This window comes from Adiantum capillus-veneris, chromosome 25 (assembly GCF_014529385.1).
Source record: "Adiantum capillus-veneris isolate H3 chromosome 25, ASM1452938v2, whole genome shotgun sequence".
Classification (NCBI taxonomy): domain Eukaryota; kingdom Viridiplantae; phylum Streptophyta; class Polypodiopsida; order Polypodiales; family Pteridaceae; genus Adiantum; species Adiantum capillus-veneris.
The window spans coordinates 52584851-52729029 of NC_140955.1; the positions used below are offsets into that span (position 1 = coordinate 52584851).

The following is a 144179-nucleotide window of genomic DNA, read 5'->3' on the forward strand; positions in this document are numbered from 1 at the left end:
CTTCGACTCTTCCTGATGCATCTGTGAAGACGTAAGGCGTGATGGCAACACTTTGTACAATGTTGAGCCTTTTAGCAAGCAACAATTGGATGCTATTACCATAATCAGCATGACGAATGAAAGTGACACCATTAATGTGCAGCACATCATCAACTAAGATAGTTTCCTTAGATTGAGATAACTTCTTGAAAATTAGCAGCAAAGGTAGGGCAGGGAGGCTTTTCACCCGGTCTCCAAAGCACTTTGGACAATATCCAAAGTGATCTTCACGCGGACAGGAGGTTGGCTTGGGATTGGTGGTGTCTGGATTCACAAAGTGCACTGGGAGCACTCGCAGACGGGCGGCAATCTTGTAGGCAAGCCTTCGCCTCTTTGCTTCAGGAGGATTTAGGGGTGAGAGTCGTGGTTGCAAGTTGGAGGTTGAAGTTGGTTGCTCACTAGCCTTTTTCTTGCCTGTAGTGGTCATGTAATCCCTTATTAATGAGATTAAGCCAAATGTTACCTTACGCTTGAGCACGTGCTGCGGCCTTGGGCCACTTACGTGTAGAGGTGATCTTCCTCCTCTTAGTCGGCTCCTCAGGAAAGAGAGGTCTGGTGATGCTTTCTCTTCCCTTAATGTGTGTCACAGTACCTTCGTGTATGTTGATGTAGAATATTTCAAGCTCGTGTGCGTTGGAGGTTTCTGGAGCACTCATAGGTTGAGAGGAGAGGTATATCAAGCTCTTCTTCTCACTCTCCTTCGTTGGTGACGATCACGAACAAGGCATGTAGAAGAACTTACTTCTTGAATTTCAATGACACTGCAACCTGGTAACAAGACCTCGATGAAAGCATTTAAGGCCTCTAAAGCCTCCTCTTCTTCTGTTCTCCAATTTGCAAACTCCTCACGCCAATCGTCCATGTTGTAGATTGCACATCTTCAGTCTTGTAAACTGAAGGTCTTGAGTAGCCCTCCTCAGTGGGGGCACCAAAATGATAGCGGGAAAAAGAGCAGTGCAATCGGGTGGCCTCTGTACTCGTGCACATTCCACAAACCACGCCTCATGCAAACAAGCAAAGAACAAAACAAAGGGGGCACCACCCTAAATTAAGAGGTTTAGGGACCTCACACATAGTGCACATAGGCAAGTGAGACTTCTGGCATTATGATGGCATCAAAACATATGGCAAAACACATAGAAACGAAGCTTAGGGACCTTATGTAGCATATATATACACAAGACATCAACTTAACAATACAACGGCATCTGATCATACATAACAAGGATATAGAGAAGCAAGCCAAGGATGGCATAATCCCTTGTCAAAAACAATCAACCCAGCAAGTAGGTATGATCCTACTAGCAACACATCAATACCTTAGAGAATGATGGCGAGGATGGTGGCCATGGAGCATGAGAGAAGACTCCTTATTTAGGTTTTAGGGCTAGTAATGTAGCATACTAGAGGGAGAGAGAGTAGAGCTCCATGCATAGCTCCTCGTTGTGAGCAATGTCGTCATAGCTTCATTGCTTGGTGAAGTGAGTGAAGTGTTGGTTTTGAGTGAGAGAAGGCCTCCTTATATAGGTTTCTGAGAGGGTTTAGGATTAGGGATAAACATGCTTAAATCCGCTGATTGGGGTTACTTTTTGCTTAGGGTGGTCAACAGATTGAGGTCACCTGATATGTCACCATCAAGATATTCTCTAGAGTGATGTGAGAGGGGAGGGTAAATGCTGATTTTTCTGATTGTGACACATGGGGATAAGGCCTTGACCAGCATTTAAGAGCAGGTTAGGTGGCTGTTGAAACTGGAGGTTCTGCACATGTCAGGGGGGACCTGCGGGGGGGAGGTGGCAGCTGGGTCCTCCTGAATATCAAATTCTCAAAAATCCTCAACCATGGCTTCTTTTGACATGTGTTCTTTGAAAAAATCAGCATGTCTCTTTTCAACTCAAAAGTCTTTATCCCTGTTGACTCACCTTTACCATAAGATTTTCCCCTTTTCTCCTCCTGTAACTGCATTGTTGATGCCCAATCACTGCTTCTAGTAACAGTGAACTGTTACCTACCAAATACTTATGGTGCAGTAAAAAATATTTACCATGGGTAAAAAAAGTGACTGTAGGTAAAAAGTGATTTGTATTTACCATGTAGGTGAAAAAATTTACTGTAGGTAAAAAAATATTTACTGTCGGTAAAAAAGTGAAAACGGAGTATGCTGTGCTGTGAGTCCACACGGACATCCTCGTGTAAATTTCACTAGAAATTCACACCTAGAATGGGCTATTCTGTAAGATATAGGTTGTAGGCATGCATAAGAGCTCGTTCCCACGTATCTTCTGTCCATGGCACTTTTTACTCTTTGGTGCTTGTGAAGTAGATTTTTCTTCTCTTTCAAGATCCCTTGGACTAGAGTATCCTCATCTCCCCAACAACTGACTGTGCCTTTATTGCATCTTCAGAAGGGGTCCTAAAAACCATGCATCAGTGTGCATACTATAATTGCTTCATAGAAAAGTTCTCACAAATCGCGGGACTATTACATGACCTAACAAAGAAAAACATTAGGTATATATGGTCCACCAAGGAGAACAATGCTTTCAAAAAGCTTAAAGAGAAGCTTATCTCTCAGCCTGTGCTTACACAGCCGGATCTCTCAAAGCCATTTGAGGTCCAATGTGATGCTTGTGGTGATTGCCTTGGAACTGTTTTGCTCCAAGAAGGGCACAGCATAGCCTATGAAAGTCGAAGGCTGGACCCTGTTAAGCAAGCTCTAGGTATATATGAGAAGGAACTCTTAGCTATTCTGCATGCTCTAGATTTGTGGAAGCACTATTTATTGGGGACTCCTTTCATTCTGCCCCCATTCTGCGAATGGATCACCAAAGCCTTAAGTGTTTCATGACACAGACCAAGCTCTCCAACAAACAATGAGGTGGGAAAATTTCCTTTCGCAATTTCATTTTCATATTGCTCACATTGTTGGCAAGAATAATCAAGTTTCCAATGCACTCTCAAGACGGACGAGAGTGAATGCGGTATCCATAGCAACTCACAATGATCTATCTTCTATGATAGATGTATGCTATTGATCCCAATTTTAAAGATGTGATTTCAGCCATTGCACTAGGGAAGAAGGAAGAACCATTACCTTACAAGATGGTTATCTTCTCTATGGCAACAGACTATGCGTTACTAACTTACTATGTGAGAAAGTAGTGTATGAATCCCATGTTCCTCCTTATGTGGGGCATAGAGGGATTCAATCTACCCTAAAAGGGATAGAAACATGCTTCTATTGGCCTGCCATGATAGCAAACATACAAGAGTATGTTTCAAAATGTGTGGTATGCCAAAAGACGAAGTATGATAGAGGGAAGCAACCTGGATTGCTTCAACCTTTGCCAATCCCTAGTTCACCATGGGAGAGCATATCCATGGATTTTATCTTTGATTGCCCAAGTCTATTCATGGGAATACATGAATATGGACGGTAGTAGACAAGTTTAGCGAACAAGCACATTTCATACCTGTCAAAAATACTGTCAAGGCCCATTAAATGACAACCCTCTTTATTTCACAAATCTTCAAGTACCACGGCTTGCCAATGTCCATAGTGTCGGATAGAAATCCTAGAATGACCAGTAATTTCTAGAAGGGTCTCTTTGAGGATTTAGGTACAAGGCTAAACTTCTCTTCGGCCTATCACCCACAAACGGATGGCCATAGTGAAATAACTAACCTAACAATTCTTGATATACTAAAAGCTTATGTCACAGAAGTAGATCAAAAGTCCCAATGGGAGAAGTACTTACCTTTAGAGGAGTATACTTACAATAACACTGTACATATTTCCACGGGAAAAACACCTTTTGAGGTGATAGAGGGAAGATAAAAAAGTCCCCTACTACTCAAGGTACATAGGAAGATCTTCGTTGGTTGCAGATGAATATAACCGAGACCTGCAAGAATCTTTCCAAAAGATTAAGGATGCTATATCCATCTCTTAGCAAAGGCAAAATCCTGTTGTTAATAAGCACAGAAGAGCTCTAGCATTCAAACAAAATGATTGGGTTTTGCTTAAGTTTTCCAAGGCTTGGTTAAGGCACACAATGGGCAAGAATCCTATGGGACATCAAAAGTACTATGCTAAGTTAGCAAAAAGGTACTATGGTCCCTTTCAGATTCTTAGGCCAATCAATGAGATGACCTATCAACTCAAGTTGCCCAACCATTGGCTCATACACAATGCTTTCCATGTGAGCCTACTAAAGCCTTACAAATGAGAGCCACCTCAACAAGCAACCATTGAAGACCCACTGGAGATCGAGGACAAGAAGAAGTGTTTCAGACCGAGTCCATTCTCCGACACAAAGACAAGGTATTACAAGGTGGTAAGACTATCCGCCGACGATATCTTATCAAGTTTAAAAATTATCCTTTTGAAGATGCTATGGATGCAAGGCATACAATTAAAGGATAACCTAAACCTTGTCAATGCTTACAATGATTCCCTAGAGTAAGCAAATGTAAATATGTATAAATGAAAAAAGTTTCTGCCTTATAAGACTCTGTTTTTCTTTATTGTGCACAAATGTTAATAAATATGCATGCTTAGGATCATGTTTGTGGAGATGACGTCTCTTGAACACCAAGTAGAGCTTGTCACTCTACTATGGAAGATTGATACGAACTAATGTGCAGACATGCTTGCGGCGGCAGCTAAAGCTCTCATGCACCAAATGGACTAGTCATCCATTCTGGAACGGTGTCATAGATCCGCTAGCAAACAGACTAATGACTAGGCTTTATCTTCTCTACCTCATAGTCGAGGACAACTAGTATTTCAAGAGAGAGGTAATGTCATAAAAACTAATATCTAATTCTCCCAACTGATCATCTCATGTTAAACTGATCATTTGATATGGGGAAGTACAAGGGGAGTAAAAGTTAGAATATTCGTAAGGCTGTCAGACTGGTCTCAACAGAGATCCAAAGGAGGGAAAATAGGGATCCAAAGGGGGACATTCTGCAAAAGAGCAATGTGCTTCAATGGGGCTTAAAAGACCTAAGGTTCAACTCCATTAAGACTTCCATAGGCTAAAGTTCCAAAAACTAATTAAAAGTCCAATGGCCAAAGGTGGGGAAATATTGGATGGTTATGGGCAGACTAAAAAGTCTTCCCACATCCCTAGGAAGGAGGGGGCGAGCCCTAATGGTGGGGGATGAGAGAGAAACACACACACACACACACACACACACACACACACACACACACACACACACCCAAGCTCTCCCCAAAGGGAAGAATGGACACATGGCAGGCTCCTAGGTCAATTGCCCCCAATCTCCCCTCCAATCCTATTGGATGGCCATAAAGGTGGACCAATGAGAATTAGGCTAGAGTAAAATTAGTCTAATCAATTTAAAAATGCTTGATAAAAGAACCAATACAAATTAAGCTCCCTAGAAGACTATTGGACAGTCTACCAAGGGGTCCAATGAGCATCCAACAACCTATTGGCTTGCTTGATTCCTATTGGCTAGAAGACTAAAAGGTCCAATGATAGTTTAAATGAATTATTTAATTACCTAAAGCTCTCACAAAAGGGGAAAGGGGGACACATGTCACAAGGCTATCAATTATGCTTCTTATTTGTGATTGACTAAGCCCTACAGGAACCAATGGGAAGCCAGCAAGAGCAAAAAGCAAGAGGGGTCGACCAAGTAGAGAGAGAGTTGACATTTTTAGTCTCACTCACTTTGCTACACACACACACACACGCACGCACGCACGCACATACACACACACAACTCATTTGTTGAGCAAGAACTCCATCTCCTTCTCCAAGCATTGAGAAGTAGAGGCCTACACCAACAACTCTTGGTTATGGAATGCAAATCCAACCAAGGGCCAAGCTTCAATGGCATGCTCATCTCCTCTACCATGCTAATTACTAAGCTAAGCTATGCTATTAGAGTAATTATGTGAGGAGAATACTTCTTTTTTGTAAGATACATCTTCTTCCTCTCAATCTTTCCTCATTCCCTGCTAGTTCTCACCATTTTTGAAGGTGTGTGAGGTCTTGGGACTGAGGCTAGGGATAGTAGGTGTGTTTTTCAAGAATAATTTGGTGCATGAAGCTTCCATTTTCATTGCACCAACGAGTTTTGTCAAGGAACACAAAGATTGTATTGTTCACTTCTTTGATGGGAGAAGCTATAATACAAAGCCATTTGGGAGGGGGGAATGGCTCCATGTAAATCCGGTCCTCAACTGGTGTCAATTGTTCTATTTCTCTCTCTTTTCAAGTATTGTCTATGCTAATCTAGCTCGGTGTAAATTGCTATGTTGCTTTCTCAAATTAAGTACTCTCTCTATGCTCATTAGGAACTTGTTCGTAATGAAATGCTCACTATGTTATCAATTTCTGCTACACACAAGTTACTAGTGTATTAAATGTTCACAATCATCACCTAGGTATGTACTGACTCAGAAATAGCTTGTAGAGGTTCCGCACTAGCTGGGCAAGATAGGCCCTCTTCTTTCGTCGCATTAAGTGCCGGAAGGTAGTTTGTGGCTGTCTGTAAGTAGTGACCCACAAAAGTACCTCCGTTTGAAGTCTCATTCCCGTCTCTCTACACTTCTCATTATATCAACTGTTTTGGGGCATGCTCCTAGTCCATCATCTATGCTCTAGCTAGGTGTGTGGGTATGCCTCTATTGTTGCATTATGCAATGTCTCTACCAATATGTGGGTGAGCTCCTCTAGTGGCCATCCTGTCTCCTCCATGCACAATTGTCTATAAATCCCATCTATGTAAACATTGTTAGTCTCCGGAGTGAAGGTTTAGAAAGAAGGTACAGATACTCATGCCACCTGAGCTATATTGAATTGAAAAGAGGCAGTTAGTGCGAGGGGCACACGGTCCACTTCTATACCAATAGTGTCATAATAATCAATATCTAATTCTCCTAAATGATTTTCTCATATTAAACTGATCATTTAATGTGGGGAAGTGCCAAGGGAGAAAAAGCTAGAATATTGGTTAAGCTAGCAGACCGGCCACAGTAGGGATCCAAAGGAGGGAAAATAGGGATCCAAAGGGGGGGCCATCTGCAAAAGAGCCATGTGAAACAATGGGCCAAAAAGACCCTAAGGTTCAGCCCATTAAGACTTCCAAAATGCTAAGGTTCCAAAATTCAAAGGTTGTGTCCAAAGGTCAACCCTAGGGAAAATTGGATGCTTAGTGTGTGCCCTAAAAAGTCTTTGCACATCCCTACATGGGAGGGGGCGAGCCCCAAAGCTAGGGGATGAGAGAGAAAGCCACACACACACACACAGGCTCCCTTTACACAAAGGGAATGAGGGACACATGTCAGCTCCCTAGGCCAGATGCCCACAAGGTGTGCCCAATTCCTATTGGAAGACCCTTGAAGTGGACCAATGAGAATTAAGCTAGAGTAAATCTAGTTTAATTAATTTAAAAACATTTAATAAAAGAAACCAATGAGAATTAAGTCTCCTAGAAGACTATTGGGCAGTCTCCCAAGGGGTCCAATGAGCATTCAGGAGCCCCATGGCTTGCCTGATTCCTATTGGCCAGGAGGCAAAGGGGTCCAATGAGAGTTTAGTTTAATTATTTAATTACCTAAAGCTCTCACAAAAGGGGAAAGGGGGACACATGTCAGAAGGCTATCACTTATGCTGCTTAATTCCTATTGGCTTGACCTGGGGAGGTCCAATGAGGCAAAAGCCAGACCTAATTAGCAGCTAAGGCTCGCCCAAGAGAGAGGGGGGGCTGATTTTTGCTTGGCATTGACACACACACACTCACACTTGACCATGTGTGAAGGAAGAATACTCTATCTCCTCCCAAGCTTTAATGGAGAGCTCATCACCTACTCCAAGCTTGTGAGATAGAAGCCTACATCAACACTCTCTTGGCATATGGATGCAAATCCAACCAAGAGCCAAGCTTCAATGCATGCTCATCTTCTCTACCAAGCTAATTACTAAGCTAAGCTATGCTAATATGAGTGATTATGTGAGGAGATGTACATCTTTCTCGTAAGATACTTCTTTTTCTTCTCAATCTACTCTCATACCCTGCTAGCTCTCACCATCTTCGAAGGTGTGTGAGGTCTTGGGTCTGAGAACGGGGATAATTCAAGTTGTGTTTGATTAAGTGTTTTGCTTGGTGTATGAAGCTTCCATCTTCATTGCACTAGCTAGTCTTGAAGGAACACAAAGAATTGTATTGTACAATGTCTCTCTTGATGGGAGAAACCATAATACAAAGCCTTTTGGAGGGGGGACCGGCTCCATGCAAATCCGGTCCTCAACTGTTGTCAATAGCTTAATTGCTCTCTCTTTTGAAAGTATTGTCGATGCTATCTAACTAGGTGTTATGCTTTTGTTGCTCTCTCCACCCAAGCACTCTTGTAATTCTCATTAGGAATCTATTCTAATGAAATGCCCACTATGTTCATGCTAATTTCCGCTACACATAAGATTTTAGGCCATTAAATGTTACAAATAGGCCTAGGGTTAATTGTAAAGCTGTGAATAGAAGGTGTACAACTAGGTTAAATCATGACATAGTCAAGTGTGCTAGCTCCATGTCTATGGGGAAAACAAGTGAAACCATCTGCTACTAGGAATTTTTGTAGGCCATTAAGTATGGCCAACCCATGTGTAATCCCCATATCTGCTAGATGTCTCCCATATTCTATGTGCTCCTCATCATGGGAAAATCTAGCCAGCCCCATGTCACCAACATCTAGTTCTCTCAACATTTTGTTTGCAGAGTCAAAGAATACCCTCCTAGCATCGAAGTCCCCCAAAAGGATGACATCCCCTTCCATGGAGAATTCCCATGTGTCTTCATCTAAATCGAGAAAGGGGACTGCCCTTTAGAAGTCAGATACATAGATACATAGATAGATAGATAGAGAGAGAGAGAGAGAGAGAGAGAGAGAGAGAGAGAGAGAGAGAGAGAGAGAGAGAGAGAGAGAGAGAGAGAGAGAGAGAGAGAGAGAGAGAGAGCATACAAACATAAAGTATTCCTATGGAGGGTGCTTACATGAGCTATGCCTATTGGGGATTTGTTGCTCATGAAGAATGTAATGCAAGGCAATTGTATCAATTGTAATAGAATGGAAACAATGAGTTACATCTTTTTGAATTGTATTTTTTGTCAAATATTGGTGGAAAGCTCCGCATGTTATTTGGCTTGGTGAGAGTTGATAACATTGGCATGCAGGCCTATTTGATGCACCTTAGAATTTGGATGTTGTTGTTTATTTGGAATGCTAGAAACCAAACAGTGTTTGATCACTATTCCATTGGTTATACCTTGCCATGGACTCAGCTAAAAGTTAAACTTATTGAAGACTATCTGGTATTGCCTACTTCCATCCAAAGGCAAATGCAAGAGTTCATTCAAAAATTGTAGAAGGCAATGTAACATATATGAAAATATATAGAAACAAAGAGCAAAGAGCTTATAGAGAGAGAGAGAGAGAGAGAGAGAGAGAGAGAGAGAGAGAGAGAGAGAGAGAGAGAGTGAGTTTCATGTAGACACTGAGCAAAAAATTGCATGCAAACAAAAAAATAGAGGTGAATTCACTCAATAGGTGCTACTGTCTATTGAGCAAAAAATTGCATGCAAACAAATAAATAGAGGTGAATTCACTCAATAAGGTGCTTCTCTCTCTGTCTCTCTCTCTCTCTTTGTGTCTCTCAGCCACCCACTCTCTTTCCTCTCATAGATATATGAACATGTTTAATTCAAGAATGCTTGATGAGGCAAGATTCTAATCTATCAGAACATCTTGATCTTTTGTGCCATTTCTTCATAAACAACAAAGGCAAGGCCATTGTGATTATTTCACAAGGAGCATTCATTTCCTCCCTCCCTCTCTCCCCTTTCTTCCTCTCACATTCTCCCTCTCTTTTTATCCCTCTTGAAAATGGGCATTGGCAAGTGGTAGAAGCGAAGAGTGGGCTAATGTTCTCATTCAACTGTGGTAGATCTATAAGTTCTTGGGTCAATCTGAATTGCTCTCAACAATGTAGTACGAAGACCATATCAATCAATATACTAATTTGCTAACAACCAATATATTGGAAAACTTTTGGTGACCAATTCCCTTCGATTCACCAATGTACTAATTTCACTAAAAACAAATAGATTTGAAAAATATTGGTGACTATTTCCCTTCGATTCCTTGGAGGGAGACTTGAAGTTGAAATGGCGGCGATATTAAAATACTAGAAGCTTGGGAAATAAGTTTATGCGCAACACATTATAAACCATAAACCATACTAGAAAAGGCAAGTCAAGAACGGAGGAGGAGTAGGTGTGGCGGGGACTGTCGAAATCCGCGACGGTAGTTGCCATTCCATCAACAACGTGCAAGCAAACACGGACGCTTTCACTCTCCACCTGCAGCGCTTCCCCTAATTCGAGTCTCAATCGATTGACACCATACTCACAGTAGGAAACTCCTTGTTGTTCTCGCCTACCTGCAGCCGCTCCATTGGCATCCTTATTCCTGCATTCATCGAAGTTGCCTCCTCAATCCCCAGCCTTCCGGTTCCCTTGGTCCGGCCCTTACCATGTGATGCAAGTTTGCAGATTACGTCAACATGGGAAACCTCTTCTCTTGTGCCTGCTTGTCAGCAATCAATGGTGAAGGTATATGCCCTTCCACGCCTTACACATATATTCAAAGTCGTTTATGCTGGATTTCGAGTTTTCTTTGTTTCAATGAACCTTGTTGAATCTAAACATGTCCACAAGTGCAAGGATTAGGCTCTTGCAAGATAGGGGCGAGTGTGAGCTGCATGCATACCATTTTAATAATTGCAGAAGTTCAACTTCAATAACCACTTGACCGGTACTTAGAGCCTCATGCTAGTTTACGTTTCGTTTTAGCTTTTAACTCCCTTGTCTGCTAACATTAGAGGTCTGTGGAGAACATCACTCATTTTAACGGGTCAATGCTTTGCTAAATGGTTACCATGGCCCTCCAGTATAGGTCTCTATTGCAAATACTGCAATACATAGGGCACAATGAGGATGGGGGACTTTTTATGAGTAAATTCCTAAAATAAGATCAGTCTGTGTGCAGGGACTTATAGAACTGCATGAATCACAGGATTAGATAACATAAAGGTTGAGATGCAATGCATCCCAGGAAAATGTCCTATTAAGAGTGAGGTTGAAGTCTGGTTCACCTTTGCTCGGCATGCTCACAGATGCATACTGCATATTAGTTTCCTGTTTCTCTTTGTATTTAGTTGCATGGATTGTTAAAGTTTTTCTATAATATGCTGTGTATAGTCTACTTTGGGAGGGGATCTACTATGCTTTGCCTTCAAGCATCATAGTTAAAGAGTGCACTTGAAGGTTTTTCAATCTAGGTCAGGGAAGATTAGAGGCAGAACTGATATCGAAGGGAGCTATGCATCTTAATACATCAAGATGAATTACCCAGAAAGTTGGAGCCACCACCCATGGAACTTATGAGAAAGCAGTGAACACAAGAAGGTTCCAATCAGCTTTACCAATAGTTGGAGGTGTACAAGTTTCACTGCATGCAAGGGATACCTGAATTTTTTGTCGGCTAAAGCTAACCATGTCTTGTAATTTTTCAAAATTGTGGCAAGGATTCTGATGCAAGTATCTGGTGCTTTTTTGAAGCAATGAGTGGATAGAACTGCCTCATCTAAATTGGCTGTTGCTATCTCTGCATTAACATCAAATGAAGCTGTAGACATTAAATAATTAGAAGAAGGGTTGTGTGAATCAAAGGTTTTTATTGAGTACTTAAACTTGAGGAACTGAAATCTATTAATCAGAAGAAAAGTCTGATCCAAATTTTGTTATCAGGAGAACCACAAAAGCCTTACATCTGTGAATCTAATGAAAAACAATATTAAGATGTTAGGATTAAAGTTTCATGGCCTAAGATAAATAACATTGGGGAGGTGGTTCTAGTTTACATGACGATAGTTCATAGAAACTTTGCATATCTCAGAAAACTGGTTTTGTTTTGCAGGCCACCGCAAAAAGTTGAAAAAGCCAAAGGCCTGGAGACATCCAGAACCAATCACCAGATCACAGCTAAGGCAAATGCGGGATGAGTTTTGGGACACAGCTCCTCATTATGGGGGCAGAAGGGGTGAGTTGTGAAAGTTGTGCATCTCATTTGAATGCCCACATGGACTCAGTTATTTTTTCAGAGATTTTCCTCATTTATGTGTTCCCTCTTTAGTAGGGTCAGTGTGTGTGTAACTTTTGTGTGTGCTGTTAGTCAGAATTAGTGGTGCAATCTTAAGCTTCTCTCTCTCTCTCCCTCACTCATGTAAGTTATGACGAGTGTTGTATATATGCTTCCCTGTTCTGCTATATAGAGTTTATAGCGTGGATGGGAACTTGGGGATGAGACACTGACGGTGCAAGCACCATGGTTACAATAGAGGATTGGTGGGGTGGGCTGCATTTCTTTAGATGTAGCATGGTAAGCCCAGGAGGCCATTAGGGGGCTGCCCCAATGCCAGTATCTCAGTGGCAGCAATACTGATTGATAGATTTTTTTCTCGTCACTGAGTCTGCAGTTTTTTTTGAAAAATGTAGCTGGTTTCTTTTGAACTTGAAAAAAAAAAGATTCAAGCCTCTAACGTGAGGCATGAAACATAGGAGCTGGGGAAAAGCAGTGACATCAGCAGCTTAAGGAGGTGCTCTTGTGCTTGTGGGAAGGATGCAAAAGTTTAAGTGTAGCATAGAAAGTAGTAGCGATGGTTACAACAAAGCCACTGCAACATTTTTTGATTTAATGGTTTTTTCTATGTTCTGAAGAGGGTTGGGTGCAAATTCGTGCAATTGTTGAAGGTTGTAAATATTGGAACAGAACCACAAGTCATGATTTGTGGTGGGAAGTTCTGTGAGTGGGCTGGTAGTGGCAATTGCAGTGGGCTTGATTTAGGTTAGTGGTTATTGAGGTCTTGAAACTGCCTTTCTTTGAATGCATGAAGGCCCCGCAAGGGTAGTTCAGCTCCAATGGAGCCACTGTGCATCTGGTTAGAAATTGCGTAGTTATGTAGCTTCATAACATACTTTTTGTATGTCAGCTCTTTTTGTATGTCCTATTTTGTGCAAGGGTTTTAGCCCCTCTTAAGTTCGCATGTTCAAAGTATTTTGACTGTATGACGGTATGTGAAACCGGCCCGTGGGGCGGTAGGCGTTGCTTTCACCCGAAATTCTTTGCTTTAGACACACACACAGAGCACTTCGCAAAGAGAACCTGCGACGGGAATTAACACTTGAATACACACATGGCTCGGTAGCTAGAATGCCCCGAGCAGATGCCGACAACCTGTAGGCCCCAAAATTGGCGCCCCTTTCGGTATTTCTTATTCTTTAACAGAGGGAAAACCTGTGATCTCCTACGAGCTGCCCCAGACAATCCAGGCTAAGAAACACCTGTTCTGGCCCGATTTCGGCAGCATAACTGTACTAGGACGCTTCACAGTCAATATCCCCACGCAATAGATGACTTTCCCGACGCATATGGACACTTTGCAAAACCTGGCGAGAATGTGCAGCACTGAATTCTGTGTTTTCTGCCCCGAAAATGTGCCAGATCACCTGTACTGTGGTCCCCCGCGTCCCCGAACCTCCTGTGGGTATTAGGGACCGTTCAGGGTTGAAACCCTAAACCTGCAAAAATACACAGCAGGCTGTAATTCCTTGTTTTGGGCTCCGTTTTGCATGCCGGTCGCATCTGTAGCAAGACCTCGAGCTCCCGCACCTGTAGGGCTACTTGCCCTTTCAATCGGACGAGATTTCTCACGTGATACCTCTCCCAATTCACCTGTACCTGTGGGGGATTAGCCACTAGCTAACCCAGTACCTGTGCAAGAGGCTCTTGCCTCGGCAATTGCGCATGAACCCACACAACTGTACATCAGTCAAATGAAAAGCCCTCTTGTGGGGCATCACATAACTGCACATAAGGGAGAGAGAGCAGTGTGTAGCGTGCAGGGCATCACTCTTGGCACCACCTATACATAGAGGGAAAGGAAGCACTCCTTAGCTCTTAACCTATGGCAGGAAACTAAAAAATGAGCCTCCCAGCTATAAATTCAGCGCCACTTCTTCTTTGCATTAAGCAAGTGCACAGAAATGTGCCACTTGGCGCATTTACAAGCATTTTCCCGTATCGGGTTTGCCGCTTAAAAATCTCCCGACTGGTTGCTCAGTTGACTTCGCGGCAGAGTTGTAAAATGTTCCCCTACTCATACCGGAGGTAATGACGCGAACACATTTCACGGCCCAAATTATCAGTTCCCTAAATTTTAGAAAATGATTCCGTTGGGCTCCCACTGGTCATCTGACCATCTATCCTCATTGGGACTGCATCCAAAAGTGCAATGTGGCCAACTGTCGGATACTTTCTGTTGGTAGTCACACCTTGACTTTAGGCCTTTATTGAGTTCACTTCCTAGTATCCACCAGCTTGCTAAGTGCGACGGGGGGACCTATATGATCTTGCTCTGAGCTTAGACATCCTCTTACCATACGAATTCCAGTGCCGACCACTGCCCATCTGCGGGTGAAACTACCGTTCACATTGGCCATACAATGTCCGACCGTTTGCTACTTCAAGAAGAGGGTCTCAAAAATAAAACAAAAGCCACTAAAGTTAGCAGTTGCCACGTCCTCGTGACATAGTTAACAGTTGCCACGTCTCGTGACGTACCCTCCTCTTGAAATCGCAAACGTCCTCGATTGCATACCATAAATACACGCCACTGATGATCTTGTGCTATTAACACTCTTTTATCATTGCATGTATCCTCAAGAAAGGTCGTAACACATAGATACAAATGACTTAATGAGACCTTCATACTTTTGTCATTTCCATCTATTACACTAAATTCATATGTACATTTGATGTACTAGCTCTATCATTACCCCTCCTTTGCACACGTTGGGTTGGGGCATAAGTAGGCTGTAACCCAAAGGCTTCAAGGTAAAGCTGTAATACGTTTGGTGACTCTGACAGTTCATGCTCTTCCATTCACTTTGCATCCATAGGCGGATAGTTCTTGAACTTCACCAAATAGCGTCTTGCAATCTGTCCTTTAACTTTTCTGTCCTTATGTGCCAAAAAACTTGCTCAGGTACCAGGATCTCATCAACTTCCTCAACTTCTGGCTGATCCTCAATATCTTCTGGTACATCACCCACGAAGGGTCTTAGAAGACTCATGTGAAACGCATTATGAATCTTCCATGCATCAGGTAATTTCAGCCTGTAAGCCACATCGCTGATCTTGTCAAGCACTTGAAAAGGCCCATAGTAACGCATGCTGAGCTTAGGAAACAGCCGTTCCTTGCCCTTCATCTTCTTTAACCTTGCCTTCTCGAATCTTAAGAGAACCCAATCACGAGGTGAACAACAATTCACGACGGTGACGATCAACAGCCTTTTTCTGCTTTGCCTAAGTCTTCTCCAAGGCAACTTTAATTTTCTTATACATCTCATCCATGTTCTCAACATATCGATTTGCCTCAAAGATCTTGTCCTTTGTATGCAAAATGGTAGGAACCTTTTGCCGCCTTCAACAATCTCAAAAGGTGCTTTGCCAGTAGACGAACACTGTATTATTATACGCTTACTCAAGCATAGGCAAATACTGTTCCCACTTGCCCTTATTATCTGACACACAGCATTTCAACAGATCTAAGACAGTAGAATTAGCCTCTTCTGATTGTCCATCAGTTTGTGGATGAAACGAAGACGAGAACTTGAGCGTAGTGCCCATGTTCTCAAACAATCCTCTCCAAAACAAACTGGTCATGCGAGGATCACGATCATTGATAACCGATTGTGGCATACCATGGTACTTAAACACATTGTACATGAACAAGCGTGTCATCTGATCAGATTTTATCTTCTTCCTGAGAGGGATAAAATGGGCCTGCTTGCTGAACCTGCAGATAATGGTCCATATACCATCATTCCTTGTTGGCGATCTTGGAAGATCAAATATAAAGTCCATTGCAATGCTTTCCCATGGCTTATCCGGAATCGACAGTGGTTGTAACAACCCTGGTGCCTTTTGCCTATCAAACTTGACCTTTTGGCAAATTATGCCTGCTCGCACAAAGGCATCCACATCTCTCCTCAAGGTAGGCCAATAGAAGAATTTCTCTACCGCTTTAACTGTTGCATCAATGCCACAATGCCCTGCATACGGTGGGACATGACTCTCTTCCATGACCTTATGTCGCAGTGGCCTTGTGACACAAAGTCTGCCATGCATCATCATAAAACCATCTCTGAGGAGGTAGTGCTCATGATGTTGCCTCTCTTGTAACTGTTCAAAGATCCTTGCAAAATCTTCATCAGCAGTATAATGTTCCTTCATGTCATCTAGCTCATGATGATAAGGAATTGACACAGCTGAAATTTGTGGCTTTCTTGATAACGCATCAGCCACAACATTCTTCTTGCCTTCCACATGCATAATCTGGAAGTGGAACATGGAAATAATGTTTGCCCATCGCATATGCTTTTCGGATAACTTTGACTGTGTCAAGAAGTATCGCAAGGTCTGATGATCTGTTTGGACAACAAAATCAGCACCTAAGAGGTAGTGCTTCCAGCTAGAAAGCGCATGAATCACGGCCAAGAGCTCTTTCTCATAGACTTGCATAGTCCTCTCTGGCCCTTGCAAAATTCGGCTTTCATAAGCTACTACCCGTCCATCTTGCATTAGCATTGCTCCGATGCTACTGCCATACGCGTCACACTGGACCACAAATGACTTCCTGAGATCTGGCAAAACAATTACTGGATGTCAACTTTTCTTTTAAGAGACTAAAAGCTGAAATCTCTTTTTGGGTCCATCTGAAAGTGACCTCTTTCTTTTGCAATGCGTGAAGAGGCGATGCTATCTCTGCAAAATTTCTGATAAACCTTCTATAGTAGGAACACAATTTCAAGAAGCTTTTGACATCGTGCATAGTCTTCAAGTCTGGCCATGTCTTGATAGCTTCGACTTTTTCGGGATCCATTATAACACCATCCTTTGAGACTATGTGGCCAAGAAAGTGGATCTCTTCGAGGAAGAATTCACTTTTCTTAGGATTGACAAGCAACCTGTGATTGCGCAGCTCTTCGAACACAATGGTCAAGTGACGCCTATGCTCCCCTTCATTCTTCGAATACACTATCATGTCATCGAAGAACGTCCCAACAAACTGTTGATGCGAGCGGAAAATCCGGTCCATCATTTTGTTGAATGTGGCAGGAGCATTCGTTAGACCAAACGGTAGCACTAGAAACTCATAAAGACCAAATGTCGTTCTAAACGTAGTCTTGTGCACATCCTCTGGCCTTATACGAATCTGATGATACGAATCTGATGGTACCCACTCTTAAGGTCTATCCTACTGAAAATTGTAGCACCCTCCAAACGATCGAGAATATCATCAATTTGAGGAATATGAAACCTATTCTTGATGGTATTCTTATTCAACGCACGGTAGTCAATACACATGCGCCATGAGCCATCCTTTTTCTGCACTAGGAGCATTGGGGAGCAAAAGGGTGAAGAACTAGGCTGAATCATCCCCTTCTCCAATAACTCCTCAACCTGGCCCATAATCTCTTTTTGCTGTGCCGCGCTAACCCTGGAGGGAGGTCTATTTGGTGGGCTACACCCTGGCACCAAATCTATCTGATGGTCCTCAGGTCTCTTTGGCGGCAATTGCGACGGTAATGAATCAGAAAAATAGTCACTAAACTTTTACAAAAATGCTGACCTTTCTTTATCTAACACAAATAAACTTGACTGATCACTATCTGAGACATCACGTGCAAAAATCAAGAACACAGAAAGATGATTCTTTATTACAGAAGTGATAGTAGAAGCAGATACAATAGGGACCGACTCTCCTTTAAGCTTTACATCCAAGATGTGAGTTTTGCCCCTATGCTATACAATGATCTTTTTGTTGTAGGCATCCAAGACTCCATGCACTCGGAACATCCACGGGATCCCCAACAAGGCGTCACATCCTTCCAGCGGCATGATGTAGAACTCTTCTGTGTCCACATACGACTGAATATGCAGATGCAGCTTTCCAATGATGGGAGTAACACACTCTGAGTGGCCAGGACATGCCAACCGTGCCTCTGCTGTGTACCCCATCTCTTCAGCTCTGATGCCCAGCTTCATAGCTAACTCTGGTGGGATAAAGTTGGCTTTGGCACCGGGATCAAAGAAGATGAGTGCCGTCTGATCCTTAACTTTCGAGGCCTCTGTAAAATTCCCTCTCGCATAAGCTGTATCAAACTTCTCGAGGAAAGTGAGGGCCTTTGTCTTATCCTCGAAACCACTGAAGGTACTGAACTTTACAGCTGCACCACCTCTTTGTAAGCCTTCGGCTTCTCTAGTGCCCCCAAGTTGTCGTAAGGAATGGTTTGCAACATGGGCACTGTAGTAGGCATGATCGGCACATCTTGGCCATTGACATTTTGCGTCAGAGGTGCGATATCTAACTGCTGTCCAAAAAAACTAACCATGCCAAAATGACCCTGTGGCGCCCCAAACTGGCCTTGGTTGCAGTGAAAACCTTGCTGCATGCCGATACTACCATACATGGGGTTTGGCATGATGCCTTGCATACCCCCAAACACTGTTCCTGGCATGTATGGCTGACTTCCAGGGGCATAACCAGCCATACTTTGGAACACTGATCCACCCCCGAAATACCCAGGATGTACCGTGGGTGGTGGAAAAACTGGGTGCATTGCCTGGTATCCAGTTCCCTGTCCATTCAAGACATCATGCTAGCTTTGAAAGGTGGCAGGCTGAACTGGCATAACCTGTGGAATAGGCGCTCTAGCCATTTGTTCAAGCACGGGAGGAACCTGTTTTGGAGCCCCTGACTCCGCAACATGCGAGTGTTCCCTATCTTCGTGAGCAGCATGAAGTACCTGGGCTTGAGCTTCAACAAGCTCCGTAGATGGTGTAGGTTGCCTATTTTGCTGTTGCATTGGTGGCGCTTGCAAGAACTCCATAAACCTTGGGTTCTGCACCAGCTGCGAAAAGACATTCACCGCGGCAACTAACTGTGTTAGGTGCAACGGAATGAATGTTTGCGCTTTGCTCAAGATGAGTGCTCCGAACTGTGCTCAAGGTTCCTTTTTGTTCTTATGGAAGGCAGAGCCTTTTGTTCTTAGTGAGAGAGTGCAATGATCACAAACAAAGTGAATGGACACTGTGCGTGCAAGTGAATGAGACTGAGAGATAGAGAGAGAAGAGAGATACGACACCAGAGACGTTGTAAAACCCTCCTCTAAAGGCCCCACTCTCGTCGGCGAGAGTGGTCTACTTATGATTGCACAAACTGGTACAAACGGTATGCATGAGACTGATGCAAGTCTAGGCTATGTCGACGATGACGACGGTGATGACGAGGCCGACACTAGGGCTGAAATCTGCGATCTTGCTACTGCTGTCCAAAACGCTATGGGCTGAAATCTGCTGCAGGTCCAAAAACGTTGGTTTGGGGGCTGTTTTCTGTGGGTCTTTGTCGCTGAAAATCTGCAGGTTTAGGGCTGAAAACTGAGGTTCTTCAAGGCTGAAAACTGAGGTCTTTACCGGGCTGAATCTGCTACACTTTAGGTGAAAATTGCCGGTCTTTATCTGTTGTTGAAATCCAACAACAACAATGAATCTGATGATAAAAAACGCTAGCAGTTGTGGTCCTTGCAAAAACGCTAGGTGCTGGGTACTGTTGGCGATGCAGATCTGATGCAAAAATGCCAGGCTGGGGATGCTATGCAAAAACGCTAGGTGAGGGAATCTGCTGCTTGGAGGGAAAAGTCCACCAAGGTTCTTGTGAGAAGTTGCTTGCTGAGCTTGGCTCCTGTTGCCTCTTCTGCTATTTAGTGCTAACTTTGGTTTGCTTATATATTTTCTTAGCAAAATTGCCCTACCTACTTTTGTTGTAAAGTCACTTAAATTAATAAGTGAAAAATGTCAAAAATAGGGAAAATAGGCTAAAATCACTGGAAAATTCCCTAATTGATTCTAATGGATTCTGATGGGAATACTGATGATCATGCTGTGTGCAACCAGAGGATATGCATCTATGCTAAGTGACTGGGCATGCACGGTCTACGAATAGACTCACAAAAGTGCTAGATCACTTCTAATCTAGACTGATTGGACTGTCTGAACCCTGATCGTGCTGTAGCTCGTCCACGGACACAGGGCTGGATGTGTCACGTGACATCCCCTCCTTTTCAAAGTGAGGTACTGGTACCGAACTGAATGGCGTCGAGGGAGATCGCCAATAGCATCCGGAATCCTAGAAGGGACTCTTCGCCGGCCCACTCTGATGTGTGGGTCGTGCGGTACTTGAAATTCATAAAGGTTTGCAACGCTTGCTTCTTTGGGCCGCGCCGGAAGCGACACAAAGTCTTCTGTGGCTCCTTCGATGCTTCAACTTGGTTTTTAGTCATGCTTCTTTCTTCTTCAAGAATCTCCATGGCTGAAAATTCCTGAAACCACTTCCAACACAAAACCATGAACATACCTATTCCATGTAAAGTGACTGGAAAAAATCTTGTCTTCCTCAAAGACTGTGCATGCAATGTAGATGAACAAAGAGACATAGTGCCAAACCGTTCATCAAACACATGCAAACAATGAGATCGAATCTTTCTCTTTGGATCTAGAGCAATCAACTGTGGCAATTCACAACGGAAATGCGCATGCTTGGTGCTCATACTTTCATGTGCTCTTTCTACAAATGTGTCATGCCAAGGAAGAGATATGGAGTGTGACTTCCTTACATACATACTTTTCAGCTTTTCATGAACAATCGTATACATTCGTGCTCATTCATGAGGGAAACGTGCTCAACGTTCAATATGTCATACCTAGTAAAAGGGATCACATAAAGACGTTGACTAAAATACAGGAAACGATCACGAATGAAACACTCGAACAATGCGTGTGTATCAATCATGCGAACACATAATACTTCATGTGAGGGTTCTTTGGACCTAGGCTCGAGAGCCAAGATCGATCCTTCGTGATTGATCGAATCTGCAACGAGATTAGCTTCGCTAGAAAAAGCATTCACTAACTCATCCTTCTTGTGAACAACCACATCCTCTTCATGCAAATCATCATGCTTGTGAGAAATCACATCTTGATCATCATGCAAATCATCATGCTTGTCATTGGTATCCAAATTATCATGCTTAGCATTATCTTTCAAATCATCATGCTTATCTTTGTCATCCAAATCATCATGCAAGTCATTGTCAATCAAATCATCATCATGCAAGTCATTGTCAATCAAATCATCATCATGCTTTACACAATCATGCAAATCCTGTGTGTCATGCTTTGGAGAAGAAGAGACTGAGAGAGTCTCATTTTCCCAAATCTCTTGTATCTGTGCCTGAACTTGAGAAAAGAGTCGCCAGAACTCTTTGTTGTGTTGGTCGCTCTTTTCTTGGAGGGCTTGTTCTCGCGATCAAATTCTGCTTGTCTTGCTTTGTTCTCGCGATCAAATTTGGCTTGACTTTCTTTTTCTTCCAAGTCGTATTGACGCTCTATGGTTGCCATTCCTTCTTCATATTCACGATCTATGGTTGCCCTTTGTTCTTCGTAGGCCTTTCTTTCTTCTTCTCTTTTTGCTTTTCTTTCTTCGCGTTCTAACTTCCTTTCCATAAACAACTGCTTCAACTCCTCCATAGGAGTTAGTGCAATCCTTGACGTAGATGGGGAAGGGGGAGGGTCGGAAAAACCTCCTGGTGGGGAAAATTCTTCTTCGCCTCTCTCATGCTCACCACCTCCAAGCGAAGTATCCATTCCGCTTCGAGTGATGACCATTCTGAAGTCGTGGGTTCTTGTGGTTTCGTGTGGGTCTTGGGTTCTTAAGTTCACGAGGAACTTGGGTTCTTGGGGGTCTTCGTTCTTGGGTTCTTGAGGGTCTTGAGGTTTTCTTTCGCTTGCAAACCGTGTTTGAGAAGGATCTTCTCTTCACCCGAGTTCTACTCCTTTCCGCGGGCGCACCCCTTGGCGGCCTTGCGCTCACACCAAGGTTGCTTTTTCCCACCTCACGTTGAGTGGCCGGCCGCTAAGTGCATGGTCCGCTCTCAATGAGTGAAAAGAGACACAAGGGGAGGCCGGACAAGCCCTTCTTTCTTGGGATTTCTGTCACTCTTCAAAAACACGATTAGGAATCGACACGCCCAAGCGAACTTGGGTTCGTGCGACCGCAACAAGCAAAAAAAATTCTTGTGATTCTTGTGGTTCTTTCCTTGAGTGATACAAAACACTGCCAAAGCTCTGATACCAATGTTAGGTGCAGCGGAATGAATGTTTGCGCTTTGCTCAAGATGAGTGCTCTGAACTGTGCTCAAGGTTCCTTTTTGTTCTTCTGGAAGGTAGAGCCTTCCGTTCTTAGTGAGAGAGTGCAATGATCACAAACAAAGTGAATGGACACTGTGCGTGCAAGTGAATGAGACTAAGAGATAGAGAGAGAAGAGAGATACCACACCAGAGATGTTGTAAAACCCTCCTCCGAAGGCCCCACTCTCGTCGGCGAGAGTGGTCTACTTATGATTGCGCAAATTGGTACAAACGGTATCCATGAGACTGATGCAAGTCTAGGCTATGTCGACAATGACGACGGTGATGACGAGGCCGACACTAGGGCTGAAATCTGCAATCTCGCTACTGCTGTCCAAAATGCTATGGGCTGAAATCTGCTGCAGGTCCAAAAACATTGGTTTGGGAGCTGTTTTCTGTGGGTCTTTGTCGCTGAAAATCTGCAGGTTTAAGGCTGAAAACTGAGGTTCTTCAAGGCCGAAAACTGAGGTCTTTACCGAGCTGAATCTACTACACTTTAGGTGAAAATTGCCGATCTTTATCTGCTGCTGAAATCCAAAAACGCCAATGAATCCGATGATAAAAATCGCTAGCAGTTGTGGTCCTTGCAAAAACGCTAGGTGCTGGGTACTGTTGGCGATGCAGATCTGATGCAAAAGCGCCAGGTGAGGGAATCTGTTGCTTGGAGGGAAAATCCACCAAGGTTCTTGTGAGAAGTTGCCTGCTGAGCTTGGCTCCTGTTGCCTCTTTTGCCATTTAGTGTTAACTTTGGTTTGCTTATATATTTTCTTAGCAAAATTGCCCTACCTACTTTTGTTGGAAAGTCACTTAAATTAATAAGTGAAAAATGTCAAAAATAGGGAAAATAGGCTAAAATCACTGGAAAATTTCCTAACTGATTCTAATGGATTCTGATGGGAATATTGATGATCATGCTATGTGCAACCAGAGGATATGCATCTATGCTAAGTGACTGGGCATGCACGGTCTACGAATAGACTCACAAAAGTGCCAGATCACTTCTAATCTAGACTGATTGGATTGATTGAACCCTGATCGTGCTGTAGCTTGTCCATGGACACATAGGGTTGGATGTGTCACGTGACAAACTGAGTCCTGAACGCATCATCCTCAAGTTGCCCAGTCATAAAGCCCTCTACTACTGGAGGGACATTCACATTGACAGGAGGTACAGATTGATGTGGCCGTGAGATCTCGCCAATCTCGAAAACCATAGGGATCTCCTGCCTGTCCTTTGAAGAGGAACCCTCTTCCATAATGCCCTTCCCCTTGTCGGCCATAGTGTAATCCCACGTTCCTGCACTCTGTGTCTTTACCCAAAACAGCCGAGGCTCACTCTTTGAGGAAAAAGTGATTGATATCCCGGCAATGGAACCACGAAATCGGCCCGTGGGGCAGCAGGCGTTGGCTTTCACCCGAAATTCTTTGCTTTAGACACACACAGAGCACTTTGCAAAGAGAACTTGCGAAGGGAATTAACACTTGAATACACACACGGCTCGGAAGCTAGAATGCCCCGAGCAGATGCCGACAACCTGTAGGCCCAAAATTGGCGTCCCTTTCGGTATTTCTTTATTCTTTAACAGAGGGAATAAAACCTGTGATCTCCTACGAGTTGCCCCGCACATAGGCTAAGAAACACCTGTTTTGGCCCGATTGCGGCAGCATAACTGTACTAGGACGCTTCACAGTCAGTATCCCCACGCAATAGATGACTTTCCCGACGCATACGGACACTTTGCAAAACCTGGCGAGAATCTGCAGCACGCTGAATTCTCTGTTTTCTGCCACGAAAATGCGCCAGATCACCTGTGTAGCGGTCCCCTCGCATCCCCGAACCTCTTGGGGGTATTAGGGACAGTTTAGGGCCGAAACCCTAAACCTGCAAAAATACACAGCAGGCTGTAATTCCCTGTTTTGGACTCCGTTTCGCATGCCGGTCGCATCTGTAGCAAGACCTCGAGCTCCCGCACCTGTAGGGCTACTTGCCCTTTCAATCGGACGAGATTTCTCACGTGATACCTCTCCCAATTCACCTGTACCTGCGGGGATTAGCCACTAGCTAACTCAGTACCTGTGCAAGAGGCTCTTGCCTCGGCAATCGCGCATGAACCCACACAACTGTACATCAATCAAATGAAAAGCCCTCTTGTGGGGCATCACATAACTGCACGTAAGGGAGAGAGAGAGCAGTGTGTAGCGTGCAGGGCATCACTCTTGGCACCACCTGTACATAGAGGGAAAGGAAGCACTCCTCAGCTCTTAACCTATGGCAGGAAACTAAAAAATGAGCCTCCCAGCTATAAATTCAGCGCCACTTCTTCTTTGCATTAAGCAAGTGCACAGAAATGTGCCACTTGGCGCATTTACAAGCATTTTCCCGTTTTGGGTTTGCCGCTTAAAAATCTCCCAACTGGTTGCTCAGTTGACTTCGCGGCAGAGTTGTAAAATGTTCCCCTAGTCATACGGAGGTAATGACGCGAACACATTTCACGGCCCAAAATAGCAGTTCCCTAAATTTTAGGAAATGATTTCGTTGGGCTCCCACTGGTCATTTGACCATCTATCCTCATTGGGACCGCATCCAAAAGTGCAATGTGGCCCAACTGTCGGATACTTTCTGTTGGAAATCACACCTTGACTTTAGGCCTTTATTGAGTTCACTTCCTAGTATCCACCAACTTGCTAAGTGCGACGGGGGGACCTATATGATCTTGCTCTGAGCCTAGACATCCTCTTACCATACGAATTCCAGTGCCGACCACTATCCATCTGCGGGTGAAACTACCGTTCACATTGGCCATACAATGTCCGACCGTTTGCTACTTCAAGAAGAGGCTCTCAAAAATAAAACAAAACCCATTGGAAAGAAACCAACAACTAAAGTTAGCAGTTGCCATGTCCTCGTGACATAGTTAACAGCTGCCACGTCCCCGTGACAGTATGTTGTATGATTATCTAGCTATATTCTAAGAGATGTTAATTTGCAGTTTTTGTACAGTAGAATTATTCAAAGATCCATCAGAGTCAGAATGGTTATTTTGGCGTGCAACATCATATAGATGACCCAGGCATAGTAAACAAAGATTTCTCTAGTCTATCTGAGTTAATACAGATAATCTTGGTGGGTCGTTGGACGTATGATCAGAGCACTACAAGAAGAATGCTTTGTAAATCTAGTCAGGATTCTAAAATTGACCTGGATGCGGGCACCGCCCAAGACATCTACATAGGAGATGAGCCTCACAAGGCTGGGCACAATGATAAAGAAGCCCTCTCTCCCTAGAGCTAGGTGGAAACCCACGAGATGACCCTCAAAACACGTCACACCCCCTCATATCCTCGGATGCGAGACAAGTCTAGGGATCTGAGAGGCACAAAGAATAAGAATGATTAAGAATCCGACAAGTCCAATTGTAAACACCATAGACCATTGCAACATCAAAAACACCATCTCTAAATAGAAACTTGCAAGGCACCAGGATATGTTGTCCACCAATGGCAAATCTGTAGGTATGAAACCTCGAAACTACGATCAGTGTCCACCAGGCTTTAGAAGCTCGTGTCAGTCGTATAGGCTAGAGCTCCACGCATGTCCTCCATGTTGGGATGGCATGTGATCAATAGCTATGGTTTGTAGAAAGGTAAACAGGAGATCGGCCACGCCTCTTTCGAGAACCAGTCTAGCCATTTGCTCTGTAAACCAGAGGAGCAACTGCCTGAGCCTGGTGTTGAAAATGATGTCAGGCAAGATTGCTATCCTTGCTCAAGTTTTTGAGCGTATCTAATGAAGATAAAGACAGATATTTTGTGAAAGTGGCAGCATACTTGACATTAATGATTAGCTGCCTTGCTGTATCTGAATCTGATACAACATCTACCAACTTGCACGTCTTTGAGAAATTCCTTTGAATATGGCCTTGACCACCACACCTGTGGAAAATTTGTTAGTTTTGGAGGTCATCTCCTTGGCTACTGTAACGGGAGAGCACCACGTGTCAACTGAAAAGAACAGAATAGATTGAATAAACTTTTAAATACAATTGAATTGGAAGAGAGAGAATCACAGACACGGAGTGGCAGAGTTTTACTCTCAGACTGCAATGGCCCCAAACTCTTGTGCCCCTTTTCAATTTTTCTTTATGTTGCTTCAACAAGGTACAACTCTGGCTCTACTCGCTTCTCCCACGGATAGAATGCCACAGAGAGAGAGTCCACACCATGTATTTAAAGGCCCTTGGGTGATTGCTTCAACAAAGTACAACTCTGTGGCTCTACTGTGCTTCTCCCATGGATAGAATGCCACAGAGAGGAGAGCTCGCTGCTGCTGTTCCCCCCCCCCCCCCCCCCCCCCCCCACGTTGCCCGCTGTCCCCCCCGCTGTCCTACCTATCCTCTCGTCTCCCCTGCTCGTCCGCGCATTGCCCCCCCTGCTGCAGCCTTTCGCGCCACCATCCCCTCCCCCCTTCGCCCCCACCCGTTGCTGCCAGTGCTCCCGCCATTGCCGCCCCTGCCCGCTGCCGCCAGTGCTCCCGGGATTGCTGCCCCCGCACACACCCCTCCCCCCCGCCCGCCTGCTTTCTTTCTTCCCGGTAGCTTCCTGCAATTCGGCTCCTGCAGCACTGAGTTTTTTTGGGGCAGTGCTTGGCGCGCCCAGTTGCAGAATCCTCCCGCCGCCCTTTTCTTACGCCACAGCAGTAGACATAGATGGAGGCTCCAGCTTCGCCACAGAGGGACTCGCCCGAAGCCCCCTCGCCCGACCCCGCTGAGCCCACCGTTCGACTTGCTCTTTCGCCGATAGAGCAAGCGAGCCTAGCCGTAGAGGTAGAGCGATTGCAGGCGACTTCGGTCATCTGTAAGATTCTCGCACTCGACCTAGCAGAGGAGAGTTGCGTGACCTTCTCCAGGCCCGCCTTCTTGCAGAGGTGGGCAAGATCTTGGACGTACAGATTCTCGGACGGGGTTACTATCAGATCGAGTTTGAGATCTCCGAGATGGCGTCCAAGGTCATCGCCATGAGTCCACTGACCATCCGAGCAGCTCGTGCCCACTTTTGACAGTGGAGACATGGTTTTGACCTTGCTTCGGATATTCTAGTAGAGGAGGCAGACATCCCCATCTCGGTCTGCTTTCCGGGTTTGCGGACGGAGTACTTACCACTTTTATCCAGGATCCGCTCAGCCATTGGGACTACCGTGGAGACACCTCGTAGGACAGCCTCATTAGCTGCCAAGGCGATTGGCATTCCCTCAGTTCGAGTTTTGGTCAGAGACACTCACACGCTCCCGAAGGTTATTCTTTTGCCTCGGGTGAGTGGGGGTTGGTTTAGACAGAGTGTGGAGTATTCGGGCCTCCCGAACCAGTGCTTCATTTGTCGACAGATGGGCCTAGATATTCCCTCAGTTCGAGTTTTGGTCAGAGACACTCACACGCTCCCGAAGGTTATTCTTTTGCCTCGGGTGAGTGGGGGTTGGTTTAGACAGAGTGTGGAGTATTCGGGCCTCCCGAACCAGTGCTTCATTTGTCGACAGATGGGCCATCTAGCGAAGGCCTGTCCACGGAGGAGGCCTCGACCTACACCACAGCCTCAGCCCCAGCCTGCCAAGGCTAGCCAATAGCCACAGACAGAGACACAACGCACACATGCAGAGCCACCCTCTGAGCCTGGGGCTCCAGCGGAGGAGGGATGGCAGCAGGCCCGTGGTAGACGACGATAGGGGCCACAGCGTCAGCCTGGCACTCAGAGTGGCCCTTAGGCGCCTACTCAGCAGCAGTGGGTTCCCACGGGGAACCGCTTTGGTCCTCTTGAGCAGGAGGAGGTCCCTGCTCCAGCCCCCACCCCAGCTTCACCCTCGACAACCTCTCCTCCCCCCCTAGAGTTCCCCCCCTCTTCCTCATCCTCCCCCCCGCCTTCTGCTCCCGCCACCTCTTCACCTCGCCCCTCTACCTCTGTCGCCCCCTCCCGCCCCTCTTCTCCACCCCCCCCCCCCCACCCCCCCCCCCCCCCCCCCCCCCCCCCCCCCCCCCCCTACTCTAGTTCCACAGTCGACCCAGGGGGTAGGGCCTTCTCCGACGGCTAGGAGATCTCTTGGTAGCGCCTTTGCCACGAGTCGCCTAGTGAGAGAGGGTCAACCTTTCTTACGGACCCCTCTGCAGGTACAGACATCTTCCCTTGCAGCTATCCCTCGTGGTCTGACGAGCATTGACATCCGGCGCCGATGGGACTTCTTCGACTACGGCTTCACTCGTTTTCTCGGCGATCCCTCAGCAGACCATGAGGCAGCCTGCTTCAGGGTTCATGCTCTGTTCCTTGCCGCTAGGGGGACAGAGGCCTTGGACTCGGCAGTTGGTTTCTCCTTCCCCCTTTGCGGCAGGGCCCACACAGTGGACTCTCGACTCAGTGTTGGGATGGTTGCACACACAGGTCCTAGAGTTCTCTCACCACATGGGAGAACTAGGAGTTACAGACATGCTACAGACTTTGTGGCCATTGGCCAAGTTTGCGGTGACACCCCTAGACTCAGCAGGATGTAGGCACATTGTGGTTTACTTCTTTGCTGATACACAGTGCTTGCCATGCTATGTATACATTCATGAGGACTCCTGGACAGAGGAGGTTGCTTTACGCACGGCTCGCTCTGCTTGGGCTTGGGCTAGGCACTCATTGCAGTCACGCCTATCTAGAGGACGCTCGAATGCGGATTACTCCCCATCCAAGCTAGCCTTGAAGTAGCCCGTCTAGCTGCTGCGGCAGCATCTGTTCTCTCGCTCCCCATGAGGATCGTCTCATGGAACGTGTAGGGACTAGGTGGGCCCCAGTTTCAGCGTCAGCGTGGCCGATTGCGTGGCCGATTGCATCAGGAGCTTCAGCGTTGCCTTGTGGGAGGAGAGATTGATCTCCTTATGCTTCAGGAGCACCATCTGTGTGAGAGCCGCATTCGGCGTTGTGGTCAGCTTTTGCGTGGACGATATGATACTTTTTGGTTAGTTGCTTTTGGACTTGGAGGCATCCAGGGTGGGGTATGTATGACTATTGCGGACTCATTGCAGCAGGCCATTGTGGGCAGAGGGATTATTGTGCCAGGTAGGGCCAATGGATTACTATGCAGGTTCAGGGTGGCCTAGTGGGTTTCCTGAACATCTATGTGCCCAATGTGGCGAGTGCTCGTGCAGAGTTTTGGTCACAGATTGTTGAGTCTCTGCCGCAGGCAGATCATTGGTGCATACGAGGGGACTTCAACATGTTGGAGGACCCTTCTGACAGGATTGGTGGCAGCCATGCTACTGTGCATGGAGTCAAGTTGGCAGCTTGGGAGAGGTTTTGTACGACTCTGAGGGTCTCGGATGCGTGGCAGCACTCTGGTTTTGTGAGGCCCCCAGACAGTCTTGCCTTCTCTCGATTGGACCGCAGAGTGGGAGGAGTGAATCTATCGCGGATAGATCGCTTCTACACTAGTGACCACTTCAGTGACTTGGGAGGGTCAGTGGGCATCCTGGCAGGGACCTCATTCTCGGACCATGCACCAGTGATCCTCACAGTGGCAGACAGACAGAGGAGTGGGAGCACGATGCTTCGCATCCCAGAGAGGGTCTTATTGGACTCAACACTCAAAGAGAGGGTAGAGGCTCTCTGGACAGAGGGCATGGATATGTAGGATTCTCCTGCTGACAGAGTGGCCTCAGGCCTAGCTCAGATTAGCCATTTTTTTCTGTAGGAGTCTCTGGCTCGCCGGGCTGCAGCGAGAGAGGCGGAGCGGCGTCTCAGACGGGGCATTGCTTCGGTACAGAGGATGCAGGAGCAACATCCATACAGTCCTTGGTTGGAGGAGCAGTTGCAGCAGGCTCGACAGGAGCTTGCTAGCACAGAGGAGAGGCGACATGAGTTTGCTTTCCACCGACAGGCATCTCAGTGGACTCAAGTAGGCGACAGAGTGATTGGTGCTTTCTTTGAGACAGTGGGACCTCGGCACTCGCATGCCCAGGTCAGTTAGTTGAGGAGGCCCGACGGGTCAGTTGCTTTTGAGCCCGAGGATATGCGTGCAGCTGCTACTGACTTCTACCGTGAGTTACTGTCTGCAGAGTCCCAGTGAGAGCGGTAGGATGCATGCAGGAAGCAGGTTTGGGCACAGATGTCTTGTCTTGTGACTGAGGAGATGCCTCAGAGGCTAGAGATGCCACTTCAGCTTGAGGAGTTGCACACGGCTCTTAGGGCCCTCCCTCGTGGTAGCTGTCCAGGTGAGGATGGGTTGACTCCCAGCTTTTTCTTGGAGTAGTGGGACCTGCTTGGCCCAGATCTCTGTAGTGCTTTTTAGTACATTTTGCACACAGGAGTGATGCCTGACAGCATGAGTGAGGGCCTGATCTACCTCATTCCCAAGGAGGGTGGCTCCTTGGATGAGATTCGACAGTGGCGCCCCATCACCATCCTCAACTTAGCCTACAAAATTCTTGCCAACGCTCTGAGTTTGAGGATTCAGCCACTTCTAGAGAGCCTTATACATGGCACCCCAGACAGGTTTTGTCAAGGAACGCAGTATCCTTGACAACATCTTTACTTTTTGGGAGGCTTCTGCCCTGGCACGGCTCCGTGGTGAAGACCTCGTGATTCTTCTTCTCGATTTTGAGAAGGCATACGACAGAGTTGACTGGGACTTTCTAGAGGGCACTCTACGCAGGATGGGCTTCTCAGATGCTTGGATCAGAGGGGTGTCAGCCTTGTATAGACAGGCTCACAGTCAGGTGCTTTTGGTAGGAGGTAGAGGTGATCGCTTCATGCTTACACGCTCGGTCAGACAGGGCTGTCCTCTTGCCCCCTTCCTCTTTCTGTTCTATGCGGAGGCGATGAGCAGGTTTTTGGTGTCACAGTAGGTTGGTCTACGAGGCTTAGCACTCCCTATTCGGGGAGATGAGCTACTGGATGTTGAGTTTGCCGACGACTCAGCCTTGTACTTAGATGGCCAGGAGGCCAACCTTCACAGATGTGAGCAGGCTTTGGAGACCTTCTGTTGTGCATCGGGCGCACTGATCAACTGGAGAAAGACAGTGGCTTTCTCGGTTGGTAGTGCTCTTGTGCGAGATTGGATGCCAGGAGAGGGTTTCAGGTGGATTCCCCCAGGGACTGCAGTTCGGTACTTGGGTTGTCAGGTTGGTTTGGACTTTGTCTCCCGAGCAGCAGATTGCTCCCCTTCTCCCGTCTATTAGAAGAAAGTTGTTACATTGGAGCTCAGCACGACTTTCTCTGGCTGGCAGAGTAGTAGTTGCCAACGAGGTGTTGGCGACTATGTGGTACATCACTTCTTGCTGGATCTTCTCGAGTTCTTGTATTAGCCAGGTAGAGAGGCTGATCAGGAACTTCCTTTGGTCAGGACGTGACACTTAGATAGCCCGAGCCAAGGTGGCTTGGCAGGTCATTACGCTTCCTTGTTCTCAGGGAGGGCTTGGGATCATTGATCCAGCACAGCAGAGCAGAGCCCTTCTTGGGAAGTTCATTGTTAGAGGACTTCTTCCAGGTGAGGAGCCCTGGAAGGAGTTCTTGCTACAGCGGCTTCGTGCCAGGGTGCCTCAGTCAGGAGGCCCTTGGAAACCTTCGACCAGATGAATCTTTACAGAGATGCGTAGAGTTGGTTTGAGCAGGAGATTGAAGGACCGCTTCGCTGTGAGTTTGCTTCGATCTTGGGAGCTCTTACGGTGTAGCCTGTAGCAGAGACAGCCGACGTGCATGGAGGAGCGTCTACTGCAGCCCCTCGTCTGGAACCCCATGGTTAGCAATCAGAGAGGCCACTTGGTTGGTAGTCGGCCTCATGTTTCCTGGGGTCCCATGGCAGCAGGTCCAGCGCGCTCTCTAGGTGACTGGCTAGAGTTCACAGGTTTGTCAGAGGAGGTGCAGGGGCTCCAGCTACAAGGCATGAGAGGGGTGCAGAGCATGTGTCAGGACATCTCAGAGTCAGTTCCAGCTTAGTGGCTCACGCCTCTCGAGCCAGTAGCACCTTGGTGGATGGGAGCCTTCACACGACTGGAGGTTCTCATCTCAGTCAGGGCCTGCTCAGAGACTGTCCCAGCCCTGTTCTTCGAGCTTCAGGGTGGGGGACGACTACAACGAGTTGCAGTAGAGGCCCCGCAAGTAGAAGAATGCTGTTTTCAGAGGATCCGAGTAGTGGGCATCTGTCGGAGGACTTGCGTCATAGACCCTGACCCAGCAGCTCTTGAGACGGGACACTGGAGGCTGTGGGCTTGGGAGTGTTGTCCACTGGCACGAATACAGTGGGATCCTGGTGAGTGGCTATGGAGGGACCCCTTCTCTTCTGCAGACCACCCAGGAGTCCCATTCTTTCAGTACACTGTTCGACTGGGACGTCATATACTAGTAGCACAGAGAGAGGCCCGCCCCGCTGTAGCACGTCATTGGCAGGAGGAGGGTCTCACAGTCGAGTTCTTGGTAGCCTTTTGGGAGAGGTTGTGGGACTCCAGATAGCCGAGGCGAGTCACCTTGTTTCAGTGGCTGGGCGCACACAGAGCTACAGCAGTAGGGAGCTGGCTAGTGCATAGTGGTCTCTCGGCCGCATGTGCAGCTTGTGACCATTTGGTGGAGATTCAGCGTCACTGTCTTTGGGACTGTCCCTCGGCCCAGCAGGTGTGGCTACGAGTTCTTCGGCTGAGGCCTGCTCTCTCCACGGCTCGACAATACACTTGGGGGGCCGGCCGCTTGGTCCACCCTCACGGGCCCGTCACTTCAGTTTGAGCTATCTTCCACCAGCAGGATGATAGTGATGCAGGAGGGGCGACCTACACTCTAGCCTGCTACAGAGCTTACTCCACAGGAGTGGTGCAGTGAGAGAGAGGAGTGTTGGGAGCTCATCAGTGGTTTGCCACTGGTTCATCTGGCGGGCCCGTTGTTTCCGCATCTTTGAGGCTCGGCCTGTGCCACCAGCAGAGACTGTTCGTGACTTTTGGCTAGAGCTGATCCATACTCTCAGAAGACAGCTTGAGGGACTACAGTGCAGCTTTGACCGCATGCGGGAGCGCCGCGAGGCTTTCCTTCGACTCTGGCGCCCTGGGCCTTTCTACACCATAGTCCAGGGTGTGCTCAGATGGCACTACCGTCCACTTGTGTGGCTCTTCCCTCCTCCCATCTCTTGATTTAGCCTCATTGTATATATGTTGTTTTTTCATTGGGAGAGTCTCCCCATCATGTTTGTTGTAGCCCTCTCTTGCAGAGGTGGTTGTAGCCCTATGGGCAGTTTTCATTAACTAATAGAAGGATCTTTTTCTCGAAAAAAAAAAATTTGCCACAGAGAGAGAGTCCACACCATGTATTTAAAGGCCCTTGGCCTCACCCAAGGGCCAAAAGTAGTTACATGGAAAGCGTTACTTCTAAAAGCATCTGGTCTAAAATCTGGCGCCGCCCATTGGACTATCCCTTGATTTGCGCTGCCACATCAGCATCTCCACGCAAATTGAGTGTGTGTGTGTGTGTGTGTGTGTGTGTGTGTGTGTGTGTGTGTGTGTGTGTGTGTGTGTGCGCCTTGCTTTATTTTAGAGTTTAGACCCCTCGGCTGGCTTCAATAAGTTGGTTAAGACTTCTTTTGCTCCTGTTAAGGTTTAGGCCCCTTGGCCGTCGCCAGTAAGTTGGTCAACTTCTCGAGGATTGCCACGTCAGCAGTTTGTGACATATTCCTCTCTTGAAAGAAAAGTAATCGTTTGCGATTAGATCTGCAAAACTCAATTAAGTTAATATTCGAGTGTCATTCCGAGGGTCATTCAATTTTTTCATTCCATGTCGGAGCTCTTGATATTCTGGCATAGCAAAGCTAGCCATCATTGTAATGAGAGGGCACCACGTGCCAACGGAAAAGAACACACAAAACAAGCTTTCAAGCACTTCAATAACGATTGAACTGAAAGAGATGCACGACACACGAGACGCAAAGTGGCGGAGTTCCATCCCAAGAGAGCCCACCCTTTGTATTTAAAGGCCCACGGCCATTCCAAAAGCAGTACATAAAAACATCAAACTCAAAAGCATCTGGTCGTCCAAAAGCAACCAACGTAAAATTAGGAAATCCGCACACTTGCCACATCAGCAGCCTGTTAGCGCGTTTTACGGGTTTCCATACAATCTACCACGTCATCAGCCAACGTACTTTGTGGAGTGTCTGTACAATGTACCACGTCATCAGCTAGCGTAATCTGTGGAGTGTTCGTACAACAGCCACGTCAATAGTTTTTACGTCTAGTCTTCTATGTGTGTGTGTGTGTGTGTATGCGTGTGGGTCTTGCTTTATCTGTAACACTTGGGCCCCATCAGGTGGGGTTTTAGTCGGAAGGACTTGAAATGATTGGGAAACTCTTTTAATGTTTGGCCCACTTTGCGAGGAGCTGTAAGTTGGTGAGAACTTCTTCTTATGCTGTTTCTAGGTTTAGGCCTCTTGGTCGGGATCTGCAAGCTGGCTAGGGTTAGGCACGGGGAGCCCTAACTTGGTCGGATCTTCAGTGGCTTGACACGTCAGCAGTTTGTGACATCCTGTTTATAGGCTTGGACACTCCAAGCGAGAAATCAATAGCAACACACAAAGAGAAACTTCAAAACCACTGAACTTAAAAAAATAATTAAAAATATAAAAAAATAAAAATAAAAAAATAAAAAAAAATATAGAGAGAGAGAGTCGACACGGCATGACGGAGTTCCACGTCCAAAAGCATTGGCCCCAAAGAGTGACGCCCCTTTCGGTATTTCTTTATTATTTATCACTGCGAAGGTACAACTCATAAGGGTCCTTTGCTCTTTGACTCTGCATCCAGATGCTCTCTAGAGTGAGGCCCCAAGGGTCCTTATAAACATTACAAGGGATGCCTAAAAGCAGAGCCCCAAAAACATCAGGTTCAAAAGCATCTTGGCCCAAAAGCTAGGGCTAGTGGTTGTTAGTGCGTTTTGCGGAAATCCGTATAGGTGCCACGTGAGCAGCGCAAATCGCGGAGGTTCGTCGGTTTTCCACGCCAGCAACACAATTGCGGGTTTTGTACAGTTGCCACATCATCAGCCCTTCACGCTTTGTTTAGCCTTTTGTCCGTTGGGCCCCATCGGACAGGACCCCATAAGTTGTTTAAAAATTGGTGTCTTTCATTTTTGGCCTCTTGGATTGATTGTGCAAGTTGATACAACTTGTTTTGCATCTTTCAGTAGGGCTCTGACCCCTCTCTATCCGGAGTCTTTCCTTTAGGTCATGCCACATCATCACTGTGTGACATACCCCTCTAGATATGAGTCAAGAGTGAACAAGGTAAGTCGGCAGCGAGCCGCATCAACGTAAAAGTAAAGACGAAGGGGCCAGGATGACGCTCAAGGTTCACACACACAGAGAGATTATTCGATCTACGTGTGAGGGTCAAAAAATATATTGGTTTTTTGAGGCGGCCTCTGTACATGGCTTAAAAAATCCTTAAACGGGTGGTTTTGAAGGAGAGGAGCCGGGAGCACAATGGAAGAGGAAGAGGAATATGCACACACACTCACACACACTCTACCATAGCCACACACACAGGTTGGAGGGGGAGCCAACATAGACTATGTGTTCCCTTTTGCTCTTCTCTATCTTATGCACTAAGACACAATACACATTGTACTTAGTGTTAGTGGCTCACACAAGTGTATAGCTGTACATTTAGGGTTAGTAGTAGTTAGTGATGGGCGGTCGGCCACATGGCCATTAAACCTAACATTCTCCCACTTGATGGCCAATGTGGGAGACCATAAGAATGGAAGAGAACCGCTCTTCATCCAATGCCCATCTACTCATGACAGTGATGAAACTGATGGCTACAAAGACTTTTAGTGAGTGCATCCGCTGTGTTTTCTGATGTAGGAATCTTCACTAAATCAAGGCTCTTGTTTGCCAGGCATTCACGGCTGAAGTGATAACGCACATCAATGTGTTTCGTTCTGGAATGAAACACTGGATTGTTAGCCAAGGCAATAGCACTCTGACTGTCACAATGAAGAACTGGTGTACATTACTCCAATCCAAGATCTTTCACTAGGCGAGCAAGCCAAATAGCTTCTTTGCATGCCTCACTCAATGCAACATACTCTGTCTCTGTGGTAGAAATGGATGTACAGTCTTGAAGAACGGATCTCCAAGAAATAGCAGAACCAGAAAATGTGTAAATCCAACCCGTTGTTGATTTACGACCGTCAACACAGCCTGCATAATCACTGTCTACAAATCCCTGAATGGATGACTCTCCACGACCATAGCATAACTGTCTATCTGCAGTGCCACTCAAGTATTTGAAAATCGATTTGACAGCATCCCAATGCTTTTTACTAGGGTTAGACATAAATCTGTTGACAACTTCCACTGCATGTGCAATGTTAGGTCTAATAGCCACCATGGCATACATGAGACAACCACAAGCTAAAGCATAAGGAACTTCAGCCATCGCAGCTTTTTCCTCCATAGATTTGGGACAATCGTTCTTGCTAAGTTTCAAATATACAAGCAGTGGAGTACTCAAAGCCTTCCCCTTCTGCATGTTGAAACGATGAAGAACCTTGTGCACATACTCTTTTTGAGAAAGGTACAACAACCTCTTCTTACGGTCACGAGTAATGCGCATACCCAAAATGTGATTGGCTTCATCCAAATCTTTTATGTCAAATTGACTTTTCAGCTTGGTTTTCAAGTCAGCAATGTCCTTCTTGGAATGACCAGCAATAAACATGTCATCTACATAAAGGATAAGCATAATAAGCTGTCCACTGGGTTGTCTTTTCACGTAAAGACATGGATCCTCATTACTGCGCTTATAGACTAGGGAATGCATAAATGCATCGAACTTTTGATACCATTGTCTGGATGATTGCCTTAAGCCATAGAGACTTTTCAGAAGCTTACAGACTAAATGTTCCTTGCCCTTTAGCACAAACCCTTCAGGTTGCTGCATATAAATCTCTTTCTCGAGATCATCATGTAAGAAAGTTGTAATGACAACCATTTGATCAAGCTCCATATCTTCAGTGGCAACCAAAGCAAGCAACATTCTTAGTGTCGTCATCGTGACCATTGGAGAAAAGATTTCCTGGAAATCGACACCATATTCTTGCTTGAAACCTTTGGCCACTAAACGAGCTTTGTAATTGTCAATCTTCTTTTTGTAAATCCATTTACAAGCAATGCTTTCCTACCTTTTGGCAATGGAACAAGTTCCCATGTATGCATCGCGCTTTTGATACCATTGTCTGGATGATTGCTTCAAGCCATAGAGACTTTTCAGAAGCTTATAGACCAAATGTTCCTTGCCCTTTAGCACAAACCTTCAGGTTGCTGCATATAAATCTCTTCCTCGAGATCACCGTGTAAGAAAGCTGTAATGACAACCATTTGATCAAGCTCCATATCTTCAGTGGCAACCAAAGCAAGCAACATTCTTAGTGTGGTCATCTTGACCATTGGAGAAAAGATTTCCTGGAAATCGACACCATATTCTTGCTTGAAACCTTTGGCCACCAAACGAGCTTTGTAATTGTCAATCTTCTTGTAAACCCATTTACAAGCAATGCTTTCCTACCTTTTGGCAATGGAACAAGTTCCCATGTTTTGTTTTTTGCAATATTGGACAGTTCCCTCTTCATAGCATGTTCCCAATGAACCTTATCATTGGCTAGCATAACCTCTTTGTAACAAGAAGGCTCACCACTATCTGTCAGCAAAACAAAATCCACGCCTGGAACAAAACGTTCGGGCGAATGTGAGACTCTTTGAGATCTCCGCGACTGATCAGAACTCGTACTAACCTGTGTAGTAAGTGGCTCGGGAGCTGTCTGGACTGGAGGTGGTACATTGGAAAATGTCACTTTTCGGAATTCAAACTCTTTCACTGGTTGTCTATGCAGCTTAGTCTCATTAAAGACAACATCACTGCTATGGATCACTGATCGACTTTTCGGATCCCATAAACGATAGCCAAATTGACCATCTACACCATAGCCAATGAAGATGCATTTCCTGGACTTAGGATCTAGCTTAGTACGCAACTCCTTGGGTTCATGTGCATAAGCTTCACAGCCAAATGTGCGGAGTTTTTCATAAGACAATTTATGTCCTGACAATAACTCCAAAGGTACACGAAACTGTAATGAAGCATGTGGTGATCTATTGATCAAGTACACGGCTGTGTATAATGCTTCAGCCCCAAACGCTTGCGGTAAATTAGCCTGTGATAGCATAAACATAATCCACTCTTGGATGGTCCTATTCATTCATTCCGCAACACCATTTTGTACATGGGTATAAGGAGCTGTAAACTCACGCTTAATTCTCCTACTTGAACAGAAGTCTGTAAACTCTTTGGAGACATATTCTCCACCATTATCTGAGCGTCTCCACCATTATCTGAGCGCAAAGCTTTCAACTTATGTTCAGACTGAGTTTCAACACTAGATAAGAACTTCTTGAAGCAAGAAAAGGTTTCATCTTTAGACTTCGTGGCATAGACCCAAACATGCGGTGTTGCATCGTCAATGAATGTAACATAATAGGACGCACCACCATGGGATTTAGAAGGCATATGCCCACATAAATTACTGTGCACAAGCTCTAAAGGTTTTCCTTCTTTGTCAAAAGAATGTGTACGACGTGTCCGTGTTTGCTTTCCATATTGACAGTGCTCACAAAAGGGAAAATAAAAAAATGACAAAGACGGTAAGTAGCCCAAACGAGAGAGTGTCTCCATTCCCTTCTTTGATGTATGTCCTAACCGGCTATGCCACAAAGCAACGGCTGACAGCTCGGTTACAGAAAGAACATTGTTTTTATCAGATATATAAAGAGGATAAAGTAAACCAACTTTAGAACCATGGCCTATAATAAGATGACCCTTTGCAATACGTCAAGACTGTTGATGAAAAGTGACTTTGTAATCCAAGTCATCAAGACGTCCAACCGAAATCAGATTGCATGTCAAGGCTGGAACATAACACACATTATGATGATAAACTTCACCCCATTTGCCATAACCATGGCAATATCACCGACGCCAACAATGTCACAAGAGTAACTGTCACCAAGTGTAACAGAGCCAATGGTTTTCTCGTATGTAGTAAACCAATGCCTATGAGGTGTGACATGCAACGAAGCACTCGAATCAAGAATCCATGTATGGGATACTTCACCACTAACAAGAAGTTCAGCTGGCATAGAACTCTGCAAAGATAGAGTTTCTTGTGCATCATAAAAGACATTGATTTAGCCTCATTGTACATATGCTGTTTTTTCATTGGGAGAGTCTCCCCATCATGGTTGTTGTAGCCCTCTCTCGAAGAGGTGGTTGTAGCCCTATGGGCAGTTTCATTAACTAATAGAAGGATCTTTTTCTCGGAAAAAAAAAGATCCTATTGCCGTCCAAACACTTCTCTCTGAAGAAGAAGCTGGAATTGAGTAGCTCTCCATCTGGATCCAACAACCGCTTGCTTCTCTCCTTGCGGGAAAGCACGGTAACATGACTCCATCTGGCATAACTAAAGCAATCCGGCAGTGCTACACATCCTGGAGTCTCATTGGCTTCCCCTCAGTGAAGAGAGGTCGGGGTAATCAAGGGTAAAGGCGGGGAAGTCGTAGACGAAGATCCAAGGCCTCCACATACCCAAAGCTGCCCCAAACTTGGAGAAAACCAGAAAAAACAGCAAGCTTCTTCTCTCTCAATCATGTCCAAGACCGCACCTGATCAGCCATATCCAAGCACTCATATGGTCGTAACACCATAGAGCTCTGATACCATGTCAAAGGTGGCAGCAGAAGACGCAATGAGGACAAGACGTGGCTCGTGATCCGGTGGGTACCTCGACTCCGATCTAGAACACGTGCAATGCCAAACACATGAACAAGGCACATCTGTGGAGAAGAGAGATCACATAGGTAGAATGAGAAAGGACATCTGAGAATGAGAGAGAGAGAGAGAGAGAGAGAGAGAGAGAGAGAGAGAGAGAGAGATCTGGGAAAGGCTCTCCATGCTGATAACAATCTGCTCATACAAGTGACCAAGGGTGGTCTGGCATGGAACTGACATGTCAATGGATAGACCCGAGGACACGCACAACTGCGAGTGCTACTGACACTGCCAACTGCTCCTACACCCGACATCACTGACACAACCACACCATGGGCTGGACTCCCCGACATGGATCTACCTCTTGGCAAAGGAAGAACTGGAGAGAGAGAGAGACAAAAGCCTCAAGGTTGCCTATGTGGCTGCCCTCCTAGAGAAAGTAGGGATCTCTGCTCTCTGCGGCTTCTGACTGCTATGCCCACCGAATGGGCTGCCCTGAGGAGAAGTGTGGAAGGGAATATCTGCTGCCCATCGCCATGGAAGAAAAGCTTGCAAGTGCTGCCCATCAGCATCGCCAGTGCTCCACAAGGCTGACCATGGAAACGTTGGGGAAGTGACCCCCTCTGGCTGAAAATGCCTGGCAGGACAGCAAGACCGCAAGGGTTTGGAGCTGCCCAAAAACGCTAGGCAGCCCCTCCTCATGCCTATGGTGGCTGGCCTCCAAACTGCCCAATGGGACACCCCATGGAGGGCGCCCCCTCTAGGGCTGATCTGTATGTGTTCATAGGCTGCCCTCCTCCCCTGCCTATATAGGACAAAAGCCTGGCTGCCCGACCCAGATAGCCAGCCCCACGACCTGGTAAGTCCCATAAATGGGGGGTAAATAGGAGAAAAGGGGCAGGGAGAGATGAACTGCAAGGGAAAGAGTGGTATAGGGCAGAAGGAGCCTATGTAACCCGAGCTAAACATGGCTGGACATGACCGGACATGAGAGAACAACCCCACACTGGCTGGGTCTCTCTCTCTCTCTCTCTCTCTCAAATGGCAAAAATCGGTTGGTCCTGCAATTTGCTGCTGTGGATGCCCAAGGTTCCCCCAAAAACTTACGGCACCATATGATGTTCTTTTTTCTTATACTTATTAGTTTGCTGCTAAGATTAATGATTTTGAGCAGTTAAAAGTACTTGTGCAGAGTGAAAATTTCTAAACTCGAAGTCCATGCCAGCCTTATTTATCTCAAATTGTTGCTGTTTCATTACAGAAATCTGGGATGCTCTTCGTGCAGCATCAGAAGCTGAGTTGAGCCTGGCTCAATTGATTGTTGATAGTGCGGGTGTTATTGTTACGTCAGATGACTTGTCGACCTGCTATGATGAAAGAGGTGAGGTTTGTTACTATGCATAGCGGTCAGTTTAATAAGAGTCAAATGTGTCATCGTCAATCTTCGGGTTTTGTGCAGGTGCCAAATATGACCTACCAAAGTATGTTCTAAGCGAACCTGTCAATATTGTAAAGAATGAATGACTAAATGCTGAATGGAGGAACAGTAGAGGGCTTAGTGTTTGTCGAAGCCTTTATGCAGGCCAGAGTGGTCACGTCTCCCGGGGGTTTGTCTTAGGTACCCTCCATTAATGATGCAAATATACCAGATTTCTCAGGTGCTACACGTAGCTTTTCTTTTACCGTTTCAAAACTAAATTCATTGTGTACAGTTTCTGATAAGCCCAACCCCATGATCAAGATCTATTGGTTACAACCATGATTGTTTTACAATAATGGCCTTGTATTTTACACCTCCTGCTCCTGATATGGACATCAGCAAGTGAAATTGTCCAAAAGAGTCTTTCCAGACATCGACTTGAAAAGCTGACAGTGCAGATTTAAAGGCTTTTGTAGTCATGGATACTTCTTGTTAATAATTAGTTCTGGTGGGTCATTCATACTGTCTTCTTTTGGTGAATATGCAGTAATTCATCTTTGATGGAAATGTTATTTATGTGTTATGCAGTACTTTTTTTTTGGTGGAAGTTCCCGCTTGTTTTTTAAAAGTTAGTACTTGATTACCTTTTAGGTTTTGAAGGGTACTTGCATAACACATGTTTAGTCCAGAATACCTTACCTTCTCCGTCCCCCAATTCTAGGCGTGAACAATGATTAATCCTGTTTAATACTTGCTTAGATGGTAATCCAAAACTAGAGTTCAGATCAAGCGCTCCCCCATTTAGATTAAGCCGACTGAATTGCTCAAGGAAATGCAACATGATTGAAGGGTGTTGTGTAAACATTCACGTGCTTTTATTGAGAATGGATTGTTCAAAAAAGTTATTGATCCTCACAGGACCTTCTTCTCTTCTTGACCTAGACCTTGTGAGTATGTTGCAATCAATGCACCACGAAGAGGACCACAGTTCGAACACTTATTCATCACCCACCTCAATAGGATACCTTTTTTCAAAGTTTTGGAGGTACAGATGACACATCGGACTTGGGTATTTACACATTAAAACCACTGCATTAAAACCCCATTGGGTCTTTACACATTAACCACTACATTAAAACCCCATTGGCATGCATGCCCTTTCATTGTCCATGTGTATATATAACATTTTTCTTCATGTCATATATGAAACATCCTTTTGATGTAGTTTTAGACATGGACTGAAACCTTTGTAAACCTACGAAATCTGTTTCAAAACTTCATGGCTAATATGAGTGTGACCATGGCTACAAAACAATGAGAGGGAGTATGCTTCGTTTGTAGATTCAAAATCGTTGTATCTGCTAGAAACTCTTTTTGACATTAAGGGCCATGCCCATTGGGATGAGCAAGGTTAGTAAGAATATCAAATTGGAAAACAAATTTTACCTTTTGCTTGCATAATCTTGTGCCCTAACCTCTATTCTCTGCTCTTGGTCGCTACGCACCCTGATGTGAGCATAACCTTGCATCACCCTTCTCTGCTTGCCACCTCTGGTGCCAACCGTCCTCGCTATCATTGCACTCTGTCCAAGCCCACAACTATTGCCTACCAGTACTTGGTTACAGCCCCTGATCGCAGCTGACCACATCCGTTCAGCTTTGTCCCAGCCCTTGAGCTCATTTGGCCTAGTGTATCATGTATTAATCAAGAGGGCTTTACGTGCCTCACTATTTATTGCAACACTATTCCAAAATTTCCCAAGGGAACAAGACATGTAGATAAGAGAGCCACAAAATGTTGACATTGGGGCTAGATTCCTCACAATTGTGACATTAAAGAATGCAACCATAATTGGTGCATTCTTTATGGATCACAAGCTCATAGGTGGCGCTCTTAATGCAATAATTGCTAATTCCACCATTAGCCTTGAAGATAGTAATGCATGAGCAGCTTTGAAGATTTGACTATGTTGTTTCCTCATTTGCACAAGCATCCCCTAGCTATGGCTTGTAGAACATCGATCCCCTTTGCGGAATGGCCTTCTATCATCCTCATTCTTTGTCTTTGATTTGATGGAACGGCTTTAAGTCCATCACACCAACCTCAATGAAATCCAAATTGGGCTTTTTTTATTTCCTTGTTCAAGATTCATTAATCTTGATTTAGAAGGTCATATACAAATGCACCAAGAACGCTTCTTCTACAAACCAAAAAGACTAGTAATGGCGTATGACATCTTGGAGTAAAGAGAAGCAACTAGTTGTGCACAGTGAGTATTATAGATAATAATTTATCAAGGAGACTATTATTAACTCCTACTATAGTTGTGACATGTTATTATTTAGCCATTGTCAAAGCCAATATATATAAAATGTAGCTTATAACTCACATTAGGCTTTGGGACTTATATCTATTTACGTACCTTACTAACATTCACAACTAATCTTTGAATGGCTTATAAAAGACGCTCTCTTCCTTGTGTAGGCTTGTTTCTAAAATACCCTTCCTAGATAGGGTGTATATGCTAGCGAAAAACTCTTCGAACTAGATGGCTTGTGTGTTGCAAAAAAGATGGTTGATTCAACCTTTAGGGTGGCAATGAAGCCTTGGGATGTCCTTTGGGCTTGGGCTAAGGGTGCATTGACATGCTCTTCACTCAACCCTAGTGTGGGCAGGTTGCCTATTTTCTCGTTTGCACTATAGACTAGGTAGATGGGGCTAATGCTTTCTATGCTTGCTTTGTTGGATGTGGAGTAGCATCAATTTGGGATTTCTATTGATGAATCCCTAGAGGCTGGTGAGTACCATGCACAATGTTTTTGGGTGCCAACTGAACCCTCTTGGTTTGCTTGATGCTAGCCATGTAGACCTCTCTGCATTTGCAATGACACAAAGAGAACTAGTAAGTATGCCCTTCTTATCCACAAATGTCACTTAATAAGAGATAATTAAATTCATGAGCAAAAACATAGGAATATTCAATTTTTTGAACCTTGGCCCAAACTTTCTCACCATGAATTTGTGCATAGGTCTTGAGATGCCCCCCATTTCCTAGCATTTGCATCATGGGCAACACTTCATATGTGTCTAGCCAAAGTTCAGTTTTGAACGTACTCATTGAAAGGAGTTCTTCTTAACATGTAAACTACAAAATCAATTGAAAATATTGCAAGGATATTTTTAGCAGGTCTTCCCTCTTTTTTGTTGTATTTCTTTAAAATTAGTTTCCCTTCCTTGAGTACACCATTTGCTAATAGTTTATACTTTTGTATGTAATATGCACCATAGGCCAAACATCATTTGTTGCACACATTGAAGAGCACCATTTCATCATATTATTTCAAAATGCAAAGAATTTATGAGGGTGGGTCAAATGATATGGTGGGTGATTCTACTTGTGTTGAATGATAGCTGATGGTGGAAATTCTTGCAAGATGTGCTCAAAGTTTGATCATTGATCCGGTGTCATGTTTGTCAAAGAGATCACTTACACAAAGGTGCCAAAGGAGAATGACATAAGCTTGCATTGGTTTGCCACTTCCACATTGGTGCTATGAAGGTAGAGAAAATTGGCATGCTCTTCTCCACCCAACCACCTCCTCTTATAGGGTCTTTCGGCCTCTATCTTTAGGAGACTCCTAAGGTTAGCATATTCTTATCCTTGACTTAGAACCTTTTCCCATACTACATTAGTCTTGACATTACTCCTCCCTTAAAGTTTTCATCCCCAAAAACATATGTAGAGAATCATTTCCTAAAAGCACCGATGTCTTACTAATAAACCAACCTTTTGCCTTGCTATCTACTCATAGCAAAGGTTGAATAATATACATATTTTTGATTGCAATCAGACCGTCAACTAAAAACGTGAAAGAGATTGTCTTTTTGGCCAAAGGGGTCCTTGACTGAATCTCAAAGTAACAGAAGAGCCTATCTCAATGCCCAGCCAAGCAAAACGTATTGCTGCTCCATCTAAAGATTCATTTACTCACATCTTGACAAAAAAATACTTGTAAGAAAATTTAAAAAATAGAATCTATTTAATTTGTGGTTGGGAAGCCCTAAGCAAGGGCAATCTCTCTTTGTATGGGAATATGATAAGCAATGGAAATGAAAATTCTCTCTCTCTCTCTCTCTCTCTCTCTCTCTCTCTCTCTCTCTCTCTCTCTCTCTCTCTCTCTCTCTCAGCTCGTTCAAGATCAATAGAAGATAGAGAGCCCCTCGAGCCCATGGACCTCTTGAAAATATGTGTATGTGAGACCAAAAGTGTGGTGCAAATCTTTCTCATATGCATCATAGACCAAAGTTTTTGCAATTTCATCTTGGAGTGTCTGGATGCAAATAAGTAATTGTAGACTTGATGTTAGGATGCAATCCATGAAGAAAATCTCAAACCTTGTGGAACTCATCCAATTGTTTAGCTTAAGGATCATCTCTTTGTACTTGGAGATAAATCTGACCAGAGAAGAATTGTGTATGTAACAATTCTTGAACCTTGTGGAATCATCCAATTTGTTCAGCTTAAGGATCATCTCTTTGTACTTGGAGATAAATCCGATTAGAGAACAATTGTGTATGTAACAATTGTCTCAAGCCTTTGGATTCTTCTATGTCTCATTACTGCGTAAAAATTTCTTCTCAAACACACCTTGGATTGTCCCCATATCCTGGGTTTCAGTGTCAGTGGAAGAGACTTTCACCACTCATAGGCCTTGCCTTCTAGGGGTAGATTGGTCTCTATAGGCCAAAAAGCATTTGCTGTAGCTCATAAATGGTGCACATCTTTTCACTTAGGGAGAAACATTTTAACTGTATCTTTATTGTGTTCCCAATCTTCACCCCTATAGACTAGCGGATGTAGTCGGTTCGTGCAGCATCTTGAGTAGGAGGAGATTCAAATGATGGAGGAACCCAAAATAATTACACTTTTGTTAATCTTTACTTACTCTCTACCCAAAAGCTTAAAAAACAAGTAAAAGACGAGAACTTTTACAAGATGCTCAAATCTCTATCCCCAAACTTGCATTGCTACCGGCTTTTCAAAGGCTTCTAAAAGCTTGCCACACTTGGTTGAGACTTCCCTTGCCAAAATATATGGCAACATCCCTAATTTAGGATGCTCACCTTATGAACAAGAAAAATTGGCTATGGCTCTCTCCCCAATAGTGCATGAGAAGAAAGAGGGAGTCATGCCGCCTACTACAAGCCCTTAGCGGCTTTGTGCAAGTAGCAAAATCTGCCAAGCAAGAATAGGCATTCCCTTTTGATGCCACTCATGACACAAACCAAGCCCGTCCATGTCACCCTTCTCCCCCCCCACAAGTGGGTATGCACGCACAAATTTTCCCCTAAAAGTATGGCACCGATACTATAATTATCACCGATGGCTTCACACACCCAAAATAGATTGTGACTGCTCTAATACCACAATGAAATGAGAGAGACATATCGTACTCTTCTCCACCAACCACATCCTCTTATAGCACCTTCCGATGTCTATCTTTAGGATACCCCTAGGCTTAGCACATCCTTATCCTTGATCTAGGACCTTTTTTGGTGTCACCTTAGTCCTAACAGACCTCCATATCAGCAATGCATCGACAACATATGTCCTTCCTTAGATACCCTCCCTTCTGTTCTCCATCTTGACTGTTAAATTATGCTTTCATTGCATTAGCTACTAGCGTACTTTGCTAGCTTTTGTAGGACTTCCTATGCCTTTGCTCCACAATCAAGCCTTGTTGAGTGATTTCATGCTTGTCGCTAGCTTTCTATTTAGCCGCTATTGAAACATGGCATCAAAAGGAGCTAATCAATTCTTCTATTCCTTGCAAGAACTCCTTTGAACACTATTTTCTTCATGACGAATGCATAATCAGCCTATAGCTAACATTCAAAAAAATATCCTTAGGGATCTTATCTAGCTTGGCTAGCATTTGGAAAGAGAGTATCTTATATCTTCTTTCTTCTTGTCCATATGCTATTCATCTTACCAGGATGAGCCTTTCTAACATATCCCCCCCGGACCCCAGTCGTAGGGGTACCTTTACTAGCTTTGTAACCCATGTGCATAAAGGGCATAGCAAAAAAGAACCAACATGCACTTAATGGTTTCCAAGCGTCATTCCAAATCTACAAATAGCCAATTCCTTGAGCTAGAAAGATGCAATATATCTTCATTGTGCAAATAGCCGCCTACATGATGATCTGTCTCAACACATACTTTTATTTGCAAGGGTGACCTTTTGAGGGAATGAAAAAAAGTTTTCTTGTTTCCCTTCTTTTTTGAGAGCATCCTTGATGAGGTGATCTATGGCTTGGTTATCCTTTGAACTTATTTAAATCTCATTGTATAGACTTTGAGGCTTAGCTCATTGTAATGACCCTCCATCTGCAAGCTTCACCATGAGGTACAAGTGTCTCAATAGTAGAGATACACCACTTTTGTTCTTTACCACCCCCAATAATGTTGCTTTCACATGGGAATAGATTCCTTGAGCTACATGATTGTCACATATTTTTATTCAACTTTGGCTTTGGCTCAAATGAACTCACTTTTGAATTATGAAAGATTTTGTTGGCTCTCATGAAATTTTCAATTCGTTGCTCGGTAGCTATTCTCTCTTTTCAAGACATTGTAGAAATGTGGGTAGATTCATAATGGTGGATGCATATTTAAAGGGTCATTGGGATAGAAACTTCTATCTATTTGTAATGATAGCCTAGTGGAGCCACACAAGAGCAACAACAACCTCAAATGTCAATCCAAGGAAGGCTGCATGGCTGGCTAGAGCATGGAGGAATATTACATGAGTGAGATATCTCTTTAGTTTTGATGATAGAAAAAGTGGCCCTAATGGAAGAGTAGAAGCTCAAAGAGAGGTCCCGTGGAAAGGGCAACCTCTTGTTTATTATCCCCTACCTCTCTCAACCATGCGTGCATGTGTGCACACACACATTTGCATACACTAGCTCCTCTGTGAACACACAGGGCATTGCATGCACCTTTGACTCCTAAAACTCCTAAACTAACAATGGGATCCTTTCCATAAACTTAACATACGGTGGGAATGGGCCCTTGATTTGGGAATTGATATCAACCTTATTAATTGTATGGAGGAAATAACCTGTGTTTACTGTCATTTTCATGTGAGAATCTTCCCTGTTCTCTCTCACTTTGACCATATGTGCTAGCCGGCTCAAGATTGTGGTGACGATGATGAGCCACTTGGCTTGTCATATAAAGCATGAAAGGTGAGCCCCCTCTAGAGCTTACTCAGTCCTTGTTGCATTACATATGTGTGTGTTTTGTTTGCTGCATAAAAAGTGTTTACTATCTCCATGACCAAGAACACGGGAAAGAAAGTGGAGGAGGTACCAACTCCATCATAGGTGGTCAAAATCTCCTCATAGGATTGTGCTTGACAAATAAACTATAATCGCTTTTCTCCAACATATACAAGGTTTTCAGTCCCAAACTGGGTTTTCTACTTGTGGGAGAATTTTTGTTTATGGGTTACCCCAAGTTGGGGACCTACTTATGGTTCTAAATGTAATTAATGAATACACTCCTTTGGGGCCTACAAGCAGAAAGGGTTGTACTAGATTGTGATTATTGATTGAATACACCATGCTCATGGGACTTTGTGTACTATTCTTAGGTACTACCTATGCTTTTTGGAAAATTTTGATTTCCTCAATCTTTGTCTGTACTATTTAGAATGGCTTTTTACGATGTTAGCCACCATACCACTACAATGGTGATATTATACTAACACTCTTTGGTAGGACTTGCCAAGATGGTGCACAAAAAAGATCTTTTGTATCATTTCTAAATTGGGTTTGGCTGCCTTGAAGGTTGTCCGTATTTTTGGCATCATAATATACAATGATTCTTTTGGTATAGGAGCCCCATGTAAGAAGGTATTGTGTATGTAACTAGTTTATTGAGGTGTTGTCCTTATACGAAGATTGGTGATGTAAACCAATATTAATGGCTGCATTTTGTTATGTTGGTGTGATGATTACCACCATAACTTTGCCTGGGTATTTTCGTTTAAATACTAACATTTTGTTGCAGCTATTGAACTATGGGATGCAAATAAAGTGGTTTTGACTTAAAATCGTTGATCTCTTGGTGACCTTACCAATTTACTGCCACTCTTAATTTTATGAGTAGCCTTGTGAAAGTATCTTTGGTTACCAAGCTCTGAGAGCTTGGCAGAGTGGGGATTAAAGAGATTTGGAATGACTCTTACGCTATGCTTAACAACAACTATTGGATTCTTAACTCTTTTGGTTGCTAGGCCATATGATCCTGGCAAATGATCAAACTTTAAAAGGAAAATATTTGGAGGAAAACTAAATGTATCTCACATGTTTTTTAGAGATAGCACAATCAATTTATTTTTTTGAACAATATAAACTAGGAACATTGGTGACATTTATAACAAAAAGAGAGTCTAATGAGGCATGCAAAACTCACAAAGGACTAATGAATAATTTCTTTTTGTCATCTGCATGTAGGTAAGGATCTCTCTCTCTCTCTCTCTCTGTGTCTCTCTCTCTCTCTCTCTCTCTCTCTCTCTCTCTCTCTCTCTCTCTCTCTCTCTCTCTCATTTCTAGCTTGTTGCTATTCAAAGGAATATTGAAGATCTTCAAACATAGATAAATCTCAATCAAAACTCTAATCTAACCCTCTTGTTCTTGATCTAGAAATTGTGGGATTATAGTACCAAAAATCTTTACTCTTCTTTGTCAATTGTCATTTGTAATAGTTGTTCTGTTCTCCAAAGGGTTTTTAGTTTATATTCAATAATGGCACACACAGAATTTCACTCACACATATCGTGTTTAATAGTCCCAAGATGGGGATCTATCTTAGAATACATGCAATGCTTATCATTTACTATTGCACATGAGAGCATGCATGGTATTTTCTTTGAAGATGATCCAAATCTAACTCGTAGTATTACATCAGGTGCAATCACTCACCATGGCTAACAACAACATAGATGTTTTCAAGATGTTCACTACTGAGGATAAACTAGTGTGTCAAAGGGAGTTTGAAATGTTGTGCAGGGCATTGATGTTCGCACGCCTTCTATGGATACATGATATATTGAGGAAGTTTTTGGTTTTGGCAGATCTGTTGTTGCTGCTAGAGTTGCTTTACCTATGACTGAGAAAGCTCGTTGGGATGTTAGAGATGTGCATGCTTATGCATTGATTGCATTATCTATTAAGCACACTATTACTCCTCACAATTTCTCAACAAAATCAGTAAAAATGGCTTGGGATACTCAGGCTGATTTTTATGGAAGTCGCAATGAGGCTAAAATTGCATTGCTGTGTAAAGAGCTGGAATCAAAGATTACGCAAGAGGAAGATGACATGAAAACTTTCCTTACTAGTATCAAGGATATTAATGAGAAACTCATTTCTATAGGCAAAGGCATTTCTGACAGTTCACTTGTGCAGACTATTCTTGATGCATTGCTAGATTCTTACCAAACTTTTGCTAGTACTTGGAGACTCATGACCCAAGGAATCCCTCAATCTGTCAAGTTTGATGCATTATGCACATTTCTATTGCAAAAGTCACTTTAAAGAAAGAACGGGGATAAACAACGTGCAGTTGAACATGCTTTTGTTGCTGCGTAACAACAAATGTAGCCACTTTTCATGGTTCTTTAGTGAGTGGAAAATCACCTGTTCCTAATGCTTCTACTGGTAGAACCTCTTATGGAAATTCTGTTGAAAAGGGCAAGAAGAAGATGTGTTGCCATTATTGCAAGGATAATGATCACTCGATAAAGCAATGTCCTAAGTTAAAGGAAAAAGAGGCCAAGAAGAAAGAGGCTGGATCCACTACAAGTGCAACTATTGTAGAATCTTCTAGGAAAGGAGACGTGATGCTAATATAGATGTAGAGTACGCATTTAGTGTAGAGTGTACTTATGATCTTTCTATCCATGATGCATGTATGTTAGTTGCTGCAATCTCACATGTGTGGTACTTTGATAGTAGTGCTACAAAGCACATTACTTCACATCATGACTTGTTATATGATGCCATGAAATCAAAATATGATGCATTTATAGAAAATGACACATGGACTTTATGTGATTTTCCTCTTTACAAAAAGGCCATTGATACGGAACCAAAATATCAAAAAAGAAATCTCATAATTTAGGATTGTTGAAAAAAGAATTGGTGCTGCAATCTTGCCGACCCAAAGCGTTGGGAGTGTGTTGATGCAATCGTGTGGTCATGGACTCCAAGGGTAGAAGACTTGCAGAAGCAATTAAGATCCCATGCAATGTTGTGGAGAAAGCACAAGCTAGCTTAATAAGAGAAAATGAATAACATTTCATATTCATAACTTGGTGTGTTTTTTTAAAATTTTGACTGCATATATATGATTCTATGAGGTATTTATTAACACCAACATGAAAATAACTTCTTAATGGAAAAAAGGTGTTTCTCAACACTGCCATTTTCTTGAGAATCTATCTCTTTGAGTAATGTAACATAAGGACTCAGCAACAAAATGTATTTATAACATTCTCAAAATACACAAAGTTTTTCCAAATCAAATGGAAAATAGGACTCCATAGGCATTGAAACCAGTCCAAAAGTTGTGGGATTTTCCCATTTTATCTGAAATGATGTTTAAGAGTCTAGCAATGCATCGAGAACAATATGCACAAGTGAACTGTCATAACTTCACCTACAAAAATGAGTTTCTCATTGGTATCCTTGAAATCAATGAGAAAAGTTTTCATGTCATCTTCCTTGGGTCATAAGTGTCCCCAAGTACTAGCAAAAGTCTGGTAAGAGTCTAGCAACCCATTGAGAACTGTAACATTTAATGGCCTAAAATCTTTTGTGTAGCGGAATTTAGCATGAACATAGTGGGCATTTCATTAGAGTTGATTCCTAATGAGAATTACAAGAGTGCTTGGGTGGAGAGAGCAACAAAAAGCATAACACCTAGTTAGATAGCATCGACAATACTTTCAAAAGAGAGAGCAATTAAGCTATTGACAACAGTTGAGGACCGGATTTGCATGGAGCCGGTCCCCCCTCCAAAAGGCTTTGTATTATGGTTTCTCCCATCAAGAGAGACATTGTACAATACAATTCTTTGTGTTCCTTCAAGACAAGCTAGTGCAATGAAGATGGAAGCTTCATACACCAAGCAAAACACTTAATCAAACACAACTTGAATTATCCCCGTTCTCAGACCCAAGACCTCACACACCTTCGAAGAAGGTGAGAGCTAGCAGGGTATGAGAGTAGATTGAGAGGAAAAAGAAGTATCTTACGAGAAAGAAGTACATCTCCTCACATAATCACTCATATTAGCATAGCTTAGCTTAGTAATTAGCTTGGTAGAGAAGATGAGCATGCATTGAAGCTTGGCTCTTGGTTGGATTTGCATCCACATGCCAAGAGAGTGTTGATGTAGGCTTCTATCTCACAAGCTTGGAGTAGGTGATGAGCTCTCCATTAAAGCTTGGGAGGAGATAGAGTATTTTCCCTTCACACATGGTCAAGTGTGAGAGTGTGTGTGACAATGCCAAGCAAAAATCAGCCCCCCCCCTCTCTTGGGCGAGCCCTAGCTGCTAAGTAAGTCTGGCTTTTGCCTCATTGGACCTCCCCAGGTCAAGCCAATAGGGATTAAGCAGCATAAGTGATAGCCTTCTGACATGTGTCCCTCATTCCCCTTTTGTGAGAGCTTTAGGTAATTAAATAATTAAACTAAACTCTCATTGGACCCCTTTGCCTCCTGGCCAATAGGAATCAGGCAAGCCATGGGGCTCCTGAATGCTCATTGGACCCCTTGGGAGACTGCCCAATAGTCTTCTAGGACACTTAATTCTTATTGGTTTCTTTTATTAAATGTTTTTAAATTAATTAAGCTAGATTTACTCTAGCTTAATTCTCATTGGTCCACTTCAAGGGTCTTCCAATAGGAATTGGGCACACCTTGTGGGCATCTGGCCTAGGGAGCTGACATGTGTCCCTCATTCCCTTTGTGTAAAGGGAGCCTGTGTGTGTGTGTGTGGCTTTCTCTCTCATCCCCTAGCTTTGGGGCTCGCCCCCTCCCATGTAGGGATGTAAAAAGACTTTTTGGTCACACACTAAGCATCCAATTTTCCCTAGGGTTGACCTTTGGACACAACCTTTGAATTTTGGAACCTTAGCATTTTGGAAGTCTTAATGGGCTGAACCTTAGGGTCTTTTTAGCCCGTTGTTTCACATGGCTCTTTTGCAGATGGCCCCCCCTTTGGATCCCTATTTTCCCTCCTTTGGATCCCTACTGTGGCCGGTCTGCTAACTTAACCAATATTCTAGCTTTTTCTCCCTTGGCACTTCCCCACATTAAATGATCAGTTTAATATGAGAAAATCATTTAGGAGAATTAGATATTGATTATTATGACATTACCTCTCTCTTGAAATCATAGTCGTCCTCGACTATGGTGTAGAGAAGATAAAGCATATGCATGAGTCCTTTTCTTAGCGGGTAGAGGATCCCTATGTTACCCTACGACATCATTCCATAATGGATGACTAGTCCATTTGGGCGCTTGAGAGCCTGAGGCTGCCGCAAGCATGTCTGCACTTTAGTCCTATCAGTCTTCCATAGTAGAGTGACAAGCTCTACTTGGTGTTCGGGAGACGTCGTCTCCGCAAACTTGATCTAAGCATGCATACTACTTCATTTTTGTGCACAAATAAAGAAAAAGAGAGTCTTATAAGACAAAAATTTTTGTTCATTTTTAACATTTTGTACATTTGCTTACTCTTGGGAAGCATTGTAAGCATTGACAAGGTTTAGGTTATCCTTTAATTGTATGCCTTGCATCCATCTAGCATCTTCAAAAGGATAATTCTTAAACTTAATAAGATATCGTCGGATAGTCTTACCGCCTCTTAATACCTTGTCTTCATGTCGGAGAATGGACTCGGGCTGCAGCACCTCCTCGTGGTCCTCGATCTCCGGTGGGTCTTCAATAGTTGGTTCTTGAGGTGGCTCTCCTTTGTAAGGCTTTAAGAGGCTCACATGAAAAGCATTGTGTATGAGCCAATGATTGGGCAACTTAAGTTGATAGGCCATCTCATTGATTGGCCTAAGAATCTGGAAGGGACCATAGTATCTTTTTGCTAGTTTAGCATAGTACTTTTGGTGGCCCGTAGGATTCTTGCCCGTAGTGTGCCTTAATCGAGCCTTGGGAAACTTTAACAAGACCCAATCGTTTTCTTTAAAGGCTTGGGCTCTTCTGTGCTTGTCAGCAGCAGCCTTTTGCCTTTGCTGTGAGATAGAGATAGCATCCTTAATCTTTTGGAAAGATTCTTGTAGGTCTCGGCTATACTCATCTGCAGCGAAGATCTTCCCATGTACCTTAAGTAGCAAGGGACTTTTTGATCTTCCCTCAATTACCTCGAAAGGTGCTTTTCCTGTAGAAGTATGTACAGTGTTATTGTAAGCATACTCTACTAAGGGTAAGTACTTCTCCCATTGGGATCTTTGATCTACTTCCGTTACATAGGCTTTTAGTAGATCGAGAATAGTTAGGTTAGATATTTCACTTTGGCCATCAGTTTGTGGATGATAGGCCGAAGAGAAGTTTAGCCTTGTTCCTAAATTCTCAAAGAGACCCTTCCAGAAATTACTGGTCATTCTAGGATCTCTATCCGACACTATGGACATTGGCAAGCCATGGTACTTGAAAATTTGCGAAATGAAGAGGGTTGCCATTTGATGGGCTTTGATAGTCTTTTTGACAGGTATAAAATGAGCTTGTTTACTGAACCTGTCTACTATCGTCCATATTCCCGTATTCCCATGGATAGACTTAGGCAATCCAAAGATAAAATCCATGGATATGCTCTCCCATGGTGAATTAGGGATTGGCAAGGGTTGAAGCAATCCAAGTTGCTTCCCTCTATCAAATTTTGTCTTTTGACATACCACACATTTGGAAACATACTCATGTATGTTCACTTTCATGGTAGGCCAATAGAAATATGTTTCAATTCCCTTTAGGGTAGACTGAATCCCTCTATGCCCCGCATATGGGGGAGCATGAGATTCATACATTACTTTCTCACGTAGTGAGTTAGTAACGCATAGTCTATTGCCATAGAGAAGATAACCATCTTGTAAAGTAAATGGTTCTTCTTTCTTCCCTAAGGCAAGGGCTGAAATCACATCTCTAAAATCGGGATCAATAGCATACTCATCTATCATTAAAGATAGATCATTGTGAGTTGCTATGGAAACCGCATTCACTCTCGGTCGTCTTGAGAGTGCATCGGCTACTTGATTATGCTTGCCAGCAATGTGAGCAATATGAAAATGAAATTGCGAAAGGAAATTTGCCCACCTCATTTGTTTGTCGGAGAGCTTGGTCTGCGTCATGAAGTACTTAAGACTTTGGTGATCCGTTCGCAGAATGAAAGGAGTCCCCAATAAATAGTGCTTCCATGAGTCTAAGGCATGTAGAACTGCAAGGAGTTCTTTTTCGTATATGCCTAGAGCTTGCTCAACAGGGTCGAGCCTTCGACTCTCATAGCCTATGGCGTGCCCTTCTTGGAGCAAAACAGCCCCAAGGCAATCACCACAAGCATCACATTGGACCTCAAATGGTTTTGAGAGATCCGGTAGTGTAAGCACAGTTGAGAGATAAGCTTTTCTTTAAGCTTTTCGAAAGCATTGTTCTCCTTAGCAGACCACGTATACCTAACATTTTTCTTTGTTAGGTCATGTAATGGTCCCGCAATTTGTGAGAACTTTTCTATGAAGCGTCTATAGTATGCACACATACCTATAAAGCTTCTTAGTTCATGAAGATTCCTTGGTTTAGGCCATCCTTTTATTACCTCTAACTTGGATGGATCCATTTGGATTCCATCTTGAGAGATAATGTGACCTAAATATTGAATCTCTTGCAAGAAAAATTCACTTTTCTTTCGATTAACATAAAGTTTATTCTCTCTTAAAACTTGAAATATTACCTGGAGGTGTTGCTTGTGTTCCTCTAATGAATTAGAGTAGATGATAATATCATCAAAGAACACTCCAGTGAAGGTTTGATGAGGTCTGAACAGCTTCTCCATCAAGCGGTTAAATGTGGCTGGTGCATTAGTCAAGCCAAAAGGCATGACAATGTATTCGTAAAGACCAAATGTAGTACAAAATGCGGTCTTTACAATGTCTTGATCAACTATCCTTATTTGATGATAGCCACTTTTTAGGTCAATCCTACTGAAGTAGGTCGATCCTTGTAGCTTATCAAATAGGTCTTCTACCCGTGGAACGGGAAACCTATTTTTGATAGTGATCCTATTTAGTGCTCTATAGTCGACACACATACGATATGTGCCGTCTTTCTTTTGCACTAATAGCACAGGTGAGCAAAATGGAGATGAGCTAGGCCTAACCATGCCCTTCTCAATTAACTCATGCACTTGCCGCATAATCTCCTCTTGTTGAGCTTGAGAAACTCTATAAGGAGGTTTGTTAGGCGGTGAACTTCCTGGAAGAAGTTCAATTGCATGGTCGTCATTACCTCGTTTAGGAGGTAGCTCACAAGGGATGTCGTCAATAAAGACATCTTGAAACCCCTTGAGAAAATTGGATAACTCTAATTCCTTTTGGTTGCTTTTATTTTCTTTTGCTAAAGCATTAGGTTCATTTTGAGAATCTTTAACAAAAATCATGTACACGGAAATAGAGCTCTTTATTGACTTGTTGAAAGCTGGTGTATGTACAATGGGGATGGTGTTACCCATCTCCCTAGCATCTATATACATGTCCTTTTCCCTGAACTTAAAGGAGATTCTCCTTTCAGGAAATTTAACATGGGCAGGCAAACGGTCAAACCATGGTGCCCCTAGGATTACATCCTCATGCTTGAGAGGAGAGATAAAGAAATCCTCTTTGTCCACATAGCCTTGGACATGAAGCCTCAATTTCCCGATTAAGGGAGTGACTGAAGCTTCTTGCCCCTTGAAGGCACTGTCTGCGGGTAGGATATCTCCCATCTCGTAGGATTGTATGCCTAGCTTGGTGGCTAACTCCATAGATATAAAATTGTGAGTAGAACCAGGGTCAAAGAGAATAAAAGCATCATGTTCTCTTACCTTTCCCCAAGCATGGCATAGAGGAGATCCTTTGTGGTGAATTTGGTGAATCTCCTCCTCTTGGATTTCAACCAAAGAAGCTCTAGGAGGATCTTGGCGGTTGTTCTTTTGGGGACAAGCGCGGTACGCATGCCCTTGTTCGCCGCACTTGAAACACCGGTTATCTTTACGATAACGCTCAAGCTCTTCAGGAGAGAGTTTATTCTTTCCTTTGTAAACTCCCTTCTCTTTAGCTTTATTGGAATTGCCCTTAGGAGACTTTTGGACATTGTCCTTCCCGTTAGGCTCATTGGAACCTTTGTTTTCCGGGGGCTTATTATTTCTTTTACCCCCCGTTTGGAAATTGATTCGCGAGGCCACCATAGTATGGTGTATTACCGCCGATATGGTACGTGGCCTTTGGGAGTTGACATACTCCGCCATTTCTTCGGTTAAGCCCGCACAAAATTGTTGCTTTTGCTCTCCAAAATCCAACTTTTTGAAGACAGTGGCTTTGAGTTGTAGGTCCCAAAACTTGTCTACATATTTGTGGATGGATTCATTGGGAGAGAGCTTTAAGCTTCGCCATTCGGTGAGTACTTTGTCTTTGGCATCGGTGGCCAAAAACTGCTTCATAATGGAAGCTCTTAAAGCCTTCCATGTTCGTGGAGCTTCACCGTTGGCTCGTAGGCTAGACCACCATTGTCTGGCGGACTTTTGAAAGTGCATAGCTACATGGCGTAGCTTAGAGGACTCCGTGAAGCCCTCATCTCCAAACGCCGCATCGAATTGCTGGATAAAGGCCAAAACTTTGTCTGTAGCACCGAAGGTGCCATCATAGGTAAGGAAAGAGATGCTCTTCCCTCCCTCTTTGAATTTCTTCAGCTTGGACGACCTCTTCCATGCGGCATAGGATTTCCTATGGCCTCTTCTTTTTGATGGTTCAAAAGTTGCACCATCACTTTCTTCAGAAGATGAAGAATTTGAAGAAGGTGGAGAAGAGGGTGACCTCTTTCTCGCCTTTTTCTTGTCTTGATCTTTGTCGTCTTCACCATAGCTTTCATAAGAGGAAGAGGATAAAGAAGATGGAGAAGAGGGTGTCCTCTTTCTCGCCTTTTTCTTCTCTTGCTTTTTATCATCCCTCTTTGAATTATGGCGTGGAGAAGAGTGTGATGGTCTTCTCCGCTTTGGTGGTGATGGAGAGCGTTTAGCCCGCCGTCTTCGTGGAGCCATCTCCGCCGAGGTGGCGGGAGACTCGCTTCTTTCTCGTTCCTTCGGTGGAGGCTCTTGAGTTCTCCTTTGGGAAGGAGATGCATCATCAAGAAGTAAGTTCTTGAGCCCTTCATATGGATTCTCTTCTTCTTCCCGAATCGGAGAGAGACCTCTTTTGGTAGTCTCACAAGGAGGCTTCCTAGGTGTTCTCTCGTCATGGTGATGAGCTTGGAGAATCCCGTGAGCACGGAGCTGCCGTTGCACTTCACTTTGGAGAGATGGATTGCCCATGGCTTGTTGAAGCCTAGAAACAAGATAATTAACAAGCATTGAAGCATCATTAGTAGCTTGCTCATGAGCAAAATCAAAGTTATCAACATTAATTTCACTCTCTTTAATATTGTCAGCCATTCTAACAACTTTTAGGTGTAAACTTTTTAGGTGTACTTTGGCACTTCAAGCCCTAGTTGCTACTCCTCTTTACCCCTTTAGAAAAAGCACTCAAGCTACTGTACCCGCGGCTCGAATACCATTAATTGCAAGGAATAGAAGAGAGGGTCTTTCGACACCAAAACAGCACCGGCTCCTGTCAAGCTTCTAATAGCTCAATAGTGGTTAAGCCGTAGGCAAGCCCCGTAGGACTCCACTATTAAGACCATAGCTCTCAACGGTGATGCCCCGTTAACTGCACAAAGGCAGGCGCACTGCAAGGCTGAAAAATCCCTATTCTACTTACTCACAGGCAATTAATAATACCAACCATTTGTAGCTAGCTTGAGGACCTCCCTTCTTGAGCAAGAAAAGAGAAACCTTGAGCTCTGATACCAATGTAACATTTAATGGCCTAAAATCTTTTGTGTAGCGGAATTTAGCATGAACATAGTGGGCATTTCATTAGAGTTGATTCCTAATGAGAATTACAAGAGTGCTTGGGTGGAGAGAGCAACAAAAAGCATAACACCTAGTTAGATAGCATCGACAATACTTTCAAAAGAGAGAGCAATTAAGCTATTGACAACAGTTGAGGACCGGATTTGCATGGAGCCGGTCCCCCCTCCAAAAGGCTTTGTATTATGGTTTCTCCCATCAAGAGAGACATTGTACAATACAATTCTTTGTGTTCCTTCAAGACAAGCTAGTGCAATGAAGATGGAAGCTTCATACACCAAGCAAAACACTTAATCAAACACAACTTGAATTATCCCCGTTCTCAGACCCAAGACCTCACACACCTTCGAAGATGGTGAGAGCTAGCAGGGTATGAGAGTAGATTGAGAGGAAAAAGAAGTATCTTACGAGAAAGAAGTACATCTCCTCACATAATCACTCATATTAGCATAGCTTAGCTTAGTAATTAGCTTGGTAGAGAAGATGAGCATGCATTGAAGCTTGGCTCTTGGTTGGATTTGCATCCACATGCCAAGAGAGTGTTGATGTAGGCTTCTATCTCACAAGCTTGGAGTAGGTGATGAGCTCTCCATTAAAGCTTGGGAGGAGATAGAGTATTTTCCCTTCACACATGGTCAAGTGTGAGAGTGTGTGTGACAATGCCAAGCAAAAATCAGCCCCCCCCCTCTCTTGGGCGAGCCCTAGCTGCTAAGTAAGTCTGGCTTTTGCCTCATTGGACCTCCCCAGGTCAAGCCAATAGGGATTAAGCAGCATAAGTGATAGCCTTCTGACATGTGTCCCTCTTTCCCCTTTTGTGAGAGCTTTAGGTAATTAAATAATTAAACTAAACTCTCATTGGACCCCTTTGCCTCCTGGCCAATAGGAATCAGGCAAGCCATGGGGCTCCTGAATGCTCATTGGACCCCTTGGGAGACTGCCCAATAGTCTTCTAGGACACTTAATTCTTATTGGTTTCTTTTATTAAATGTTTTTAAATTAATTAAGCTAGATTTACTCTAGCTTAATTCTCATTGGTCCACTTCAAGGGTCTTCCAATAGGAATTGGGCACACCTTGTGGGCATCTGGCCTAGGGAGCTGACATGTGTCCCTCATTCCCTTTGTGTAAAGGGAGCCTGTGTGTGTGTGTGTGGCTTTCTCTCTCATCCCCTAGCTTTGGGGCTCGCCCCCTCCCATGTAGGGATGTAAAAAGACTTTTTGGTCACACACTAAGCATCCAATTTTCCCTAGGGTTGACCTTTGGACACAACCTTTGAATTTTGGAACCTTAGCATTTTGGAAGTCTTAATGGGCTGAACCTTAGGGTCTTTTTAGCCCGTTGTTTCACATGGCTCTTTTGCAGATGGCCCCCCCTTTGGATCCCTATTTTCCCTCCTTTGGATCCCTACTGTGGCCGGTCTGCTAACTTAACCAATATTCTAGCTTTTTCTCCCTTGGCACTTCCCCACATTAAATGATCAGTTTAATATGAGAAAATCATTTAGGAGAATTAGATATTGATTATTATGACAAGAACACTCTACACAAGTGAATTGTCATGAATAACTTCACCTGCAAAGAATGAGTTTCTCATTGATAGCCTTGATACCAGCAAGGGTAGTGTCCATGTCATCTTCCTCTTCCATAATCTTTGACTCCAGCTCTTCACAAAACAATACAATTTTAGCCTCATTGCGGCTTGCATAAATATCGGCCAAACTATCCCAAGACTGTTTGATAATTTGCTGAGAAAATTTGAGGAGTAATAGTGCACTTCATAGATAATGACATCAATGCATGAGCTTACACATCTCTAGCATCCCAATGAGATTGCTCACTTGTAGACAAAACAACTCTAACAACATCAAAAGTGCTAGAATTTCATTGTGTGTGTGTGTGTGTGTGTGTGTGTGAGAGAGAGAGAGAGAGAGAGAGAGAGAGAGTTTAAACGCAAATCCCACTTTCCTTTCAACATTAAGGAAAGTGGGGCTTAGCCAATTGGCTGTGATAGTGCATATAATTGACAAGGGGATAGGCTCAAGCAAATAAGGATGAGTATGCTTTGCTTTTCTAGCAAAGCTTGAGGCAATATGGGTGGTATAATGTGCAAAGCGTGGCCTGTCGGATTCCTCCAAAATCAAAATTCAATGATGTGTGTGTGTGTGTGTGTGTGTGTGTGTGCATGCGCGCGCACATGTGTGTGTGTGGGTGGGAGAGAGAGAGAGAGAGAGAGAGAGAGAGAGAGAGAGAGAGAGAGAGAGAGAGAGAGAGAGAGAGAGATTAAAAGGAAATCTCAATTTCCTTGCAACATTAAGGAAAGTGGGATTTTGAAAACAATGCAAACTTTTGAAACTAAGAGAAATAATACGAGAGGTTGATTTCAGTGACATGTCATCGTGTTATACAACCATTTTTTGGGACCAAACGTATTATACGGCCATTAAACGTGTATAATACGTTTTATTGTTTTCGTATAATGCGACTTACCTCTTTACCAAACTACACAAGGCCATATATTAAGTTTGCAGTCTCATAGGGCAGCAGATTTATGCATAGCCCAAGGTCTAAGCATTGGCATGCTGTCAAACGGATCTTTCACTACTTGATGGGCACTTTACATCTTGGGTTGTTTTATCCCAAGGGGGATCATTGCCACCAGATTTACATACTTTTTCATATTGAGATGACACGCAAGTGTCCACAAATGGTTTCTGTTTCATGCTCGACCGCTCATGCATATCATGGTTGAGCAAGAAGCAACATAGTGTGGCCACTTCCAGTTGTGAGGCTGAGTACAAGGCAGTCTTTACATCTATGATTGAGTGTGTATGGCTCAGACGCATTATGTTTGATTTGGGTGTTGGATAGGACACTGCCAACATCATCTACACTGACAGTCAGAGCACATTGGCAATTGCTAGGAACCCAGTTTTTCATGCTTGCACAAAGAACATTGAGGTGCATTATCACTATGCCAGGGAGAGACTCTCAGCAGAAGAGATCAGCTTGGCTTATGCGCCAACGCAGGACAACCTCGTAAATCTTTTCACAAAGGCATTGTCTAGTGAGAAGTTTGAAGCTTTTCGCAAAGCTTTGGGCTTAATTCCCTTTGTGGATTGATCATGTCCTCCGAGCATGGCACTTCTCTATACTTTATGTGCCAACTCTCGTTCACCGCACCACACCTTGGAGGGATTTGTTACCATATACATGTGGTAGTGATGTGTGTGAACACACTTAGGACCGTCAGGGCATTGTTTCCTCACTAGGAGGTTTTTCCCCCTGTGCATTGTATATACGCTCTTTACTGTAGGGCCAACAAATATTTTTTGTGAAACTACGTCCCACACACAATAACCCATCTCATCACTTTAACCATAGCTAATGAAAATGCACTTTGTATACGTTGGCTCTGGCTCCTTTCGAATGTCCTTGAGTACATGAACAAACACCTCATAACCAAAGACTCTTGAATGATCATATGATGGCAAGGTCATATTTACTTTGTAGCCAAGAGATTTATCCATAACCACAAGCATAGTCACATCCGCATATACATGCTAATATTCTGACAAGGCTGATGGAATCGTACCACATGTTCATCAAAAGGGGTAAATAGATGCAAAGAAGTCACTTAATTAATGTACAAGAGGGTTTTCTTCTATTGATTTTAAGACAAAATTCATAAGTTTCTTAAGCAAAAGGGGTGATTTCATTCCCAAAGAATTATATAAGTGGGAAGAGGTTTTTGATTACTCCTGGAATGCACAAGATATAGAGGTAAGGCCCTCATGTGCATGATGAAAGAGCAAGAAGTTCACCAATGTTGAGAACACATTGGCAAGCGCTGAAACCCCCTATCCTAAAGTGCATTATCTTTTTGCTGAATTTTTTGAGGAAGACACGAGTTCATCATATGTATCAACATAAAACCGCCCTGCTAATCGTTTCAGAAGGTCTTTGCCTTGCAAAATGTTCACCATTTTGCAAAAGTTTGGGTTTACTCTTCTTTATGGAGTAATTATGAAGGAAAATTTGTGATCAATTATGGTTGTGATGTGTGTGACCACACTAAGCATCATCACCACACTTTTTTTCTTCTCTAGAAGATGCTTATCTATATAAATTTGGTTTTTTGTGTTGTGCTCTTTACTTCTTCCTTAGGCTAACATCCCTCTTTCCACCCAAGATCCAATTTCCCTTTAACCAGAATGGCCAACAATCCACGAGAAATAAGAGTGACCCATGAGCGAGGGTCACCCTAATCCCACATCATGATTTATGCAATATCAATTATGAACTATGAAGACAGCTGCAATTATCCTCCTTAAATGGAAATAGCATCTTGGCTTCAAGAAAAGAGAATGTATGCCACAAGCACCGTATGCCCCATGAACAATCAATCAAAGGCTTCAAGCACATATCACATACATACATTAGCTAGCTTTGCACTCCAAAGATGCTTGACCCTTGGAAATTAGTATGGAAGGTGCTCTCCTATAAGTATCATTTCAAAGACTCTCTCTCTCTCTCTCTCTCTCTCTCTCTCTCTCTCTCTGTATATACATATATATATATATATATAAAAGAAAAAGATTAATGAACAAAAACGCGCTATAACCATATCCTGACAAGAAGGCCTTACAAGTGGAAGAATAGAACATGTGCCATAAAATAAATAAATAAATTATATATATAGTATATATAATATATATAGTGTGTGTGTACGGTGGAACTACCCTTGTGATACAATTACAAAATATTTAATAAGAATTATCAAAAAAGGAATTTCTTAACAAATTAATTAGTAGGTCATAGAAAAAATAACTTCTACATATGTTTTAATTTTTTCAGCCAGGCCCTGAAGAATCATGAAATTGTGAAAAATCAGGCCAGCTACCGCCCGAGGCATGCATAAGGCCATCCCCATTGAAGAGATTCTCTGATATGAATTGCCACTCATAACTAGAAATAGAGCTAGCTATATCCTCTTTTTCACCCTTAATACTGGCATGATTGGCATTACTGCCCATCATCATGACCCTGTCAGAAGTGGACACATTGCCATTGTCGCAATTCGAACCTGCAACCGCTTCCATGCCAATCAAACTCTGAGAGCAGCTAGCATCAATGTAGCCCCCAGCATTGTACCTGCTTTTTGCACCAGCCTCCTCTCTTGAGCTTGCTGAATATGGCTGGTTGCAGCTTGTACCCAAGCTTGACATGCCATAGCTTGCATAAAATTGTGGGTGTGCTCTGCATAAGCCTGCACCATCATAGAAATGCTGCAGTAGGCGAGGTTCTGCTGCCCCCAATCCCATACTGGCAGCACAACTCTCATTGCTTGCATAATCAATAGTAGAACACTCGCTTCCAGAGCTTGTTCTGGGCAAATGAACCACCGTAGGTCGATGAGACGGGAGCAAATTCGGAGCGGCGAAATTCGCAGGTAGACCTGAAACAACAGAGGAATTAACAGTGGTGATGGAACTACCCATTGCACTTGGTGATGCTACTTGTGCTGGAGAAGGGGGTTTGCCCTCATGATGCTGGTGTTGGGTGGACTCGTCACGAGACACCAACGCTGCTGCCTCGGCCTCGGCAGCGAATTTGAGTTTGGATCTCTTGTTCTTACGCAGACCGCCACCAACAGGGACATTGCGCAGAACGCCGCCAGCGGTCCAATATCGCTTGCAGTTCTTACAGAAATACCGAGGCTGGGAGAGGCTATAATTGTTGTAATAGCAGAATTTGGTGTCGGAGGAAGTGCAGCGGGGGCATTTGAGGATGTGTGGGGGGTGGGGGGCTTTGGCGAGGCGCCGAGGTTCGCCGGATGCGAGCTGTGAAGCCGGAGGTGCAGCAGGGGTGGATGGGGGTTGATCAATATTGAAGGAGCTGGAGCAAAAAGCTAGAATTTCACTGGCAGAAGCAATGTTGGAAAGATCGATGAGAGGGCCGGGGCAGGGAGCAACTGGAGCAGGAGATGAGGATCTCATGTAAACACCTTGCCCCTGCAAAACCAATATGGAAGACAAGCTCATGGTCAGTTTCCTCCCATGTCTTTACTATGGAGCCACCTTGAAAAAATGTGCTTTATTTTAACAGTGGAACTTGGATATTTTTTCTATCTTGAAACTTACAGCAAAACATTTTGACAAATTTTTAAACATACTGGCCAACCAAGTAATTGAGGCCTCACAATATGATTGCTTCTGTGAATGGATGACGAGGTCTCTCATCAAAAGCTCCCTATATCGTGCATTCAAGAGATTATTAATAATACCCTAATATACATGTTATATTTACATTGTGGGCCTATTTTAAAAACCCCACCCCATAAAATTATACATTTTGAACTATTAATGACCCTCTTTGTTTAACTCACGTGATATGACACACATTTTGAAAAGTGACCTCCCTGAGGATTCAACTCCTGGGGTGGTATGCTCAACAAACATTAAAAGAAAATAAGGATAGCTTGCGTTAGCACACATGCTACATCACTCTATATACCTTCATAAGGTAAAAAAAAGACTAAACTTACAAATTATAACCTAGATACAATATATAAGCTAGCATTAGCATATCTTGCATCCTCCTTCACATCTGACATGCATAGCCAATTAGAGACATGCTCCAATAGGAAATCGTATCCACCTCCAATTTAGAGAAAAAAAAATGGAATACGATGGGAATCTTTCTTGTATGTCAATTTGTAACTTGCTAAAAATTGTATCGTAATTAGGCCTTGACTATCTCTAATGTCTTGAAAAGTGAATTTTCTCAGACAACGCATCAATATTAAAAGTACCAATCTTGGTATCGTTTAATTTGTATTTTCATGGTGAATCTAAAGCAATTTTCATCTTGATATCATTTAATTTATCTTCGTATCATTTAATTTGTCTTTTTATAGTGAATCTAAAGCAATTCTAAAGTTGCAATAGTAACTAGATTTGCAACATGTCCTAGAGCTAAATGGTTCTAAGTCATGCTCTGGCATCATTTTTTAATGTTTTTGTGTCTTCCGAATGCACATGTGTTTAATCCTTGTTATAAGAAACACCTTGGTCAAAGAAGAGAGAGTGGACGCTGAATTTGGGTGGTATGATTGGCACTTCTACATGTATAGTGCCCCAAAATGAGTATTGGTATATATTTGAATGAATCCAAACAAAAAGCCCAAGTTAATTTTTTTAAACAGTGCAAGTTGTAGAATGGAGATACAACTATTATCTCTTGATGAATTGAGGAATATTAAAGTTGTTCTCCATTTGATGGAGGATCAACGTACCAAAGGGATCCACGAGATTCAATTACACCTTTGACTAATATAGTAGCAATAAAAGTGTGCAACAATGCCTTGCTACAATTGTGCCTCAGAGTTCCTAGTGGTGACTACGATGCCTAGTGTACCAACACAAGAAGATTTAGAAATTTTCTAATGTAGGAAAATGGAGTCTTCTCTAGTGTTTTTCATACAATAAATAACATCATGAGCTTTTGGTCGAGAGGCATCGCATACCTAGCTAGGTACGATAGGGGGCAAGGGACCCGCCGGCCCGGTGGCTAGCTAGGTACGATTGGGGGCAGGGGACCACCCGGCCCCCCATCGGGCCGCGGTCCCCTGCCCCCAATCGTACCTAGCTAGGTATGCGGTGCCTCCCTCACAGAAGCTCATGATGTTGACGAAAGTCACAATGTGGGAATCATTGTGAGAATTTGTCCAAAACTTCTTGTGCAAGTTGTGTCTAGTACCAAGATGGGCTTACATCAGTGAATCTCCCAATTAGAGATAATGTTAGGCAACAAATTATACTCTCATTGCGGATCAATGGGCATTTATTACATGTCTTTTTGGCTAGGCTATCCTCGTTAAACTCGAGAGATAACCAACTTTAGCTTGGTGTAATTGTAATGCAAGCTAGCTAATGTGGCGCCTACTCTGTAGGCATTACAAAGGGTACCAACATCAGCACCCATCTATAGTCTTAAGACCCCCCTTATAGCATGCAAGACTCTGAGAGACAGAAATAAAAAATTGCATGCACATACTTATGGAGAGCTTGGAGAGCAGCTTACTATCATGGATGGATGGGCAGCTGGTTATGGCCGGAGGCCGGTGATGCCAGGCATGATGGGTGCATACAACCACCGATTCTCCACCGAGCAATGGACCGATTCAGCTCCTTCTACACAATTAAAACAGAGAGCAGCAGAGCTAATTAGTTAGAATACATGTAAGAGACAACTATGGGTAGCTCATTGAAGTGGGTAAAGGGAGTCATTACCTGGAAAGCCACTCTCAGAAGCTCATAGGAGTAGGAGAAGCTCAAGCTCTCTCTCTCTCAAGATCAGGGGAAGCTCTCTCTCTCTCTCTCTCAATCTCTCTCTCTCCTCTCTCTCTCTCTAGCCAAGCATACACGCAGACAATACTAACGCTTCTATGCCGCTCTCTTCTTCCCTTCTTCTGTCGGCAACTGCAAATCACGGGCGCTTTGTCGAGCAACAAAGAGCCTGGATTTTCAAATTTAAAAAAGAAAAACAAAATATATAAAAATCTAGAATTGAAGAGCACCCCGACACCACACGCACTTTTGTCGTCCAGATAGACCCTTTCCTGCCTTCTCAACCGTTCGATCTCTTCACCATCTTGCGGTTCTACCTTCCCCACGTCGCCTCTTACCCCATAGATTATGACACTCTATGAAAAGCTAAGGAGATACAATTATGTGTCAATGGAAGGTTTGCAACTTGGAACGTCTAGAAACCTTCCATTGGAAGTTTCCACTTGAGGCTTCTTGTTGCCATAATTGCATCGCTATTGGACCACCACCAACAACCCCCCCCCCCCCCCCCCCCCCCCCCCCAAAGCCAACGTAATTATTGCTATCATTTTTCGATCTCATGTTGTCATTTTTTGATCCCAAACACGAGTAGGAGGTACCAACTGAAACAAAAATCGAAAAATATCGAGAGTCTTCAAAAATGCTCTCGCGATTTCAAGGTGAGTACGCAGGTGCATGGTAAGATGGGTCGCCTACAAACGGGAATGACGGTTGAGTCTGCTGCTTGGCCATATTGGTTTATGGCAATGCGAAAACGGTGCCAGAATCGGGTGTAGACAGTTAACCACCGGCAAGCTGCGCGGGGCGGGGCGGGGCCCATACCTTGTTTTTTTTAATTGGAGAGATGTGTCCAGCATTGAGCACAGAAGTCAAGTTACCAAAGTGGTTTACATCGATTTCAAAGATGTCGTCGCTGTGTAGGTGTTGATCGACTCCCATGCAAAAATGCTTTTAGAACGTGAAAAGCCTTCAACCAAGGAAGGGAGTAAAGATATTGGGGGTGGAAGCATCTTGGTCAGTAATGAATAGATCTCAAGACTTGCCACTAGGGATGTAGTCAATATTCTTGGTGGGATTCAAATTCAAGCTCATATATTGGCAGCTAGTATGTGACCTGCCGCGCGGTACTGCGGTCATAAAATTTTAAAAGAAGAGTCGCAAAACCATGGGTTCTCCAAGGGCTTTGTGGTTCTAAAAGCGAAGGCAAGGCCCCATGGCCTAGGTGTCCCTAACGTCATGGATTAGCAACAAGTGTAGAAAGCCGACTTTAGGTCGTGGTCACACGAGGCTCAGTTAAAAGTAAGTTGGGCGGATAACTAAGCCTCTTGAGTGAAGCAGCTCAGTTCTACTACGCCAAGGATCTTGTAAGTATGCCAAAATTGGGATAGTTGCAAAGGCCTATCGCCTATACCTTTTTTTTTTTGCTTTCTTTAAGCTTGCGCATGTTGACGACGTTGTCAACTTATCTGCACCTCTTTGAGAGAGAGAGAGAGAGAGAGAGAGAGAGAGAGAGAGAGAGAGAGAGAGAATAGGTACACGAACATGGCAGTTGTAGCACATGCAAAGCAGACGTTTTGTCGCGAGGCGTATCTACGACCAACTACCGCCAGGTGGCAGCAGCGCAGGTTCAGTTTTGGCTCAATCTTTTTGCGCGACCATGGAGTAGGCTCATTAATCATTGAATTTCTCAAAATAATGCATAGTAGGCACAATTATCAATTATTGATAACTATGCCTTGCGTGACCACCACCTTAAAGGTGTGGCTTGTTCTATGTAATGTTGCTTATGTAGTACAATGAGGTTGGGCCAGCCAAGGAGTGTTTTGTATGTTGACCACATTCCGTGTGTGTGTGTGTGTGTGTGTGTGTGTGTGTGAGAGAGAGAGAGAGAGAGAGAGAGAGAGAGAGAGAGAGATATGAGAGATTTAAACTCTCATAATCTGTTATTTGCTATTCTCTCTCTCTCTCTCTCTCTCTCTCTCTCTCTCTCTCTCTCACACACACACACACACACACACACACACACACCTGGGGGTTTCATCGTTCAGTACTCCCCTATATAACGTGCGTTCGCGTAGGGTATTAAAAAAGCCCCTCTGTTAACATGTCTGAATGAATAAAATGATCCCTTATTTTAGAATTTTTTTTTCCAAAATTGAATTTAAAAACCCTTTATTTTAATGTATCTCTTAAATTGCCTAAACGGTGGCTAGCTAGGTACGATTGGGGGCAGGGGACCACCGGCCCCCCATCGGGCCGGCGGTCCCCTGCCCCCAATCGTACCTAGCTAGGTATGCGGTGCCTCCCTCACAGAAGCTCATGATGTTGACGAAAGTCACAATGTGGGAATCATTGTGAGAATTTGTCCAAAACTTCTTGTGCAAGTTGTGTCTAGTACCAAGATGGGCTTACATCAGTGAATCTCCCAATTAGAGATAATGTTAGGCAACAAATTATACTCTCATTGCGGATCAATGGGCATTTATTACATGTCTTTTTGGCTAGGCTATCCTCGTTAAACTCGAGAGATAACCAACTTTAGCTTGGTGTAATTGTAATGCAAGCTAGCTAATGTGGCGCCTACTCTGTAGGCATTACAAAGGGTACCAACATCAGCACCCATCTATAGTCTTAAGACCCCCTTATAGCATGCAAGACTCTGAGAGACAGAAATAAAAAATTGCATGCACATACTTATGGAGAGCTTGGAGAGCAGCTTACTATCATGGATGGATGGGCAGCTGGTTATGGCCGGAGGCCGGTGATGCCAGGCATGATGGGTGCATACAACCACCGATTCTCCACCGAGCAATGGACCGATTCAGCTCCTTCTACACAATTAAAACAGAGAGCAGCAGAGCTAATTAGTTAGAATACATGTAAGAGACAACTATGGGTAGCTCATTGAAGTGGGTAAAGGGAGTCATTACCTGGAAAGCCACTCTCAGAAGCTCATAGGAGTAGGAGAAGCTCAAGCTCTCTCTCTCTCAAGATCAGGGGAAGCTCTCTCTCTCTCTCTCTCTCTCTCTCTCTCTCTCTCTCTAGCCAAGCATACACGCAGACAATACTAACGCTTCTATGCCGCTCTCTTCTTCCCTTCTTCTGTCGGCAACTGCAAATCACGGGCGCTTTGTCGAGCAACAAAGAGCCTGGATTTTCAAATTTAAAAAAGAAAAACAAAATATATAAAAATCTAGAATTGAAGAGCACCCCGACACCACACGCACTTTTGTCGTCCAGATAGACCCTTTCCTGCCTTCTCAACCGTTCGATCTCTTCACCATCTTGCGGTTCTACCTTCCCCACGTCGCCTTACTTACCCATAGATTATGACACTCTATGAAAAGCTAAGGAGATACAATTATGTGTCAATGGAAGGTTTGCAACTTGGAACGTCTAGAAACCTTCCATTGGAAGTTTCCACTTGAGGCTTCTTGTTGCCATAATTGCATCGCTATTGGACCACCACCAACAACCCCCCCCCCCCCCCCCCCCCCCCCCCCCCCCCCCCCAAAGCCAACGTAATTATTGCTATCATTTTTCGATCTCATGTTGTCATTTTTTGATCCCAAACACGAGTAGGAGGTACCAACTGAAACAAAAATCGAAAAATATCGAGAGTCTTCAAAAATGCTCTCGCGATTTCAAGGTGAGTACGCAGGTGCATGGTAAGATGGGTCGCCTACAAACGGGAATGACGGTTGAGTCTGCTGCTTGGCCATATTGGTTTATGGCAATGCGAAAAACGGTGCCAGAATCGGGTGTAGACAGTTAACCACCGGCAAGCTGCGCGGGGCGGGGCGGGGCCCATACCTTGTTTTTTTTAATTGGAGAGATGTGTCCAGCATTGAGCACAGAAGTCAAGTTACCAAAGTGGTTTACATCGATTTCAAAGATGTCGTCGCTGTGTAGGTGAAAATGCTTTTAGTACGTGAAAAGCCTTCAACCAAGGAAAGGGAGGTAAAGATATTGGGGGTGGAAGCATCTTGGTCAGTAATGAATAGATCTCAAGACTTGCCACTAGGGATGTAGTCAATATTCTTGGTGGGATTCAAATTCAAGCTCATATATTGGCAGCTAGTATGTGACCTGCCGCGCGGTACTGCGGTCATAAAATTTTAAAAGAAGAGTCGCAAAACCATGGGTTCTCCAAGGGCTTTGTGGTTCTAAAAGCGAAGGCAAGGCCCCATGGCCTAGGTGTCCCTAACGTCATGGATTAGCAACAAGTGTAGAAAGCCGACTTTAGGTCGTGGTCACACGAGGCTCAGTTAAAAGTAAGTTGGGCGGATAACTAAGCCTCTTGAGTGAAGCAGCTCAGTTCTACTACGCCAAGGATCTTGTAAGTATGCCAAAATTGGGATAGTTGCAAAGGCCTATCGCCTATACCTTTTTTTTTTGCTTTCTTTAAGCTTGCGCATGTTGACGACGTTGTCAACTTATCTGCACCTCTTTGAGAGAGAGAGAGAGGGAGAGGAGAGAGAGAGAGAGAGAGAGAGAGAGAGAGAATAGGTACACGAACATGGCAGTTGTAGCACATGCAAAGCAGACGTTTTGTCGCGAGGCGTATCTACGACCAACTACCGCCAGGTGGCAGCAGCGCAGGTTCAGTTTTGGCTCAATCTTTTTGCGCGACCATGGAGTAGGCTCATTAATCATTGAATTTCTCAAAATAATGCATAGTAGGCACAATTATCAATTATTGATAACTATGCCTTGCGTGACCACCACCTTAAAGGTGTGGCTTGTTCTATGTAATGTTGCTTATGTAGTACAATGAGGTTGGGCCAGCCAAGGAGTGTTTTGTATGTTGACCACATTCCGTGTGTGTGTGTGTGTGTGTGTGTGTGTGTGAGAGAGAGAGAGAGAGAGAGAGAGAGAGAGAGAGAGAGAGAGAGAGAGAGAGAGAGATATGAGAGATTTAAACTCTCATAATCTGTTATTTGCTATTCTCTCTCTCTCTCTCTCTCTCTCTCTCTCTCTCTCTCACACACACACACACACACACACACACACACACACACCTGGGGGTTTCATCGTTCAGTACTCCCCTATATAACGTGCGTTCGCGTAGGGTATTAAAAAAGCCCCTCTGTTAACATGTCTGAATGAATAAAATGATCCCTTATTTTAGAATTTTTTTTTCCAAAATTGAATTTAAAAACCCTTTATTTTAATGTATCTCTTAAATTGCCTAAAATTTTTGCATTTTAAAACCCCTCATTTCAAACTCACATTATACATTAACATGATTACATAGTGCACCCCCCGAGACACACACACACACACACACACACACACACACACACCCCAAACGGGCCATGTTTTGGTATCCAAGTAAGCTTTTCATGGTGTGTATCATGTCAATGCCAAGGGACTACTGCATTCTATTTTCCTATGCTCTCATTTTACCGGCGGAAGAAAAACATCTGTGCAAATCTGTCACCGCCTAGTGTGAACAGTGTGGAGGAGGAACAATGAAAAAGTGATGGGGGCTGAGAGAGGCCATCAACTCTTCCGAGGGGGGGGTGGGGGGTCGGAAGAAAAATGGAGGGCTTGGAGGAAGAGTGCCTTAACTCCAACCAATCAAATTTTGACATGGAGCATTGACGTCCCTGTGCATTTCTCTTCCGCTGCCTAGTCTGAACCGGCCCTAAGAACCACTATGAAACTCGCCAACTATGTTGTTTAATAGTAAACAAAGAAGATGTGCAAGAGAAAAGGGTATTTTTAAAGGGTTGCATGCTCTTACTATATTGTCAATATCTATGAATAGCATATTGTTTTATATGACTCATATCTCAATGGTAGAGTTTAGCTTTCTACTCTTTTTTAGCTATGCAATAAAAATGATCCCTCGTGAAACATCCAGATTTTAGATTCCCACTAGCTTATCTGATTCATGAATGTTATTCCAATGCCAAGAATATTCTAAACCTTCCTCACATTATGTACATCTTGATCTCAATATATTAGCTTTGATAAGCAACAAACACAAACTTTATCAACTTGCCACCATTTCGCCTTTGTGAATTTTTCTTTGCCACCATCCATTTGATGGATTGTACTCAATCTTTATGGATATATGGACATGCACATCCACGCTTTGCTAAAATTTTGTCCATTTTGATTATAAGTTAAACTTTTGCAAACCTACTTTGCCATATTTTTTCTCTCTTATGCCTGCATCAAAATGTATTGGCCTCACTATTGGCTTGAATATGTTACCATGCCTCACATGGACCCCTTACATATTTTCATAACCGATAGCGACATCCTTCTTATTCTTTCACATATTGACATAGTGCCATACCAGGTATTTTTTTGGTTAGCTCCCTACCTTACCTAATCCCCTATCCCTTTTACTCAGTTCCCTTTTATACATACACGAGCTTACTATTATCTTTGAGTTATCTTCCCCTTTATTGAGATAGTACCTACATGTAGGCACCAAATTTGGTTTTTCACTTAAATATTCAGCTCATAGTCCTTAGTTTGTAAACAATTCCAAGCTCTTCAAAAGACACATCAGATCCCAACAAAGTCTAAACTCGCTCTTCGTTACATGAGTTTTTTCTTTTAGGGTTTTCTATACCAACAGGACCTATTCTTTCTGTCGTGGTAACACATAGACACTTGCCTATCTTGTTTCCACTTTTAAGGAGGTGTCTATTTTCTTGGAAAGATAGCATAACTAATTTCATTTTCCTTGTGAACTAAATAGCTTCCACAATATTTCTATATCCAAACCCTTGAGCTTACACATTCCAATGGAAGATATGTTGTGAATATGTGGGAAGGACCTCCTCCACACCTAACGTCCATCGTGTAGCTGAGCAAGGGGGTGAAGAGCAGCCACCGATGACACCACTTGTGTGGCAGGGAGATGAGAAATAAAAGGCCGAAAACCATAGTCGCAAGGCCAATCTCGCCGCATGTAGAGGAGAAGCGCTAAAAGGGAACTAACATAGCTGCCATGAGGGTTAGACGTGAGTGCTCTCTCTCTGTCTCCCTTTCTTTCTTTCTCTCTCTCTCTCTCACACACACACACACACACACACACACACACACACACACACACACACACACACACACACACGTGAGAGTTGTGGCCATCAAGTTGGGACCACGAGCCCTAGACTTGTGGCGTTGTAGTTCTAACTTCTCTCGCAAGCCAATTTTCCAACCTCGTACTCCCTAGCTAGTAGTGGAATGGGAATAACAAAGATAGCCATCTCAATTGTCGATGCCTCTGAGGTTCTACATTCTTGAAAAAAGTGGTGCTTCACCCACACGTGCGTGAGAGAGAGAGAGAGAGAGAGAGAGAGAGAGAGAGAGAGCACTTTTTGATGCGTGGAAGGCTTCAATGCTCGAGGATTTCTCAAGCTCAATAAAGAAGTAGTATAGATATCAGAGGTATTCGTGCATTTGCATGTGTAGTGTCAGGCAGATCGTCATGTATATACACCTGCACTATAGCTTCCTCAAGAATCTTGGAGTCTTGGATTTTAACATGCTTCTTAAGTTCCAGGGTTAACCCATGGATGAACCTATGCACTTGCTAAAAGGTGTCTAAACTCTCTAGCTTGAGAATCACATCACGATAGTGCGAGATATACTCCAACAGTGTCTTATGTTGATGCATGGAGCACTTGTCTATGCAAACTAATTTTTATCTGCTTTATTTGTGGGAAAATTTTCTGTTTTGAACACATCCTCAAAGGCTACCCATTTCTATGGTATGATGCCCTTCTCCTTGAGTGACATCAACTAGTTATAGGCCTTACCCTCTAGTGTTAGACTTGTTTGCAGTGTCTTGACTACATTTGAAGTGTGTCAAGATTGTGAATACATCCCATTTGCTCAAGAATATATTTATAATATCTTTGTTGCACTCCTTTTCCTCTCCTTTAAAAATTAGTGGCTTGGTATTCTTTAACAAGTCATCCACCTCTTTTTGAGAGAGAAGGTATAACCCCTCCAAATTGGAGCCTTGCTCCTGTAGACCAGGGGTGTTCCCGCTAGGCACGAGGGTTGCAAAAACCCTAGTCTGCTTATTAACTTGGCCCGTGGTTAACTGCTACATGAATTTCACAAGAATATCAAATATCTTAGTGACATTCGCATTCAACTATGCAAAATTGGACTCTAAAATAGTGATACCTGTTTGCAATGCCCTAAAGTCTTGGATGTCAAGCAATTTAATGATATCATCTCTCCATGAGATTGGCCGACCGCGGGGCTACAGTAGGCGAAACTAGGGTGGCAAGGTTCTCAAAATCAAAATTATGTTGCATGTCAACATCCGAATCCATGGCGTAATGTGTTGTGCTAGCAATAGAAAATGAGTACCATGTGGAAAAGAGTAACGGCCGGTGACCAACCACAAAAGAAATCATTGTCGATCTCGAACACCAGAAGGCACCGTCCACCTGAAAAGATTGCCAAAAATCTTTGAAAAGTGTTGAAATTGATAGTGTCAAATCCAGTGAAAAAAAGTCTTCAATTTGAATGTGGCAAGAAGATCTTGCTCTCTATGTATGGCCGGCTTGAAGTGAGCACCAAACTTTGTTGAGAAAGAGAGAGAAACAAATTTAGAAAAAATTTGTTGACTTTTTTTAGATGTCAATTTTTTTTGCAACAACTCCGTCGATGTCAAGTACCATTCTTTGCAAACCTTTGCCAAAAACCCTCTACTATGCACAATATTCACCAATTATGAGAGAGGGTGTGCCCGTGTGGGACCTGGGCATGCTCTCTTATTGATTTTAAGGTCAAAAGCGGTCCTCCCCTTGGGCGGCCGTATTTGAACAAAAAGCTCCCAACTTTAATCTATGGCAGGTCGTCTATATAATGTTGAAAGGCAGGGATGGGGTGGGTGTCTCTATGGTTCTTCATGCAAGCTACTCTAGAAATGGGAAGTGCTCCTCATGGAAGTGTAACCTAGTAGAGAGAGAGAGAGAGAGAGAGAGAGAGAGAGAGAGAGAGAGAGAGAGATCTTCCCAGCAGGTCAACTATGCCTCTACCTCCCCTATAAACGGTCATTTTTGTGTGCTTCTCGACAGACCCCTAATTCATCTTCTCCACCATGGCTCAAGTCATGCAATCTTTTCCTAAGAATAGATCATGCCCCGATTTCCCAAAATAGCTATGATACCAATGTGAGACTAGAGAGTCTAAATCCTACCTCACCTCCTAGCCTCTTGCATTTATATAGGCAAACCCTTGAGCTCAGTTCAAACTGGACCATGGCCTCTAAACCCTTGGCCAGACAATCTTAGACCATGCAGATCTAAGAGAGTAAGAAATCATGTTCAAAGATTGAAATATGCTAGTTATGTGGCTCGTCATTGTGTGTATATGGCAATAATCACAAAGGAGGCACAAGCCGCTTGTTTTAAGGATGCTTTTAAAGATGCAAAATGGAGGCAAGCTATGGATGAGGAGATAGCTATCCTTGATGCAAATGGAAAATGGGAGCTCGTTCCATTACCAGAGGGAAAGAAGCCAATTGGATGTAAGTGGTATAAAAGATAAAGCACAATGCTGATGGAAGTGAGTAGGTACAAAGCACGGCTTGTGGCCAAGGGTTATGCACACACATATGGGATTGATTATGAGGAGATGTTCATGCCTATAGCCAAGATGGCTATTGTTTGTGTGTTTATTGTAGTGGTTGTAGCTCACGGATGGGTGTTGAAACAAATGGATAAAGAATGATTTTTCAAATGGCGCATTAGATGAGATTGTCTTTATGCAGTATCCACAGGGTTATGTGAATATGCACCTATATGACCTTGTTGGTAGGTTAAAGAAAGCATCATATGGGCTGAAGCAAGCACCTAGAGCTTGGTATGAGAGGATTGTGGAATTCCTCATCTCTTTGGTATGTTGGATGTCTGATGAAAATTTGTGAAAGAATGATGTAGGACATGTGATTATTTGCATCTATGTGGATGACTTGATTGTTGGCGGTGATAATGTGACTGAAGTTGAGGGTGTAGAAGCCCTACTTATGCCAAAATTTTAGACAAATATTTGGGAGATTCACGTTAGTTTTTGGGCATTGAGATTATTTGCACACGGGAAAGTGTATGTCTATCACAAAGGCACTATGCTTTGGAAATGTTGAAAAAGTATGATATGGTTGATTGTAAGATTATTGCAATGCCCTTGGATCAAAATTTGAAGTCGGGGAATGATGTAGGTCAAGTACTTGAGAATGCTATCATGTACAGGAAGATTGGGGGTAGTTTGATCTACTTGACTATTTCACATCTAGACTTGAGTCACACAATTTGATTGGCAAGTCCGTTTATACAGTCTCCAAAGAAGCCACACTTGGATGTAGTGAAGTACACATTGCACTATGTGAATGCTACTTTGGATTGTGCATTCTTTTATAAGAGTGGTGTTGAGTTGTAGCATCTATGGTTATATAGATGCAGATTGGGTTGGTAGTACATATGATCGCAGGTCTACCATCAGATTCATGTTTTCACTCGGGAGTGATGCTATCACATGAAGTAGTGAGAAGCAACCTATGGTTACTTTATTGAGTATAGAGGCAAAGCATAGGGGTGCTGCAATGGCGGCATGTGAGGTGACATGGTTGTGATTGCTACTACTGCAAGACTTTGAAGTGCAAGTATAGAGATTGGTTGTTATGTATTGTGACAACCTTAGCAACATAGAGTTGGCTCAAAACCCATTGTTTCATGCGAACATGAAGCACATTGAAGTGCATTACCACTTCATCAAAGAGAGAGTCTTGGCAAGCAACATCGATCTTGAGTACGTGAGGAAGGATGAGTAGGTTGTATATATCTTCACAAAGGCGCTCGAAGCATAGAAGTTGCAACAGTTTTGAGCGATGCTTGGCATATAGGAAATGGCATTGAGCTTGAGGGAGAGTGTTGAGATGTCAAGCTCACATATACTACTTATGGATGATTATCACCGACATTCATTATCACTAGTGTGTCTTGGTGGATATGAATATCTTCGCCAGTGATAATACATATGGACTATGCCAACTTGGTTTACCTATCAGAGTGATGATACACTTTTCCATTCAGCTCACTCACTAGAAGTTCACACTAGACCATTGTACTAGTTTCTACCCTTATGCTCTCACCTTCTATATCTCTTAACAACAGGGGCCTACAAGAAAAAATAAAAAGGAAATTTCCTTACCATGTGGCACTAATGAGCAAGCTTTGTCGAATGATCCATAATTGCACCCAAAATGCAACCCTTTATGTAGGCCTTATGTAATCAAGGCATCAATGCATCATTATTATAAATTTGGGGCTATAATCTAGCTATTTGTGTAAATAGGAGTCACTATAAACGTTTTCCCTGAGAATAAAAGTCATTACTAAAAGCTTTGCTTTGCTCAAAAAAAACCTAGGCTTAGTGTAATCCCACCTACAAATTGTGAGACTTACCTCTAAATTTTACATTTGAAGGTGAAAACCTACAAAATCTAGAGAAATTTAGCGTAAACCTTCAAATATAGTCAATTTACCAAGTTTTTCAAGTTTTGGGTATTTTTCAAGGACTGCTTTCAAGCAATGAATGCAAGCATATCTTGGTGTTTACTTCAAATTTCCTGGGATGACATTAAAAATTGGTATGAACCTCAATTTCTAATGTGACAAAATCCATAGATCTCGGATGCTTGATTAGTTTTCCATTTAAAAGCCAAGGCTAAGAAAATGTTTCTTTTTTAAAGCAATGGAAGGGAGGTTGATGCTTTGAGCTAAGTTCTTCACACCATTTATTGTATGTCTTTTTTTTATGATGGGAATTTATAGTCTAGTGCTCACATAAACCGGTTTGTGTACAAATTTCTTTGTAGAAACCAATATTATGTCCCCATAATCTTTTTTTAGTTTCTTTTGATTGGAATCTACTGAGATGCTTTGGTGGGTTGTAACCTCGTTGCACCTTAACTTTCTAGGTTAAAAATTGTGCGTTTTAGTGATGAATCTGGTTGAATTACCCTAGATTTTGGCATAAATCCATATTGTTTTGTCCACGTGACCTAAAAAATCAAGGCCAAGAAATGGGTTTTTTCGAGCAATGGTTTACTCAAATCAATGCACCAACCGGGTTATCGGGATGAATGTCCAAATCTAAAGTCCTTACTGTAATCTATACTATTTATTATGTAGCTTAAATCTTTTGAGGATGAAGAGGGCATCCACGTGTCGTTCATTGGTTCAGTTTAAGAAGCAGTGGAAAATAAAGCAAGGCAACTCAACTCATTAGACCCAATGACTCACCAAGTGCAGGGGAGGCATCAACTCATGTCCCAGGAAGCAAGGTGGCTCGGAATGCATTGCAGCTATCAACAAGCAAAAGTACGACAATGTTTGAAAAAAGCAAGGTGGCTCGGAATCCATTAGAGCTGCCAACAAGAAGAAGTACGGCTGTGTTTGAAAAATATTTCCAAGAGCCTATTAAAAATTGCAGTACCCTCCTACAAGTTTTTCAAACTTAAAGGGCCTACGTGCACTATCGCTCGAGCTGTCTCACCATTTTTTCACAGAGAGAAAGGATTGGTGAGACATCGATCTGCTTCAGGAGGGAAGGTGATTCTCCCTCCCTCTCTCTCTCTCTCTCTCTCTCTCTCTCTCTCTCTCTCTCTTCTCTCTCTCTCTCTCTCTCTCTCTCTCTCTCTCTCTCTCTCTCTTTGTTGGTTGCAAACCATCCCAAGGCCCCTCATGGCGTACTCAGCCAACCCGCTCGCTGCGCCTATTCGTTTTGAGTAGTCTCTCTCTCTCTCTCTCTCTCTCTCTCTCTCTCTCTCTCTCTCTCTCTCTCTCTCTCTCTCTCTCTCTCTCTCTCTCTCTCGCTGCACCAGCTCTAGCCTTGGATGCACCAATCCTTCCAGGTCGCTATGGCGCGGCATGGTCAATGTACAGGCGATGGCTATATCTGCCCTTTTGGGCTACTACCTTGCTGCAGGCTGCCACGTCCTTGCGTGCTGCAGGTTGCCTTGCTTGATGCATATGGCAGCAAAGTACCGCTTTGTTGCAAGAGAACAGTGTTGCTATTAGCGTGTGCAACGAACCGGGAGTGAGCAAAAGCGACATGAGCTGTGGGAAGTGAGGGAGGGGTAAGGGCGTCGATCAAGGCCTGTAGGTGGGGACGTGAGGTGCAAAAAGAATGCGCCATGGTCATAGGGGCCGAGCTGGGGGTGCCCCGTACATTGTGCACGTGTGTGATTAGGATGCACGACCTACTGCAATTGCCTCCCAATACATGTAATAGCTGCTCAGCACCACCTTGCTCGCCATTTTGGGCCGCCTACACATATTTGCACCAAAATCGAGCCTCACACCACCTACACTCAGCACTCACAACCACCGGGCATGGAGCTCGGCATAGCTGAAACGGAATGAAACGCAATGTTTCCTTTATCGTGGAGACGAATGGTCCTAGGTAAATAGCTGGCCGCAGCTATGAGGTCCTTGAGTTTGGGGCTGTGGTTTTGAATGCCCAACCGAGTTTCTTTCATTCTTACTGCACAGGCCTGCAAACAACCGAAATCTCTCCCATGACATCAGAAAGACGGTCTCTCTCTCTCTCTCTCTCTCTCTCTTCTCTCTCTCTCTCTCTCTCTCTCCCCCCCCCCCCCCCGCCTTGGAAGTTCAAGACAATCCATTTGGCCGCTCGGTCTAATTTGTGGAAATTCCAAAAATACCCCTCAAATTTCAAAAATTCCCAAAGTACCCCCAATACTTTGTTATAAATTCCAAAAATTCCCTTCAAATTTTCCATAATTCCCAGAGTACCCCTGCTTGTGAGATTAAATATTTCCAAAAAATAAAGAAAGTTGTAGCTTTTCATAAGAAGACTGATTGTCTAGCAGTACAAGATGCTAAAAGTAGAATTTGAGCTGGTTTTGGTGATGAATTGCTTCATTATTTTTAAACATAATTGCCTTTTTCGCTAGGTAATTTGTGACAAATGACATGATAAGCACTAAAAATAGATCTCAATTGTCAAAAAGGAATAAAGATTATGCAATTTTGAACAATACAACAAAAATAGATACAATGGTTATTTTGGTAATTTTTGAAATTTGAGGGGTATTTTGGTGGTTTTCCCCTTTTCTTCGTGCATATATGGAAGTCAACACGGAATATGCAGTGTGGGAAGGTTGAGGGAATGCACGTAATTGCTTATTGAATATGGTCTTAAATATTTTAGAGCAGAGCTCATTGGCACATAAGTGATGCTGACCTGTTTTGCTCTTGTGTAGCAAGAAAAGAGATGGCGTCAGTCAATGAACACATACAAATGAGCATCTCACTCTCATGCACCATGCTAGCATACACAACAAAAGACTCGATTGAGTAGTCAATCAAAGATAACCTATATCAGTCGCTATGAAGGCATGTGCTTGCAGTATATCCACATTAGTGAGCACATTGTAAACTCTTTGAGATTGTGGTGTAGATATGTCATTGTTTAGTAGTTAGCCTAAGTGCAGAGAATTCCAAGCTACTACACGGTGTTTTTGTCATTTGACTTTGACAACTCGCATGCCGCTAAAGCCATAAGAGGGAACTTCAGATGCCAGTAATCCCTATGTGAAGGTCACGGCCATGAATTTTTGGCTTGGGCTAATTTGTGAATAATGACAACGATATAAGAGATTTGCAAGCATCTCAAGGCCAAGATAATTGAAAGCCTTGACTTTATTGTGAAGTTGAAATTGCATTGATGCATCATGCTCAAGAAGTTTGTTTTCCTATGTTGTAGGATAATGTGCACCAATGCAATTTTTGAAAATTCTATAGATTTTAAAGGGATCTTGGGCCTTCTCTGTGTGTGCGTGTGATGCAACCCATCACTCTCTCTTTGCATGGCACCTTGCCTTCTCTGCGGTTGGTCAACATTCAACTTGCAAGTACTTCCCAATCTCTACACAGGGTTGAATGCAAATGTGAAGACTACTTATGGAGTAGCATGGTTGCATGCTTTTATAGTCCAAAGCTGAGTCAGTCGAGGGTTGGCAAATGCAGAAGTCACATATAGGGATATCAATATAAGAAAAGAGGATATATAGCCTAGATTATAGAACCTTAACACTTTGCAAGGGGTTTTGCTAGCATTGAAGAACTAAAAAGAAGTGTCCAAGCAACTGCAAGTGAAGGGCTCTAGGAATAGTATGTGGTTTTTAGCCACTCGCTTAGAGCGTAGACGCAAGGCTTGCCAGGACGTTATTGAGGTAGGTGTTCTTTGATGTGGAAAATTTTGTTTGAAGCTATCCTTCCAATTAGGGCCTTTTTTATATTTGGGAGAAGATACGTGAAGCAAGGCTTTGAACTTGGCCACACCAAGTTGACTACTTGGAAGCCACCTTGGTGGTAAGAAAGGAGATGTCACAGACTGCACGACGAGTGTTAAGTCAAACTAGGGATGGGAGATTCAATGAAATCCAAGGCGAATGCACACCCTATGTACATATGCAAAAGAGAGCATAAATCACACATATACTACACAAAGAGGGCAATCATATGGTCGTACAATATCAAGTACAACAATAAGAGTGCCAAGATCACGAATTTTGATTGTCACAATGATATCGGATTCAAGCCGATCGAGAGGGCTCATAGGTACTGCTCACAAAAAACTGGGATTTAGTGATTTTTTAGCAAGCTAAAAGTGTAAAATCTCTACCCATATTGGAAAGAGAAAAGTAGAGAGAGAGAGAGAGAGAGAGAGAGAGAGAGAGAGAGAAAGAGAGAGGATTAAGAGATAACAAAAAAAATTGCTCTTCACTCCATTTCTCTCTATCTACAAACCACCGCCGCCGTCGCATGCAACGTAGTGGGACAGTAGCCCCATTTGGACATCTACTTTTTAGTTTGAGGGCCTTAAAGAAACTCCCCTTTTCATCATACCATGGGCTATGCCAACTACCCTTAAATTTGAAGAGTGACAATACTTTTCATTCTTCAGGCCTTTTCATCTTACCATGGGATGGACAACAACCCTTAAATTTGAAGGGCGAGTATCTATCTGAAGCAGATATCAAAAACCCAAAACCCTCACATCTTTAAGAGAGCCATTGTGGTAGCTCAATTCAATGATATCATGCATGAAAACATTGAGCTTATATGTTTGATAAGGTCAAGAGTAGGTTAACTACACAAGGAAAAGAATGGAAACATGCACTTGGCTGCTGGGGGTGGCACTTGCTGAGGGAAAGCACAACACTAATTTTTGGTTGGAATTTCTAGACAAGGAATGATCAAGGCCTCTTACTTGGGAATTGTACAACCCCGTTTTGGAAATGTTGTCTCCTCAAGGCACATGTAGTGCTTGAGGCTCATTGTACATCCTTTGCTACATCTCCACTCACAATCTTTTTTTGAAAGGTAACTGTACTTTTCATTTTGAAGGCCTTAAAGAAAGCCCCCTTTTCATCCTACCTATTGACGTTGCTTTTAACAAAATACATTACGTCTAAGATCCCCCCTCCTTTCGACTTTCTTACAACAACCATGCTGGGAATATCGATGGCATATCTTGCGATCAACGCGTTTCAAGGGCTGACCTTCTAGACACACACACACTTGCTCTCTTGCTTGCTCATGGCATACACATGTGCGTAAGGCCACATGTTTACAAGGTGAAAGCAAATGTGATTCCATCTGCTGAAAGGCCTTCCATTTAGTTAATCTATTCCACACACACACACACACACACACACACACACACACACACACACTGGACTGGTTGGAGACAAAAGGAGAGAGTGAGCATGTACAACATGGGGCAAGCCACACTTGCAACATCGATAGTTGTGTGTAGCATGGGATGCATCACGCTCATATTAGAGGGGAAGACAAAAAATTTGAAGACCATGCAAGAAGTTGAGATGTGAGGATGGGGCAAGAGGAGGCCTAAATGAATAACTATGGCTCTTAACAGCATGTCGATCACCCCGAGAGAGAGAGAGAGAGAGAGAGAGAGAGAGAGAGAGAGAGAGAGAGAGAGAGGCAAATGGCCATGCCCTAATTGGAAAGAGCGTGTTGTAGCTTGGCATGAAAAAGTAGGTACCTAGCGTGGAAACCACAAAGGATTTTTATATCCTGGTCGATCTAGGAGCAAGTCAAGAGTAGAAGGAGAGTACCTACATATTGTGAGTTACCAAAGCTTGCCTTGGTAAAAGTAGATAGAGTGCTAATCCGAAAGGTAGATTTATACTTGATTTGAACAATTTGTGAAGAGCACCTACATTGTATGAGTTGTTAGTCTCATCCATGGAATAAGTAGCTAGAGTAGTAATTGATGCACCATGCATGTATCAAAGAGCTCCAAAATCTCACAACACAATCACATATATTTACAAGTCATCGTGGAATGAAGGAGAGTGAGGTTGCCACGATTGACATGTATCTTAATTTCTCTTCACCACGGCAACGTGCGGGTCCCATACTAGTTTATAACTAAAATGCTTAAATTTTTGCCTTGAAAATCAAAGTCCAATGAAATCACAATCAAGAAATTTCAATTTCGACAGAGAAATTTACACGACAAAGTGAATATGGATATGTGAGCAATGGTGGTTTTAAGTTTAGTTACCCACCTCAATCATTTCATTTCATTGTAATTCCAATGATGAGTTGTTCCCAAAGACTTTATGGTTGGCAAAGCATGCAAGAAAGTGACCTTCTTGACAAAATAAAGACAAAGAAAACAAAGAAAGAGGTCTAGGCAATTGATTCATGATGTAACACCACAAGGTTTTTGTACGTTGTGAGCACTCCCAAACAATGTTAGAAAAAAACCGGGGTAGAGTGTATTTTAACCGGATAAAATCATAAAATCCCGGTTAGATTTTGAGCTTGCCTTCAAGAAAACCGACAAATTTACACAAGTTTTAGTGAAAATACCAGCAAAAGCTTCAAATTTTGACCTAAAAACCGGTAGAATTTCAAATTTTCCTTTATTTTCTTCGGTTAGAAAAAATGTATTTTTCTAGCCCTGCTCCTAAATACTCATATATGATATTGTGGCTCTAGGACAATCGGTTGCGTTTATCATTATTAATTATCATAGCTCATAATATCTTCCTTCATTGAAGATATATTGTCACTGATGACGTATATAGCATGTGATGATTGGTTATGAATTTATTGTCACGGATGACTTATTACATGTGATGATTGGTTATGAATTTAGTCAGCAACCTTTAAGGGCACCTCCACATGCAAGGAAAGAGAAGAGAGGAGGGGGGGGGGGGGGGGGGGGGGGGGGGGGGCACTCTTTTGAGTTACCCCCTCCCCTCTACATTACATTACCTGCAAGTCTTTGAGGTGCAATTGCAAAACAAATATAAATGGTCAACTCAACGCTCGTGTGTGTGTGTGTGTGACTTCAAAGGTCACATCAATCAATTCTCAATCCCTTCTACGATTACCCTCTTCCATGCGGGGGGTACCTTAGGAGGGGTAATTGTTAGGAAGGAAGGACGTCTCCTCACTCATACACACCACGAAGGGAGGGGGTAAGATGCCCAAACTAGCTCAAGACTAAGCTGAAGCAATCCTTTCCTAACATTGATTCCAACTTAGCTCAACCTAATGATTTTATCACTTTCTTTTTTTTAAAGAAAGCCACCGTGACCCTTTCACTTGTTTCACCTTGTTGTCCTTACAATGAGCCCATCACATTAATTTCGATTCTTTACATCAAGGTGGGTCTTCAGAAACAAGAAAGTTCATAATGTGTCGCATGAGGCTAGAAAAAAAATTAAATGAATTTTGTATGCATGTCCTAGCAAGCCAAAAAATTGGTTGTGCATTGCAAAATCAGACCAAGAGAAAACTTACTTTACTGAGAGGTAACTTGGGTAAGTAACAAGTATGGGTTACGTCACGTGGAAACGGTGTTCTTGCTTTCTAGCCCAAGCCTCCAATCACCAAACATTCATTTGATATAGTCAAAGGGCGAGTCAAAATTGGCACAAAGTAGTAAGTAAATGATAGCTACTCAAAAGACTCGACGGTTGCTATCGCGAAATAGAAAAGGACAAGCCATTCACTCCTTTTGATGCAAATTTTAAGCACTGAATCCTATTTGATACAAAGTCCCCGTTAAAACTTAACAAGCCAGTTCAGTGGACAATAGTGCCATGTGTCCTAGCCATATGCATGCTCATGTGTAGTTGAAACTTGCTCTCTCTCTCTCTCTCTCTCTCTCTCTCTCTCTCTCTCACACACACACACACACACACACACACACACACACGCACGTAGGCTCACCTTATAATTTTCTTGTCCTAAGGGTATGCCCACATGAAGGGGGGGTAATAGTTATGAGCTCCCTCCTCCACTAACTGCACCTTAAAAGGGTGTGGTTAGGGTTTAGGCATCTTATCCCCTCCCTTCAACTAGCTCAAGACTAAGTGAAAGGGTCATTCTTAAACAATAAGAAAGTGATAAAATCATTAAGTTGAGTTTAACTGGAATCAATGTTTGAGAAAGGATTGCTTCAACTTAGTCTTGAGCTAGTTGAAAATCGAGACTACCCAGTTGTAAACATGGTAAACGCAAGAAAAACCGGTGAAATATGTGAGAAAGTAGTTCAAAAATCCTGTAAATCTTAAAAATTTTGCTAGTATTTTTAGCCTACTTCTTTGCGAGGAGGAAATTTGATTGGCATTGCATAATAAAAAAGACTTTCTCGAATAAAATCAAGCTATAGAATGCAAAAAAAGTCAAGCCATGTGAGTGTGAAATGAAAGGTGAAATAAAAAGAACTAATTAATATATGTGTGTATAGAATTTACTAGAATTATGCAAGGTAGAGCTTCACTTTAGCATTCTAAAACGTGTGTGTGTGTGTGTATAGAATTTACTAAAATTATGCAAGGTGAAGCTTCACTTTAGCATTCAAGAATGATAAAATGCAAGAAAAGTAAAGACATGTTACAATGTGAAATGAAAATTAAAATAAAAGAAATCAATTTAATATTTTAAAACTAATTTAAAAAAAAAGATAAGTCTCAATCATCACTAAAAACTTTGAAAGTATGCTAACTCAATCCTTGAATACTCCTCTAAGGCTTCTTTTAGAAAGCCAAAAATTCACTATGGCCTACATAAAGAGCTTCAAGCATAGTGATTTTTGAAAAATTTGGTGCAAATCCACTTTTGGGTCAACTTACGAGTGGTCAAATTTGCAAAATCAAGGACAAACAATGATAAAATATCCAAATTAGGAGTCATTTGAGCCGCAGGTGACATGACATGAGCAATCAAAGCAAAAAAGGTAAAAGTAGGCCTGGGGTTCCAAGTAAGTCGAATACTTATACCCAATGTACGGAAAATTAGGCCTCATTTGCAGTTGTGAGAGTGAGAGAAGAGAGAGAGCTTGAGATTCTTGGCGACCTAGAGCACGCACCACGTTTCTTCTGCTGCGAGCCATTGAGGCCACCACTCTTCACCGAATTTGGTAGGTAATCTCTTCATACCCTACCAACATGTCTATATGGTCTGCACAACACAAAAAACACCATAATGATCACACCATCAGAATCGAATCATAATTTGTGCAAGATGTTCAGTGCTAGTAGGAGGATCAAAAGTGATCTAAATCCAAAAAGAATTTGGCAAAATACTCAGCAAGATATTTACTTGAAGGCCATGTGATCAAGTTCCAATTTGGTGGAGGAATATAGATCGCGATCTATGTTCCCCAATGCCCAAATCTCAAAAGAATTCTGTACGAGAACCCCTATGACCGCGCAATTGTGCTGCAACAAAAATAGTAGAAAAAGGAGTCCAAGCATGGATCACAATCAATGCCCCCAAAATGCTTAGAATCTAGTCAGACATTGCAGGAAACTAGAGCATAGCCTAGGGAGCCTAGGGAGACCTCTCCTAAAATTTGGCTGAATTTGGACAACATTTGACAGAAAAACCCTAAATTTTCCATGATTGCGAGTCCAATGGTCATTTTGACCACGAGCAAGAAAAATTGGTGCAAAAACCAAAAAAATGATGCCCAATCACGGTAGAAACATGCCAAGGAGATACCCTAGAAATTTCATGACCTTTAGCTCAGGAACATGGATCACGATCAAGGCCCCCAGATGCTATTTTATCCTAGATGAGGTCCACAAATAGCTTAGTGTATCTATAGGCTAGGGGAATAAAAAATGTTAGAGGAATTGACAAATTGCGGCTAAGATTCAACAATGTTGCACCTTCACAATCTACAAGCATAAGAAATTAAGGTCTTAACTCGTGAAGCTTAGAACTTGGGAAGTGCTTATATGCTTGAAGAGCCAAATTGCAGAAAATGCTTTACAAGAACACAAAACTTGGCATCATTGAGAAAAGGATCCATTAGAGATAGATCATGATGAAAATGGATAGACATATGTATATATAGGTGTTCTTTATCATCAAGACATTAGATCAGGGAAAACTAACACCTACTAACCATAGGATTGAAACAAAGAGGGCTCCAAAAATCAACTTTGGTCAAAGTCAAGAAAATACTACCTGAGACTGGAAATTTGGGCTAACTTAGTGAATTTTGATCAAAATTTGAAAAGTTTTTATCAATGTGCTAGGAATAACTATTAGGACACATTCCTTAAATCTTAGGTACTTTTGTGACCAAACATGGATCACAATCCATGTACCCTCCCAGATTTCTAAACCAACACCTAGCCATCTTGACCCACATGCTATTCATAGTCTAACCAAAAAGTTTCAAGTCATTTGGACAAGAACATCCTTGTGAAAATTCCAAAATTCTCCAAGTCTCCAGAAAAATGTAAAAATTGACTTGATGTGCAAACCAAGAATCCAAACCCAAAAAGTTTGCTACCAAAGCATCCACTAATCATTTGAACCAGATGGTATCAAGAAAACTCAAAATGGTGTTCAAACATGGATCGTACCTCTAGCTCAGAATTGACCTAAACAAATCCTCCCTAGTGCCTATATTTATCTTAAACACACTAGTGAAGTTTGGTCAAATTTGGATCACATTTTCTTAAGTTATACTCAATTTTCAGTTTATGGTAAATTTTTCACTAAGTGGATTCTTTGACAAGTTTACAACCAAATTCTTGGCACTAGAAGAATGTAGTTTGTTAGCAAAATGCCTCAAAGACGTGTTTCCAAGGAGTAAGAAGTTGACATCTCATTCATGAAAAGGCACATATCAAAGACGAAGACTTGGAACACATACCATCAAATATCTTCATTGGTAAGTTCCAAGTTGTGAATGGAACCAAAGTCAAGGCAACCATATTTCCAAAAGTGTTGTGGACTCTACACCACAAATCCAAACTAATCGATGGTGCTAGATGCGTGCAATTGGACACTTTTTTCCGCTTGTCACCATGGGGCACGGACTTTTAGAGAGTACATGAATTAATGTCCAGCATCCAGTACAATGGTGAAGTAACTTTTACAGACAAAGATGGGGCTATTGCTATTGTGAAAGTAAATATTACAAGTGACATCATTTGCCAAGCACTTCACTTACGAATAGACCACCACAACTTGTTGTTAAATACAAAGTAAGTCGATAATGACAAAGCCTTTATCAAGGATCAGGGCCATAAACTTACCTACAAGGATCTGATCTATGCAAAAATAGATCTTTCATTACGGTTTATTTCTCAGCACCTCAAAGTGCGAATCCACCCAGCTATACATAGCCACTTCTACATATGGCGGTGGTCATGGCCATTGCCTTATCATAGCATCATGTCATCAAATGCAACATTGGCAACTACATTTTTGAAAATCTTGCTGAGGGAAACCTCAAGAGCAATCAGAAGAACAAAAGTTATTTGAATGCTGGACCGATTCTCACTTGCATAGCATACCAAGCCCTTGGAATGATTGATAATCTCTTAGAGATAGAGTTTGCTACACAAATACAAGCACAATGTTCAGGCAGTAAGAAAAGCTTCTACAATGCCCACAAAATAAAAGACATGTAGCTCAAGCTCCAAAAACCCCACCACATATAATGAAGCCACGTAATCAAACATAGAGCTCCATGGGGATATCAGAAGGAAGAAGATATCCCTTCAGAGTATCAGATGACGGAAGAAGATGAAGAGATTGAGATTCCCCTTGTCAAGGGGAAACTACAACAAGAGGAGCACATTCCAAGAATGTAAGTACAAATATCCATGGATATTTGAAGCTCAACGGCTCTAAGAAGAAAGAATCACTAAGAGGTCAGAAGAGCAAAAGAAAGCTACAGAGACACATCAAATTTCATCCTCGTCAAATTCTAATGACTCAGGGTGAGACGTGAGACTACAAAAGCTTAAGGAAGAAAGAAGACAATCCGCAAGAAATGACCTTAAGTTGGATGATGCTCAAAGGCAAAGAATCCATCACGAGTTGAAGCATGAAGCAGACCAAAGAGAGGTAGAATCCAAGAGGTAAAGGAATATAGAGTTGTATTCAATCTTGAATTATCCTAGTAGTCTAGCTACATGTCATGAAGAGACTGTTCCAAAAATTGCAACGATAGTAGAGGGAACTGGGGAGACCACATCTTCCAGACAACCTTCTCCACCATCTACTATTGTGCACGACATGCTTCCACACAATCTTGCTCTCAAGCTCCTACAAATATCACTAATGTTGCACAAGAAATTATATCAGAGCGCAAAATTTGGAATCCCAAAATGAAGAACTGTTACCTGATCAACTCGATAGCAAGCTGCTACATCTTGAAGAGCAACACCTTGCCCAAAATGAAGCTGCCAATGTACCACAATCTCCTCCATAGTTTAAGGAACCTGCGAATACATCACAGAGACAAGAGGACATGGGGAATATAAACATTCCTCCTCTACAACCCACGGATAAAAAGTGGCCATAAGAATAGTGGAAAAATTTGATCTCCAAGAGACCCTTGACATGTTGGAACTCCAGATTAACTATCACAATATGGTGACCAAGGCTCGGACTAAAGAAGAAAAAGATGCCAAGGAAGCCATGGCAAAAGTAAATTAAGAGATAGCAAAGCTTAAGCAGCTAGTGGAAGGTCTACAAAGGGATAAGTAAAGGCTATGAACAGATCTAGAGAAGGAAAAGAAAGATGCAAAAGACACTTACAATGATCTAAAAAGGGAAATTGATACAAATAGTCATTTTCAAGTGTAGCATGATGAAATAGAAAAGAGTGGGCCCTTCTAGGATCAATGGAAAACACACACCTGCCACATCCCTTCAAAATGAAGCTCAATTGTTGATGCTTTTAAGCATTTGGACATCCAATACAAGCACTAAAAGAATTTAAGAACAATCATAAGCCCGGAATTTTACTATCCTCTCATGGTCATTCAAGAACTCTCGATTTTAGTGCTATGTAGGGGGTTTTCATTCAAATCAAGCACTAAAATACAACATTAAAATCCAATTTTGTGCATCAAGTCTTTTGATCAAGCATGCATGTCAATATAATCTCTCAAAAGTGAGACCCATAGCAAGAAAAAGTTTAATTTTTAGTGCAAAAGAGCTCTCAATCAGATCAAAACAAACATCACAACATGCTCAATCATAAACCCGATCCTCGTACAAAACCTTAATTCATGACACATTAGATGCCCCAATGTGCTCTCACGCTCTTTTGTAGCAATTTTGACATACAATGCAAGGAAGGAGAGAGGGAATTGGCATTGGACAATGAAGACACACAAAATGAGTAACTTCGATTCTCATGCATCATCTAACAAGAAAGTGATTATTATCATGGAAATGGATCTTCACTTTGAACTCCCTCATCATGAGAGGTCTTTTGAGGATAACATTCATCTTTCATAAGAAACTCGACTCTGGAAAATGCTTAGCCATGAAGTTATGCGAGCTTGGCATGGCCAAGCATTGTGTCTTCCCGTCCTTTGGTCATTGAAAATTCGTCCTTTCTAATCACCGCCTCAGAATAGATTTAGTGCACAAAGGAAAAATCTCAATAAAATCATGCACGAGATATCATAATCGCACTCATCCATGCAAGTAAGCGGATTGTTTGCTCTTTGCTCAATACCAAGTTTCCATCTTTGTAAAAAAAATCTGTTGAAGGTCGAACGACTCTTCGATGACATTTTTGATTGGATATTGGGTTTTCAAAGGGGAGGAGGGTGACCCGTGGAAAGCATCCCCTACATTTTCAATAATTTTTTATTTATTTTTTCAATCTACACTGGCGGCCGTCTGTGTACTCAGCAATTGCAAGGCTGAGAAAGTATCTGATGCCGCGATGCCTGACTTGCAAGCACGAAGCCACAAAGGCAGAACACGCGCGTGTGGCGTGTGTGAGCTGCAGTCAATGAGCCAGCGCGAATCAAGGAGTGAGGTCTGTGTGTAGTGGTTTTGTAGGCTATGAGCCAGGGCGGGACCAATCAACGTGTGTGTGTCATTTTCTACACACCATTTGGCAGTGGTGTGTGTGTGTTTGGCAGTAGCGACCTAGTGAGTTGTGTGTGTGTGGGGTCAAAGGCTGCAGTCCAGCACAATGATTAGATGGCAAGATGCAAGCATTGGAGCACAAGGCCATGGAGAGCCACCTTGAAGGCAAGGTCCTCCCGCAATCACTGTGTGTGTGTGTGTTTACGTGTGCGTGTGCTGCACCACTACGAGCAGTAAAAGTGAATCCATTAGACCCCGCCATCATATGTGTGTGTGTGTGTGTGTGTGTGTAGTTTGTGGTTTGGTGACTTGTCTTAGCTTGAAAGCGGTGAATGAGATTGAGGCAGAGAGAGAATGATGAGCTGTGAAGACAATATTCATGTGCGGCCTCGCTAAAAGCTCTAAAGCGCCAAAATGGCCATCTGTGATAGTGGAGAAATTATCAGTTTGCGAAACTTGGGTCACTTGCGGAGGAGATGTGAGTCATGCAAGTTCAAAGCGCAAGTGTGTGTGTGAGTTGAGCCGAGCATAGTTGTTAAGGCTACACCTTGACGGAGTAGGATTTTGACTTTAAAAGTGACTATGTAATGAACCTTAATATGGGGTGTGTCTTTTGGGATCTTAAGTGTAGGGATGTTTTATTTATGTTAAGAAGTGTTCGGCAATATGCAGTTCTTCAGTGACGATGATGAAGAAGATGTAATGGTGGATTCCTGCAGGATTAAGGGAATGACAAATGTTTGGTCAACATTGTTGTCTTTTATCTCGTTCTTTATTCTCGTCAATGTCTTATTCTAAATGCATAAAGGAAGCAGTGAGTCTTCTCAAAGTCTGTTTGCAAGTCGGTATTGAAGTTTGTAGTGATAGCCGTTTTTCGGCTATTCTAAATTGTCATAGTCAGCTACCTCACCCTACCAAATTCACCCAAACACTATAGCTATCCTTACCATTTCACTGTAAATAGGCGTGTGTGAGTTAGGGGACTTTTCCCATATTTTCTTAAAAACCCTCAATTAGCTAGTCACTGGGCTAGTTGAGCCAAAAAACAAAAAAAATAAAAAAATAAAAAATATTATGGCCCATTTGTGTGTAAATATTGCATTGTATATGTGGCCTAAATATAAGGATTTTTATAATTATTTTGGTATTTTATTTAAATATTTTATACTTAGGTGTGTGTTTTATTAAACGTGTATATGCCTTCTTTCATTCTCTTACACCATAAGTATATTTTTTGCCAATGTGTACATCTTCTAACCTCATTTTTTTTTTAAAATACAAATCACCCCCACATTTTCACCCTCACCCGCGTGAAAACAAAAAAATTGATTTCTACTTTCTTAGTCATGTTTATTATATTATTTTCATTTACTTGCATACATTTTTCTCTTTCACCCAAAATAATACAAAGAGGGACCATATCATATGATTCCAATATCTTTCCATATCCATAATTCCTCCATATTTTTATTATTATTTTTACTCATTATTCTAACACCATGTGCTCATTGAGCTAAAATCCATGAATAGTCCATACACTAGTCCCACCATGTATATATTGCTTTATTCATCAATAATCCTCCTCCATGCATGTGTAAAGGGAAACTTGGATGCTTTGTATTATGATATGACAAAGGAGGGGCTCACTCTTGGATACATTGTACAAATTCAACAAAGGAGGGGGCCACTAAAAGACTTTTGCAGGCATAAAAAACAGGCTTTTTGGTGAGAATTTTGGCACCTATCTCCACTCCAAATTTGGAGCTGTGGTCAAAAGAGAAAATGTAGCCCACGATCTAAAAAATCACCTCAAATTTTTTCATGATTTTTGGAGCTACCAGCCGTGAGATATGATTTTTTGAGTGGACCCCAGTCTGACCACTTTTCTCACAAAGTAACCCATAGTCTTCTCTTACCTCCTTTCCCACTTCCACACACATACACTCATTCCTCTCCATCCCTCACTCAAACCTGCAACTTTCATGGCTTACTTCATCTTCTTCACCATTTCCATCTCTCCTTACTCCATAGCTCAAAAGATTATCATCTCTACACACATATAGCTCAATTTCTCTCTTTAGAATCAAATTCATATTACCATAACCTCTTCATCCTTTCATAAAAAGAGGAAAAAATAAAAAATAATCAAGCTCAAGCCCTACAAAAGGAGGAGTTTGATCATGGAGAATTCAACTTCCCCATGGTCACAAGAACTGCACCGACAAAGTTTTACAACCGCTTCATTCACTGGAGGAGAAGGTGGAAAATTTCATTTACATCTTGTGGTTTCCACCAAATTGTGTATATTCTCATCCTTGTCTTACTTTTTATCATTGTATAAATCATATAATGCACCTTGAGTGCATATGCCATGTAATTTTACCCCATCCTACTAACTTCAAACTACTAACACTAACTGCTAACTTTTTTTTTTAAAATTGCACCCGCTCTACTCTACCGTGGAGTAGGCAACCTCACACAAAAATCTCTCTAGAATCTTCTCTATTTCACCTCAATAATTCTCTCCTCTTGAGCCTACATCCATGTGACTCAAGAGACAAGAGAGCCCCACTCTCATAAGAACATATAAAAAATTTCATAAACATGGTTTTCTATGAAAATGTTGATTAGGTATAATCTTAATTAGGGCTCTCCTCACCTATAAATAGAGCCCTTCTCCCTTTGTAAATGGAAGGATCCCTACACTATTGCTCACTACTTTGAGCGTGCCATTCACCATCTTAGTTTTAGGGAGTGAGAGTGAGCTCTCTATGCACCATTACATGTGGTGTATAGGAAAGCTTCTTTGAGCTAGTTGTAACATTGCAAGGGAGTGAGTGATTCACAACTTCCAATCAAGGTTGTACCTACTCTTGCGCATCAATTTAATCAATAAGTTGGGTGCAAATCGCGGGTCAAAACTCTCTTGAGTCTCTCAAATTCACGCTTGGCAACCTCATCTCGTTGGTTTAAGGTGACGCGTTTTCATTTTGAGATTCTTTTGTAGTATCTTCTTGTATGTGACTCAAGAGCTCTTGTGTTTGTTTTTGTTGCTTGGGAAAACATTATAAGAGGGTTGTATGGTGAGAGGTCTCCCATAACCCTAAGATAATGTGTAGATTGCAACATCATCAAACTTAGTTGTGTCTCTTGACTCTCCTCCAAGTTGTTCATACATCCACGTCAATCATTAGAATTGAAGCTGAATTCTTGCACAAAACTCTCTCTCTCTCTCTCTCTCTCTCTTTCTCTCTGTTTGGTGTGTGTATTTGTAGCATTGAAATTAGTGATAGTGTACCATTCCTTCTTGCTTGTATTGCTAAGGGATTCTCCTCTTTTGCGTCCTAGTTCGCTCTCTAACTAGGTGGTGCCTCTATCTTGTTTGGGTTTGGCTGTGGGTTTTGTTGTTGTGTTGTGCTTGTGGTTGCCCCAACCCCAATTGAGCAGCACGGGAGCCTAGAAGAGTGCTTAGAGGCCACTCTTCTTGTTGCCCGCCCCGGACCGCCTCAATTTTGGTGCCCCCACTGAGGACGGCTTGTGTATGTTTTGTGTAGGCTCAACCTTTAGCATAATCAAGTAGCTTGCATGAATCACGAGAATTTGTATGATCCTTTTATTCCCATTGCAAGGCAAAAGGTGCACATAATTGTTAGTACTAAGTTACAATTTTAACGAGTAATTTGTAGAATTTTGGGCCCTCGTAGGTTGGCTGAGATAAACGCTTCAGTAAATCCTTTTATTTTGCCTCTTATTAGGTACGACCTTAGTTTGGACGTCTATATTTTTGTTTTGTTTTAAGAATTAGGTCATGCATAGACCATGAATAATGGCAACCACTCGGCTTACACAACCACCTGGCCGAGACAGGAAACACACCTATGGAGTGAGAGGAGAGAGACTATCCACTTGCCCACTCCACACAGAGACACGCACATACACACACACACACACCCAAAAATTCAGCTCAAAAGAGGAGAATTTTTGATGTTTAGATACAAATGAGCTTGGGCCAACACTAATGGGGCAAACAGCTCACACAATATGGGTAAAAGATACCAGATACAATCACAAATTGGAGTGGAAGCTTCGCTCATAGGAGAAACTTACACAGCAAAAATAGCAAAAAAAGAGTGAGAAATTTGGCAAAATGGACAGCGCCATCGCGTCTGGAACAGCCCAAAACCCCAGTCTACAATGTCAAAGTGCTCAAATCCGACCTCGGATGAGCAGTTTACGGCCAAAACAGGCTCCAAAATTAGCAAAAACACACCTGCGGCTGTTCCTCCTCTCTTCTCCACATTTTTTCTGGTCTTCTCTTTGTTTTTTCAGTTCCCACACTTAGATTTATTAGTTGGGCACCCTTGGCCTTTTAGATGACCTCAAATGGACCCCGAACAGGCTAAAAACTCACCTCGCAGTGCATAGTTGTCACCTTTTTGCATCATCCGCACACCTGGCACTCATTTCTTTTCAATAATGCATCCCGCCACCACGTGAAGTGGCCCCAAAAGATGGTCCTCATGATGACCTTTCTGCATAATTATCACAAGAAAACATCCACGTTGTGTCTGTACTCGTCCGCGTGCAAGTATTGACCCCGTTCGGCCTCCTGGCGCCACTAGATTGCATCTGACGCACCTGCTTACCTCATGTCGTCGGCCCGTGGATAGCTTCCCCAAGAAGTTTTACGCGCCAACAACTCCTCATTATTGTAGGAAAAACACACTGGTACTGGTAACGATGAAAATCGATGCACTATGTACACCTTGTCCTACCTGTACACATGTGGGCCCCACGTAACCACCTGGCTCTAGAAAATGGGCAATTCTTTATTTGATGCACCATGCATGTGTATGTACATATGCGCATTCCCTTGCTCCAAAAAACTCCTGACATAATTTGCCCACCCCCTAGCCTGCTAGAGCATTCATGCTCAGCAGGAGCACTAGTAGATGCTCATTCCACCTGGATCAAAAGGCCAAAGACATATCGCCTGATTCACAAGAAGCATCATAACACCACACCTACATTTGTCAACAATCAACCAAAATGCACCATCGGCATATCCAACCAACACATCCGCCCTGTCTGGAGTTCCAAAAGCATAAATATTGCATGCCACATTCAACCCAACCGATAGAGACAACTCAAGTGACTCATCACCTGGCATCTTGGCTTCACCAGCCATAGCAACAACCTGCAAATCATGCACCCAAGTAGCTAAAAGCATTGTGTGAAGGTAAAGTTGTTGATATCCAAAGCACAAAAGTATCCCCGCAGCACACATATCCCTAGCATAGGCATCCACATAGCTGAGATTGGACTCATATATGCCAAACCCCTTCTCCTCATCATAAGCATACTCATCATCACACATAACTTTATCCACATCATAATCATGGCTAGCACCACTATCCATAGCTTCTAGCATGGGTTCATCAGTCTCCAAGAATACAGATCCCTGCTCTAAACCACAATCATGCTCACAAATCGGTTCAATCACTGCACATACATCAAAATATGGCTTCAAAACAGGCTCCACATCCAACAATTCCACAAAATGGCTCTCAACCTTGCCCTCTTCCCTAATTTCCAAGGAACTAGTATCCAAAGATACGTGCTCATCATCAATAACCTCAACCTCACACTCACACCCAGAATCACAAGGTACACAAGTAGCCAATGCATCCTCTTCAAGACTTTTGAATCCTATATCCAAAGCATTACTCACCTCTTTAGGCTCTTCCATAAACCTGTCAACCTGCAAGACCTCTTTACGCTTCACAATAGAACTTGGGAAGAAACGAGAAACATCATAGGATAGGCTACTTTTCACTTGCTTAGTCTTAACTTCATCTTCCATGTCAAATCCATCTTGCACATGCATACCTGTACTGATACCATGTTCCTCAAGACGCTTAAACTTCCATTCCTTGTGCTTTGCAATGCATACTGCATCTTCAAAAGACTCGGGCCTCTTCAACTCAACCTCGAACTACAACAAAGGTGACAAACCATCAACAAAAAAACTTTTCTTCAATGAATAAGGGGGGGTCTCATCCTTAAGAGCAACACACCAACGAGTCCATAAATCTGTAAAACCTTGTACATAGGCATCAACACCTTGACAAGAACCTTGCTTAAGAGCATTGAGCTCATTCCATACTGCATTTGCATCTTCAAAAACCTGGAAACGCTCTAAAAAAGCTTCTATAAACTTGTCAAGACTCAAACCATAAGAAGAATCCACTGCTTCTTTAGCTTCCAATTCCATGAACCAAACACGGGCCTCATCTTTCAAAAGCAATCCAATAGCCTCAAAATCTTCTCCTCATCACACATATTGTTGCTTATGCATGCCACCTCGACTTGCTCCAGAAAGTCTTCCGCATCTTCACCACTTCTTCCATGAAATTCCGGATAAGAGAAATCCATGGCTACCCAAGTTTAATGCTTTAAGAACCTCTTCGAGCACACATGCAAGAACCCAAAACTTTTCACTACCCAATCCCCAGAAACTTCAATGGAGCTCAGCTTTAGATAAGGACAAACACATGCACATCAAATGAGTTTTCATAGTTGATCATTGGAATTACAACAGGCAAAGGACATTCCAAGATCTCTCGTAATCTTCTTGGCCCGAACATAAAGACTATGTGCTGCTGGAAAAAAATCTTCCTGGACACATGAATATTTATCTGGATTCTTTGAGTTAAATGAAATGGAGTGAATTGAGGTCCATTTTGATCATCCATTAAAGCCAACCATGAAGATCCCAAGAAAGCACACCTGTCTTATCCTCTGATTTTGCCAAAATTTCAGCAGCATAACAACATAAATGGCTCAAAAGACCAAAAGACCAGGCATCATAACTTGGAAAATTTTTGACAGAGTTTCCCCAGAAGTAGAGCAGTAAGAACCCAAAATATAGACTGTATATGTATGCATAAACTGTCAACAATAGAACCCGAGCATCAAATAGGACTCACTAGTACATAGCCTATGGCGAGGTCACGAAAAGGGTGCTCCAGCTACCTGTATCACCGAAAGGATCTCCACATTTGAGAATCCCCCAGCTCAATAAAACCTCACACTATCGACCCTCACACGAAGGCTAATGCAAATCGCGTATAGTCAAGTCTCAGAAATGACTATCTTCCAGACCAAGTCTTAGAAATGGTTGGGACTGCCAAATAAAACCAAATATGGCTCCACAAAGGCGTACAATGGTAGTTTCCACAAGTAACGTACAATACCAACAAACAATGCGCTCAAACAGGCGCCAAATGATGCATACCCAGAACAACTGCAAGTGACATCACTGCTAGTATATCACTATACTCCAGCTACCTGTACCTGTATCTGTCCCTGTAACCTGTAACCTGTAACTTGTAATCCCGAATCTCGAAGCTCGAAGCTCGAAGCAGAAGGTACTCGAAGAAGATCCTCCGTGGGGGCGCCAAAAGAATGTGAGCGGGATGAAAACACACACAGCGCCTCTATAACGACCCAACACACACTCTTGGGAAGATACACACACACACTATGGGGCACCACTCGGCTTACACATCCACCTGGCCGAGACAGGAAACACACCTATGGAGTGAGAGGAGAGAGACTATCCACTTGCCCACTCCACACAGAGACACACACATACACACACATACCTAAAAATTCAGCTCAAAAGAGGAGAATTTTTGATGTTTAGATACAAATGAGCTTGGGCCAACACCAATGGGGCAAACAGCTCATACAATATGGGTAAAAGATACCAGATACAATCACAAATTGGAGCGGAAGCTTCTCTCATAGGAGAAACTTACACAGCAAAAACAGCAGAAAAAGAGTGAGAAATTTGGCAAAATTTACAGCTCCATCGCGTCCGGAACGGCCCAAAACCCCAGTCTACAATGTCAAAGTGCTCAAATCCGACCTCGGATGAGCAGTTTAAGGCCAAAACAGGCTCCAAAATTAGCAAAAACACACCTGCGGCTGTTCCTCCTCTCTTCTCCACATTTTTTCTGGTCTTCTCTCTGTTTTTTCAGTTCCCACACTTAGATTTATTAGTTGGGAACCCTTGGCCTTTTAGATGACCTCAAATGGACCCCGAACAGGCCAAAAACTGACCTCGCAGTGCATAGTTGTCACCTTTTTGCATCATCCGCACACCTGGCACTCATTTCTTTTCAATAATGCATCCCGCCACCACGTGAAGTGGCCCCAAAAGATGGTCCTCATGATGACCTTTCTGCATAATTATCACAAGAAAACATCCACGTTGTGTCTGTACTCGTCCGCGTGCAAGTATTGACCCCGTTCGGCCTCCTGACGCCACTAGATTGCATCTGACGCACCTGCTTACCTCATGTCGTCGGCCCGTGGATAGCTTCCTCAAGAAGTTTTACGCGCCAACAACTCCTCATTATTGTAGGAAAAACACACTGGTACTGGTAACGATGAAAATCGATGCACTATGTACACCTTGTCCTACCTGTACACATGTGGGCCCCACGTAACCACCTGGCTCTAGAAAATGGGCAATTCTTTATTTGATGCACCATGCATGTGTATGTACATATGCGCATTCCCTTGCTCCAAAAAACTCCTGACATAATTTGCCCACCCCCTAGCCTGCTAGAGCATTCATGCTCAGCAGGAGCACTAGTAGATGCTCATTCCACCTGGATCAAAAGGCCAAAGACATATCGCCTGATTCACAAGAAGCATCATAACACCACACCTACATTTGTCAACAATCAACCAAAATGCACCATCGGCATATCCAACCAACACATCCGCCCTGTCTGGAGTTCCAAAAGCATAAATATTGCATGCCACATTCAACCCAACCGATAGAGACAACTCAAGTGACTCATCACCTGGCATCTTGGCTTCACCAGCCATAGCAACAACCTGCAAATCATGCACCCAAGTAGCTAAAAGCATTGTGTGAAGGTAAAGTTGTTGATATCCAAAGCACAAAAGTATCCCCGCAGCACACATATCCCTAGCATAGGCATCCACATAGCTGAGATTGGACTCATATATGCCAAACCCCTTCTCCTCATCATAAGCATACTCATCATCACACATAACTTTATCCACATCATAATCATGGCTAGCACCACTATCCATAGCTTCTAGCATGGGTTCATCAGTCTCCAAGAATACAGATCCCTGCTCTAAACCACAATCATGCTCACAAATCGGTTCAATCACTGCACATACATCAAAATATGGCTTCAAAACAGGCTCCACATCCAACAATTCCACAAAATGGCTCTCAACCTTGCCCTCTTCCCTAATTTCCAAGGAACTAGTATCCAAAGATACGTGCTCATCATCAATAACCTCAACCTCACACTCACACCCAGAATCACAAGGTACACAAGTAGCCAATGCATCCTCTTCAAGACTTTTGAATCCTATATCCAAAGCATTACTCACCTCTTTAGGCTCTTCCATAAACCTGTCAACCTGCAAGACCTCTTTACGCTTCACAATAGAACTTGGGAAGAAACGAGAAACATCATAGGATAGGCTACTTTTCACTTGCTTAGTCTTAACTTCATCTTCCATGTCAAATCCATCTTGCACATGCATACCTGTACTGATACCATGTTCCTCAAGACGCTTAAACTTCCATTCCTTGTGCTTTGCAATGCATACTGCATCTTCAAAAGACTCGGGCCTCTTCAACTCAACCTCGAACTACAACAAAGGTGACAAACCATCAACAAAAAAACTTTTCTTCAATGAATAAGGGGGGGTCTCATCCTTAAGAGCAACACACCAACGAGTCCATAAATCTGTAAAACCTTGTACATAGGCATCAACACCTTGACAAGAACCTTGCTTAAGAGCATTGAGCTCATTCCATACTGCATTTGCATCTTCAAAAACCTGGAAACGCTCTAAAAAAGCTTCTATAAACTTGTCAAGACTCAAACCATAAGAAGAATCCACTGCTTCTTTAGCTTCCAATTCCATGAACCAAACACGGGCCTCATCTTTCAAAAGCAATCCAATAGCCTCAAAATCTTCTCCTCATCACACATATTGTTGCTTATGCATGCCACCTCGACTTGCTCCAGAAAGTCTTCCGCATCTTCACCACTTCTTCCATGAAATTCCGGATAAGAGAAATCCATGGCTACCCAAGTTTAATGCTTTAAGAACCTCTTCGAGCACACATGCAAGAACCCAAAACTTTTCACTACCCAATCCCCAGAAACTTCAATGGAGCTCAGCTTTAGATAAGGACAAACACATGCACATCAAATGAGTTTTCATAGTTGATCATTGGAATTACAACAGGCAAAGGACATTCCAAGATCTCTCGTAATCTTCTTGGCCCGAACATAAAGACTATGTGCTGCTGGAAAAAAATCTTCCTGGACACATGAATATTTATCTGGATTCTTTGAGTTAAATGAAATGGAGTGAATTGAGGTCCATTTTGATCATCCATTAAAGCCAACCATGAAGATCCCAAGAAAGCACACCTGTCTTATCCTCTGATTTTGCCAAAATTTCAGCAGCATAACAACATAAATGGCTCAAAAGACCAAAAGACCAGGCATCATAACTTGGAAAATTTTTGACAGAGTTTCCCCAGAAGTAGAGCAGTAAGAACCCAAAATATAGACTGTATATGTATGCATAAACTGTCAACAATAGAACCCGAGCATCAAATAGGACTCACTAGTACATAGCCTATGGCGAGGTCACGAAAAGGGTGCTCCAGCTACCTGTATCACCGAAAGGATCTCCACATTTGAGAATCCCCCAGCTCAATAAAACCTCACACTATCGACCCTCACACGAAGGCTAATGCAAATCGCGTATAGTCAAGTCTCAGAAATGACTATCTTCCAGACCAAGTCTTAGAAATGGTTGGGACTGCCAAATAAAACCAAATATGGCTCCACAAAGGCGTACAATGGTAGTTTCCACAAGTAACGTACAATACCAACAAACAATGCGCTCAAACAGGCGCCAAATGATGCATACCCAGAACAACTGCAAGTGACATCACTGCTAGTATATCACTATACTCCAGCTACCTGTACCTGTATCTGTCCCTGTAACCTGTAACCTGTAACTTGTAATCCCGAATCTCGAAGCTCGAAGCTCGAAGCAGAAGGTACTCGAAGAAGATCCTCCGTGGGGGCGCCAAAAGAATGTGAGCGGGATGAAAACACACACAGCGCCTCTATAACGACCCAACACACACTCTTGGGAAGATACACACACACACTATGGGGCACCACTCGGCTTACACATCCACCTGGCCGAGACAGGAAACACACCTATGGAGTGAGAGGAGAGAGACTATCCACTTGCCCACTCCACACAGAGACACACACATACACACACATACCTAAAAATTCAGCTCAAAAGAGGAGAATTTTTGATGTTTAGATACAAATGAGCTTGGGCCAACACCAATGGGGCAAACAGCTCATACAATATGGGTAAAAGATACCAGATACAATCACAAATTGGAGCGGAAGCTTCTCTCATAGGAGAAACTTACACAGCAAAAACAGCAGAAAAAGAGTGAGAAATTTGGCAAAATTTACAGCTCCATCGCGTCCGGAACGGCCCAAAACCCCAGTCTACAATGTCAAAGTGCTCAAATCCGACCTCGGATGAGCAGTTTAAGGCCAAAACAGGCTCCAAAATTAGCAAAAACACACCTGCGGCTGTTCCTCCTCTCTTCTCCACATTTTTTCTGGTCTTCTCTCTGTTTTTTCAGTTCCCACACTTAGATTTATTAGTTGGGAACCCTTGGCCTTTTAGATGACCTCAAATGGACCCCGAACAGGCCAAAAACTGACCTCGCAGTGCATAGTTGTCACCTTTTTGCATCATCCGCACACCTGGCACTCATTTCTTTTCAATAATGCATCCCGCCACCACGTGAAGTGGCCCCAAAAGATGGTCCTCATGATGACCTTTCTGCATAATTATCACAAGAAAACATCCACGTTGTGTCTGTACTCGTCCGCGTGCAAGTATTGACCCCGTTCGGCCTCCTGACGCCACTAGATTGCATCTGACGCACCTGCTTACCTCATGTCGTCGGCCCGTGGATAGCTTCCTCAAGAAGTTTTACGCGCCAACAACTCCTCATTATTGTAGGAAAAACACACTGGTACTGGTAACGATGAAAATCGATGCACTATGTACACCTTGTCCTACCTGTACACATGTGGGCCCCACGTAACCACCTGGCTCTAGAAAATGGGCAATTCTTTATTTGATGCACCATGCATGTGTATGTACATATGCGCATTCCCTTGCTCCAAGAAACTCCTGACAACGTGTAGAGATGTTTGAGGTGGTCCTTAGGAAAGATGCTAGCACTTGGTTTGACTCTTTGCCTGAGGAAGTTAAAGGGGATTACACGGAAGTTGTGAATCATTTTAAGAGGTACTTCTTTGATCCCCAAAACACTCAAAAGCTATGGCAAGATATTGTCTCTCACAAACAAAAAGACTTAGATGACTACTACATGTATAGACAAGATTTTCTACGTCTTTGGGCTGTATGGGTGAGAAATGTTGCTAACCCTGGTGATGGTGCATAATTTCTAAAGAAGGAGAGGTTCATACCTGGACTCTTTCCTGACCTTAAGGTAAAAGTTGAGGCGGGTGCACCTGCTACCTTTGATGCAGCTGAAACCCAAGGTCTTGTACAGCTATAAAAAGGCCCTTTGGCAAGCACAAAAATACACACACCTACTCCATTGCTGCAAATAAGCTCCTCTAAGGTTAGGGAAGCCCTAATCTCTCTCTCCTCTTGTCTCCCTATCCATTTCCTAAGCTCGCTATCATAAGCGGCACCATAGAGAGAGCATCAATATGCTATTGCTACCATTCTCTTGCAAACATTTCTCTTACCATACTCATCCCTAAATAAGGATTTTAGATTCTATATGAGAGCAAGGATATCAAGTTCAATGATCTATCTCATGGTTTGATCAACAAATTGTTGCAATTGGGGTGTCGTCAACGCATGTAAAATTGGTAAGCATATCTTGGCAGCTTCTCATACCTTGTGCCCTCGATTGCCCGAAAACCCAAACCAAATCAGGAAAATCACGACAAATGTATTAGGGATTGTTCAGCTACCTAGTAGCTCAGAAAATGAAAATGTTGTACCAGTTCAAGTGGCTATGAGAGCACAAGCTCAAAAGAAAGCTGATGAGAATCCAGAGACAAAGAACACGGAAAGTTACACGAGTCCAAAGACAGATGATGGACCACCAAAGACAGACGCACCTAGTCAGAAAACCAAGAGCAAACGAAATAGTTGGAAAGCTAGAAAGACTAGGATGAAAGCACGCAGGGAACGAGAGCAAAAATCCCTAGCTGATAAGCTTACCGAAGCTGAGGAGAAGATAAAACAACATGAGGAAAAGGAGGCACCTTCTATTACACAGATGGTTAAACCTCTAGAAGAACCATCCACGGATGAGAAATCGAGAAGTGCTAGTTTAGGAGGATCTGTGTTGGCCCAGAGAAGGTTAATGAGACATTAGATGCCCTCTTGAAAGCCTATGATGTGAGGCTCAAAAACAACCAAACCCAAGAACACAGGTGGATGACATATCCCTATGCGGAACTAGAAAAGAAAAGGTTTGAAATGTGCCAGAAAATGATTCAAACAGCCCAAGCTTTACTAGAACCACCAGTTGCAAAACGTGAGGATGTGATCCGTGTCATGCCTACACAAGTAATCCCACCAAACCAGGAACTAAAAGAGCCAGATTCTAGTCATGAGCACAGACCAAACCTCAAAGACCCAGCATTAGAACCAAGGATAGTACTGAATACCACGGATAACTCTTCCGAGGGATTTCACCAAGCTATACCTGAGGATTGTAAAGAGATAGATGGTCTTGACGAATTGTGGAAACAAGTCAGAGAGGCCAATGAAGCCGATGACCTAAGAAGACGAGTAGACAAGACTGGTGATGAACGAGGAGTGTTTCTACCACCAATAGAGGAATTTGAGACTGGATCTCAAATGAATCTAGACGTGCAATCGTATTGGGGCAACAAAGGATATGTACAATCTATGGATAGTCAACCCCATTCGCTAAGAACACTACCGTCCTACATGGGAGAGTACGAGACCAAGTCAGATGTGGTTGCAGTCCCATCACAGAGACTGTCTCCCAACAAGGCCATCGATTCAAAGGGGCTAGTAGATATTCTATCTACCCCAGTCACCTGTACAATAATGTTAGCCGAGTTGCTCAGAATAAGACCAAACATGTGGGCTAATGTGGGTAAATGTCTAGAGAAATTTGGTGTAAAAACCCCAATGACTCAAATCGAGGAAGGCATCAAAGAGCTTGAAATGCCTCAACTAAATACTAGGCCAGTGCCATTAAACATGGAAACACCACCCTTCCTATGGAATTCAATAATGTAAAAACCATGGCAATCCTTGACAGTGGAGCTGGTGTGGCCATTGCAACCAAAGAGGTTTGGAAAAAATGGGGAAAACCTGCCTTGATATCCACACGAATGACCCTGCAACTTGCAGACGGACACAAGGAAAAGCCCCTAGGACTGCTAGAAAAAGTACTTGTTACTTCTTGTGGCATTGAATATGAACACAGTTTTGTTGTTGTTGACTTTGGAAAGAAGAACAACTATGACATCATTCTGGGAAGACCATTCATGCGACAATTGAAAATGGTCCAAGATTGGGGTTATGACCATATATACCTGAGACATATGGAAACCATAACAAAGATAAACTTGAGGGACCATAGCTATAGGGATGTGACGAGAACATCGGTTGAGGAGTTTGATTCCGCCACAATAGCAGGATCAGACTTTCCAGCTTGGTTAGGTAAGCCTAAAGAAGTGTGGATGTGTGGAGCTTCACAATGTGGTAGCTTGAAACGTGAGGAATGTATCCTAGAGCGGGTTATAGAGGATAGGGACTATATCCCAGAACCATTTCCTGAAGAAGAGTTAGAGCCTTTTGGATGGGAACACATCTTGGCTACTCTGGACGTGTGCGCCGTGGAGGATGCTCCCACAACAAATTTTTGTGATGAAAATGGCTATGATGTCATTCCTTATTTTGCAGTGAGTGTAATCCAAGAAAACGAAGAGATACATCCATCAACAAGCTCTCGAAATAAGGAGCAAACAAAGAAATGTGGAGAATCAAAAGATGAAGAAGACGACAAGTTCTATGACTCTGTAGAACACTTCGAGCTTCAAGAAGATCAACGACCCGGGAATCAATGTCATTGCTACACGAATAAAGTGCATCAAAAGTGGATTCCAAAGTCCTCGGTGAAGACACAGCCACCACAAGCATCCTCATACATGGCTCCTAATAAGGATGCAAAGACTCAGCTAGGAGGAATACGACCAGAGCAACGAGCTAACAATGCTCTAATCAATGGGCTAGAAAAGTCCTCCAAGAAACTACCACCCACGAGCAAAGAGACAGTAACTTTCCACTACCAGCCAAAAAATCAAGGAAAAGTACAAGAAGTCAACCTTGCTGAGGATAGTAGGGATAGTGATGAATCTTACGACATACCCTATCATCAACTCAGGCCATCACTATCACCAACCCCTTCAGCAACAACCATGACACGTCAAAAGAACAGGACAACAAGTCAAAGCCAAAAAGCTCGACAAATCTGGATACCAAAAAGCCAGATCGGCCAAAAACAAATATGGATCAAGAAGACAAAGATCTCTAATGACAAATCACAAGATCCAACACCAAAACAAAAACAAGGAAGAGTGCACGAACGGGTAAGAATATCACAAAGTCGCAAGCTTTCACAACTCAGGTTTGGGCTCCAAAGAAGTTGATTCAAGCATAAAAAAGTCAGGAATTCATTTGGATTCCAAAACAACCACAATATCAACTTTCAAAGCCTAAATCCCGTCCCCAACCAAGCGTACAAGGGCTGAAGCAAAGACCACTGTTGACTCACACAACAAAAAGGTGGATCCCAAAGAAGTCTCTTCAAACACAAACGAAGCACGGGCAAGTATGGGTTCCCAAACAAGAGCCAGCAAACAAAACAGCCAATAATCACAAAGAAATGGGTCCCAAAGAAGAACAACAAAACTGCTGTTAGTGCATCGCCGCTTGAATTCTTACAATTCTTCCTATGATTACAGTACAGTTAGAAGAGAGCAAGTCGCTTCAATCAAGCAACGATACAGGAGCTTCAAAGACCATTACATTGTTTAGAATAGGAAGCCTCGCCAACAAATGTCAATAAGCAAATTGCTTATACCCACATCTTGCACAACATAAATCTTTTCCATGCACTGACTGTGATGCATAATAGGGCTACGTCAATGGGTGCTAGCTCAGTTGGTAGAGTCATAGCCTCTGTGCCTAAGGTCTTGGGTTCAATCCCCCCTTGGCGACCTGAAGACATGTTCCAAGTCCTTAGGGACTGTTCCCATATGCGGGTGTGTGCGTGTGATGGGATGCCTCTCTCCCTACCTGTGAGGCCGTTGTACATAGGGTGTGTGCGTGTGTTTCAAAGTTCTTGTACTCCCTTAAATAATAATAATAATAATAATAAATAATAATAATAATAGGGCTACATTACAAGGCCTGCATAGGCACAATTTTTAATTGCCCAAGCACAACACATACCCTTTGCGATACCCTGTCGTAAAGGATGACTCCAAATAGGAAGGGGGGAGGCATTCTGAATGCGGACCTAACATTATGACTATTAGAGGGCAATGTTTTGTGAGATGCATTGAATTTTTGCATTTTATTGTGATAATTTTTTGACGAAATTTAGAGTATATACCCTCATAGTAGTGTTACGGAGGTGTATGGGGACAAAATCCATATATGAGCCCCTAGGGACATGTGTATAGTGTACATAGCATTTAGATTTCTATTTGAATGATTTTTCTTTTGTTGAGTTGTTTTAAGATTTTCTTTGTTTATTATTAAGAAAAAAAATTAAAAAAATCCATAATCCACATAAAGAAAAGACTAACGAGAGGCCTGAGCACTACAAAGAGAAGAAGGTACAGGAAAACGATGAAACTTCATGAAGTATGTCTCAACAGCCACTACAACAGCCAAAGAACTTGTCACAAAGCAGTGTCAACATGCAACCGAGAAGTCATAGTCGAGTAGCTAAGCCACAAAATGAGTGAGGTGTCAGTCCCAAAGCTTCAAGTAATATTCTCTGTGGTCTAAGCATCTTAGCTATTTTAGGTACTGCTCAAGCCAGAAGAGTTGATCATATTTACGTTGTGTCGCTCATGCTGGTATAGGTGAGCAAAAGAGTCGAAGTCTAAGTACTTAAGTCTGGTGAAGTGAAGGAGAAGGTCCAAAAGACACTCACGTACTGAGCACAGTGAGATACGAGTGGAGAAACTTCTACATCGACAACCCTTCTTGGAAAGGTGGAAGCTATTGAGACATCTTTTGATGTCACATGTGCTACATTTATTCCTCGAAACACCCATCATCTCCTTCTTTCACATTGCATGCTTTTGTTGACAAATTTCTCATATGCATATAGAGTGTCCCATAATTGGCACGTGCATCAGACACTCTTTCCGTGTTTCACCCAAGAACTCACCTTTTTTGAACATGTACTTAACGTTCAACTGCTCAACTCCAATAAGAGCGTATACCAAAGGCATTTTTTTCGCACTGGGTTTTTTCCCTTTGGTCATCCAGGTTTTAGGCCCTAATCTAAAGACACCTATCACCATCCTCTTGTACATATTCCTTCTACATCAACAATAAGGAAATGCTACTCAAATCAATTGACAAATGAATTGGAGCACCAAGTTCAGATCATAGCATACTTCTCCTCAATGGCGAGTCGAAGAATGGCCTACAATGACAAAGCTGCAGACAACCACTAACAACATGATTGCACGGGAACAAAGAAGTCCCCAATGAAGAAGAGCAGACATAAAAGTAATCAGAGGATCTCAAAGATGAATGGTTATGATGATAGATGTCTTCTCTAATGGATCATAGTTCTTGTTGTGGTTCAACAAAGTTACAAGCAGTGCAACAGATGAAGCCAAAATGACAGCAAAGGCCACATCGCCATCGACAATCAGGTCATGTCGGGGACGGCATGAACGCGAAAGGGGGGAGTGTTGACCGTTGGGTCAACAACACAACATAACTCAAGTTTCGTACCAAAGTCTTATCTTTTGCGAGTTATGAAATGCTTCGGATTATGGCTATAAACGTCATTTGTAATGAGTAGTTATTCTAGTTTCAGAAGCGGGGGTGCAATGGCACTTCCAGATTGTAAATACAAAGCCATTTGACCCTTTCAACCCCATTTTTGGTTAAACCTAAGGTAGCCTTAGTATATAAGGTACCTAGGTCATTTTGTAAGGAGGGGGAATTTAATCATAATCAAAAACTTTAGCGCTGCCGTCTACTGTGTGTGAGAGAGAAAGAGAGTGAGCGTGAGCTTTATCCTCTTGCTACGCCCGGCTCGCTCAACACATTGGAGATCCGACTGCACCATTGTTGTAGTCTTGAGGAGAGCTACGCGAAAACGTCAAGCATTCCACGCGAGACGAAGCGCACACGCCGAGGCATCTACGAGCTATTTGTGGTCATAAGTGTATCAAACGATGTCTATTTTCTGCATGCTAGTAGTCTATAGAATCGTGGCGACATAAGCTACGCATAGGTACTCATAAATTTCAGTTTCAGGCACTTTCAAAATTTTGCTCTGTCATCCTACGCGTTTTCCGCAGATGGGTTTAGAGTGAGGGTTTTGAGTGTAGAAGCTTAGGGACAGGTGTATCCTAGTGAGGGGATGGTGTTCCTTAAGTTTCGTACGAATCTGGCATGATTAGGTGAGTTACCTTCCGTATGTTTGTATGTGGCTAGGTGGTGTAGTTGAGAGCAGTGAGGTTCTTGATTGTGGTTTAGTTGGCCTTCCAGAGTGTTGTATGTATAGGATGGTCTCAGCCTGACAAGCTAAAGAGATTTCCTCTGTGTGCCTATCGTGTCATCTGTGTCCTCGATTGACATTATGTTGATCTAGGTAGTGTTTGCATGCACTTCATGGGTGTGTGAGTCGCTTCTGCAACATTGGCGCCGCTGCCGGGGATCCAACCCGGGTCACCCGCGTGACAGGGATAAAGCTCACGCTCACTCTCTTTCTCTCTCACACACAGTAGACGGCAACGCTAAAGTTTTTGATTATGATTAAAGTCCCCCTCCTTACAAAATGACCTAGGTACTTATATACTAAGGCTACCTTAGGTTTAACCAAAAATGGGGTTGAAAGGGTCAAATGGCTTCGTATTTACAATCTGGAAGTGCCATTGCACCCCCGCTTCTGAAACTAGAATAACTACTCATTACAAATGACGTTTATAGCCATAATCCGAAGCATTTCATAACTCGCAAAAGATAAGACTTTGGTACGAAACTTGAGTTATGTTGTGTTGTTGACCCAACGGTCAACAATTTCACAATTAAAAATCATTTAGGTGCCCTAATTGACCATCAATCATAGAAAATCAAGTGGTCTTGAATAGGCACACACACTCAATGATTGAATTAGCCTAGCATACACATCATTTATATGATTGCATACTCATGTATCATCAATTCCACCACTTTATATGCATGCACACACTAAAGATTAGGTGCACACACACTTGAAATTTTTGACAGTTTTTTTCCCTCTTTGGTGCATGCACACACACAATGATTATCATGCACACACAAGAGTTCTTGATGGGAATTAAGCATTATTTGGATACACACAAGTTCATTAGTCACAATTTGACAATCAATTTCATTCAAAGTGTATCAAATTAGGTGCAAAGTGTAGGTCAATTTGTGTTACACACCTAATTTTAGAAAATAATTAGCAACATTGAACCTCATTAAGCAATCAAGAATTGACATAACAAGTGAGTGCACTTACATCGTAATTACACTCCAAGCTATTCCTTTGCTCCACGCGAGGACGCATCATTGCACACACAAGTGTGTGCACCATCAAATCGCCTCCAAAATTGACCATTTGTAGGTTAAAATCAAACACTCAAATCATCAAATTAGGCATAAATTAGCAATCATTCCACCTCTTACAAGGGGATTTCACATACTTAACACTTCAAATGTTAGTGGTTAAGTTACAAAGGTTAGTCAAAATTAGTCAAATTAGCATGAAATTAGTAAAATTAGCATGGAAATGAAGCGAATTAGCAAGGGTTAGCATGAAATTAGTAAAATTGGGGGTGGAATTGAGAATTTGGCGTATTCATAACTCAACATTAGCATCAATTTCTTGCACAACATCATCAAATCAAACCAAAAAATGAGTTACACACATTCAAGAACCAACAAAATTAGTAATGAAATTACTCTATTCTACACATCCTAAACTCACTAGCTTAGGTTATCGATCCCCGGAAACAACACCAAATGTAGGGAGGCATTGTAGCACGACCTAATTGCAACCCACACAAAATTATCAAATCCGTGGATCCGGCAACCCGGCTTGGGCATGGAAGCACAAGCATCGGATAAATGGAATAGAGGATTCAAGAGATCACCTCTCCATTGCAAGTAGATATTAACCATAGCAAGACTAACTCTAAACCTACTCTAATCACTAATCAATTAATCTCCTACACACATCAAGCCCACCGAAGTCCGACTTGCCATAGACTAGAAACCCCAAGAACACTAATGATAAGCACACATTAATTACCACATGTCAATTAAAGCACTTCATCAATAGCTACACACACGAGGTGAATAGTGCTAGAGCTTTATAAAATCTATCTACACACACAAACAAAGAATAGGGCACACACACAAATTACAAGATTAAAACCCAATTTAATCAACCTAATTTGTGATGCTAAATATCGCAAATCAATTGCTCGTAGCGAGATAAAAGTGGTTACTAGTAAGAAGTATATACATCTCTCAAATCTAGAATAATGAAAGTGTAATACTACTTCATGACAAGATGAAATGTAGAGAAGAAGAGACTAATGAGAAAATAAGAATTAGATTAATCAAGAAGAGCTTACTCTAATTACAATGGTTAGCACTAGCCTCTCAAGCATAGACATTAAGCTCAAGGCTAGGCCAAAGAGTGAACACTCTAGAGAGAGGGAGCTCTCAAAAGTGGATCCTCAAGAGTGGATACTCAAGAATAAAGCCTCCTTGCATAAAGGATTCCTTTTAAGGGCTTCACCACAATTCCTTCTACTATGGGTTTAAGCTTGAGCCCTCTAAACTACCATATACAACTTTGGAACTCCAAGTGAGCCCAAGACTTATACAAGGTGAGTGGAAATATTATGCACAACTATAGATATCTCCCGCTTGATGTATATTTGGTGTAGCCTATGTTAGTTGCTGTTAACAGTCACGTGCATGCATAAAAAGCGCTTTTTGTTTCACGTCATAAAGGCGGTAGGAACACTGTTTTGATCATAAATCACAAACCGTTATGAATCAGCTTGAACCCTTTATACCAAAGATAAAACACATCATTTAGAAAATTTTCCCTCTTAAGTGTCGTGTAAAAACTACACACGAGCTAAGAGATATGGTCAAAAAAAATTTTTGCTACCCACTAAACCAAAAGTTTTGACTCCAGACTCCTTGGAGAACCACTATATAGATTCACCGGATGGGCAAACCCACTAAACAATTGAAAATCTTGATGAAACTTGATGAGAAATGAATTTAGTTCTCTGTTATCACTTTGGGAATGCAAGTTATTAATCACTCTATAACCGGTTTTACCTACATACATAGGGTTGTGTTAGCAGCGGCTAACACAGGCTACACCGAATATGCATCAAGCGGGAGATATCTATGGTTGTGCATAATATTTCCACTCACCTTGTATAAGTCTTGGGCTCACTTGGAGTTCCAAAGTTGTATATGGTATTTTAGAGGGCTCAAGCTTAAATCCATAGTAGAAGGGATTGTGGTGAAAGCCTCTATGCAAGGAGTCTTCATAGTTGTATATGGTAGTTCAGAGGGCTCAAGCTTAAACCCATAGTAGAAGGGATTGTGGTGAAAGCCTCTAAGCAAGGAGGCTTCATTCTTGAATATCCACTCTTGAGGATCCACTTTTGAGAGCTCCCTCTCTCTAGAGTGTTCACTCTTTGGCCTAGCCTTGAGCTTAATGTCTATGCTTGAGAGGCTAGTGCTAACCATTGTAATTAGAGTAAGCTCTTCTTGATTAATCTAATCCTTTTTTTCTCATTAGTCTCTTCTTCTCTACATTTCATCTTGTCATGAAGTAGTATTACGCTTTCATTATTCTAGCTTTGAGAGATGTATATACTTCTTGCTAGTAACCACTCTTATCTCACTACGAGCAATTGATTTGTGATATTTAGCATCACAAATTAGGTTGATTAAGTTGGGTCTTAATCTTGTAATTTGTGTGTGTGCACTATTCTTTGCTTGTGTGTGTAGATAGGTTTTATAAAGCTCTAGCACCATTCACCTCGTGTGTGTAGCTATTGATGAAGTGCCTTAATTGACATGTGGTAATTAATGTGTGCTTGGGGTTTCTAGTCTATGGCAAGTCGGACTTCAGTGGGCTTGATGTGTGTAGGAGATTGATTGATTAGTGATTAGAGTAGGTTTAGAGTTAGTCTTGCTATGGCTAATCTCTACTTGCAATGGAGAGGTGATCTCTTGAATCCTCTATTCCATTCATCCAATGCTTGTGCTTCCAGGCCCTAGCCGGGTTTCCGGATCCACGGATTTGATAATTTTGTGTGGGTTGCGATTAAGTCGTGCTACAACGCCTCCCTATAGTGACCATAAATTCATCATGTGCATAAATCAACGTATTAACATGATGAGATAATCATGGGGCAACTTCGTATGTACTCAGTTAATCCATACATGCACTCATATGCGAAAAAACAATCACCGAGAGGGTGACTACTTAGAAAAACGACATAGAGAGAGAGAGAGAGAGAGAGAGAGAGAGAGAGAGAGAGGTGATGACTATGGAGTTTAGGGTTTCTCAACGTGCTTCAGAAATGATTAGGGTCTGTCAAAAGGCTTCTTGCTTTGCCGCAAGAGAGTGGTGATGAGAGCTACGTAGAGGTATCTATCATGAAAGCTTCTGGAGAGCGCGTACACTGTGAAATGAGAGAGAAGATAATAAGCAAGTAGAGAGAGAGTATCCTTCTTCTCAAGAGAGAGAGAGAAAGAAGAGCTTATGGAGATGGTGATGAAGAGATTGCGGTAGTAGATGCAACAGACGGCAGCTGAGAGATGGCTTGAAGGTAAGATCTTGAGGGAGAGAAGGTAACTCCGACGTCAAGGCAAGAGAGGTTCCGCTTCCGAGAGTATGTCTTTTCAAAGTGAAGGGAGAGGGGTCTTTATATAGGCTCTCAAGGCCAAAATCACAAGCTAAGCATAGAGTGAAGCAAAGAGAGATAAGTTCGCGCACATTCGCAGTTGTTAAAATAAATTTTTATTTTTATATTCCCTTTGCGGACACGGATTTCGATGCGTGGTTTTGAGTCTCTAAGAAGAAGCTTGGGTTCCAAGAAAAGAGCTTTAAAGTAAACTCCTCCTCTCTCTTTTCTAAAAAGACTCTTTCTTTCCTAAAAACAAGTCTTTGCTTTTAATGGTCAACTCTCCCACTTACCATTAAATTTTTACAGCAAAATTGACCATCCGAGCAGTATCTGGCCAACTAATGGAAACCGTAGCTAGACTATGCCGCATCGTAATATCCCGACATAATTATGAATTTTCCGTATTGCCCCGACCTATTTACGATACTGCTTTTTATAAAATATTTTTTTGTAAAAGTCCCGTTTGCTCTCGTTTTTGCTCCGGGTGATCATTTTTTAATCCGACGGAGACTAAAATTAATTTTTATATTTATGTCATCATAAAAATCACATTGATTTTTTTCAAAAGTGTTGAAAAGTATAAAAAGCTAAAAATAGCATATTTTTTCAAAATTGAACCAAACGTCTATCTAATCTACTGGAATATGCAAACGACCTTGCTTTTCACTTTAGAACCTTCCAATACTGTAAATCAAGCATCTTAAGTCAAAATTTGGCGAAATAGATATTGAAAGTTATTTTTCTTATTTTTAGAAGAGACCCAAAAATTGGGGATATTATATCATTAATTTTTTGTGCGATGTTTATGGCACCAAAGCATAAGCCAAACACCCAAAAATGCACATGTGAGCTTTCTATCATGCCAAGGTTCATATGGAGTCATAGATTGCAAAGCTTTTGTAGGACACCTGTTGAGTACATATGTGGCACACCTGATGGCCTCAAGACAAAATGAATGTGGAGAAGCTTGAATTTTGACCATACACCTAGCCATCTCTGTAGACGTGTCCTTTGTTTCATATGGAGTCATAGACTGCAAAGCTTTTGTAGGACACCTATTGAGTACATAAGTGGCACACATGATGGCCTCAAGCCAAAATGAATGTGGCAAAGCTTGAATTTTGACCATACACCTAGCCATCTCCATAAGCGACTTGTTCTCTGTTTCAGCAACACCATTTTGTTCAGATGTATATGGAACTTATTTGGCCCTCTGTTCACCAAGCCTGCTATCTTATTGTAAAATGACCACATTTATAAATGTCATACCGTGGTATGGAATCCATCCAACTAGTGCATGCAGGCCACGAGAGGTTTTCAGACTCTCAAAAAACACATTCAATCCCTACTTATCCAAAACAACACTCAACTACATGTCAGATAGTGAAAACTAGTTATGACATTGCTAGGAAATCTCATCATTTAACCAAGAAAACGATGTCCAAATGAGACGAAACGTAGAGGATGGTTATAAAACACTTAAGAGCACATACCCATACAAACCAATTTCCCTTTTGGCCGCTTTCCAAATCACGATCAATAGCTATAGGGTAAATTTGACCTAACCATTTTTTAATCTAGAATGCACCTATTACCTTAGCAATGATGCCCTATAACCTCTCCTATGCATCAAAAGGCATTTTGATATGTAAAATGTGGGTTAGGAGCACATTTAGGCAGAGGTTAGTGACAACAAAATTAAATATTCATTGCAAGAAACTTACAATGCCACGTAGAGCTTTCACCTGCAAATGCAATGCAATAATCGGCAATGTGTAAACGCACATCGCTTCATTATCCAAAGTAAACTTGAGAACCCCTTACAAAAGTTGGCTTTTATACCTTACCATAACGTTTTAGGTCAAAAATAAGGAATTGAGGGATCAAGATTTACCATTAGGTAAAATTTGGACTCTCAAATTGGCCCTATAGGGACTTTGACTTTCTGTCTCTTGTCCAAAACAGATGCACAAACAAATGAAATCAAAACTTGTTGCCCTTTTGAATTTAGAATGTACTCATTGAGATCTATCCATTGATATATAGCATGCCATCAGATTCTTTATATTCTAGAAGATCCCATTTTTTAATGTGACAACTCTGTCTTAAAAATGGAATCCCGAGCATATTGCAACTTCAGTTGAGCGGTCATAACTTCTACAAATCAACTCCAAATTTGTCGGAGTCTGTGGATGTAGAACCTACTTTCTAAGATCTTTCCAATAATATATTGGTTGATGGGGTTTTGACAAAGCATTCATGGACTTCACCAGATTGTTCTTTTTGGATTAGAGAGACAAAGTCAAACTTCCTTACAGGGCCCCTTTGAGAGTCCAAACTTTCCCTAGTGAATCTGGAAGCTAATAGCCCTGCTAGGATAGAATCATAATTACATTTTCAATAAAGTACCTGCTTTCGGAATCAATAAATCACAATGGCTCATGGCTATAAGTGTCTAGTGTGTATGAAATAAAAAAATAATACATCCTCATTGTGTCTCCAGATCATCTTGTGTTAGTTAAGCTGCTAACATTCAACCCCCCTCCTATTGTGGGTCGTTCGTGACACATCTTCAAAAAATGGAATAGTGGTTAGACTTCCTAGCTTTTTGTTGCTTCTTTAGAGCCTCAAGGGCATCGTAGTACTTGATCCGTATCTTTTTGTCAGCTTCTATAAAAAACTGCATATCAATTGGATGACCGAGCTCCATAGTGGTGTATGCAAAAAAGTGCACTCGCAAAATTATCTACCATAGGACCAAAAATAATACATCAAAAGGTGAAAGAACCCAGTGTAGAGGGAATCTTCAAAGGTTTGCATATAGTATGAGGGAAAAAACATTGGAAAACAATTTGTAGACTACTTTGTCACTTGTTTGATCAGAGACATCGTAGCATAGCCCTTGATTTTGATTCCCTTCCAAAAGAGCCATCCATAGTTTATCACTTTGTCCTGCACGGTGGAAGGTTTGTATGCATGTGAGGATCATTTTGGCTATCTTAATCATCAGAATACATGCAAGATCAGGGATACACTCGAAGGTCTCCATGGATTCTATGAGCCTCTTTATCATGTAATCCTCGTTTGTTTGTCCTTCGGGTGGGGTGAGCCTTGGTTAATTTAGCCAGATAGGATGTTTCTTTAGTAGTTGTTGATAGCTTCCCTAGCTCTTGACTCTAGGAATCGGGAAAAAAATAGGATCCTTGTGGATCTCTAGTGGAGCTTGAGTGTACAAAATTGTGTATCTCAGATGCCTCTTTAACCATGTCTTTCTCCACAGGGGATGTGGGTCTGCTGCATCTGCATTCTAATCCTTAATTAGTCCATCATTCACTTTGAGCAATTTGTACTTGATAAGTGGATAGGGTAGGGATTGATGCTTCCATGTAGCAATTATATTTCTATGAAGTGAGTTGGCTACATTAGTAGAATGAAATATCTTGCCTTCCCACTCCATTTCCTCTTTCCATATATCTACAGTCTCCTGGACTATCTGAACCTTGATCTCCTTTTCAGCTTTTGCAGTGAAATTTTGCAATGGCCCTTCAAGCACTATATCTATATCTTCTTCTTCTTGGATAGAGCTAGATGTTTCTATTGGGTCTATGCTTTGTAAGAACTGGAGATCCTCCATCTCTGGCCTTGCTAGCTCTATTGTACCTTCTTCAAAAGTAGGTGATTTACCTTTGGATTGCAGTTTTGCTACATCCACTTTGGAGATTTGCTATTTTCCTTTGATACTCTTATTCTTTGTTCATAAAATTGAGGGAGAGTTCCCTCCTCTGCAATCCACTCTAGCTTCAAATATGTTTCAAGGTCTTTGCATTGCTTCTACATCGCTTGGTACGAGATATTGGAGCCTTCAAGAGTAAGTACTATAGGATTGGCTTTTAGCTTACCCAACACCTTGATCTTTCAACCTAGCCACTTGCATGTTGGATTTGTTCAACTGCATTTGCAACCACTGTGCATGTGCATTGGTGTCATGTATTGTAGAGTCCAATTCTTTGATCTTCTTTTCTTCACCTTCTCTTGAAGCTGTCAACTACTCCACTTTCCTTGTCATTTCAGAGAGGTCCGCTTGTTGTTTTATGTTGGCCTCATGGAGCCTTTGTGTCTCTATGTGTGATGTCTCATGCAAAGCATTGTACTCTTCTATAATTGCATTTGCAACTTGTATTTTGTCTTCTAGTAGTTGTTGATGGATCATCGCAAGTTGGATGTGCTTTTGTTCATGGTACACTTCACTCTTTCATTTCTCCAAAATCTGATGTGCATATTGAGTGTACTCCTCGATGTCTTCTAAGCCTCTTGCTCTGGACATGGATTGTAACAAGACTTGATTTCGAGGTGTTTTAGTAATAAATTTTGTTTTCTAGGAAGTTTTTGTCATTTTAAAGTTAGTCCACTGTGTAGAAGGATGTGTGGATTGTTTTCGTCCGATAAATTTTTTTGATCCGGAAGGCACTTTCTGGGGCATTTTTGAAGGCGTTAACGTGGGATTTTGAAAAAGTGATGTATGAAGCGATTGAAGCCTGCGTTATAAGGAACAACTTTGGTTCTTTGAGTCTTTAGAGATTTTGATGTTTTGATGCTCGTTGAAGGCCAAAGATTAAGAAAAAAGTTGGATTTGCTGTTTTTGCATCGTTTTTGTAGAAAATGCTGTTTTGCAGGTTGATTTTCAGCAAATCGAAGCAGGCTATGGAAATTTTCCATCACATAGCCGTCGAAGAGCGCAGCGAGGGCAACAAGATTGTATGAGACGGACTTGGGCTGTTTTGGCTCCGTTTGGGAGTTATGTTCAGTTGAAGACAACTGAAAAATTGTGGACTTAAATTACTAATTAAAAAAAAAAAAAACTAACCTCTACGGATCGCTTCGCGATCACGTTTTTTTTACCTTGTTCTCGCAGGTATATTGGCGCGCAAGTCGAGTCGACCGAGCGCCAAAAATAGAAAAGCGGCTATTTTAAGAGGTCGCAGGCTTTTGGAGGAGAATAGAAGGACGAGTGGTGCGTTTTGGGGGGGATTCACCATTCTCTCTTTTGCGAGTGCGAGTGCGAGTGCGAGTGAGACGCTGCATGCAAGCGAATTGAAGCTCGGGGGTGGTCGGGAGGTTCGAGCTCTGTACAACGGAGTGCGCCCATATATATATTCAATTGCTCCTCTGTTGTATCAAACACTATCAATACAAAGATTTCTTCCTCTGTTTTGCTGTCTATCTCTATTATTCGGTTCCCGTGACAATTGGTATCAGAGCAAGCGGTTGATTCTGGACATGGACGGATACGAGAAGAAGATAAAGGAGCAAGAATACCTGATTCGACGACTACGAGAGGATCTGGAAATTTCAAATCGGGAGCGTGCTGAGGCTCTGCGAGGCAAAGCAACACGAGACCCTGATATCTATGTGGAAATTAATGGTGAACAGGAAGATGAAAACCATGCTATTCCACCAGGAAACAATAATCAACGAGTGGGCGCTGGGGCACCGGGCGGTGGAGATGGTGGTGATGATGGAGATGATGATGATGGGAACGGTGGTGATGGACGTCGTGGTCGTCCACACGAAAGAGAGCGGAATGACGGCGAAGCGGAAACTAAGGAAAGGAGAGGACGAAGAAGGGAACGTGATGAAGAAGATGCAGATGAAGATTCTGAAAGGGCAGCTTTGCGCAGCAAGTCTTCAAGAAGGCAAAGATTAACGAGTTTAATGGCATCGAGAAAACTGGTGAAGATCTCGAAGCATGGATTGAAGAGTTAGAAGATTATTTTGCATTGAAGAAGTTCTCTGAAGAGGCAAAAGCAAAGGTTGCAGTTGTTCATCTTCGACAAACGCAAAGCTTGGTGAAAGCATACCTTAAACAGCGAACAAAGGTTACTCCAATCACTTGGGAGGAATTTAAAATGCAAGCGTATAAAAGGTACTATTCTCCACACTATGAGATGGATAAAAAGATGGAGTTTTACAAGTTTCAGCAGGCAACCTGAGGACGAGCCAAGTCTTACTGTACATGGATATAAGGAGAAGTTTTTGCGACTTCACAAGTATGCACGGAAGTAGAAGGAGAGGCGTTGACAAACAAATTTATCGAAGGACTGCGTAAAGATCTGTATTATCAAGTAAAGGGTGCAGGGGCTACCGATTTTCTGGATGCTATTGCGAAGGCCGAAAAATTATGAGAAGAAGGTGAAGTTTGAGAGCCGCAACCCTACTCCAAGCAGAATTATACCTACCGGGCATAGAATGCAGAATAGGCCTTTTCAGACAAACACTGAGTTTCCCCGAAGGAATTTTACAAATAATCAGAGAAGACCACCCAATAATTTTTCAAATCAGAATCAGAATTTCAATCGAAATCAGAGTACAAATCAGAATGCTGTAACCAACCGCAATCAAAATTTGGGACAGAATACTGTAAACAACCGCAATCAAAATTTGGGTCAAAATGATGCAAATCAGAATCAAAGAAGACGACAACCGCTGCGGTGGCAACATGATCCTGCTTTTCTAGAACGAGCAAGGAGATTTGGTTTATGTTTCGTCGTTGCGTGAGCAAGGTCACAAGACGTTCGAATGCCCAAATAAGGAGATCGATCAGGCTGTTCTTGCACGAATGGAAGCCAATATGAATGCGATGGACACCACGATTGAGGAAGCGAGCGAGGAAGGTAAGTGCTCTGAAATTCCTATGAAATGCATGACAACGTCTGTCCATCATTTAAGGGCATCCGTTATAAGAATTCGGGGTAAGATAGGAACTGAAATTGTGAATTTTTCTCATTGATTCGGGTAGTACGCATTGTTTTATGTCTAACAAGCTTGCGCAGACTTTGAAATTGAATTCTGATTCCCAGATTAGGAGACCTGTAGAATTGGCCAATGGGAAGAAACATTATACACAGGGTCATATTCAGAACTTACCTTTTTTGCTGAACAAAGAGAAACATTCGGGAGAATTTTATGTTATTAGCATGGGTGAACGGGATGTAATTTTGGGAATGGATTGGTTGGCTGCGAACCATGCATTGATTGATTGTGAGAGGGGTGAGTTGGTTTTTAAAAACAGAGATGGTCATGCGATTAAAGCTGAGGAGAGAAATACTAAATCACTTCTGATTTCTGCCATGAAACTTTTGAGGGGGGTGAGACAAGGGTGTGAGACGTTTCTTGTGTTTGCTAACGAGATTAAAGAGGATTCTGGGAATAAACAGAAAGGGGAAAATCCAGAATTTGTAGAGGATCTCTTACATGAATTTAAGGATGTGTTCCCGGACGATCTTCCTGGTATGCCTCCGCCTAGAGCGGTAGACCACGCCATAGATCTATATCCAAGAGCAACACCTTATTCAAGGGCTCCATACAGGTTCAATATTGATGAGCTTAAAGAGCTCAAGATACAACTTGATGACCTTTTGAAAAAGGGTTTTATTAAACCTAGTGTATCTCCTTGGGGCAGTCCTGTGTTATTCCAAAAGAAAAAGGATGGTACATATAGGTTATGCATTGACTACAGGGGGTTAAACAAACAGACCATTAAGAACAATATCCTCTTCTCCTCACATAGATGAATTGCTTAGCCATTTGAGTGGTGCCACAATATTTTCAAAGGTTGATCTTCGTTCTGGCTACCATCAAATCCGCATTAAGGTCGAGGACATTCCAAAGACTGCTTTTCGTACACGTTATGGGAATTATGAATTTACAGTTCTTGCTTTTGGTTTGACTAATGCACCAGCAACTTTCATGTGCTTAATGAATAATATTTTTCACCCGTATCTTGATGACTTCATTCTGGTATTCTTAGATGATATTTTTGTGTATTCTAAGAATGAAGAAGATCATGCATTGCACTTAAAGAAAACATTTGAGGTTTTGCGTGAACATAAATTGTATGCCAAAGCAAGTAAGTGTACTTTTGCAAAGGATCAGATTGTGTACTTGGGAAGAGTGATTTCTAAAGAGGGATTCACATTGACCTTGACAAAGTTAAGACTATTGTGGAGTGGCCAACACCAAAGTCATTAAGGGATGTGAGAAGCTTTATGGGTCTAGCACAATATGAGAGAGCACACATTAAAGATTTCTCTAAGATAGCAAGTCCTTTGACCGAATTGACCAAGAAAGACAAGGGTTTTGTGTGGACTTCTACCTGTGAGACTGCTTTTGAGACCTTGAAGGCTAAAATAGCAGAAAATTGTGTTTTGAAAGTTCCTGAGATGGGCAAACCATTTGTTGTGTCATGTGATGCTAGTGGTGAACAACTAGGTGTGTTTTGACACAAGAAGGAAGAGTGGTTGCATATGAGTCTAGGAAATTAAGACGACATGAATTGAACTATGCAACACATGATCTAGAATTGCTTGCTGTTGTTCATGCATTGAAACATTGGCGTCATCTTTTGCTTGGTGTCAAATTTGAATTGCGTACTGATCATCAAAGTTTGAAGTATATTTTCACGCAGCCATTGTTAAACAACAGACAAAGGAGATGGATTGAATTGTTGGCTGAGTATGATTTTGACTTGAAGTATTTTGTGGGAAAGAAAATAAAGTTGCAGATGCATTGAGTCGTAGGCCCATGTGTAATTTGTTGACTGTTGTGCGATCCAATTTGGTTGATGAGATACATGCCGAAGTTGAAAGCGATTCTTTTTACATGCCTATTTTGAAATTCTTGCGTGAGAATATTGGTGAGATGTATGAGAACAGATATCACTTGTATAAGGGAAATCTGTATTATTATGACCGCTTGTGTATTCCTGCAAATTCTGCTTTTAAGAGTCAAATTCTGCATGAGTGTCATAACTCACCTTTTCTGGTCATCCTGGATTGAGTAAGACATATGAAAAGATTAAAAGTTCATTCTTTTGGCCACGTATGAAATTGGATGTTAAGAATTATGTGCGTGAATGCTTTCAATGTCAACAAGTTAAAATTGAACATAAGAGGATGCCTGGTGACCTTCAACCCTTAGACATTCCTTTACAGAAGTGGGAGTCTATATCCATGGACTTTATTATTAGACTTCCTACTACTCGTGGAGGGTATGACTCGATCTTTGTGGTAGTAGATAGACTCACAAAACAGGCTCACTTCTTTCCCGTGAAAATAACTGATACTGCTTTGACCATTGCACGCTTGTTTGTGAAAGAGATATTTCGTTTGCATGGCATGCCCAAGAGCATAGTGTCTGACAGAGATTCTAAGTTCACTTCACATTTCTGGAGAGCGACTTTTGACTCTATAGGTACCCAGTTACGCATGTCTACTGCTTTTCATCCTCAAACCGATGGGGAAACGGAGAGAGTGAATCGTATTTTAGAAGATATGTTACGAATGTATGTCAATGAAAACCAATCTAATTGGAATGAATATTTGCCTTTGGTTGAATTTGCATACAACAGTTCATATCATTCATCTATTAGGATGACCCCGTTTGAAGCAATGTATGGCTATAACTGTCCCACACCTATAAATTTTCTTAGCTCAAGGAATAAGGTAGAACTGTCACGTGAGATGCTTGAAAAGATGGATAACGAGTTGGCCAAAATCAGGGGGAATATTAGAGAAGCCCAAAAGAGACATAAATTGTATTATGACAAGAAACATCGGGTTGTGGAATATGAAACTGGGGATATGGTTTTCTTAAAAGTTATTCCCGAGAAGTCTCATTTAATTCTTGGGAAGGATAAGCGATTGTCTCCACGATTTGCTGGGCCATTTAAAATTTTGAAGCGCATTGGTTCATTAGCTTACAAATTGGAATTGCCTTCTCATGTCAAAGTGCATCCTGTATTTCATGTGAGTTTATTGAAAAAGTATGTTCCTAACGTGCACCATGTTTTACAGGACAACTCTAAGTTGAAAGATGACGGAACATTGACAGTAGAACCAGATTTAGTGCTAGATAGGCGTGTCAAACATTTGAGAAATAGAGACATTGTGGAAGTTTTGGTTAAGTGGCAGAACTATCCAGTAGAGGATGCATCTTGGGTTGATCTTAGTGTTTTGCAAAGCGAATTTCCCTCCTTCCAACTCTGAGGACAGAGTTAATTTCCCTCCTTCCAACTATGAGGACAGAGTTAATTTTGAAAAGGGGAGATTGTAACAAGACCTGATTTCGAGGTGTTTTAGTAATAAATTTTGTTTTCTAGGAAGTTTTTGTCATTTTAAAGTTAGTCCACTGTGTAGAAGGATGTGTGGACTGTTTTCGTCCGATAAAATTTTTTGATCCGGAAGGCACTTTCTGGGGCATTTTTGAAGGCGTTAACGTGGGATTTTGAAAAAGTGATGTATGAAGCGATTGAAGCCTGCGTTATAAGGAACAACTTTGGTTCTTTGAGTCTTTAGAGATTTTGATGTTTTGATGCTCGTTGAAGGCCAAAGATTAAGAAAAAAGTTGGATTTGCTGTTTTTGCATCGTTTTTGTAGAAAATGCTGTTTTGCAGGTTGATTTTCAGCAAATCGGAGCAGGCTATGGAAATTTTCCATCACATAGCCGTCGAAGAGCGCAGCGAGGGCAACAAGATTGTATGAGACGGACTTGGGCTGTTTTGGCTCCGTTTGGGAGTTATGTTCAGTTGAAGACAGCTGAAAAATTGTGGACTTAAATTACTAATTAAAAAAAAAAAAACTAACCTCTACGGATCGCTTCGCGATCACGTTTTTTTTACCTTGTTCTCGCAGGTATATTGGTGCGCAAGTCGAGTCGACCGAGCGCCAAAAATAGAAAAGCGGCTATTTTAAGAGGTCGCAGGCTTTTGGAGGAGAATAGAAGGACGGGTGGTGCGTTTTGGGGGGGATTCACCATTCTCTCTTCTGCGAGTGCGAGTGCGAGTGCGAGTGAGACGCTGCATGCAAGCGAATTGAAGCTCGGGGGTGGTCGGGAGGTTCGAGCTCCGTACAACGGAGTGCGCCCATATATATATTCAATTGCTCCTCTGTTGTATCAAACACTATCAATACAAAGATTTCTTCCTCTGTTTTGCTGTCTATCTCTATTATTCGGTTCCCGTGACATGGAGGCTTCCTCCTTTTTCTCATCTTTATCTTGAGCCACTCCCTCCAATGTTTCCTATGTGGTGGTTGGATACTTGGACCAACTTCTATTTCAACTTCCTGTGGCAGGCTGCTCCAGCACCTTTTGACCCTCTTCTACTTGTTGAGATTCTTCTTCTATTTCCGTTGTTGACTAGCTCACTTGATGTATCTCTTTGTGTTGTTTTCTATTCAATTATTTCTTCTTGAGTTGTTGGTTCAGGTTCTTGATTATTCTCAGTTGAGGTTTCTTCATGTAGTTGTGTCTCATTGATGGGCGATGGAGGCTTGATGTTCCTTAAGCTTCCAATGGGGGTGAGGGAACATTCACAGGCCCTACTAAAGCTTCCTCCCTTTGTTTTTCTTCCTTATCGTAAAGTTGTTCAAGGTTTGTGTGGGGATCTTGGTGAGAATGGTACATGGGGTTCTTTGTTTGTAGTCTAGATGGATTTTGTTTCCAGAATTCTTCAAAGTCTCCTGCCAAGCCCCTTTCCCTTTCAAAGGCTTCTCTTTCTCTTTTGAGGAGGGTAGCTCTTTGTGCTGGTTCTCCAATGATTACAAGTGTCGGCACTTTTCTTCTTTTGACAACATGTTCTTCTATATTTGGTTTTTCTTTAGCCTTTCTTTTCTTCTTCAGTCTCCAAGGGTTTGGATGCACTTTATGAATTGGATTCACTGCCTTGTCCCTCATCTCTTTCTTCACTTTCTTCTCGAGAGGAAAAGGTCTTTCCCTTGGTTAATCGCCTCAATTTGGGTGCCTGTGCTTCTTGTTATTCTTGATTTTCCTCCTCATTCCTGACTCCAGTGATGAGCCATGTATTTTAGTCGAGAGCGGGTGGTAAGTATGTCATCCCCACCCCATGGTAGGCTATCCTTGTGAGGACTTTTGATGCTCCCAATAACTTGATGCATGTGCTATTTTTTGTGCTCTTGAGTGCATTGAGGACATATTGGGCATGGTCAAGCAACGTTGGTAACTTGATCTTCAAAAATGTTGTAAAAGCCGAGGCCACTGTATGGTTTGAAATTGTGCAGCTGCTTGGCTTCTTTGCTGTGAAATGGAAATGTTGAGTGAAAAGACGAGGTGGGTATTCAACTGGTTTATGGACCATATCAGAAAATGTTGTTAATGGTGTATGTTTGGAGAAGACTCCTATCCTTTTCTTTTCCCTTAACGTCAAATTACGCCTGATGTGGGTAGCTTTACGGCTTCTACAATAATCTCCTTGGTAATCTGTAGTTCTACTGCTTGTCCTACTTGATCCATCAGCTTGGTTGTGCCATCCTCTTGAATGGAGCTTTGGAGTTCATACACTCTTCAATATCCACTCCGCATGGAGGCAATTTGTAGTAATCTAGTAATCCAAGTGCTTGTGTGCTTCGACCAATTGGGGCTCCTTTGCTACATCATATATTTCTCTTGGCAATATTTTCATTTCCATTGCCTTACCTTCTGGTTTCTTGAAGGTTCCATGGAAGATTTCCACGTGATGTTTTTGGAGAAGCTCTTCTCCTACATACATCTTCTTTGCAACCCCTATGGATTCTTTTTGTAGCTGGTAGGGGGTAAGCTCTTACAATCACTGCTTTGTGGACTTCTTCTTTGATGGGACTAGCAAGCTTTGCATTGGTCCTGGGTGCAAAATACATAAATTTGAGATTTGGTACATTTCAGAGTAGTATTATGGCCTTGTGCCCCACATGATTGTGATTAATCATTTTGAAGTTGAGAAACAAAATATCATCACCAAAAGCTACAGAAACAAATTTGTGAACTTTTCAAAACGCTTGGACAAAAATTTCCATATTGGGCTAATAATCGTGATTAATAGCTATTTCATCAATTAGGGTCCATTTTTGGGGTTTGCTATGCACTTGGGTGAAAGACATTGAATAATTATAGGATTTCACTTTTGGAAGCATTTGGATGCAAAAAGACTAAATTTTGATCAATTTTTGGCCTGAAGGTCACTGCAAATGAAAAAGGGATGATGCATAATTTGGGAATGTCCATTTGGCTTGAAAGTTGATGTGTGGGCTAGTGAGAGTATGTAGGAGCAGGTGATGACCAAAATTTGCCAAGTTCTATCATTTTTGACTCCTGAGCTATTAATCGTCGCGATTAATAGCTAGGTTGAGTTTTTTTGACTTTTTGGTACTTTGAAATTATGGTGTGTTTGGGCATGATGTCCCAAAGCACTGAATGTGGTTGGATTATTTTTGGACACATAAGTTGTGTTTTGTGTTAGAGTTTGTCTTGGTGCAAAGTAAGTGCATGTTTTGGTCTTGGAGTCAGTGAACATATGCTTTTTGTGCACTAAGTGGGTTTTTGGCTTGAACTCAACATGCGAAAGAGTGCTAAATTGGAAAAGTGCAAACAAATGTCAAATTTAGCCTCAAACCTATTAATTGCAAATTTATAGCCTATGATGAAAAAGTTGACCAAATGCAATTTTGATGATCCACAAGTTGTCATACAGTCTTAACAAGTAATACTTGGCTCTAGTTGGGCTTATTTTGATATGCTTTGTTTCCACTACAGCCAGGCCTGCACAGGCAATTTTATCATTTTGTGTAGAATTTTTGTCAGCGCCAATTACCGCATAATAGGTCACATACAGTCTATTGTGGGTTGTTCTATATAGCACATGTTGGTCTCACTTAGTTTCTCTTCATTTCGAGCAATTTTCACATTAGGTGCATGCATTTTCCATGGCTGACAACAACACAGATGTGTTCAAGATGTTTGTTGCTGATGAGGACAGATTGGATGGGGACAATTACCCTATGTGGGCTTACATGGTGCAACATGTTCTTGTGTCAAAGGGTGTTTGGAAATTGTGCAGGGCATTGATGTACGTCTTGGTTCTGAGGATGTAGGCGATGTTGAGGATGTGGCAGGTCTTGCTGCAAGGATTGCTGCTGCTAGAGTTGTTTTGCCTACAACAGAAAAAGCTTATTGGGATGTAAAGGATACATAGCTCATGTGTTGATTGTGCTATCTATAAAGCGCACCATTACTCCTCACATTGGTTCAGTGAATCTACAAAACAGGCTTGGGATATTTTGGCTGGTCTTTATGTAAGCCGCAATGAGGCAAAAATTGCATTGCTGCGTAAAGAGCTAGAGTAAAAGATTATGCACGAGGAAGATGATATGGAAACTTTCCTTGCTGGTGTCAAGGATATCAATGAGTAACTTATTTTTGCAAGTGAAGTTATTTCAGATAGATCCCTTGTGAAAACTGTTCTTGATGCCTTACCAAATTCTTACCAAACTTTTGCTAGTACTTGGAGACTTATGACCCAAGGAAATGCTCAAGTTGTCAAGTTTGATGCATTGTGCACATTGCTGCTGCAAGAGTTGCTTTCCAAAAAAACAGGACTAGACAATGTCTGTGCAGTTGAACATGATTTTATTGCTTCTTAAAGAAAGGGTGATAACAACAAGGCAGCCACTTCTTATGGTTCTTCTGCGAGTGGAAAATCACCTGTTCCTAATGCTTCTGCTGGTAGCAATTCGTCTGGAAATTCTGGTGATAAGGGAAAAAAGAAGATGCATTGTCATTCTTGTAGAGCTAATGATCACTTGATCAAGAAGTGTCCTAAGTTGAAGGCTAAAGAGGCTAAGAAGAAAGAGGGTGGTTACTGCAAATGCTGGCTCCACTACAAATGCAACCATTGTTGAGTCCTCTGTGAAAGGAGACTATGATGTTGATGTTGATGCAAAATGGGCTTTTAGTGTAGAGTGCACTTACAATCCTGCTCTCCATGATGTATGCATGTCAGTTGTTGTAGATTCACATGTGTGGTATTTCGACAGTGGTGCTACAAAGCACATTACCTCACATCGTGAATTGTTTACCTCTCTCGAGTTTGTCCCTCATGGGAATTCAGTCACTTGTGCCAACAATGCCTCTTATCCGGTTCAGGGAGTTGGAAAGATTGTGCTTATTGCTGCATATGGCAGTTCTTTCACACTTCTTGATGCACTTTATGTACCTGAGATCAAGAAGAATCATTTGTCTGTATCTGCACTTGCTAGACTTAGACTTGTAGTCAAATTTGTGGATGACAGATGTACAGTTCATGATCTCAAACTGTGGCATGCACCTTTTGGGCAACTGAATTTTGCCAGTTTGCTGCGTTTGCAAAAATTTGATATGGTTGCTTCTTCGTTGCCTCTTGAAGCACCTGTCAAACATGTTTGTGAGGGCTGTATTTTGGGTAAAATGCAACGTGCTAAGTTTCCAAAGGATGGGTCAGCTCGTGCTACATGCCGATTGCAACTTGTGCATAGTGACATTTGTGGGCTTATGCAAACTCTGTCCTTGGGAAATTACTTGTACTTCATGACCTCCATTGATGACTACTCTAGGAATGCAGGGGTGTATCCATTGAAATCTAAGTCCGAAGTGTTCATGTGCTTCAAGCAATTTCTTGCTATTACTGAAAATGTCTCAAAATGTACTACGGGCACCCTCCGTTCTGATCGAGGGGGAGAGTATATGTCTCATGAATTTAATGCATTTTTGGCTATTTGTGGGATAAAACACCAATGTATAGTGCTGTATACGCCTCAAAAAAATGGTGTTACTAAGAGGAAAAACAGGTCTCTTATGGAAATGGCAAGATGTATGGTCAAGAGTCAAGCTTTACCACATTCATTTTGGCTCGAGGTTGTCATGTGTGCCACTTATGTACTCAAAAGGTGTCCTACAAAAGCGTTGCAATCTATGACTCCATATGAAGCATGGCATGATATAAAGCCATCTATTAAGCACATGCGTGTTTTTGGCTATTTGGCTTATGGTTTAGTTCCACAAGTGCAACACAGAAAATGTGATGATAAGGTTGTTAAATGTGTTTTTGTTGGTTATAGTGCTGAAAGCAAAGGTTACAAGTTGTACCATTGGAAAACAAAGTGTATTTTGGTCTCACATGATGTTGTGTTTGTGGAAGATTCTGTACAGCCTTTGTTGTCATGTACTAGAGACAGTAATGTAAGCTCATAGGACATTTATGACACTTTGTTGCCTCTTTTCAGTGGTGGAAGTATGAATGTAAATTCCAATGAGGCAAACATACAACCTCTGGGGGTTTTTGAAAATGTTACAGATCAGTCTATTACTGATGCAGATGTACATGATGTACTTGATAAGGAAAGGGCTGAAAATGAGCTGGCTAGAGGTATGCCAAAATGACTGGTGCTGTGCGCTCCTTGCCGCACTGTCGAAGCAAGGGACTTGCCAATACACCGTATGCGAGCCACAAACGGCTCCAAGCACACAACAAGCCTAAACTAGCAAGCTCAAGAAAACAAAGGGTGTGTCACTCACCGCTCTACGCTCGCCTTCGTGGTGGATTCCTCGCCGCGATGAAGAAGAAGCTGCAGTCGTGCCGCGCTCAACCGCTTCGCCGCCGTCGTGCCTTCGTAATGCTCGATCGCACACACACTCTCCCTCTCTCTCTCTCTCTCACACACACACACACAAGGAGGTGAAGAAGAAGAAGAAGATGGAGATGGAGCAAGAGCACTCTTCAATTGCACAAATGAGAGAATGAGTAAAAATTAGGTTTAGTTAGCTTTTATAGGAGCTCACCCCATTCACACTTGGGCGCCCATGCTTAACCAACTAACCCCTTGAATGTCCAAGTTAAAGTGCGCCTCTCATCGACGATCACTCTACCTTTCCCTATTGGTCCGACAATACATAATACGCGTCCATCGTAGGTGATGGGTGTCCGTGAGCCGTGAGGGTTAACATGCCCCCCTTCCTGATGTAGATTCCGTCCTCGGAAGCTATTGAGTTGAAGCTGGTTCGTCGAGGTGGAAGAGCATTTGAGATGAATGTCCTTAGCCTTCTTCAGTCACTGCAAAATCAAACAACATTGGCACAGTAATTGCATTCTCTTAAAAAGCATATGCAGTTTTAGATAGAAAAATTGATTGGTAAAAGAATTTCAAACAATTTGATAGCAATGAACATTAAATTGCAATGTAATCAAATGCATAAACAGATGTAAAGGCAAAAAATTAAACAAGTCTGGGGTCGCTAATATGACGGTCGAAAAGCACTAGAGATCGAATATTAATACCATGGGTAAGCTTCTTAATTTTCTGTGGTCAATTAAGTTGTTTAATCGCGAGAGCCAAGTATTCATGTTCAAGGGCTGACTAGAGGCTATATCTAGAAAACCTTGTAGTTAAGCTACCATAAAAGGAATTTCTCATGAAATCATCGCCTGACTGATTACTTTTTCTTTGACCCCCCAAGGTCTTTTCACATTGATTCAATTATGATGTGTGTGCTTATTTTGTATGCCTTGGGTTTTTTGCTTTTCAAGGAAAAGCGCCCACGCTGGGAACCTCTAGGGCTCTAGTACCATAGGCGATACATGTGAGTGAAGTACCAAATCAAGCCGAGATTTCTCTTCCAGCTTAAAATTTTACATTGTGGCACTTTGATTTTTTGTTTGTTCATTTTCATCATTTTAATTTTGTAACTTTGGGGGGTCATATAACACTGTTACACTCCCCAGGCTCATCACATTAGTAAACTCCCTTTATAATACTTAAGCTAAAGGTCAATAGGGTTAAGCCCACTAGAAAGCCCTAGTACATTTCATACAATGCTGCCTAAATCGGATTAAGAACCTAAGTAACCATTGATTATTAGGAAGGCATTCCCCATGGTATTAAGAGAAGATTTCTAACACCTAACTTGGTCAAACTAGCTTAGTCGGACTACTTGATTTTTACACCTTAAACAAGTGATTATGACAAAACATTACATTGAATTAAATGTTTGATACCAAGCAAATGCACTGAATATTATGCTACCAATCACAATCAAAGCGGACAATCATAGATGCACAAAAGATAAGGGCAATGCTAATGGACAAGAAACACCTGTTTGTGTTGATGGTCGCGCTTGATTTGAAGGTTCCATGAAGGTCCAAATCCTATCAATAGCAACACGTTCCTGTACACACTATGAAACACAAACAATACCTCTAGGAGGCACATCAGTGGGAAAAGAGAACTTTGTTAATCACTCAACTCTAAAACAGAAACACTCCTATCGTACTAATCTTACCTACCCTCCATCACTCAAGTGATGAGGATCAAAGGTGTTTTATGGCATAGGTTTCTGTTTCACTGTACCAAATGTGACATGTGTAGGTCTGAGTCAATGTTTTGACTTTTAATGTGCATACTCGTTTGCTAATTGCTCTTGCTCTTTTTCTTTTTTTTCTTTTTTGTGAGTATAAAGCTTTATATGTACATTCCCTAAGATTGGAATTGAGAGGTCAGGGAAAAAGGTTGAGAGGGAAACAAATGAATGATGACTGTCAGCAAACACTCCCCCCTTCCTTGGGTAGATCATACCGTTTGAAATGAGCTTGTCACCCTTTGAAACCAATTGTTCCAGTTGGTAATAGGTGAGGATTTTTGCCAGTAAGGTAAGGTACTCTCCCAGGATCGAGCTTGAAGTGGTTCATCAGGTGATTCTTGAACACTGGGAGGTGTGGATTCTTTTGTAGCTTCATTGAGGTCCACTACTATAGATGGAGGCTGTGTAGAATCTTTTACCTCTATGGATGTATTACATGATGAGCTAGAATCTCTATGGGACTCCCCCCTTCCTGAGCTAGGTGGAACAAATCGTTCTTTCTTTGGTACCCAAACTAGCTCGGGAGCAGGTGTGTAGCATTCTGTGATTTTTTTCTTTTCACGATCATTGATTCGTTTTGGAGCTACGGGATTGGGCTCACTTGGGTCAGGTGATAGGTCAGAGCACAATCTACGTTTTGGCACCCAGATTTGATCATTTCCTTGATAGTAGCCTTGGGCTTCCAATAGTCGTTTAGGGATCCATCGCAACATTTTCTTACTTTTCTTGGAGCGAGTGGTACGTTTCTTACAAGGCTTCTGTTTTTTAGCACTAGGTATGGTCACTAAAGAAGCTTTAGGGACCCACTTGTATGTTTTCTTCGTTACATTAGGATGAGTCTTGTCGAAAGCGATATGCATTGCTTGTAGCATATTTAAGGGTATAGGCATTTCATTCCCCTCAGGTGTTACCCAGGTCGTCCCCCTATTTCCCCAAGTGTCTATGGTTGATGCTAGGTGGACCCAATCTACATTGTCTGATTCCGTCATACCCGGTAACACATCCATGTAAGGAGAATCTTGGCCAATGTCTGTATCCTTCTTACAAGTGTAACAATATTGTAGTGGGGCCGAGTGAACTGTGGTGTCAGAGCGATGATCAATAATGGTTTTACTCCCTAAGGGGTGTACCTTACCAGTCACCAAATCCACTCTAAGGACAGAGTCTTGGAATTGCAAATAGACATGATTTTTAGACCAATCGTGAACCATTTGTGCTTCCCTCATGAATGGTCGTCCTAAAATCATTTCATATGACATAAGGTGTTTAGAGAAATCCATTACAATGAACGTATGTCGTACCTTGTGTCCTAGAACTTTGATCTTAAGATCCTTGAGCATCCCCATAGGTTTGGCTATGGTACCATTTGCCATCTTTACCACAATGTTAGTAACACTGAGGCGGGGTTTTCCCATGGATTCCCAACAATCTTTTGTAACGATGCTAACTCCCGCACCACCATCAAGAATTCCCTTTATAGTTAATCCCTTGGCAGTGATGGGTAGGGTCGCATTAGACTCGTCGCCTTCAAAATACTGCCCTAATTCGTTAATGGGTACCTCGATCACAGACTCGTGTCCATCTAAGTCAAGTGATTGCACATGATTTTCCTCATCAATCATAATCGAGTCAGGCCTATTTGGTTGCGCAAACTGCGGTAATCCCGTTCGTAGCTCTCCGTTAAGGAATGCTCGAAGTGCAAGGAATAACTCAGGATCTCCATACAGCTTTGCTATGATCGTGGTTCGGACCTCAGAAGACATGAAGTCCACTAGTTTGGCAACATTCATTGGCGTTTTACAGGGTGTAGGTCCTTCACTAGGAACTGGTGAGGATGGAATCTCATATTCCTCAATGGGATCAGGTATTCCTTCGTTAAACGTCCTTTCCAACAAGAAGGGTGTATGCTCACTTTCTGATGTCCTGTCCTCACTCCCTTCTTGGATGATACTAGATATGGCTAACGGTCTATGGTTCATGTGGGGTGGATGAACTTGCGTGGGAAACACTGTGTCATGAATTTTGACATGCATGGGTTCTGGTTCTAGTTTCCTTTGAGTCTCCTCCACTAAGCCTCTTAGATGTTTCACCTGCTTAATCTCGTCTACAGGGTTTGGGTACGTCCCAATCTTCTTTTTACGATTCTTCCCTTTTTGCCCCTGCGATTTATCTTGGGGGTCTTGGATTGGATTTGGAAACACTTGTGGTGTTTTCAGAGGCTCTTTATGGTTTTCTCTCATTCGGTTTTCATTTGGTTCCATGTTACGGTTTTCTTTGTCGGTCTTTCCCTTTGTGGTATTGGTTCTAGTCTCCATTGTCTCGATTGAATCTGAATCATCCTCGAGGTCATTCATATACACGGGGTCATCTCCTGTTCCTATGTTTGTTTTGGAACTTGGCTTTGAATTTTCCGTATTCTGCGACTTCTTCCTTCGTGTCTTCTTTTTCTTTGCTTGGATAACTGACGCGGTATCTCTCTCTTCGAGGATATGTCTTGGCCCTTGAAGCATGGACCGTGTAATCGCATAAGTGGGTGCAACGGGTGGTATTGGCGATGTCACACTAGCAATTTCGACCAAATTCAGGGGTGTGATTTTAGGCGCATTTGGGTTATAGGGGCATTGGGCAATCAAGTGATCTATGCCACAACGATTACATGTGAGTATTGGCATTGCAGACGTGCTCCCTTGATTCATTTGCATCTGTGCAGCATTCTTTTGCAGCCTAATAGGGCACTCCGCTACTCGATGTGGTCCACCACACTCGTAGCATTGAAGAGGTGGCCTCCTAGCCTGGGTGTTGATATTTTGACCTCTGGATGCGAGAGCAGCAGCTTGATAAACCGGCTTGACTTGTCCCCAACAATCTTCCATGTAGTATATAGGACATTCTTCCAATGTATCAAGTCCGTAGGCAATACTAGTGTCTATTTCCTCCTCACAGCCATCTGCATAAGCATTTGATGGCTCGCAACCCACTTGGTTCATAGGGGCGACTCTTGGATGCGGGGGCTGCGGTCCTAGCACAGGAGGTGGTAACGGTGTAGCTTGTACAACATTTTGAGATCTAGGGACCATGTGTTGCGGTAGTTGCTCAACAGGTGGAGTAGGCATCAATACAGGAGCTCGAGGCGCATCCGTCCAGGCTACAGGTGGTCTATTTTCCATCATACGTTTGATCATTAAACAATCCTTAGCTTGGTGACCATACCTACCACATGCGTTGCAAGTTCCATTAAATTTTACTCTAAACGTAGGGCACTCACTAGTGCTATGTGGACCTAAGCAAATGGAACACCATTGTTGCTCCCTTCTTGGATACATGTGACTATTTTGAGGGGGTCGATTATCCTTAAGAGACTCTTGGATTGCCTTGGTGAGGTCTGTCAAGAATGTCTCAAATACCTTTGGCTCATTGGCAATGGGCTTTGCAGTCATGGGTTCATACTCAATGGCTTGTGAGCTAGTGGATCTCGTGTCAGTAGACACCCTCATGCCTGCTATCATCAAGTTGTCCTCTAGTTGGATTGCATTGGCAGTGACATCTTCCCAGGTTGTGATACCTCTAATCACTAGTCCATTATAGATTCCTTCATTCCTCAACCCTCGAATGAATCGATCAAGCAGTTGGTTATTGTTGAAGCGCTCATTTACAGGGTAGCGAGAGTTTAAGTGCTTTAGACGACTAATGAAGTCCCTTACTGACTCTCCTTCCTTACGTTCGGCCTTCTGTAGCTGAGATGCTACACCCCAAAGCACACCTTCTCGTATGTACTCCTTTAGAAACAACCTTCGAAGGGTAGGGTAGATTGTTTTCTCGTCCACCCTTAGGGTCCTATACCAATCTCCAGCCTTCCCACTTAATGTCAAGCTTAAGGCATTGCACTTATGTAGTTCGTTGCGTTCCCCTAAGGAATCACATACTTGTTCAAACACTTCAATGTGTTTTCTAGCATCTTCGTCCCCATTGAATTTTTGCGTGAGTTTGGCAATTTGTACTGCCTTACTTCTAGGCTCTCTATCAGATGCATGATGCATATTTTCCGCAATAGATCGACCTATGGTTTGAGCAAACGCTGCCAAGTCACCTATGTGAGGAGGCAGGGCCGGTGGAGGTACTCTTGGAATCATATGTGGGAGAGGAACGGGTGCCGGTCTTGGTATATGTGTAGATGATGCAGGATATGGAACATAACCGGGCATAGGTCCACTCGGATAAGAGCTAGGGAGCGGCACTCGAGGAGCATAAGCAAGTGGTACTATTGGAGGTGTGGGGGCCATGTGTGCATAAGGGGCTAGAGGCACATATGGTCGAGGCCCCATATTAGGTACTACGACACTAGGTAGCGGCACTGCGCTAACCGTAGATGTCATCGGTACATTCTCTGTCAGGCTTATCCCTGGAGTGAGCACTGTGTTTTCCTTGATAGAGGGTTGAGCCAAGTTAGGGAAGCTAAAGTTTTCGCTCGGAGGCTCAGATTGCATAGAGACACCAGGTGAAATGACGTAAGATGGGTCCATGGGGCTCATTAGAGGAGTCTCCATTTGTGATAGAGTAGGCTGTTGAGCCTTGCTCGTATCCAAAAATCTCACGGGGCCAGTTGAGAGTATATTTACCCCTCGGTTTTGCCTTTCTGATTGAATAATGCCATGGATAACATTACAGATCATTTTCTGTTGATCTTCGATGCTCGTGGCACTAGAGGTGGATTGTACAATCTCTATCCATCCTACATGGTAGGCGTGGCCAGAGTGTAGATCCGTCAACACCTCAGTGTGGAGGTCGTATGTCCAATGATCATTAATGAACAATCCTTCTAGAGTCGACGTGTTAACGGTTTCTCGTGAGGTAGAAGCAATGTTGCTCCCCATGGTTTTACTTGTCACCAACGGTACTCTAGAGGGAACTTCTGAAGGAGGCAGCTCAACAGGGCCTTCTTGGTAAGAAGTTGGTAGGATATCCACATGGACACTCTTTGGGGGTGTGGGGTCCACGTGCGATGTGAAAGGAGATTCCACTTCCCCACCCCCTTCGTGTGCTTCATTTGCATCAGGTTCCGAGCGAGTAGCTCTACCTAATGTTTCCATGAAACGGCTAAACATACTAGTACTAGGCTGTGGAGCTTCGGGAGGTGCATGGCCTTCTCTCTCAGTGTTTTGGGTAGGGTATGCTTCCATGATTTCTGAGTCGGAGGAGGAATCACTAGCGGCTATTTTAGGGTCTTGGGTGGTGCTACCTTGTGTCCCCGCTGAGGGTCTAGAGCTTATCGTGGATGGGTAATGGGTGTCCGTATGAACAGAGGCACTCTCAATATGCTCGTGTTCTAGCACCCGCCCAGAGCGTAAGTGCATGTGCTTTTGATACCCTAAGGTGTCAAAAAGCTGCTCTAGGAGGCTTTGTGACTAGTTTTTAGCGTGTTTTTTGTTTGTTTTTTTGCTAGATTTTTTAGAGCGTGTCGTGGAATGGGCCGTGTGATAGCTCAAAACGAGCGTATCGGTCAGAGGGTCGTGCCGTGCTTTACAGCCCTCCGTTTGGTCACTCTATGCCCTCGGAATCCCTAAAACTGTCAATTTCCAGTAGGGAACTAGGCCCAAACTAGAAAGTCTAAGGGTGCAAGTGGGAAGAGAAAGGAGGAGAGTGGAGGACTTGTCCCACATGCTCTCATTCTCTCTTGAGGGAGTAGGATATATATATAAGAGTGAGTCTAGTATATATCAGAGGACTGAGGCCTGGGCCTGGGCCTGGGCCTGGGCTTGGGCTTGGGCTTGGGAAAACGATCCCGATCTATCTTTTATACAAACCAACCCGTCCGTTTTAAGAGTCACGTTTTTTATTTTCGAAAAATTTCGCCGCCCGCTCACTCGCGTTTTTTTATTTCCGTTTTTTTTTCCAAATTTTTTTTTTCCTCAAAAAACTTTTTTTTTTCCAAATTTTTTTTTCTTTTTGTTGATGCAGAAAATACAGAAATTGAAAAAAATGCAGAAAAACGCAGAAATTGCAGAAAAAACGCAAAAATTACAACAAATTGACAGAAATGCAGAAAATTGCAGAAATTGAAAACGCCGAACTTGAAAATGCAGAAATTGCAGAAATTGAAAAAACGCAGACAATAGCAGAAACTGAAACTTGACAGCAATTGCAGAAAACGCAAAAAACAGAAATCTTCCACACACTCCTTCCCTGCCTTTCCTATGATAGAAATTGCACCACAAGGAAGCGTAAAGTGCTAACCGAGCTTAGTGTAGGGCATATCCCCGGCAGCGGCGCCAAAAATGTGCGCTCCTTGCCGCACTGTCGAAGCAAGGGACTTGCCAATACACCGTATGCGAGCCACAAACGGCTCCAAGCACACAACAAGCCTAAACTAGCAAGCTCAAGAAAACAAAGGGTGTGTCACTCACCGCTCTACGCTCGCCTTCGTGGTGGATTCCTCGCCGCGATGAAGAAGAAGCTGCAGTCGTGCCGCGCTCAACCGCTTCGCCGCCGTCGTGCCTTCGTAATGCTCGATCGCACACACACTCTCCCTCTCTCTCTCTCTCTCTCACACACACACACACAAGGAGGTGAAGAAGAAGAAGAAGATGGAGATGGAGCAAGAGCACTCTTCAATTGCACAAATGAGAGAATGAGTAAAAATTAGGTTTAGTTGGCTTTTATAGGAGCTCACCCCATTCACACTTGGGCGCCCATGCTTAACCAACTAACCCCTTGAATGTCCAAGTTAAAGTGCGCCTCTCATCGACGATCACTCTACCTTTCCCTATTGGTCCGACAATACATAATACGCATCCATCGTAGGTGATGGGTGTCCGTGAGCCGTGAGGGTTAACAGGTGCACATTTTGTGTGATAGTAAATTGGATGCATCTTTGTCTATTCGTGCTTGTGCCATGCCTCTTATGCATCAGATTGTTATGCTTTGGCTGTCTCTAGCTTACATGATGTTGAGGAACCTCTATCTTTTGATGAAGCACATAATTCAAAAAATTGGATGGCTTTATATGATTTGCCTCCTTGCAAAAATTCCATTGGTACAAAGTGGGTTCACAAGTTAGGTTGATTGCCAGAAGGCTCAACTTGTTGCAAAAGGCTATGCACAGTAAAAAGGCATAGATTATGAAGAAACTTTTTCTCCCACTTGTTGTATGACTATTGTTCATTTTCTATGTGCATTGGCAGCTCATTTTGGTTGGGATGTAAATCAATCCGATATTGTTACTGCTTTCTTGAATGGTGATATTCTTGAGGAAGTCTATGTAATGCAGCCTCGTGGTTTTGTCAAGAAAGAACAAGAGGACAAAGTATCTAGATGTAAGAAGGCTTTGTATGGGTTGAAGCAATCTCTTCGTGCTTGGTATGAGAAAAATGACACTAATTTGGTCAAACGAGGCTTTCGTAACAGTCCAACAAAAATCACATTGTATGTCAAGCATGAGGGCAATGTACTTCTCATTGTTGTTCTTTATGGGGATGATTTGTTGATCACTGGTCCCAATGAGGCACATATTGCTGAAAGGCTGATTTGAATGCTACTTTCAAGATGAAAGATTTGGGACTTTTGCATCATTACTTGGGTATACAGTTTAAGCAGTGTGATGGTGGTATTGCCTTGTGTTAGAAAAGTTACATAGAGACATTGCTATGTAAGTTTGGACTTGAGGATTGCAAACCTATTGCCACTCCCATGGAAATAGGTTTGAAGTTGAGAGTACATGATGCTGGTGATCCTGTTGATGTCACTCTTTACCAAACTATTGTTGACTGCCTCATTTATGTATGCAACACAAGTCACCAAATCTATGCATAGCCCAGGGTCTAAGCATTGGCAAGATGTCAAGAGGATTTTTTGCTACTTGAGTGGCACTTTACATCTTGGCTTGTTTTATCCCAAGGGGGTATCATTGCCACCAGACTTACATGCTTTTTCAGACTCAAATTGGGCTGGTCGTTTTGGCACATGAGTGTCCACAAGTGGTTTTTGTTTCATGCTTCATAGTTCATGTATATCATGGTTGATCAAGAAGCAACCTACTATGGCCACTTCGAGTTGTGAGGCTAAGTACAACGCAGTCTTTACAGATACGGTTGAGTGTGTATGGATCAGACGCCTTATGGCTGATTTGGGTGTTGGACAAGACATTGCCAACACTATCTACACTGACAGTCAGAGTGCATTGGCAGTTGCGAGGAACCCAGTTTTTCATGCTCGTACAAATCATATTGAGGTGCATTACCACTATGTCAGGGAGAGGCTCTTAGCAAGAGAGGTCAGCTTGGCTTATGTGCCAACACATGACAATCTTGTAGATCTTTGCACAAAGGCAATGTTGTGAGAAGTTCGAAGCTTTCCGCAAAGCTTTGGGCTTACTCTCCTTTGTGGACTAATCATGTCCTCACGCCATGGCACTTCCCTTTACTCGTGTGCCAGCTCTCATTCACTGCATCACTCTAGGTGGGATTTGTTAACATATACATGTGGTAGTGATGTGTGTGAACACAATTAGGACCACCGGGCATTTTTCCCCTCTTTAGGAGGTTTTTCCCCCTGTGTGTTGTATATACGCCCATCACTCTAGGGCTATCTATCTTTCCATTTCACACTAAGTAATACATTCTCTGTTGTGTGTCTTGAGCTTCCTTTGTCTTCTCCAAGCTGTGTGTGTTTTCCTGCAACCCTAATTCCAACATTTTAGTACTTGGTCGTATTTTTGTGGATTGCTCCATTTCGATCACTTTTTTAGCTAAAAACACGCAAAAAGAGTAAACATTATAGTATTTTTGGGCTTCTTGGCAGTATTGCACTATTTACACACACCTAGGGTTATCATATTACGTTCTCCCCATGCTCTTAGTTATTAGGGCGTTTTCATCTGAATTTTTC

The 144179-nt window shown here is 42.6% G+C and overlaps 2 protein-coding genes across 6 annotated transcripts; one reads left to right on the forward strand and one right to left on the reverse strand.

Moving 5' to 3' along the window:
* The first annotated feature begins 10310 nt into the window (after nucleotides 1-10310).
* LOC147424884 (uncharacterized) lies at nucleotides 10311-42210 on the forward strand. The gene is made up of 4 exons (XM_086499770.1): nucleotides 10311-10686; nucleotides 12053-12175; nucleotides 41525-41644; nucleotides 41723-42210. Exons 1-4 carry the CDS (start codon nucleotides 10638-10640, stop codon nucleotides 41785-41787), a joined length of 357 nt encoding a protein of 118 aa, XP_086355896.1. The 5' UTR covers nucleotides 10311-10637; the 3' UTR covers nucleotides 41788-42210.
* A 22457-nt stretch (nucleotides 42211-64667) lies between these two features.
* On the reverse strand, nucleotides 64668-71558 carry LOC147424885 (uncharacterized). 5 transcript variants are annotated; one of them, XM_086499565.1, is made up of 4 exons: nucleotides 71197-71558; nucleotides 70988-71094; nucleotides 68001-68110; nucleotides 64668-65929 (listed from the first exon to the last, which is right to left on the reverse strand). In XM_086499565.1, exons 3-4 carry the CDS (start codon nucleotides 68004-68006, stop codon nucleotides 64769-64771), a joined length of 1167 nt encoding a protein of 388 aa, XP_086355691.1. In that variant the 5' UTR covers nucleotides 68007-68110; nucleotides 70988-71094; nucleotides 71197-71558; the 3' UTR covers nucleotides 64668-64768. The 5 variants fall into 5 exon arrangements, with proteins under 5 accessions (XP_086355691.1, XP_086355693.1, XP_086355689.1 ...); XM_086499567.1 differs by having other exon boundaries at nucleotides 68001-68107; nucleotides 70988-71097; XM_086499563.1 differs by having other exon boundaries at nucleotides 70988-71097.
* Nucleotides 71559-144179: the final 72621 nt, after the last annotated feature.

Coding starts and splice junctions, on each gene's coding strand:
- LOC147424884 (XM_086499770.1), top strand. CDS start 10,638: ATGGGAAACCTCTTCTCTTGTGCCTGCTTGTCAGCAATCAATGGTGAA. Junction 12,176..41,524: donor TCATTATGGGGGCAGAAGGG/GTGAGTTGTGAA, acceptor GTTTCATTACAG/AAATCTGGGATGCTCTTCGT. Junction 41,645..41,722: donor GACCTGCTATGATGAAAGAG/GTGAGGTTTGTT, acceptor GGTTTTGTGCAG/GTGCCAAATATGACCTACCA.